The 142,977-nt window shown below is 33.2% G+C and overlaps 12 protein-coding genes and 1 pseudogene across 31 annotated transcripts; 10 read left to right on the top strand and 3 right to left on the bottom strand.

Annotated features, from left to right (window-relative positions):
* The first annotated feature begins 7,515 nt into the window (after window positions 1–7,515).
* Window positions 7,516–9,069, top strand: SGR9 (RING/U-box superfamily protein). Its single transcript, XM_085726979.1, has one exon. It carries the CDS (start codon window positions 7,691–7,693, stop codon window positions 8,534–8,536), a length of 846 nt encoding a protein of 281 aa, XP_085583105.1. The 5' UTR covers window positions 7,516–7,690; the 3' UTR covers window positions 8,537–9,069.
* An 11,166-nt stretch (window positions 9,070–20,235) lies between these two features.
* Window positions 20,236–21,986, top strand: LOC146956131 (uncharacterized). Its single transcript, XM_085726952.1, has 4 exons — window positions 20,236–20,491; window positions 20,582–20,705; window positions 20,884–21,254; window positions 21,378–21,986. The coding sequence occupies exons 1-4, from the start codon at window positions 20,397–20,399 to the stop codon at window positions 21,622–21,624; spliced, it is 837 nt and encodes a 278-aa protein (XP_085583078.1). The 5' UTR covers window positions 20,236–20,396; the 3' UTR covers window positions 21,625–21,986.
* Window positions 21,987–28,464: 6,478 nt separating this feature from the next.
* Window positions 28,465–31,589, top strand: LOC146956130 (putative protein phosphatase 2C 38). Its single transcript, XM_085726914.1, has 4 exons — window positions 28,465–29,408; window positions 29,963–30,330; window positions 30,451–30,687; window positions 31,164–31,589. Exons 1-4 carry the CDS (start codon window positions 29,105–29,107, stop codon window positions 31,380–31,382), a joined length of 1,128 nt encoding a protein of 375 aa, XP_085583040.1. The 5' UTR covers window positions 28,465–29,104; the 3' UTR covers window positions 31,383–31,589.
* A 1,348-nt stretch (window positions 31,590–32,937) lies between these two features.
* On the top strand, window positions 32,938–40,099 carry PDE149 (integral membrane TerC family protein). 2 transcript variants are annotated; one of them, XM_085726931.1, is made up of 15 exons: window positions 32,938–33,198; window positions 33,294–33,365; window positions 34,338–34,426; window positions 34,528–34,604; window positions 35,195–35,282; window positions 35,430–35,510; window positions 35,631–35,687; window positions 36,093–36,174; window positions 36,741–36,790; window positions 36,984–37,040; window positions 37,123–37,201; window positions 37,593–37,651; window positions 39,455–39,512; window positions 39,597–39,709; window positions 39,741–39,963. In XM_085726931.1, exons 1-14 carry the CDS (start codon window positions 33,063–33,065, stop codon window positions 39,686–39,688), a joined length of 1,077 nt encoding a protein of 358 aa, XP_085583057.1. In that variant the 5' UTR covers window positions 32,938–33,062; the 3' UTR covers window positions 39,689–39,709; window positions 39,741–39,963. The 2 variants fall into 2 exon arrangements, with proteins under 2 accessions (XP_085583057.1, XP_085583049.1); XM_085726923.1 differs by having other exon boundaries at window positions 39,597–40,099.
* A 1,103-nt stretch (window positions 40,100–41,202) lies between these two features.
* On the top strand, window positions 41,203–44,100 carry LOC146956128 (glutathione S-transferase L3-like). 2 transcript variants are annotated; one of them, XM_085726964.1, is made up of 10 exons: window positions 41,203–41,541; window positions 41,637–41,711; window positions 41,793–41,853; window positions 42,029–42,115; window positions 42,214–42,312; window positions 42,875–42,977; window positions 43,067–43,143; window positions 43,291–43,398; window positions 43,638–43,718; window positions 43,830–44,100. In XM_085726964.1, exons 1-10 carry the CDS (start codon window positions 41,531–41,533, stop codon window positions 43,839–43,841), a joined length of 714 nt encoding a protein of 237 aa, XP_085583090.1. In that variant the 5' UTR covers window positions 41,203–41,530; the 3' UTR covers window positions 43,842–44,100. The 2 variants fall into 2 exon arrangements, with proteins under 2 accessions (XP_085583090.1, XP_085583084.1); XM_085726958.1 differs by having other exon boundaries at window positions 41,406–41,541; window positions 41,637–41,853.
* Window positions 44,101–44,719: 619 nt separating this feature from the next.
* On the top strand, window positions 44,720–47,914 carry LOC146956127 (glutathione S-transferase L3-like). The gene is made up of 10 exons (XM_085726972.1): window positions 44,720–44,865; window positions 44,942–45,016; window positions 45,443–45,503; window positions 45,981–46,067; window positions 46,177–46,275; window positions 46,640–46,745; window positions 46,836–46,912; window positions 47,044–47,151; window positions 47,459–47,539; window positions 47,652–47,914. The coding sequence occupies exons 1-10, from the start codon at window positions 44,855–44,857 to the stop codon at window positions 47,661–47,663; spliced, it is 717 nt and encodes a 238-aa protein (XP_085583098.1). The 5' UTR covers window positions 44,720–44,854; the 3' UTR covers window positions 47,664–47,914.
* Window positions 47,915–49,322: 1,408 nt separating this feature from the next.
* On the top strand, window positions 49,323–51,974 carry LOC146956126 (glutathione S-transferase L3-like). 2 transcript variants are annotated; one of them, XM_085726944.1, is made up of 10 exons: window positions 49,325–49,477; window positions 49,596–49,670; window positions 49,761–49,821; window positions 49,944–50,030; window positions 50,150–50,248; window positions 50,795–50,897; window positions 50,987–51,063; window positions 51,224–51,331; window positions 51,577–51,657; window positions 51,770–51,974. In XM_085726944.1, the coding sequence occupies exons 1-10, from the start codon at window positions 49,404–49,406 to the stop codon at window positions 51,779–51,781; spliced, it is 777 nt and encodes a 258-aa protein (XP_085583070.1). In that variant the 5' UTR covers window positions 49,325–49,403; the 3' UTR covers window positions 51,782–51,974. The 2 variants fall into 2 exon arrangements, with proteins under 2 accessions (XP_085583063.1, XP_085583070.1); XM_085726937.1 differs by having other exon boundaries at window positions 49,323–49,477; window positions 49,596–49,821.
* Window positions 51,975–58,345: 6,371 nt separating this feature from the next.
* LOC146956125 (Ypt/Rab-GAP domain of gyp1p superfamily protein) lies at window positions 58,346–69,922 on the top strand. Of its 9 annotated transcripts, none has more exons than XR_015019056.1 (18): window positions 58,346–58,568; window positions 59,137–59,206; window positions 59,461–60,273; window positions 60,368–60,514; window positions 60,627–60,740; window positions 61,527–61,585; window positions 62,221–62,287; window positions 62,430–62,481; window positions 62,582–62,674; window positions 62,773–62,856; window positions 62,973–63,397; window positions 64,781–64,842; window positions 65,398–65,467; window positions 66,645–66,762; window positions 66,859–66,960; window positions 67,948–68,072; window positions 68,886–68,958; window positions 69,473–69,922. XR_015019056.1 is itself a non-coding variant. In XM_085726606.1 (18 exons), the coding sequence occupies exons 1-18, from the start codon at window positions 58,522–58,524 to the stop codon at window positions 69,560–69,562; spliced, it is 2,574 nt and encodes an 857-aa protein (XP_085582732.1). In that variant the 5' UTR covers window positions 58,360–58,521; the 3' UTR covers window positions 69,563–69,922. The 9 variants fall into 9 exon arrangements, 3 of the variants coding, with proteins under 3 accessions (XP_085582732.1, XP_085582743.1, XP_085582740.1); XR_015019052.1 differs by having other exon boundaries at window positions 58,360–58,568; window positions 66,645–66,725; window positions 67,932–68,072; XR_015019061.1 differs by having other exon boundaries at window positions 58,360–58,568; window positions 66,590–66,762.
* Window positions 69,923–71,125: 1,203 nt separating this feature from the next.
* On the bottom strand, window positions 71,126–76,416 carry LOC146956124 (putative serine/threonine-protein kinase PBL7; annotated as a pseudogene). Its single transcript, XR_015019225.1, has 5 exons — window positions 76,155–76,416; window positions 73,595–73,785; window positions 72,968–73,157; window positions 72,474–72,865; window positions 71,126–71,814 (listed from the first exon to the last, which is right to left on the bottom strand). The product of XR_015019225.1 is annotated as a putative serine/threonine-protein kinase PBL7 (transcript).
* A 4,586-nt stretch (window positions 76,417–81,002) lies between these two features.
* On the bottom strand, window positions 81,003–92,017 carry PRR7 (pseudo-response regulator 7). 6 transcript variants are annotated; one of them, XR_015019222.1, is made up of 11 exons: window positions 91,838–92,017; window positions 91,572–91,713; window positions 90,143–90,577; window positions 88,006–88,167; window positions 87,764–87,897; window positions 87,294–87,455; window positions 85,518–85,698; window positions 84,217–84,583; window positions 83,320–84,124; window positions 81,594–81,767; window positions 81,003–81,357 (listed from the first exon to the last, which is right to left on the bottom strand). XR_015019222.1 is itself a non-coding variant. In XM_085726865.1 (10 exons), exons 3-10 carry the CDS (start codon window positions 90,471–90,473, stop codon window positions 81,660–81,662), a joined length of 2,250 nt encoding a protein of 749 aa, XP_085582991.1. In that variant the 5' UTR covers window positions 90,474–90,577; window positions 91,572–91,713; window positions 91,838–92,017; the 3' UTR covers window positions 81,473–81,659. The 6 variants fall into 6 exon arrangements, 3 of the variants coding, with proteins under 3 accessions (XP_085582991.1, XP_085582999.1, XP_085583009.1); XR_015019223.1 differs by having other exon boundaries at window positions 90,143–90,567; XR_015019224.1 differs by having other exon boundaries at window positions 90,143–90,541.
* Window positions 92,018–107,203: 15,186 nt separating this feature from the next.
* On the bottom strand, window positions 107,204–111,611 carry LOC146956122 (putative adenylate kinase 1, chloroplastic). Of its 2 annotated transcripts, XM_085726844.1 has the most exons (4): window positions 111,224–111,611; window positions 108,812–108,952; window positions 108,111–108,383; window positions 107,204–107,763 (listed from the first exon to the last, which is right to left on the bottom strand). In XM_085726844.1, the coding sequence occupies exons 1-4, from the start codon at window positions 111,506–111,508 to the stop codon at window positions 107,620–107,622; spliced, it is 843 nt and encodes a 280-aa protein (XP_085582970.1). In that variant the 5' UTR covers window positions 111,509–111,611; the 3' UTR covers window positions 107,204–107,619. The 2 variants fall into 2 exon arrangements, with proteins under 2 accessions (XP_085582970.1, XP_085582978.1); XM_085726852.1 differs by lacking the exon at window positions 108,812–108,952.
* Window positions 111,612–126,257: 14,646 nt separating this feature from the next.
* RHL2 (Spo11/DNA topoisomerase VI, subunit A protein) lies at window positions 126,258–128,949 on the top strand. Its single transcript, XM_085726597.1, has 2 exons — window positions 126,258–126,856; window positions 128,007–128,949. Exons 1-2 carry the CDS (start codon window positions 126,350–126,352, stop codon window positions 128,751–128,753), a joined length of 1,254 nt encoding a protein of 417 aa, XP_085582723.1. The 5' UTR covers window positions 126,258–126,349; the 3' UTR covers window positions 128,754–128,949.
* Window positions 128,950–132,094: 3,145 nt separating this feature from the next.
* Window positions 132,095–136,821, top strand: LOC146956120 (Zinc finger C-x8-C-x5-C-x3-H type family protein). 2 transcript variants are annotated; one of them, XM_085726837.1, is made up of 9 exons: window positions 132,095–132,206; window positions 132,353–132,517; window positions 133,119–133,203; window positions 133,500–133,640; window positions 133,727–133,815; window positions 134,002–134,190; window positions 134,275–134,405; window positions 134,608–134,710; window positions 136,334–136,821. In XM_085726837.1, exons 2-9 carry the CDS (start codon window positions 132,353–132,355, stop codon window positions 136,511–136,513), a joined length of 1,083 nt encoding a protein of 360 aa, XP_085582963.1. In that variant the 5' UTR covers window positions 132,095–132,206; the 3' UTR covers window positions 136,514–136,821. The 2 variants fall into 2 exon arrangements, with proteins under 2 accessions (XP_085582963.1, XP_085582957.1); XM_085726831.1 differs by having other exon boundaries at window positions 132,162–132,517.
* The last annotated feature ends 6,156 nt before the right edge of the window (window positions 136,822–142,977 follow it).

Here is a 142,977-nt window from a genome sequence, read left to right as displayed (position 1 = left end):
AAATTAAGGTTTTAGTGACGGCTCACAGGAGAGAGGAGGGGAAGAACAAAAGTTCATTTTTTTTAAGAACAAAGTTGATAAAAGATTGTAATTCATAAATGAAAATAATTTTATACTCCTTCCATTCCAAGTTGTACGTCACTTTGAGAAAACCAATAATATATTCATGTTACTTTTCATATTATATCCTTAACTATTTATGACTATCTCTTCTTTCCATTCTTTGATTTATCTTTCTAATACTACTAGTATGGATACCCGTGCCAAGCACGGGCTAGAATTTCGTTATACTTAAAATACTAAGTAAAGATTTGATATCGTTCTCATTTGTCTGGTTGCTCTCTGTGCAATGGGTCAATCCATACCAGTGTTGACTTCCTCGTAAGGCCCAACGATGATATCATAGGTCGGTTCGAATAGTTGCCCACTTAGCTTGGTTAAGAGATATTAATGTGTCAAGTGTGGCTTAAAGTTCTATATTGGATGGAATGGTAAATTTTGAACAATTTATATGTGAGATGACATATATATTTGATGCCTTAAGTTTAGGATGAAGATCTGATATCAATCATACATGTGTGGTTTCTCTTAGTCTAATATGGTGACCAAACTTAGACTATGATCCCTCGAAAGTCCCAAAATTAGGATGAAGTGTTATGTCAGCTTTTGGATGTCATTTGTATAATATTTTTTTCCCTACCCTTTCTTTCATGTCAAAATCCCATTTTCTATCTTCATTTTTTAATTTATTTTCTATATTCTCATGAAAGAAAGGAACAAAAACCTCCCTCCATGATACCACCATAAACCCGTCTTTTTTATCATGTTATGCCTTAGTCTGACCTTATTTGAATATGTCACCATCATACAGATGCATAGTCACACTTCAGAGAGATGCTAATGTCTCATATGTAATTAAAGCTTCACATTGGATGAAAGAGTAGATGATGAGAAAAATATAAGTGAAATGACTTATATACCTAGAGCCTGTTTGGATTGGCTTATTTTTGAGCTTATGCCAAATAGCTTATGCAGATAAATAAGCTTTTCTGTATTATTCATAAGCTTGTCAATGTAGTTTATGAAAAAACAACTTATGAAGATACAATTTTTGTTAATGAGAACTTATGAATTAACATAAAAGCTTATTTATTTGCATAAGCTATTTTTCATAAGCTCAAAAATAAGCCAATCCAAACGGGCTCCTAATCTCTTTAAGGTTTTGAATAAAAATATAATGTAAATCTCACTTTTCTGGTTGATTTTAGCCTATTGTGATTATACAACCCAGTTTAGACTCCCCCGGAAGTCACAACATGATGATGAATGAGTTTTTTAGTTTTGGATATCTTTTATTTATTTATTTTTTAGATTTTAATTTTTGGATATCAATCGTTTTGATGCTATGTTTTTATTCAACATCTACGATTTCAAATTACTTAACTTTTGATCTCTGGTGGGATCTGACAATTGAAAATTGTAGATTTGTTATGCTAACAAAATACATGCCCTTAGCCATTTTAAGTTAATGCATGGTGTCAATCTCAAGTGTGTGATTGCTCTTAGCCTAATATGATGATTCAACTTAGCGTACATTCCCTCTTATCCCTTAGACATTTTAAGTTAATATGATGGTTCCAACAAAATAATGAACAATTTTATTAATGTTTGAATGCCATTTGTTTTTTTTTTTTGTTTTTTTATATTGAAATTTAGTTTTTGGATCTCATTCTCTTTTACGTTGTTTTTTTTTATATTCAATCTTTATTATTTTAAATTCCTTCATATTTAATCTTTGGAGGGACGTGATGGTGAAAAAATGAAAATGTGTTATGCTTAGTTGACAAAATACACGGTCATTAGACATTTTAAAATGACGTGACATTTTTATAATTAAGTCTAATTTTTTGGTGATGTAATTACCGCAAAATCTTCAAATCCTTCAACAAACTCCTATAATTACGGACAACTCAGCCTATTCCATTTACTCTCATTGTCAAAACACAGTACATATATTTTTCCTTATTGTTTCTCTCATGTTCAAATTCATTTTTTCATATTATTTTTTTCCTCTATTTTTTCATTTCTCTCTTCTTGTGAAATAAATAGACATAAATCTTCCTTTATGAAACCACTTCAACTAACCTATTTAACATGTTGTGCTAATGTTTAACCTGATTTGACTATATCACATAATTACATACACAAATAGTCACACACTTGATTAAGAGATGTTAACGTGTCAGGTGTGAGTTACCATTCTACATTGGATGGATGAGTATATTGTGAAAAACATATAGGTGAGAAGACTCATATGCATAATGCCTTAAGATTTTATGTGAAGATGCAGTGCAATCTCACTTGTATGGTTGATATTGGCCTAATATATGATGTCCAACTTATTGTAGGCTCACTCAGGAGTCCTAAAATTATCACCACATCATGATAAACTATTTTGTTAGTTTTTGGATATCATTTGTTTATTTCTTTTGTAACTTAAATTTTAGTTATTGGATGTCATCTATCTACCAACACCATGTCAAGTGAAAATGGGAGGACGTCACTTTTGACATTACGAACATATCATAATCTAACGATATGAACTACCAAACTCCGTGATTCTCTTACATGATTAATTAAAGAGATCAAATTAGTTGTTGCAATAGCAACCATGAAAAATGCAACAAATAGAGAAAATACAGGTTTAATGAAATTTTTGAAAATAAGAATGTTTAGTTGAAAATAGTGTGGAAATTGTGAGAGTATCAAATCAAGCTCTTTGATTAGATCTGCATTATTCATATGTTAAGCCATTAGAACTTAAGAGTATCATAATGTAAATTTGTGAATTTGAACAATATACATAGAGATAAAAAAAATACAGTGAATTAGAAAATGGGGAAAATGTTAATAAAAAAATAATTTCAATAAAATAGAAGATAAATTTTAAGAAGAATTTCGAAATTTTCATATAAATTCCAAAATGACATGAAAATATTGAGACTAAAAAACAATATTGATTAGAAATATAAGAAATTAAGTCAATCAATTACCCCCATAATTTAATAGTGTAATTGTATTAGATTAAATGGTAAAAGAAGTGAAGATTCATTTTGGTACCCGACAAAAATGTGTAGGGGTCAAGTTAGTCATCCACAAATAAAAAGAATGATTTAGTGTCCCTTACAAAATCAAATAAAGATTTAGTCATTGAATCAATTTCTATCATTGAACCATTCAACTATATTGTTAATTTGACTAAGTGGCATTAACCGTGTCAGTTAAGTGCTAACATTACATTAAAAGAATTTTTACCCTCAAAAAGCATTTCTATACCGAAATAGAAGACCGAAATGTAATGTTAAGAATATTTATTAGAAATATAAGAAATATTGAGACTAAAAAACAATATTTATTAGAAATATATTGAAACTAAAAAACAATATTTATTAGAAATATATTGAGACTAAAAAACAATATTTATTAGAAATATAAGAAATTAAGTCAATCAATTACCCCCATAATTTAATAGTGTAATTGTATTAGATTAAATGGTAAAAGAAGTGAAGATTCATTTTGGTACCCGACAAAAATGTGTAGGGGTCAAATTTAATTATTTATTTATCTTTGTAAAGAAGAAATCGAAAAATAATGATTTTTTTAAGGGGACTAAATTGCCCTAAAATTTTTTAGAAGGGATCCAAGTGTTTCTTATTTCTTAAACAATGCATGTGATCGTCAATAAGACTATTGGGCTGTCACATATGCCAAGTCACAGTTCAAAAATAGAAATAGAAAATCAGTTGAAAAAAGTATCGACGGATGGACTAAATTGTCTCTATTGTGTGAAGAAGTTTTATTGTCAATAAATACATAATAAATCATTATTAATATTTTTGTATAATAAAAAGAACGAAAAAAAATATCTAGCTAGATGAAATATAATTTTTTATTAAACGATTCTTTTGACTGATAATTTATTTAAAAACATACATAATCGTTGATTTTATGTTCAATGTATAATAATTTACATAATAAAACTGATCTTCCACCCTTAAAAAAATCTGATTTTATTTTGAATATATTAAACAAAAATAACAATTGGCGAACTCTCCGGTAAAAAATAGGTTTGAATCAGACGGAAGATAATTTTCTTTATGAGTGTATGTTTTTAATTTATTTTTCTACAATGACAATAACTACTCAATCAAATAATTCTGAATTTTTTTCCTTCAAAAAAAATTATTCCGAGTTTTTAGCATTTATTAATTGAATTTTTTTAATGATTAAATCAATAGTAGTTGAATGCGCATAATTATAATCAAGAAAATGATTGTGATACTTAAAACTTTCTATTTATGGATTGTAGTGGTAAATATTTCTTCATTTAATCAAACATAGAACAAAATACCCATAGAACAAATATTTCTATTTATTGATATCAACGGTATCTTTTTTATTGAATTTTAGTTTGCCATATTGTGAATGTAACTTGTGTGAAAACTAAGAAAATTCAACCGAAACTTGGATATGATTTTGATGTAAGAAAAAAAAATTATAAAAATTATTCATTCTCTATTTGGATTATCTTTTATAACAACTGGACTCTTGGACATTAGAGTATGCACATGCTTCATCATTCAACATGTTTTTTCCCTTCATATTGTCTCAAAATCTCGAAACATTAAACCCCTTATCTAAATTTATAGTCCTTGACCAAAGTAGGATATTTAGAAATTTGTAACAATGGAAAAAATACAAAAGAGAAAAAAAAAACATTTTTTTCATAATCATTCTACTTGAACTCAAAAGAGAAAATAAAAAATGAATTTGTTGTTCATATGAATTACACCTTTCTATCAAAGCTTTAGAATTTAAAGGGCTAAAAAAATATCAAAAACACTACTTCAAATGAACATTGTTTATATGATCTATCCTTGTGAATATTTGGTTACATCTCATGACAAAGATTTGAATCAGCAAGATATACACACATGAAAAAACAAAACTCGCCCCCATGGAACGACAAATGGACCTCATAAGGAAAACCTTTACTCAAATAATTCATCGCTAAAAGACTTGAGATGGAAAATCAAAATAGGAGAATCTTGTGGCATTGTAATAGAAAATTAATGATGCAACTGTAAAGCATATGTATAACATAATAAAAAGAAGACTCTGCATATAAGAGTAAGAATTATTTGATTGTATTGATTTTGAGATGACAAAATGTAGAGTTATATAGCATCATTGATGCTACAATTTGGGAGTTGATTAAGAAAGACAATAAACGTGTGGTGGTGCCAGAAAGGAAACAACATTTGTTTATAAAAGAGCAATTTTTTTTTCAAAGATGGATTGGTTAATTTGATTTGATTTCGGTATAATATTTTTAACAAATGCATTAAATTTAGTTTGACCAACCTTTATTCTGCATAAGATAAAATTGGACTGAAATTAAATGGGTTGTTATACATACAATTGTTTTTTTAAGGTTGTGAAAGTCAATAAAAAAAGCCAAGAATAAAATGACGTGATCAGCTGTCTGAATAAAGACTGAGAGAAAGAAACATTAAATGTAAGAATTAGCCATATTTCTTAGAAATCATGTAATTTTGGTGTGTATATGAAACAAAACATCAAATGCACATTTCAATATAAGCTTGCCATGTGTACTATCAAAATAAAATAGGGAAAATGTTTATAATAGAGATAACATATTAATTATGTTTACCAATGAATAGTATCAAGTGTACTTTATGTTATATGCTTTAAAGGGTAATGCTTAATATCGTGACAGTAGTTTCACGAACCACTTGCAATATATAGCAGTGCCGTTCTTTAAACTACAAAATTTAGATATTAAAAAATATTTAGAGTCGAAAAAGAAAAAAAATATTTATTCTTCTTGTTCTAATCTTTATATAATTTAGTTTACGGTGATAAGACAATATGGTTCAATTTAAATGTACATAATACATATAATTATTTCATTTTAAATAAATGGAATGAATTTAATATAGGCAACTTTCTTGATCAAATGTACAATGCATTGAACATTTTTATTAGAGTAGCAATAAATGCTTGAGAGAAACTTGAGACGCCACGTGTACTTTTACCCAAAGATGTATGCTTTTGTATTATATAAAGATTTATTAAGGACAATTTTATAAAAAAAAATTCATAATGACTCTTTCTCATACAAAATTAATTACATTTTTAATATGTGTGAAATGGTCAAAACGTCGTATAATTTAGGACGAAGGGTTTATTTAACTAGCATTAAGACAGACACGTTTACCTCTTTTTAATGCGCTTTAGTGTATATTTAGTTTATCGTAAATGATTATATTTTTTTTAAAATAATTTAATCAAAGTTAGATTTAACTTGATTGTTTTTACTATAGCAAAACTGTTCATATTAAAATGAATTTTAACTAATTTTTTTAGTTAAAATTTAAAAAATATTATACAAAAGATAAAGTTATATAATTAGAATAGTTTAAACGAAAGGTGTAATTCAGAGATAAAAAGTCAGCTCAATAATGTATCTTTTTTAGGATAATACTTTGGTGACATAATGTCACCGTGACATTAAATCTAGGCCACAGAAATGGTTGTGTTGTGTGACCCAGATGTGTTGTATGGATGACATTAAATCTGGGCCACACAAAGGCGTGTGTTGTGTGGCCCATATTTAATGTCACGGTGACAATATGTCACCAAAGTGCCACCCAATCTTTTATATATAATGGAGAAATGGACACACTATTTATGTAAAAAAAAAATAAAAAAAATCATCATGGTGAAATTAGGAGGAAATACCAACTTTCCAACTTAGCGTGTGTTTGGAGTCAAAGTTGATTTTCAAAAATTATTTTTAGCTAATAGTGAATGAATTCTAAAATTAATTAGTTGAACTAAAAAATTGAATGGAATTACAAAAAATCAAATTTAAAGTCAAAAACTAGAAATATCTTCAAATTAAAATATATTATACTAAAAGTATTCAATTATTCTAAAATCAAATTTATACATTTTTTTGGTAGTGATTTTTTTTTGGCAGTGATCAAATTTATACGTTGAATTCACTTTTAAAAGGATCAAAAAGTGAAATCAAAAGAAAGCTCAAAATTGATTATATTTAAAAATTTGATTGTGACATATTTGATTGTTTGTAAAATTGATTTTTTTTTTTTGGTAGTGAAAATTGATTTAACATATTTGATTGTTTTGAGTAAAATTAATTTTGTATTTTAATTCAAGTTAAAGGTTGAACTTTTTAATTTAAAATTAATTTAGACATTCAAACTTACTATTCAACTCACTTATATTCAAACATAAATCAAATTGTTAGAAAATAAATCATTTAAAATTCAACTCATTTTTTATCACAATTAACTGTATTTAGTCTTTACCACGGAGTCTCAATAAATCTGAAAATGATTTTTAATTTTTCTTTCTGTCTATGTTAAAGTAGTCAGTAGAATTACAATGAAAAGAACAGAGATCAATGACACATTGGATCATACAAAAAGGAAGTAGCAGTGATGATGACAGTAATGAGTAAAACACATGCGGTACACTCCATACATAAAAAGCAAAAGCTTTCTCATCATCATCACCACGATTCACACTCTCAAATTCTATAAGTAAAAAACCAAACCTCCAAACCAATTCATTTATCCATATGGAAGAAACAACATCAACCATCATGGCAGCACTTTCATCTCTCCCTCCTCCCCACCTCACAAACCTCACTAACACCATTCTCTCCTCCACCCGCCGCCACCACCGCCGTCTCACCTTCCTCCTCTCCTCCCCATCACTCTTCTCTCTAACCCTTCACCACCTTCACACTCTATCTCTTCAACAAAAAACTCTCCTCATTTCACGTCACCTCCTTTCCTTTCTACACCTCCTCACTCAATCAAACACCCCCACCTCACCTCTTCCACCTCCCGTTTCTACTTCCATGAGAGAACGTGACACCGACGCTGTGCTACTCCTTCTCTTGTTCTGTGAAACACATAAACACAATCCAGAAGCATTAACCGCACCGTTTTCACACTGGAGGCTAAACTTGAACAAAATCTTCTCCAACACATTGTTAAGGCTTTCTTATTCTTCTGCACCACCGCTTGGTGCATGTTTTGGATCGGTTTTGATTCCGTTTATCGAGACGGTGAGCCGGTGTTGGAGATTGGTGGGTGTTTTGGGTTGTGAAGAGGGGAAGGAAGTGAAGGAGGTGGCGGCTTCGGCGGCGACGGTGGTTTCTTTGCCGGCGGTGGAGGTGAGTGTTGGTGGGAGAGAGTGTGTGATATGTAAAGAAGAGATGCAAGTAGGGAGAGACGTGTGTGAATTGCCATGTCAGCATTTGTTTCATTGGATGTGTATTTTACCATGGTTGGGAAAGAGGAACACGTGTCCTTGTTGCAGGTTTCGGTTACCGTCCGATGATGTTTTTGGAGAGATCCAACGGTTGTGGGAAGTTTTGGTTAAAATTAGTGCTAAACATAACAGGATGACTGATTAATGATTAATTAAACCCTTAACATTAGTTAATTTTATCTTATTCTTACTTCAAAAACAAATCGAAGAAAGGTATATTTATGTGTGATGAGGAGAAGATGGCGTGGCAATTAGTTGGCTTAATATGGATTCTTGCATATATGTTAATTTGTTTGGTTTTAGATGTTTTGGACCTTAGACAGGGACTGTTGTGGTAGAGGGAATGATTTTGTGGCCGATTCAATTGATGGATGGATAAAGTATACAAATGTGAGGTTCTTATTATATAATATAGGTGTAATAATCTTGTATATTTATAAAAAAAAAAAAAAATGTAATAATCTTGTATGTATAGTACTATAGTAATAGATTTAGAAAAGTATATCATATAAGTCAATAGATGGAGTATGATAGAATTTTTAATAACCGTAATTCGGTTTCACAACAAGTTCCTTATATTGTTGGTAGTTGATTTGTATTTATTGCTAATTTGTTATTAGCCCCACGAGTTATGCCAATGATTTCATGTGGCCAAAAACAGACAAGTATTCTTGCTTAGCCTTTCTCCCTTGATTGATTGAAACTTCATTTATCTTCCTTTGACATTTCCGTGTGGCAAATATTCTCTCTCCAACTCCAACAAAACTCCCTAGCTATACATGCATCGTATTGGTGCATGTGTGTTGGGTGTGGAGGCTGAACCTAGGGCTGAGAAAGTCAACCGAACTCGTCCAAGAAACGAATTATCTGAGCCAACCGTGGGTATCACGGGGCGGGTTAACACGAGTGTCGGGTTAAAAATGAGGAAAATTTGGGTCCATGTGGTTTCGAACGGTCGGAATCGGTTTTACCAACATCCAAACCGTGCACCCGACTGTTAGTTTACTAAATCCACGACAAAATCCATATACAAGCCTAATCCAAACAAAATAAAGTAACCCAAGCCCAATGATTATGTGAATCCAATTATTCAATCCCTAATAACATGACTGCTTCTCTCCATCAGAGCTTCTTCTTTATTGGTCGTGCCTATCTCTTCTCTCCCTCTCTCAAAATCAAAGCTTCTTCTTTCTTTGCAACGTTTTCATGTCTCCCTCTCTCAAAAACGGAAACCCCAGTTCACATTGTCTTGGTCGATTGAACGGCCAATTGCTCGCCATTCTCCATCTCAATATCGATGTTCCATTAAACTGTATCTTGCTTGTCGTTATCCTCTTATTCTTCTTCTTCTTCTATATTTCACTAATTTTTTTTTGCTGAAACCCATAACCAATTAAACCCTCCTGTGCAAACCGACGAACCGACAAATGCCGAGAACCACCAAAAGCGGTCGAAGTTAGTTCTTCATTTGATGCCATCGGTTTCATCTAGTGTGACGTTTTCGGACCCAAATCCATCTGAACCCGCCCGATGCTCTCCCTAGCTGAACCATTGCATTTTGAGGCTAACAACATGCAATGCAACCACACTCAATAGGGTTCAAGTAACCTGGACTTGGCAAATGCAGTATTTGTTGTCAACACAAAAAAAGTACAGTATTGTTGAGAAAACTACAAGAGAATTTTCTTTTTCAACTTATTTATCTCTCGTGCGCCCTCTATATTTTCTATTTTGCTTTAATTTAAATTAAATATTTTTTGAAACAAAAAAATATGTTTCGGATAATATAATTCAAAATATACCTATATGTAAGTAACTCTAAAAAACACATCGCATTTTATCAGTTACGATTTAGTATGAATTTTTATGACTCTTGGCCATGGCCACTAGATATTTTGTTTCAGATATTTTGCAAGAATTGAGTCATCATATGTATAATATTATGTTTTGACTTGTGTTGTAAAATCAACGCAAATTTTGATTTTATTAGTGTATAATATTATCATATGTCATGTTTTGATTTAGTTTTGATGTGTGTCAATAGTGTAGTTTGATTTATGTTGCAAAATCGGTATAGATTTGCAAATAAGTGAGCTTTATGTTTAAATATATATGATACATTTCGAATTATATAACCCGAACACATGTTTTAAATGATTAGATTATATAATATGAAATGTGTCAACACGTTTCGAATTATATATAATCTGAAATGTTTAATTTATTTCAGGATTATATAATCTGAAATGTTTTGAAACAAAATTTGGATTATATAATACAAAATAGAATAAAAATACTTCAAACTATATATTAATCTGAATGGGGTAAAATTGAAAATTTGGAGGGTGCGCGAAAAATGAGTATGACCGAAAAAAATAATCTCAAACTATAAACGTACAACCATTTATCCAAAAGAAAAATATGTAGAACTTATAATTGTGCCCAAAACTTAATTAGAACCTTTGTCAAGCTCAGGAAATAACACTGAGATTATCATAGGAATTTTTCTTTTTTTTTTTGTTACAATCATAGGAATTTTTCTAATCACATCCAATATAATTCTGGTTACACCTAAATTTCATTAAAATTTTATGATAATATTTTAATTATCCTTAATATATAAATTTTCTAAAAATCCTATTTTCATTATCATTGTAAACCTTCACCCTCTCTAACCCACAAACAACTGTGTAAGTGCAATCAATCTCTACGAAAGATCAAAATTGAATAACAAAGTCTTTCATCATACTCTATTGGCTTTATTCAATGATGTTGAGTTTTAATATTTTTTAATGATGGTGAGTTTATATTTTGAAAATTGCTTTTCTGACATAAGAAACTTCCTAAAAACACAAGTAAAATACCAATTTACCCTCAGTGGTAGTTAACTACCGTTGGGTGATCCGGCAACAGTTAACTACTGCTGAAGCCAGCAGTAGTTAACTGTTGTTGCGTTCTTGGTTAAATTTTCAGCAGCTTTCTCCTTCCCTTTTTCCCCACATTTGAACATGTTATACATACTATTTTCGAAAACAATTTTTCAATCATTTTCATCCAATTTCACATTCATCAATTCTAAAACATATAAAAATTAAAAATAATTTTAACATGATAAAAATAAAACGCAAGAAATAATATAAAAGGTACGAAAATGTCATAGAAATATCACAAGGTATGAAAATGTCATAAGCATATATCACCATCACCATAGTCCAAATGTACATAAAAAAACCTAATGTTAATCAACCCTGCTGCCTACGATGCCTATGCCCCCTGCGCTGCCTGCCAATCTGATACATAAGGGCATGGAGACCAGTACTGCCAATCCAGATCATCTCCTGCATCAGCTCCTCTTTAGTCATCTAGGGGCTCATGGCCACAACATTATCAGCCATCTGCACGACATCCCTGATGATCGTCAGTGTGTCAGACAGCTCTCTGGCATGCTCCTCCTCTATAAGCTGCTCCCGGTTCGCCGGCCTCGGAGGAGATCCTTCAACTTAGTTTTCGTGCAAATTGTGATTTACTTGAACAAGTTTGCATGTGTTTCTGTAAACTAGAAACTGAAGTTTTTGTGTTCTTAAGATACAGATCGCAGCGGTAGTTAACTACCGCTGAGGCCAGCGGCAGTTAACTGCTGCCGGTTTGGCCAATGGTAGTTAACTACCGCTGAAGGCATTTTAAAATTTTTCATGTGTTATTAGGACATTATTGAAGTCAGAAAAGCAATTTTCTTATATTTTTTGTTCGTCGTCCTTTTTTCTTATCTATGTTTTGTGTGACAGTGTTTTTGGTTTACAGAGAGAAATAACAATTAAAAGGCTTTTGGGTGAAATTGGAAATTCCATTTATCGTATAATAATTTAGGTTCGTTTGAATTATAATTACTTTACCATTATATTATTTGGTGATTTTGTAGACTCCCCAAATGTACGACGGTATATTTAAGATTGTGTGTGTGGGTAGGGGGTGGTTGCGAGCAATGTGGGGACTTAAAAACAATTTTTATATACCTTACATGGTCAGTAAGGCCCAATCCAAATATGATCGAAAATATAAGAAAATTTCTCTTTTAGGCATCCAAAATTTGCTTTCAGGCACCCCAAACTGATCGTTTTACCCCAAAAAGGTAGTTAGTTGTTATTCCATGAATTGTGGTTGAATGTCGTTCTTAAGAACGGCCATTGACTATCAGTTACAAAGAAAAACAATCTATAGATTTAGGATGAGCCGAAGTATATCCCGAACAGGAGTAGACTCACATTTTTTTTACACTTGTTAACATGTTTGTGATCCTCCAAACATTTGAACATATATTGTAGCTCTTATGGACTTTTTGAATCTTTCATGTGGATTGTACCTTTCAAATTCATCAGGATATGTTTAGGCTCCACCAAATTCTTTGTCAGGTTAGCAACAATCTTCTTGTCTTTCTCATTTAATCTACCAGCAAGAAGGTGACATTCTAACTTTGGTTTCATCGTATGGTTGTGAACTCAATTAAAAATATTCATCGTGTTTTTGTTGCTTGTCAACGAACCTAATTAATTATAGGGTCATGCTAACATGTGCCCCCGGGCACTGGTTAAGCATACCAAAAAAGTAAAGTATTACCATAAAAGGAAACTTTTTTGACTTTTTATGAATTAATTGCACCATTTTCAATGCATTAATTAATATAAAATTTCCTTTTTTACCATCCTTAAAAGTGCCCCGGAGGCACTGGTTAGCGTTTCCCTTAATCATATGATCTCTAACTTTCCATTTATCGTTGGTGAAAAATTAAGACGTCAGCTGTGTTTGGTAACAACAAAAAGCTAGCTTATAGCTTGTTGAATTAGCTTATAAGCTTGTTGAATCAGAATGTGATGTGTTTGGTAACAAGCTTTTCTCGTGAACTTATAGCTTTTTTTTAGAAGCTATTTCAAGTAGCTTTTGAGCTTATAGCTTATAGCTTCTTATAATTTCTTCCAATTTTATCCTTGTTAATTTAATTTTATTATTTTTATATAGAAATAAACCACCCACGTTCCCATGTATTGCTTACTGCAACCAACCTCACAGCTTACTAGTTTTTTTTGAAGGACTCACAACTTACTAGTTGGATACGTATAGTTTTCTATATTTTGTTGTTCTCTTTTTTTTATGGCCTTGTTTTCAATTCATATAATATTTAATTTTAAATAAAATATATAATAAATAAAAAGTGAAGCAAATTTAGTTAAATAAAACTTGTCAAAAAATGAAAATTTGTCAAATAAAAAATGCCAATTGAATTCATAAAGCACATTTATTACTGTGAAGATGAAATTTTTTGAAATAAATTTAAAAATTTAAAAAGAAATACATTAAGTAATAAAAATTGTATATATGAGTTATACAAAAAAAAATAAACAGACATGTACTTTTACGTCATTTTATATTTATCAGCCACTTGAACAACTAATTTTACCAAACACTTTTTATTTTAATAAACTAACTTTTCAGCTATAAGCTACCAGCTATCAGTCATCAGCTATAAGCTATCTTTTCAGCTATCAACTAGCTTATCAACTATCAGCTAGCTTATAACTTATTTTTACCAAACACACCCGTCGTTAGGGCTGGACAAGGACCCGCGACCCGGCCCAACCCAAAAAAACCGAAAAAAAACCGAGCTGAGTGGGTTTAAGCGGGTCCGCGGGTCAAACGGGTCATATATGCGGGTTCACAAGGGTATACATGGGCAGAGGTGGGTAACAGACCTTCACCCGCGGGTACCCGAACCCGCCCGTATTGGATTAGTAAAAACGACGTCGTTTTACTTTTAGTATATTGAAGAGTGGGGAGACTCACTAACCCTAGATCTGACTCATTCATTTCATTTCTTCTACAAAAATTTCTCACTCGCCTCAAAAGTTTCACCTTCCTCTTCAAACCCTAGTGCCGCCGCCGCTTCTAACCACCACCACCTCACCATCAAATCCTCCTACCAACATGAATCACCACTTTCCAACTTGATTCCCTTTGTTTTACGCCTTTCTCTGTCAAGACACGCACCTATGTTTGTATTTTTAAAGGTAAGATCTGCTGGTTTTTATGTTTGTATCTTCTTCATTATCACAAAGTTTGAAAACCGCAAAACCAAACAAAGTTTTCTTTACGATCAACATTTGGTTTCACATCAATGAAAACATCAATAATATTTGGTTTCAATTTGACGGAAGCTTCAACAATAGATTCTTTGAATTCGACGGAAGACTCAACAATATTTGATTTTGACTCAACAAAATTATCTACCACATTTTCAATCACAACTATCAATAAATAACAAAGCATTGCAAAAAAAAATATTAAAAACTAATTCAATCATTAAATGCAACATAGCAAAAGAAAAACAAAAAAATTTGAAAACTAGGCTCGAGTGGTTTTAAATTGCTGTTCTTGGAACAATTTTTAACTGCCAATCATACGATACAACTGGTAATCAACTACCGGGGAAATGCTTTGTCTTGAATCATTATTTGTGGAAAACTCGCGAATGAAGGCACAATATAATAAAAAACTGGCCATTATGCTTTTAACTATAACTTGTTCATCTTTACTCCTCCAAATTTGATTTATATTAACAATTATGACCAAATTTGTAAGTGAGAATATTCATTTTGATTTAGTGGGAGTTTGGAGCACAACATAGGTGCATATAGACATGGAGACACGTTTAGTAGACAACCTAAGTGGTGCGGTAGTAACAAACCGTGTCAATTACCATTACCTTTTGATTTTAATATAGCAAATAAGCTTTTAGAACTTAAAATAAATAAAGCTTTTAGTACTTAAAATACATTATAAAAGTAAGTTCGTGAAATTTTCGCTATATATTTCGTTGCTGCATATAACATTGTCCTTAACTATAGTTTTGAGCGTTTTGTTAGACACGAAAAACAGTAGTAAAAATCAACAATATAAATGGATTAAAAGATATAATATATGTTTCTTTAATATCAAATGAGTGTAGGAACCTTCAAACAATCATTCATCTATGATTTGAGACACTTTGCAATTTTTTTTTTTTTTTGGATATGGTTTGAATAGGGTAGGAAAGGTGGTCAAGGGACAGGGTGGTACAAATGAGCATGCCTGATATGTGATTAAATATGGAACGACAATTAATTGCCACTAGTGAACGAATGACAATTAACTATCATTCAACAACAACGATAGTTAATTGCTATTGGGGGTATCTTAGAGCAAACATTGGGCGTCTAAAGAGCAATTTTTAAAAAATTAAGGGGCCCATGTTGAATATCAGTGAAAGCACTTACTTGTATTTGATCGACCCAAAAAAGCAAGTAAATTTATTTTTTCAGCTACATACACCCAATATTATTGATTCTATCACGTATTTAAACTAATAGTAATATATTTAATTACATTAGTTTCATTTCAAATGGATAAATAGAAGTATTAATTTTGTGCGGTCTTAAAAATTGTCGTGATTACAGTTATATTTTCGTTAGAATATAATTTGTGAGTTTTGCATTATATAAGCTTTAGGTATTTTAAAAAAAACTTAACGTCTCACCTTGTGGTTGAGTAATTAATTAACTCCTACTCTTAAATAAATAAAAAATAAAAAATCTGGAGAAGAGAAGTCTTCCTTATATGTTTACAACAATTTTTTGAAAAGATTAGCCATTTTAAAACGTCAATACTTAATACCTAAAACATTTGTAAAAAAGAGAGAGTTTTCAATTAAAGATAATGACTTAAGGAAAAACATTTAGATCCTTCCCGATATGTTTTCATAATAAACATGACATACGAGCAAAAGAAAAGTTTCAAATAGTTGTCACGGTTATTCTTATGTTATACACCCTCCGATCACTATTATAAGCAAAAAATAACATTTTAGATTTATTCATTTAATGATGTATGTGGTTTTTATTATAGACCACATACATCATTAAATGAATGAATCCAAAATGTTGATTTTTGCTTATATTAGTGACCGGAGGGTGTAGGCTTTTCGCATTGAAGATAACCATATTCGATGTGTCTAAATGTACCTCTTCTAGCCACCGGTAAAACTTGGTTAGCTACGTTGTAGGAATATACTCCATTTCGTTAGATCCAACCCCCTTTAGTAGGTTTGATAGTTATTAGATTAGATTAATTGGATGGATCGGTTGGTTTTCCCCCCTCTTTCTTTTGGTTTTATCATTTATGCATGCCATAATATATGTTTAAGAAGATGAAAATGAACATCCTATCCGATCCAGCAAGGCAGCAAATATTATTAGAACTGGGGTAGATAGGTCTACAAGACCTAGTCAAAAGGATACGTCCCTTAATTAAAGATGTAGTGGTCCTATAGTTGAATAATTAAAAGGCAAATGCTTAAAAGTTTCGAGCATTTATGCATTCGAATGGATATATATAACTATAATGTATTAGGTGGTGTGGAAGTATTGGATCTACAATGCAGAATTATTATGTTATGAGTTGCAAACACTGGCTCTTTTCTTTGAGTGCAGTGCAAGCCAAATAAGGCAACTCATAATTTGTAATTATAGTTCAGTTATATTATTCATGGAAACGTGAACTATTATTCTGCAACCCATTTTCACGGTTACATTGCATACATAATTTAGTATCATTATTAATATTAGTATTGGCTATTTGGCCCTACTTGCTTGTTTGATTTGTTGTACAAATGCCCCCTTTTCATGTTTTTGAATAATGTGGAGCAGGCTCAATTGTTTAAAATGGAATCTTAAAACTAAAGGAACATAAAAAAAATAATGATTTTTTTTTTTTAGATAAGTAAATATGTTAGTATTTTCTCCTTCACCAAGTTTAAATCCCTATTGTTTAACTCATTTAATCTTAAAACTAGTTGCAACAACATTCATGGTTGGGTTTCCATGTCCAAGAGAGATGTGCCTATCAAGTCGTGTTTTCTTCATGAAATGTTATTGAAACATTGGAAGCCTCTTGGCAGGTAAATGATAATTCCACTTGGTAAAAAAATCAACGAATTTTATGTCTCTTCTTAAGAAGATTTACGAAGTGTTTTCATTTACGAAGTGTTTGGACCGTTGCACATGGAATCTCACACTGCATTTGTTGCAATTATCTTCTTGGAACCCAATTTCAATTTCGACTAAATCAAGAACGCTACCACACAATGTTGGATACAAATTCATGAAATGCACTTTTTAAAAGTCTAAAGCAACCAAATGAACCAATCGCTACAATTGTTGTCTCCTTGGTGAATCTGTATATTGAGGGTGCTAGGAATTCAAACAATCCTTTCGACGACGCTCTGGTTAAAGACATATTCCAACATGTTGAATACACGCCTTAACATGTTGAAGAGGTAGTTGAAAAGAGGAGATTCTAACTTCAGAGATCAATTTGAATTCGAACGAAACTACTTATGGCGCTAAAAGATTAGAATTATAAATTCCTTTATGATCTATCACATTTCCATTATATTTTTTAAGCTCACCATGAGCTAAAATTTTATTTAATTAGGAGTTAATGAGGTTTTAATTGAAATTTGCATTTAAGTATATTGTAGTGTATTTAATCTCTTTTAAACTAAGTTGTATTAATGTTAATATTTAAAAGTTATTTTGGCCACTTAAGTTTTAGTGCTCGTCTTTTGAGCTTAGAAATGGAAAAAGATGGAAATGCTTGTTTAATGTGGATTAAGCCATCATATGCATGCTTGGAAAAGATGACGACTTTGCATCCTAGTGATGCTTAAAGACTAAGAATAACTTTTAATTCCATAGCGAAGCATTGTAACAAAGTATGTGAATTCAGTTCATGTTGAAGCAACAAATTCAAATCCAAATGTTAATTATGAAACATGACAAGAACATACAAATTTTTTGGAAAGTAGAGTTAAAGTTGATTTTGATCGTAACTCTATTAAGTTGAGTTATTGTCCCGGATAGTGAGTTATTTTTTGTCAAGTAGTTTAGTGACTAAAATTTCACATCTTAAGATGAATAATTGAGAAATATGGAGTTCAAACCCCGACTCATGTATATATAATGCAATATCTCTACCAACCGAGTTAAATTCACGGATACCGCGAATGATGTGTTTATTGTGGTTATTTCTAAATCTCTAATACTTAAACTTAAGAAACTCAAAACTTTCTCCAAAGGCATGGTTTTACAAATCAAATTAGGTGAACATGTTGATACACATGAAGTTTGATTGAGTATGTATTTACTATCTACCTATTCAATGACATGTCATATTTTTGTATTAATTTATTTAAAAATCAAATCAAATTTTAAATGAATTTTACCCAGAGAGTATCAATCTCCTTCTAACTTGAGAGCACCTTATAATTTACCTTCATATTAGAGGCGCTTTTTGATTTGTGTCAACAATTCTCCCATCTTTTTATTCTTTTGCTTTTGTTTTCATTATTTCCTTTCCATTATGTTATTTTTTTCTTCAACTAATGTTATTTTTGTTGCTTTAAAAAAGCTTGTAATTTAACTTTGAACATAAGTTAAAATCTTGTAAATCAAGAGTACTCAAGTTTAATCTTTGGTTGAAAATAATGATAAGTTCTCATAGTCGAACATTAGATTACTTGCGTCTATTTTTCTAAATTCGGAAAGTTAACACAAAATATTGCAAATTTAAGAATTTCATATATTCATTTTTTTTTCATTTTTAAAATAGTTTGAACAGTAGTATAATTTTATCTGTAAATTATATAAGAAATGCTAGAAATATTCTTTTTTAACACTCTCTATCGCTCAATTTTTTACATAATGAAACTCATGTGAAATTTACCACTTTATATAAGATTCATTTTTAAAGTGTAGAATCTAGATAAGTTTCATCCAATAAAAAAAATGAGTGTTAAAAGTGTTAGAAAAAAAATGTCTTTAATACTTCTCAAATTATTTTTATGCAATGGACCATAAGACAGGAGATATTAAAAATGAAATTAAGGAAGGTTGACAAGGAAAAAGACAATTCAAGAACATCACGTGACAGTTATAAAAATAGTAACTGTTAAAGAATCAAAAATGGACAAGCGGAATCATCTCCCCCCTGTATACAAATTCAAAATATAAACTTAACATGATTTTAACCAATAAATGCTGCTGAAGTTATGTGTCTTTATCACAGAAAACACTCTCCCTGAGTTACTCCAGACTCATGAATCATATATGAAAACAAACCGGCCAAGCCCATGGTCATACACCAATATACGCATTTTGTAATTGTTTAGACTATACTTACGTCACAGTCGAACTTCGGGTTAACAGTACCTCATTTCTCTGAAAATCGGATGGTTAATACAAAAAAAATAAATAACACATGTTTTGACTCAACCAAAATTTACATTTTTAAACCAATATATAAACCTTTCAGTGGTTTAAAAGACATAACATTAGTATATCAGTCACATAGTTAATATTTTATATTATTTTAGAGGAATTCATCAAATAACTACTAGAACACAGATTAATTCATCTTTTTAATTACGCAAACAGTTGATTAAGCATGTTTTGCTATATATATATTTTTGATCTGGTGAACAGTCATTATCAAAGAAAAAGGACATGTAGTTGAAAATTTAAAAAATTGCATTCTCTCTGTTGACCTTAATAAACAATACAATACAAATTTATATAATACATATAAATGAATTCCTATTTGCATTAAAAAATAGTATATGTGGTGTGAAATTGTTTTTACATTGCGCCAAAAAACACTGAAAGATATTTAAAAAATTACAGTCAATAAGTGCCAAAATACAAAGGAATCGTACTTTGGAGGTGGATATTTAATTATTTATAGCTATAAGACAATGACTTCAAACTCACCTTGTACCAAAATTCCATTCTCATCTTTGTTTTTCAAATACACAAATTTAATCACATTGTTTATTTTTGAACTTACACATCACATTTCCCTTTTTCAAAAATACTAACATCTTCAAACTCTTTTGGTTCTGATCTGATTCTGTAATACAAAAGATGGGAACTTTCTCTGCTCAAACTGAAACTGAAACTTCAGATCATAAGCAAATGCATGTCATAACTGCTAACACCAAACAGGACCACTATTGCAGGTATCTCTCCCTCTCTCTCTCTCTCTCTCTCAATATATATATTAAATTGTGAAAAATTGAATGACATTGTTGAATTATTGGTTTTAACAGCAAGAAAATGGAAGTAGATGAAGGTTTGAATTTGAACACTGTGGCATGTCTAAGAGGGAGGTTACTAGCAGAGAGACAGGCTTCAAAAGTAGCTAAGGAACAAGCAGAATTAATGGCCAATAAGGTAATAATATTTTTTACCTTTTAACTGATAGTAACAATGTTTCAATTCACTTTTCTGTGACATTGTTTAGAACATCATCATAAAGGAAAGATGAAAATGACACTGATGTTTTTCTGACATAACTTTTATTTTGTTTGTGTTTCTATTTCTGAAATAATTGAAAGTTATTTTTTGACAGTTGGTTGAGTTGGAAAAATTGGTTAAAGAAGAGATCAAATTAAGAGACAAATCTGAGAGAAAGCTTAAATTTTTAAGGAAAAAGCTTGAATCTTTTAGCAAATCCTCCAAATCAAAACAATTGGGGCATTCTGATTCATCACAGAATTGTGAAAATTCTTGTGGGTCATCATCATCAATTAGTTCAAATTCAAATTCCAAATATTATTCAGAAGCAAATGAAACACAAAATCTAGTACCAAATCAAAATGTTTCAGAGACACAGAATAGTTCATCCACATCAAAAGATTGTGATTCTCAGATTACTGATGATTCAAGTAGTAATTCAAAACCAAGCTCTGAGTTTGAGAATTTGAAGAATGATGAAAGCAGGTATTATTAGATTTGAACATGTGATTATTTTTGTTTGTTTGTATTTTTTATGAATTGTTGTTTTTTAATTATATGTTTTTGAGCATGTTGTCAATTTTGGAATTTTGGTGTCATGTTTTTCAGGATTTCTAGTTTAAGCACAAAATCATCAGTGACAGAGAATGAAAATGATCATGCAGAATCCTTTGATAATTCTTTGGCATTAGTTCCTGTGACTGTGAATGTGACAGCAACATCTCAAGCTACTGCAACTAATCACAAACAAGTCAATGAAAGTGTCTTTGAAGCTCTAGATGCATTGAGGGTTGCCAAGGAAAAGCTTCAAAGTTCCTTAGGAATAAGGCGAACGATTCGCGTTGGCCTAATGTAACTTCTCACTCCGAGACAGTAATGAGTGCATATTTGGATTAACAGTGAGTTTGACAAAATTACTGTGCCAGTGTAAAAAATTACAGTGCACAACATGATTTTGCTTAATTTACGGTCGGTCCAAATATGGACTAAGGCTAAATTATTTGATATTTCTATGTTAATGCATTATAGAAAATGAGATTATTCAGCATGTAGATAGAGAGAGGTGAGAACAGCAATAACCTTGAGTAATGGGATTGGTAGAAGAATGGTAAAGTTCTTGTGAATTGTGGTTTTTTACTTACCACAGAAAACATGTGATGTTGGGATGTGTTGTCAGATTAACGCTTCTTCTCCTATGAGGTTCAATTATTTTGTCTATATCCTTTGTGCTTTTTTTGTTTTCATACACTTTTGATGAGTTTCAATGTGGTCATCACTTGATTCATGTGACTCACATCAACATTGTTGATTTTGGGTAGGCTAGTTCTTGTTAATCTTTACACACAAAATGATGGTTTTTGAATATTGTGTCATTGTAGGGGATCACATGTTCTCTAGATGTATGAACGTGTTCTTATTAAAAATTTAATTTGACTGCAAAATGTGAACTATTAATTAACTTAGAGTAAATTAGTGATTAAAAACTAGTAGGAAATTTGTTTATCTATTCGTCAGTTTTGTTGCTGTTAACATAGTTTTAATTAAGATTTAAGAATCCAAATTGAATTCTTGATTTGGAGATACTTCAAGAAAACAAATATGATATGAGTTATAATGTTAAATAATAACATCAAGACTTTATCATAGATGGTTAAAGAACTAAAGTATGTTGATCGAGTTGATAAGAATTCAATTCATATCTTACAAAGAACTTGAATCTAGTATGAAATACTTAGATGATGATTTTCAAGATGTGTTTTGACCGGTGAAAACTATCAAAAGTTAACTTGATTTTTTTTCTCTTAAGTGTCACATTTTTCCTCTAAAAAAAAGTGTCACATTTTATTTATCCCACTATAGGAGTACAAAACTATTAAGCACAACTATATTATAAACAAAATATCACAATTAGTGTTATTGGGACATCCAACTATATGTTGGTACCTTCACCCCCATTGTCACATGACCAAGGACTATATACATAGACAATTCAAGTACGGTTATGCATCACATGTAACTATACAAACCAAGTCCTAAATTTTATAGGTTGCTATAACTTTCTATCTTTCGGATTCTATTATTTGGTTTAAATCATCAAATCAAAGTTTACCAACTACTACATGCATCTTATGGAAAATTCTTTTGGTCCCGGGTGTCCCGCTCTTGGATTTCAATAAATGCTTATGTCTTTGTCAAATGTAAAAGTATAGTAGTGATACTGATTATTTTGATGTTGTTTTGACTCTTCACAACTTCTATTTGTATTTGGTTTCACCCACATTATTTTGACAAAAAGAGGTCTCTACAATACACTATATTTAGTTAAAGGTAAATAAAATCTTAGTATAAATTTGTTCCTTTACTAGGGATCAGAGTTTGGATATCAATAGAAATCGTGACTTTAAATAGAACTTATCAACCGCTTACGGTGAAAATGGTTGATACAGATTGTATGCATATATAACTTCATGCAATAAACGATATTGAACAGCTTATATTATACAATAGTAAAATTGGCTTTAAACAATATTGACCGTTCATTTATGATTGATGGTTGAGATCAGTAACTGCGTCCCGACACTAAATCCAAATTAAAAAATCGTTGATAAATCTTTAAACATTAATTTCTTTATATAAAAATAAACATGTCAAAAAATAGCATGTTCCATTTTGTCGCTGAAAGTAATTAAACAAGAAGAAAGTGGTTGAGAGCCTTAATCACAAAGTTATAACATAAATTATGATGTTATAAGTAGCACAAGTCATTTCCAAAACATATTGAGAAAACCATTAGATTGGGAACAAGTGAAAAAAAATTCATCTATTCTGCATTGCTTCTATAAAATCTAAAGTGACACTAGCATGATATATAACTTCAGTAAGCTAACTTGTACTAGAATCAGTCATTAGAATCAATTAACTTTACCATGAACCTTGTGACAAAATAGGAAACATATCTGCTAACTTATACATATAGTTTTACTCACAGGAAACCTCTAGCAATCATTTCATAAAGTTCCAACATCAGGAAGGTAAACCATGTCTTCCATTTTTGACTGCAAGGTCAATGCTTCACCCGTTAGACCTTATTACAAAGCCCATGGATCATAACATTATATGTTATGACAATTAATTAAGGAAAATGCTATTTATCTAGAAAAATAGCATCAAGAATTTTTCAAGACACAGTTGGCAAGTTTTAATTGCATGATTTATTTGTTCACTTCCTATTTTTCAGCCACACCTCCTTGAATTGTGGCAAATAGTGCATTGTGATTGGCTGCTCTTTATTCTTGAAGAATTCTTGATGTTATTTTTCTTGAGATATAACATTGCTCTTTAATTAAATACTTGTATGTGTGTAGATTTGGTTGAATACTCTGATTTTAATTTTCTTGAATAATGTAATTGCCTTGTCAACATGATAGTTTTTTCATAAAGCATTTAATAGGGAATTGTAGGTGATTACATCAGCTGATTGGTCTCTATCATGCATCTCATCAAGAAGAACCTAAACAAATGATATCCTACTTAGTTTGTACATACCATCGATAAGAGTGTTGTAAGTTACCATATTATGAATGATCTTTTTTGAAATGCATTTCTTTATAGAGATTCAAGGCTTCATCAATCATTCTAATCTTACATAATCCTTTAATCAAGATACTATAGAGATTTTTTTTTTTTTTGAGAAACAAGATACTATAGAGATGAAAACTAGGTGACTTTGAGCCTAGCGTTGAATATATATTTGGCCTTGTTCACTTCATTTATTACTAGACAATACTCACCATTAAAAAATTATAAGTAACACACCGGGTTTTACACCTTTCATCATTATCACCGTTTTAGCTGATTTCACCTTTACTTTCTTGCATAATGCATCAACCAATATACTAAAGGTGATTTCCAAGTTTACCTAAGAATATAAAAAACAAACACCTGATCTACAAGTTTACCTTTTGTAAAGACTATCGATAACTGTTTTGTACATTACTACATAAGGCTTCATGAATTTTCATTCAATTTGTCTCAGCAACCCAAGGGTAACTCTTGTTTGTCCCATTTTACAAAACTCGTTGATCAACGAAACCCATGGCTACTAATTCATCATGAAATTGTAGAGCTTTCATAACTTCACCGATAAGAAAGAGACCTTTTCATAAGTATAATGTCTAATGTTATAAGCGCGCTTGAGAATCTTCGCCAATACATAAAATGCAGTATGACCGATGTGGCGGTAACAATTGATCAAGATGTTTAAAGAAACCAAATACGGTTTAATTCCACATCATTCTATTTTATGTCTTGATAAGAGAACCTAAAATACTATGATGGGTGGGAAAGCATGCATTTTGAATCATGTTATTGAATGAGCAAACGACGTGACTAGCATTAGGAGTGAATGGAATCGGGGGAAGAGAGCGAGGGAAATTAAAGGAAGAAGAAGAGTGTTGGATTGAGTGAAACGACTTGCAGAAAGAGTGTTGAATATAATCAGGGTTAACATATGTTTACCCTGTAATATTAGCGAATTTTACGCCTATAAAAAAAAATTCAATATTGTAAATCCTGTAATAAGAAAGATTCTTTAATTTTGAATGCATATCACTATATACACCTATGACGGTGTAAAAATGATGATATGATGATATGGTACACTGACTTGGCATTTTTAATTCTTTTTCTTTAATTTTTTGCCTCTTGCTTTTTCTGTTAATTAATAAATAATTTTAAAAAATCAAAATTATAAACACCATTCATCTTCATCTCTTTCTCTATTATTATGTTCATCAACATACCCTTCCATCTTCATCTTCCCAAACACAAATCCAGGAAAAACAATTATGAAAAATCCAACCCATTTTCGATCCTCATCATCAACCCATTCAGAATTTTTTTCTTGGAAAATCAATCCCTTTTCATTCAATCATAATACTCTCATCATCATTGATCCTTCACATAGAAAGTATATACAGTCATATTGTGTTCACTTTCCAATCTTGTAAACTGATTCTTGGTATTCTTATTTCCTTTGTAAATTTTCCAACCCTTCTTTAATTTTTCCCCACTCTCATCAATAAACACTCGGTCAGCAAATTTCACAAACAGCTTCCATGATATGGTAGTATGGTTAAAAAGTCATAACCCAAACACAACAACACCACACTACACAACACATGCTACACCCCTCACACACACACACTACCATGTCATATCATTTATTATATAGTGTGTACAAAAATTACGATAAGATAACCGGCCATCTCAAAAAAATATAATAAGATAAAATAATGTTATCATGTTTAATATCTTAAAATAATCGATCTTAAGATCTTGTCTTATCTTATCCTTATCGAACTTTATATCTTATATCATATATCTATCATAAACCACCAAACACCCTTGTTTTTACTATTAGAAGTCAAATTCAGTTAAGATACTCTTCACAGATACACAATAATTCTAGTAAACTTTACTTGCTATATCATAAACTTCAAAGCATGAAAAAGTTAAAACTCAAGATTGAAAAGAGAAAATCGTATAGTCCATCTGTCTCTTATTACATGATCATACAACAAAAATCATTGGTGTTAAATGCAACTATTGGAGTAATAAATTTGTTTGAAATATTTTCTAGTTTTACATATTTACCCATACAACTATTAATATCATGAGAGTGTGTGTGTGCGCGCGCATGTTTTTGTTTTTCAATGGTAAATTAGTATCTGTGTGCAAAAATTATCGATGCATGTGTAATTTTGTAAAAGGTCATACATCAAGGACAAAATAAATCTATTTATAGAGGGAGTACAAGACAACAATATACTCTATTCAGCCCTATATATAAGAGAAATTTATGTCAACAAAAGTTGATATATCTCATTCAAAATTTAGACCAAATACATTAACTTTTATTGACTCAATTTTATCTTAATAGAGAATGGAGGGGGTAATGTTGATTCTGCAAGTGTGTTAGTTTCTATATTGAACCACACACACTATCTAACATTCACTCTCTTATTGGTTTAAATAAATGTGGATCCACACTTTGGAAATGTAACCCACATAATATGGTGGGACGTACAATGATTTCATCCAATAAGAGAGTGAGTGTTAGAGAGAGTGTTGAAAAGAGTGTTGCTGACATTCCTTTTAGTAGTTATAGTGTCATACAAAATATGTTAACGTGTCTTTGGTTTATTTCTTTGTTGGACAACTAATAAGTGATGGTTTAAGCTAGTACAAGAAATTATTGCATTGCACAAAATATGTATGTGTATCTTTTACTTCTCTCTTGATAGTCACTATACAAACTTTGAAGCTTACATAAGAAGTTTACGTCGCAGAAAATAAGTAATTGTGTCTCATGTTCATCTGTTTAACAATATTCGCTAAATGACTGATGAAACTTGCACAAGAGATCACTTCGTCGCGCAGAATATGCAAGTGTGTTTTTGTTTCTCTATTGAGATGTCACTAAACGATTGTTGAAGCTGACACAATAAATTATTTCTTTGAATAAAATTATGTGACTTCTGGTTCTCTCTTGGACAATCTCTAAATGGGTGGTGAAGCTTAAATAAGAACCACACAAAGTATGTAAGTGTATCTTTTATTTTTCTTTATGAAAGTTGAGGGCAATATAAAAAGTTATTGCGTCTCGCAAAATATGAAAGTGTATATTTGTTTCTCAACTTGGATAATCGCTAAATGACTATTGAAGTTGATAAGAAAAATTACCGCATTAAACAAAATACGCAATGTATATGCTTGGCTACAACACAAAAAGTTTTTACATCTTGTAAAACATATAAGTGTGTATTTGCTTGGCTATTAAAAAAAGTGTGTATTTGCTTCTCAAATTGGACAATCGCTAAACGACTAAACGACTGTTGAAGCTGATAGAGAAACCCCTGCATCACGCAAAATTTGTATGTGTGTCTTTTATTCCTCTTTAAGACAATTGAAGGTAACAAAAGGTTAATTGCATTTCGCAAAATATGTAATTGTGTCTCTTTTTTCAAATTAGACAATCACTAAACGACTATTGAAGCTGACGCCAGAAATTACTGTGCGTCACGAAAACACAACTTTGCACCGCATGCCAAACTATCTGAACGTGTAACCAACCATGCTAAGTAATCAAGGCCAACATTAATATTGTTTAAGAAACTATTGAAGCTGACGCACCGCATACCAAGCTATATGAACGTGTAACCAACCATGCTAGGTAATCAAGGCCAACATTAATATTGTTTAAGAAACTATTGAAGCTGACGCACCGCATACCAAGCTATACGTGTAACCAACCATGCTAAGTAACCAAGGCCAACATTAATATTGTTTAAGAAATTATTGAAGCTGACGCCAGAAATTACTGTGCGTCACAAAAACACAACTTTGCACCGCATATCAAGCTATGTGAATGTGTGACCAACCATGCTAAGTAATCAAGGCCAACATTAATATTGTTTAAGAAGAAACTATTTAAAACATACAAAAACAAACTTATTATATACTACTTGTCTTGAGGTTTTAGGTTTAAATATGACATTAAAATCTCTATTATCATTAATATCATGATTAATGTCTGGCTGATTTTAGATCCTCTTGTGTATCCCCTGACAAGTGGTTAGTTAGTCTTCAATCATCCTATGTTATAAAAGAAAGTATATGTGAGTGATAACAATCCACGCGGAAATCTCCTTACTTTATATTACTCCTCCCAACATCAAAGTTGCCTAAAACCTCAAGATTATTGCTTAAAAAAGGTGATGTTACTCAAAAACCTCAACCATTAAATTGAAGACTTATTAGAAACACAAACTCACAAAATTAAAGCTATTAATTACAAGGGACATTAAAAAAAGGACAAGAGAAACAATGTCAGACTATGTTGTTATTGTTTAAAAATAAAAAAAAATCTCTTTTCATCTTACTGATCATAGATCTACAATATCCTTCTCTTATCTCATTGTTTACCTTTGGTCACTGAGATCACAGACCAACTCTGCCATATAGAAATTTTTATGTGCTTTTCCAGCTATATTTGTTTCTCAAATATGACACACTCACTGAATTCCAAAACACATTAGACTCATATTTAAGCTACATAGTGCCAACAAAACACACAACATCATATTCTCTGAAACTTGCATGAGAAACCATCTTTTCAAGATACTTACATCTCTCTCAGTTAGTTTACCCCATACCCTTTTGGTTTTTACCTCAAAAGTTTGTTCTTATCCAAATAGTGTTTGCTTCTCAAGGGTCTATAAATATACACATAACTTCAGAAGCTAAGGAAAATCATTAAAGAAGTTTGAGAAAAGATGGTGAGATCTTGCTGGAAGCCAGCTGCAGATGGTGATGATGGAGATGGGAGTGGAAGTGGGAGTGGTGGGAGAGTTGATGGATTGTTATGGTACAAAGATTTAGGGAACCATATTTATGGTGAATTTTCAATGGCTGTGATTCAAGCTAATAGTTCATTGGAGGATAGAAGTGAATTTGAGTCTGGACCTTTGAGTTCTAACCATTTGGGTCCTCAAGGGACTTTTATTGGTGTTTATGATGGTCATGGTGGAGCTGAAGCTTCTCAATTTGTCAGTGACAATCTTTTCTGCAATCTCAAAAGTATTTTCATTCTCTCTTCTTTACCATAACTATATAGATTTTCATATTCATTTTGAAATAGTTTTCTATGTTTTGTCCTCTTATGTATATTTTCAAAATAACTGAGGGTTAGGGAAATTTGTAGTCTCTTCGGCCAAACATCCGTCGTTGGATTAATCTAAAGGCTCGTGTTTGGCCGGAGAGGCTGCGGTGCTGCACAAGATCGAAATCGCCAAGCTGTTCGTCTCATTCCAACACCTTGAGTGATTTTTTAACCTGAATCCTCTATAGCCGGCTGTGTAGATTGTTAGATTATGAGATGATTTTTTTTCTCTTTTAATCTAACAGTCTATAGTCGGGTGCACCAAAGCGGTGATTGTGAAGGATTCAGTTCGATGATTTTTTATACGAACATGTACTCGAATTTCACCAAAACATTTATATAAATAATAATTCTAGTAACCTCAACAAAAAATAAATAATAAAAAATGATATGTATATTTGACCCTCTCATGCACTAAGCTACCCTTTATTTTGAGTTTATTATTACTTAGTCAATTTTCTTTGTGATCCAGGGCTTGCAGCTGAAAATCAAGGCTTGTCGGAAAATGTGATCAAAAGGGCATTTTCAGCAACAGAAGAGAGTTTTCTATCACTTGTGAATAAACAGTGGCTAAGACAGCCACATATTGCATCAGCAGGTACTTGTTGTTTGGTGGGGATAATTTGCAATGGACTGCTATATATTGCAAATTCTGGTGACTCAAGGGTGGTGTTAGGAAGACTAGAGAGGGCAACAAGGGAAACTTCAGCCATACAATTATCTGCAGAACATAATGTTAACCTTGAAAGAGTGAGAGATGAACTTAGATTAAGACACCCTTATGATTCACAAATTGTGGTTATGAGACACAATGTTTGGCGTGTCAAAGGCCTCATACAGGTACAAATTTGGTTAAATATATTTTTAGTCCGTAAAAATTTTATAATTCCTGTTATTAGTCTTTGTATCCACTATTCCACTTTAGTCCTTAAAATTTACAAAACTACATGCTTTTTGCAGGTTTCGCGATCGATCGGTGATGCATATCTGAAGAAAGCAGAATTCAATAGGGAGCCTCTACCATCAAAGTTCAGACTTGCTGAAACATTTTTCAAACCAATTCTTAGCTGTGAGCCATCCATTTCATCACATAAACTTCATCCAGATGACCAATTTCTCATATTTGCTTCTGATGGGTTATGGGAGCAGCTTAGCAATCAAGAGGCTGTTAACATAGTCAACAACAATCCACCTAATGTAAGGCTTCATTTTATTTTTGCCATTCAAGGTTATTGTTATCATTCACACTTTCACATTATTGCAAATCTGGACCGTCAAATCTTGATCGAACAGTCCAGGTGTTTTAGCTTGTTTTGCATCGTTAAAATACGAGCTGTCCGATCTTAATTGGACGGATTAAATTGCGTGAATGCAGGATTGTCGCAACTGCATTCTGACTAACTTTTGGTATACTATGGTCCTTTAAATTAATTTATTTGAACTTATCTACGGATACAATGAAAACAACCGATGATATATCCTTAAGTTGTTTTCAGCTGATTTCCATAGCTCTCCATGATAAGTAATGAAAACAACTTATCTTATATGAAAATAATTCGACTTATTTTATCTTTCGTTATTTTATAACGTAAACATAACCACTTACATGATAAGTGATTATGCTATACGTGCTTAATTAAGTTGTTTATCTAAATAAGCATTTTATGTAACAGGGAATTGCAAGAAGACTTGTGAAAGCAGCACTCAGAGAAGCAGCAAGGAAGAGAGAGATGAGACTAGCAGACCTTCAAAAGATTGAACAAGGAACAAGGAGACACTTCCATGATGATATAACTGTGATTGTTGTGTTTCTTAATCACAAACTGATTGATAACAGCTCTCTTTGGGGTTCTTCTCTTTCAATCAAAGGAGGTGGATCTGCCAATCACTAAGTTGATTGATCATCATCATGCAAAAATAACAAAAAAATATATCTGTATATTGAAATTAAGCAACTATTATTATAGCCAATCAAATTTTAGACAATTGTCTCCTCTCAAAAAAAAAAAAAAAATTTTAGACAATTGTCATTGTCACCCCCTACCTTGTTCTGTCCAGTTTATGATCTGGTGGATTAAAATGAACATATATTTTGTACAGATGGAATGTCCATTGAAAATCTTATATATATATATATATATATATATATATGAATTTTTCTTTGGCAAAAGTAAGGTATTTCAAAATATTTGTTTTTTTGGGCCATTATATAAGTATTGAGACGTGAATTGAATTAGCATCACCAACGAAAAAAGAATAACAAAATTGTAGAAATATAAAGCTATGTAGAAATAGAATTTATATATTTGGCTTTTTAAGTTTAGGTTATTTGAACGCACTATAAACCAATTTTTCGTGAATTTAAATCAATTGATAGAAACAATGTATTGTAATATACAGGTCAGAACCTAAACATCCCACTTATATAGGATTGGAGGTCGAACCTAAACACCTCAGTTATTCACTTTTAAGAAGTAAATTTATAGCTATTAAATAACTTTTAAAAAAACATTGATGACACTCCACAAACATACATTCGTTCGAAATAAGCATGTTTAACTCACAAATTCAACATGCACAACTAAGTCCCCTTAACAAAAACAAGCTAGTTCAACAGACTAAAGTTTGAAATTTTACATTAATATTAATTTGGATTTTTTTCTTACCAAAATAATTTGGATTAATTTATATATATACACACACACAAAAAAAAAAAAAAGAGGGCATAGCCCAAAAAAGAAACAAAACTAAAAAGCTAATCAAATATTTCTAGGTATGCAAGTCCTGAATATATCATCAAAAATTAGTTTTTGGACCTCACTATAGGAGGAGACTCCAACACCAGCAAATTCAATCGAACCATATAAATGTTTAAGTTAGCTAGCGAATTAGCACTCCTATTTCCTTCACACCAAGTATGGTTGAGTTGAACATTCCAACTCATCTTCAACAACTTTCGAATCCGATGAAGTAAAATAGGAATATTCCCATTGAATTTGAAATTATAAGAAATCATGTCGATCAAAATCTTTGAATCACTTTCCACTACAAGATGATAGTAATGCTCCCTCCAAGCCATGTCCAAAACAAATATAGCTCCCCACGTCTCATCATGTACATCACAAGCTTCAATCTTCTTAGTGTAACTCTCGATCCATTTATCGTTTGAATCACGAAAAAGACCGCCACAACCAACAGTAACCCCGATATCCTTGCAAACACCATCACTGTTGAGCTTGATCCAACCTTCTCGAGGCCACTTCCAACCTATAATGTCTTTCAACTTTGGACCAATACGAAGATGCTCCAAGTTACCGTCTTCAATATCTTGGATGAATATCCAAATTAAAGTATAATTATAAATAAAATATCTCCTAAAAGATACAATAATAGAATAATTCCATTGTGATTGCTATATCCAAATATTGGTATGAGTGTGCTGTGACCACACTCCATCTTAAGTCTAAACACTTAACTTATCTTGTAATTCTGGCGCAAAACCAAAAGAGTGGTATTATTGGCTTCATCCCCCTTCTCTCCAAAGTTTCAATTCATTTTCTCAAATTTGAATTATGAGTTTGGCTTCTGTTGTTCACAATGGCATCCAAACTCCATTGAATCATAATGCCCTTATCAGGATCAGGGTTTCAAATTCCAAAACCTCTACACTCCACTTCCTTCACCGTCCTATCTCTTCCTTTTCCTCAGGTATTCTCCATCTCTCTCTCTCTCTCTCCTCCAAATTCATCTTCTTAATTACTTCTTTACCCCTATTCACTTTTTTTCCATGTCTGTGATAACAGTGGATCGTTCTCTCCGTCTTCCACTTGCATGTATCAAACAAATTCGTCAGCTTGATCGATTTCATTCTTCAGGTCACTCTATTCGTTTTCATTTATTTTTCAATTCTTACTGTTGTTTTATTATCAATAATTCTTGCTTTGATTACACTTCTTGAGGAATCAAAATTGATTCTAATTTTGCCTTCAGAATTGACTCTAACTTGAAGGTAGAAATTGGAGCTTTTGATTCTATAATTGATTTTTAGACTTAAAATTAGAGTGCGTTTATTTAGGATTTTTGGGAAGGAAAAAAAAAATAACTTTTGTCATTTTGAAGGTGTTTTTGTCTAGGATCTTTTAAAAAACTCTTTTATCAAAAAAAACATTTTTGACTCTAAAATGAAAAGTTATTAGGATTAGTTTTCCCAAAATCTATTTTTTTTTTTCAAAAACAAGGAGGTTGTTGCACTAGCACATGAAATAGTTAAAAATCATTTTTTTAAAAGGTGATTTTTTTTTGGATAATAAACAAACAGAAATGTCTTTAGATATTTTTTACAAATCTCTAAAAAATATATTTTACAAAATTTATTCAAAATCTATTCTTGGTGCTGCATAACCAAACACAACCTGTAAATTTTTTTATTTTTTTTATTTTTGATCCAAGGTCCACCTTTTATTCCTACAAATTACAAAACTACATGCTTTTAGTCCTCTCTTGTTTGGATAAAGAGTTTAATTAAGCGCTTATAGCATTCACGCTTATTATAAAGTGTTTATACAACAAAAGATAAAATGATAAAATAAAGTCAAGCTGTTTTCTTCATATAAGCTACAAAATCTTCGCAAAAGCTAGCCTGAAGAGCTTATGGAAATAAGCTAAAAACAACTTATGGACATGTCATAAGCTGAATCTATATGCTCTCCCAAACAGTCTCATAAATGCTTATGATAAGTAATAAAAAGTGGATGCAAGACTGAACAAAATTTGATATAATTATAAGGAATCAAAACATATTTAACCCGTGATTAGTTTAGCCCTTGATTTTATGAGTGGTGGTGCAGATGTGAAGAGAATTACTGCTCAACGAGATGATGAGATATCTTCTACTGAGGAGTCACAGAGTTCTGCTGTTAGAGCTGTAGCCTTATGGGTGGGTAAATCTCTGCTAACTATGCTTTTATTGCTTTTCTTTTACATTTTCTTTGCTTCCTCTGATTTCATTTACATTAATCTAGTTATGGTTTCTTACAGGTTTGCGCCGCAGTAGCATTTGGTGTTGGTGTGGGTTTTACAGAAGGTTATGAAAAGGCATCAGAATTCTTTGCTGGGTATGTAACATTTTTAAAATTTTCTAGAATGGGTGACCTCATAGTAAGTTCTCAGATTGCAGTTTTGATGTTGTTTGATTCATGTAGTAGATCCTCTCTAGTAGGAGGAAAAAAAAAACTTGCATTTCTGTTGAATGCAAAATATTTTAATTTCATTATCCAACTTTACACTACTAGAATAGAAAAATCAATGTTCTAGATGAGTCAAAGTCATCATCTGATGCAGAACTTATTTCTTAACCACCATCCATCACCAATCACATTCCACATCCCACCAATATTTTGTGAAGTTTCTTTAAGTTTTTTAATCATTTGGAGTATTTCAGATTCCTTAATTTCTGCTTTGATAAGCTACACCTCGTTTCTTTTTATCCTGCTTCTCCTGTGAATATGGCCTTAAATTAGTATATCACAGAGATTAATCAAACACCTAGAGTTTGTAGTTATAGCATATTTGGATGTTTATTTTTGAATTCATGACTAGTGACTTAGCGGTTTGGATATTTTGAAGTACTCTGGATGTTTACATATTTTTCACTTTTGCAAACTATGTACTCAATGGGATTATGATATTTTGACCTTGTTTATAGATACATATTGGAGCAAAGTCTCTCAGTGGATAATCTCTTTGTCTTTGTTCTAATATTCAAATACTTCAAAGTGCCAGTTTTGTATCAGGTGATGCATTATAAACCTTCTTGTCAAGAGTAAACTTTGAGCAGTTTAAACTTAATGTATTAACAAGTTATTATTGGTACTGCATTTTAGAATAGCATGAATGCAAATAATTGATCGGTTTGCTTCTACTTCTTTTTGAACTTACAGAATCGTGTACTTTCCTATGGTATTGCTGGTGCAGTTGTTTTTCGCCTGATAATAATACTTCTTGGAACAGCCACCATTCAGGTGTGTTTTCAAAATGGATATATTTCTCTTATTGTTTTTCATTTTTTTTTTTGTTGTATTTGTGGTAAAAGATTATTCTTTTTATTGACCATCCTGTCTTGATTAATACTGTGATTTTAGAGGTTTGAGGCAGTCAACCTTCTATTGGCCGCAATATTGCTCTTCTCATCATTTAAGGTGACCATTCTCATTATCCAATATTTAAGTACTTCATTCTTGCTTGGTATAATGCCTTCTACATCCCTACTTGTCAAGGAAACAATGATCCTTAAAGCTTAAGATATTAGGACATGGAAGCTTTTATATACTTAATATCCTCTTTCATGCTACTTAGGGCTTGAGGCATGAATAACAAATAAAGTTTAATTAAATTATGAAGGAATGAGAGTCACGAGGATCAAACTTTTGGCTATATGATATCAAGGACCAATCATCCTAAACCTTAAACTTTTAAGTTGAAGTATTCAAATCAAATGATTTTATCTCTTCAACAGTATCCTAGGAACTTCAAATTTTTTGTTGTGGTATTCACAATTCTATGGACTGGCTTTAATCAAAGTTTGTTTCTTGTTTTATGAATAGCTATTTGCTAGTGAAGAAGAAGAGTCAGACTTATCTGACAACTTTTTGGTGAAGACATGCCAGAAATTGATCCCTGTAACAAGTAATGTTCTCTAATCATATTTATTTCTTTCTCTTTTTGTTGTTGGAGATTTTCTGTTGATCACTTGAATGGTTTTTTATTTTGAAACTGAAACTGAATTCATAATTGATCACTCAAATATTTTTCACTTGAGATTTTCCGTTGATCAATTGAAACTGAATTATTCATTTTTGACACAAAATTATTTAACTAGATTAGAACATTGAAAAAAAGAATGAATTTTTTAATGACAATATCTTCTCAACTCAGTGGTTGTACCAAGGGGGTATGCAACCAATGAAAGAAGAATTCTGGATTAGAATAACTAGATATAAGCTGGAGTATTCTAATTACATTGGGTTGGTCCATTGTTCCTTTGTGGAATGCTGGATTAGAATAAATAGGTATACACGAAAATACCTACATGTATACATGTATACAACCATGCTGAATGAAAACCAGGGGATCATATATTGTTGGCTTATCATTCTACTAGGCATGTGCCGTGGTCGTTTTATTTGAGTATATATATCACTCTGCTGAGTAATATTGTCATCCAAAATCTTACTCTGAAAAAATTGTTGCAGCATATTATGATGGAAACAAGTTCATAACAAATCAGGATGGGATATGGATGGTAAGATATGTCTCAAACTGAAAATACTTCATTATTCTATTGATTTAAGCAACTGTTATCTTTTCTCACAAATGCATTGATGTTTTTGTTTGATTTGCATTTGTTGCTTTCTTGTCAATAAGTCAAAAGATTTTTTTAATGAATTAAATTAATTTCAGCTTGATTTCTAACAGGGATCAAACATTTTGGGCAGGCCACACCTTTGCTTCTTACCGTAGCCGTTATTGAACTCAGTGACATTGCATTTGCAGTAAGATTTTCGATTCCCTGATCCTTCCATTTAATGTGAAATTTTGTGGTATAAATCTTGACACGGTTTTCTTTTCTAATAGGTGGACTCGATACCTGCAGTTTTTGGTGTAACACGGGATCCATTTATGGTGTTTTCTTCTAATCTTTTTGCCATTCTGGGTAAGCTATCTTGCTTCTGTTCCCCTTATGATGTAATGCCTGTATATTTGAATTTAATTTTAGAATTTGAATTGTGCTCCTTAAAGTTTGATACCTGGAAAGCTTGCTAGTAAAACTTCATTTATAGGTTAGTTCATCCATTGATAAACATGTGCCAATAAACAACTTTATAACAAAATTTGTTGCAAAGAAGTTGTTCTTTTGTAACTTTATCTGTCTGATTCTCCATTAAGTCATTAACATGTGGAGCTGGAGGAACAAGAAGACTTCATTCTTTGTTATTATCTGAGATCAGATGTTTTTCTTCCTAACAATAGTCGATGCTTTTTCTTACAAATTCGTTTGTATTTGAAAAAGCAATGAATAATCAACTGTTATTTGTCAAATGTAGGTTTGAGGTCACTTTACATGATAATTTCTGAGGGTATGTCAGAATTGAAGTACTTACAGGTAATTGTTGATTTAGTCTGTTGATATACCATGATTGATGCATGATTTTCTGTTGTTTATGCATCTATTCTTTAAATGTATTACATTTGGGACTTGAAGTCTTGAAATTTGTTTCTAGTAACACTTCATCCTTGGTGTTTTTGGCTTCCTGCTTGTATAGAAATTTGCGACTTCATCCAAAATAGTGGTTGAAAATTAACTCACGTTGTTTTGGCCTGGAGCCGAATTATTGCATAAGCGTAGACTTTTTTTTTTGTGAACCGACTGTGAAATAAAAACTTTAGAAAGATAAATTGCTTATCTTGAAATTGGGGTTAGGCCTAACTCAACCCTTACCAAACCGGCTTGTAAGGTGGGGACTATCCGCCGCTTAGAAGCACATTTTCGAGCTATATCTCATCCAGCGAGGGACTTTGTAACAACTTATATTCCTTTGTCTAAGTAGGATCCCATTGCATTTGACTTCAATTTGATAATTTATTCTCAAAAGAGGATACACTATCATCATTTCAGCAAAAAAAGGTAGGGAAAGTACTCTTCTTGATAGGGTACTGCCTTGATTAAGATTCAGGTAATTTCTAAAGGAAACGGTATACCAATATCTATTATCTTGCAATGCGTAACTCACTTGCTTCATCAACGTTTATTCATAGACCTAACATAGCGAAACACCTTGATAAGACAATCCAATTCTAAGCTAGAGTAATATAACTCAAAATGGGATAAAGTTCTAAATAATAAGTAACAGTACTAAATCCAAAATCAAAATCCCCTATTTTGAAATTAAAAACCTAAATGTATGTGTTTCTTATCTAAATCACTTAGTTGACATTAAAATGTACTAGAGCGTGGACCGGTGCAATGCAAGGGTGAAACACTTTTCCATGACTGGGGTAAGCCATTAAAAATCTGTTCTCTCTCCAAGGAGATCCTCTAGAGCCCTGGGGTAACTAAGTAGCTCCAAATGAATGAAACTGTTTGCTTTAATTCTGAGTTGGCCTATGTTGGCGGCCCCAACATGCAATTAGTGCCTTGTCCAATAGTAACGGGGGTGCCTCTGCGCACTACCATTTCTTCGCATCGAAGGAATCTTCGATGTATACAATAAATACTATTTTTTATTTAATCAATGTATTTTCAGAAACCAATTTTTTTGGGTCCATTTGACGAGTCGGGATCCTCTCAATTTCTCGAAAGAAATGGAGGGTTTTATCAGTATATTTTTTGCGTGTAAAATATATTTCATGAACTTGTGACATAGTTACACTTTATACTCTCGAAACTATAGCAATAAAGCCCTCCAGTTTTTCAACAAATGAAGAGGATTCCCTATTCACCTCCGACTTACATCAATTGCGAATTTCAAATTTATAGTTGATATTTGCTCAATAACGCATGGTCAAAGGTTTTGGTTCAAAAGTTATCTTGAATTATGACTATATGGATAAATCTGTGCTTGGTTTGTAACATCTGTGTCATTTATATATCCATTTTGTATTTTATTATGAATTTTATCATAAGGCCCTCCTAATAATTTCATTTTATTTAATGATAAATAACAACATGTTGCAACTTCTGTTTTCTTTTTCCTTTATATATACCATGACTTATAGTAGTAACGTCTCTTGTATTTTTTGAAATACAATTTCTTCGCATATATTTTTGCTGAGAAATTCATTTTGTACTTGTTTTGTGTAATACATACTGAAAATCCATTGATATGATATATTACAAATATTACAACGCTTCTGTTTATTTATGCTTCCATCCTTACCATTAATATACATATTTTGTTCTTGTTAGCCGTCCATTGCTGTTGTACTGGGATTTATTGGGTGTAAGATGATCTTGGACTATTTTGGTGAGTATGCAACCACTCGTTCAGTTACCAAATTTTAATATAATCCTCTGTACTTGAACTTCTCACATATTCTCGTTTGTACAGGATTCCATGTCTCAACGGAGGCATCTCTTGGTTTTGTAGCCTCTAGTCTTTCCATTGGAGTGATATTAAGTCTGGCTAACAAATCTGACTAGCTCATAGACCAACTCAGAATGAGTTGAGCTCTGCATGATTGCTTCTATTTTACCAAGAAATCCAATTCTACCCACACCCCAAATGAAAAATATCCATTTATTATTCCTTTATCATCTTGTATACTCGGTAAGAGATATTTATTTTATATGTTGGTTATATTAGCCAAATAGCCAACTGAGGAACCCTTTGTAGACTGTGCTATGGCTCTAGTTGATGTTCAAAGTTAAAGCATAACAATAGCAAATGTCAATCAAAACATTTTTTTTGGCAAAAACTAGCATTGTTTACTCGTGTCGAAGAAACACGGGTCTGGAAACAATCACAAACATGTGTGTCCCTCCATATCATGAGATGGTATTTTACAATCACACAACAAATTAGTTATGGAGTACAATGAATTCTTTACGCTAGGTTTGTTTCTTCTATCTCTTTTTCTTACAAAATTTAAACTATTAATATTTTTCTAAAAAATGGATTAGTTTACATATTTTTTGTAACAAATAAGTAAGTAATGAATACTATAAAGAACTAGCGTTAGAACGTAAAAAAAAGGAACTAGTGTTAGACAAGTACTCAGTGGCAATATGTTTGCTATTTTGTTTGTTATTTTAATTGTTCCAACACGTGTAAATTATAAAAAAAAATATTTTTTATGAAATTTGATTTTAATTAAACTTAGTTAGATTTTGATTAAAATTATATGCATAAATGTTTTGTGATGTTTAAACTCTTATCATTTTCAATCACATCAACAATATATCATTATTATAGGAAAATTTGTCGTATACTTCGGATAATGAAAAATCTAACCCAAATTCACTCTTTCCCTTATATTATATATATTGTTATAGACAATTATTCATATAATAGTGAGGTGGTTACTATTTTAATGGTATTTAACTATTTGTTTAATTAATAATAGTAATATTATAAAAAGAATAAAATAATAAATAAAATATTTTAAATGTAGAATAAATGTCAGCCCAATTTCATGTATTTTCTTTATATATGGTGTAAAATAAACATATTCCAAAAAAAAAAAAACTATAAAGAGTATGTTTAGAAAATATTATAGAACTTTCTAGAACTGCAATACACGCATATGCAAAGTTTCAGGCATGTACATTGCCTACCAATCTTAAAAAACTACCAAATAAAGTTTCAGGCATTGCCTATCAAATGCCTAACAATATTAATTAAAAAAACTACCAAATATCATGGACTATTGACTGCATTTCTTAATAATTTTGTTTTATGGACCTATAATTTCTTAAAGAGTAAATGGTCACTTTGATCCTGATTCTGCACTTCAGTGGCATAAAAGTCTCTAACTCATGATTAAATACAAAGTAGTCCTTAAATATGCACTTCTGTTATCACTTTAGTCCGTGACGTTAAATAATTCTATTAATTGATGATGTGGCAAAAGTTTTATGCTAACAAGGAGTATGAGATGTCACTTTGATCCCTGAACCGAAAATTAATATCTTTGAAAATCAATATCCCAAACTTGTCGAAACGAAATGTTGCTCTTCGTTTTGTGTAGAAATCTAATTTTCCAACTTAAAATTAGATTCATTTGGAAAGAGATGAATTGCGCTGACTTGAACATAGACACATTTGAGTCCAGGAACATAATCAATGGCTACTGTGTGAAAATTGTTGATTAAAACATAAACAGTTGTTCCCACTTTAACTTCAAAGTTTCTAGTATCTTCTTAGGTAAAAAACCGTCATTGCTGACAACACGAAACGAAATGCTGTGCTGATCAGTCACCACCTCTATAAAACTAAAGGCTCGAATCAATTCATACCATTAAAAATACTTACTACTATATCAAATGGCTACTGTGTAAGAATGAAAACTCTTCAAATTTTCAATTTTCTCCTTTTTTGTTTTAACACCAATTTTCTTTGACATTTTGATCCTTTCTTTGTAATTAACAGCGGCGTGAAACAAGTTCTTCCTCCTCCGTTAACATCAACTTCTGAACCACCACCTCTTTTTGATGGAACCACTAGGTTTGCTTTTCTTTCTCCTATTCCGCAAATTCAACTTCTTTGCTTCCAATTTCACATGCTCATTTTTTTCTTCTTCTTTAGGTTGTACGTAAGTTACACCTGCCCTTATGCACAACGTACGTGGATCACTAGAAACTACAAGGTAATTCTTTCTCTCTTCTGTCATATGTGATTAAATTGATTGTTTATACTAAAATTCTGATTTTTGTAGTATTACTTGTGTTTGTTTGTTTATTTAAAGTGTCTATTTCTTATGAATTTATTATTTAAGTCTTTGCTGCTGTTTTTTAATTGTTTTTGTTGAAATTGAACTACAGGGGCTACAAGACAAGATCGAATTGGTTCCTATTGACCTTCAAAATAGGCCTGCTTGGTATAAGGAAAAAGTATATCCTGAAAATAAGGTTTGTAAATAGTAGTAATTGAGCATATGAAATTGGATGTTAGGTTCAAACGGTGGTGACTTAACTGACCTAATTTTTCCCTACCTCAATACTAATAGGTGCCATCTTTGGAGCACAATGGAAAGGTATTGGGAGAAAGTCTTGATTTGATCAAATATATTGATGCTAACTTTGATGGAACATCTCTCTTTCCCAATGTAAGCAACATTTGCACATTACACTCTCTTTTTGTCCATCATCATGGCCTCTAATCTCTTTTAGTAGTGTTAAGAATCCCACGTTGGATTAGATGAGTTTATAAGAGGGGACAATCCTCACTTTACAAGCCGGTTCTGTACATTTTAGTTAGGCTCATCCTGAAATGTAAGATGGTATCAGAATCAGGTTCAAGATCCATCAGACCTTCAAGTATTCGGTCTTCTGTTATTGGGTCATGCTCCAGATGTTTGTTAAGATCAAATGGGCCATCAACTAGTGTGAGTGTGTGTGTTAAGAATCTCACATTTGATTAGTTAAGCCCTAAAAATGAGTTTCTAAGAGGGGGAAGTTCCCACCTTACAAGCAATGAACTATTGATGTTAAGCAAGGTTTTAAACCGTAGTCGTGTTGTGATTATCGATATTGTGAGGTCAATTAAGGCTGATTAAACCACAGTCAATTGTGATCGCGTTGCAGTTGCAACCACAAAAACCTTGGCCTTTATGTGGTGCCTAGCTCATGGTTGAAACTTGAAACCTTTTTTGTATAAATTTTTTGTAGGATCCTGCCAAGAAAGAGTTTGCTGAGCAGTTGTTATCCCATGTTGATACCTTCACCAAGGAACTGTTTGGTTCACTAAAAGGGGATGTTGTGCAACAAACCAGTAAGATGATTAAGCTTATAAATGGATGAAACTTTTTTTTTCTTCTTTCAAATGTAAAATAGACCTTTAAATTGGTTATTCTGAATCAGGTCCTACTTTTGAATTTTTGGAGAATGCTCTTGGTAAATTTGACGATGGGCCATTCTTGCTTGGTCAATTGAGCTTGGTGAGTTTAAATCAAGTCGATAGATAGTCTTGGCATTTTTCACTTTCCTTTTAAATTTAATGTCTTTTAGTTAGATTGCTATAGTGTTCTCCATGATGCATCTTTATCTTTCCCTTCGTATAATTAGTAAATGCTCTGGTTGATCAGGTTGATATTGCCTATATTCCGTTTGTTGAAAGATTCCATGTTGTCCTTGCTGAGGTGTTCAAACATGACATAACAGAAGGAAGGCCTAAACTTGCAACATGGATTGAGGTACACTCATTAGAAGAACCAATTGTGTAGAATTCCTTACCATGATTGTGAGAAGTGTACTAGTTTGTTTTCATATGAATGCATTTACAATAATCTTCAATCTAAACTAGAAGAAAACACCTCCATTAGCTTAACAAGTGTTGAAAGTTAAAATAATAATGCATTTGAAAAGAAGCAGAACTACCAACTCTTCAGACAAAAGAGAGATTCATTTGTGAATGAACATGTCATTTTTGTAGGAGCTGAACAAGATTGATGCTTATACACAGACAAGAGTGGATCCTCAAGAAATAGTTGATCTTTTCAAGAATCGTTTTCTGGTAATATATATTTGTTGTTACGATCTCTCAGTGTTGATTTTGAAGAACTGTGATTGGATTTTGAATTTCTCTTTGCTACTTTGTTGAAACTTGTGCATTTCTATTGTGCAGCCTAAGCAGTGAAAGTTGGATTGCAGCAGTCTTCCTCTGAGATATTCCAATAAAGCATCGTTTGTATTAGTAGGATCAGGATGCGTCATCAGTCAAATATTGATATGTTATATATAGATTGATGTCATGGTTATGTTGTTCCATTTTCTTGTTTGTTTGTTTGGTGTTGTAATAATGTTTATGTAGTACCTTGTGATCACTGATCTGATGGTATTATCCTACTTGAATATGTTGATAATAATAGTTAATAAAATTTGATACTTGTCTGCAATGAGTTATTGTTGTGTTAAAATCGTACATGTGCAATGTTTCTACAACACCGGTCCGAATATGGGCCGTGTAAAGCAAAACATTTTAATTAGCCGATATTGATTAACCAACCTAAGCAAAGCAAAATTTTAAGTCTTGTTTGTAATTGTATGTCTGCAAAAAGGCAAATTGTTTGATCAGTTCGAATTCAGCTAAACCTGTTCTACGCTGACAAATTGAATGGATTGAGCCTCCTGATGGATTTTGAGTGCAATGGTAGTGGCTCTTTTGATCAAAATGATTGAAGAACATGCCTTGGCATGTAGCTGCAAAATGATATTGCAGAATTCATGCTGGCTGAGACTATTTGGTTCAACTCACAACTGTTATTTCTTGAGTGAAAAGTCATTTGCTTAACTAAAAACTTAGTTTGACAATAAGGTAGTTTTTAAACTGAGTGCACTGTTACCTTGATCGAAAAAGTTAGACATGATTTATCCAAATTGAAATTGAATACGGATAGAAAGAAATCTATCTATAAATATGAAAAAGCAATGTCACTATTTCTATCTTGATAATGTGGGCCAGCTAACTCCCCACAGTCTCCAATCCTCGTCTTTAAGGCTTTTTGCCACAAGTGGAACACTTTAGTTTCAAAGTTTCTGACTATTTTCCAAAACAACGACATCTATAAATATTTCGCTTGAATCTCGACTACATTCTGATTCATATTACTCCTTAGCTTCTAACCATTAGACAAAAATCATCAAATCAAAATGGCCACTATGTATGAATCAAAAACTCTCATTTTCTTTATCTTTGTCTAATAACTAACGCTCTTCTTCTGTCTTTGTAATTAACAGCGGCGTGCAACAAGTTCTTCCTCCTCCGTTAACTTCAACTTCAGAACAACCTCCTCTTTTTGATGGAACCACCAGGTTGGTTGGCTTCTTTCTCCTACTCCTAATTTCATCTTATTTTATGTTATAGCATCAACTAGTAACCAAAGATTAAAGAAAATACAAATCATAAACAATGAAACTGAACACGATCGTTCAGCCAATTATGTTGATCTTTACAACTATAGAGCAACTATAGTTACGTATATTGTTTGAGTGAATTAGAGTTAAGTGTATTGCAAGACATATAAGGTTTCAGATTACAACAGTACTCTGAGCTGTATGACCATCAATCACCCCCGCACCGCACCCTAGATTTGTAACGCTGCGCTAGCTCATATCCCCACCCCTTTCCCCTTTTTGTGTCTAAATATGAGTAATACTTAACATATTATATATGATTTTGCTTTGAATTTGGCATGCACATGTTTTCTTATATTTTTTATTTATTAATTTATTTTTTAGGTTGTACACAAGTTATAGTTGCCCTTATGCTCAACGTGTATGGATCACGAGAAATTACAAGGTTCTTTCTTCATCTTCTGTTTTATTTATTTCAATATTCCATAGATAATCTATTTCATTGATTTATTTGATTGCACAAAATGTATATTTCTTTAGATTTTAGGCAAAATTTCATTAACTTAATTTCAGATAACCATTTCATCATTTATCTATTTTTATGTCATTTTTGTCCTTTTGGTTCGTTTACATATGGATTTTCAAGGATCAAATCTAAAATTCATATGAAAACATGAGTGAAGGACTATAGATCTGAACAATAAGAACTCATATTAAAATAAAATCATAGATTCAATTGAATCTTAAAAATTCATATGCAAATTGATCAAAAGAACGAAAATGACTTGAAAATAATATATAGGACGGAATCTTTATCTGAAATTAAGTCAAGGGACAACAAATGTAGCTTTGCCTTGATTATATTATATTTAGTCGTTGTCAGCACTGTTTTTTAATTCTGTTTGTCGAAATTGAACTACAGGGGTTACAAGACAAGATCGAATTGGTTCCTATCGACCTTTCAAACAAGCCTGCTTGGTACAAGGAAAAAGTATATCCTGAAGGCAAGGTTTGTACATTGTAATTTTGTAATTGAGGATATTAAATTGGATACTAAGTTGCAATTGTGGTGATTTAAATTGACTGAGCTAATATCTTTATCTTCCTGATACTAATAGGTTCCATCTTTGGAGCACAATGGTAGGGTATTGGGAGAAAGTCTTGATTTGATCAAATATGTAGATGCTAACTTTGAAGGAACGCCTTTGTTTCCCAATGTAAGTAATTAGAATTAGAATTGCACATTAAATTCACTTTTTGTCCATCATAATGGCCTGTCATCTCTTTTTCGTACTTAGAATGAACTAATGATGTTAACCAAGGTTTTAACACCACGATCAATTGTGATCATGCTGCGGCTGCTAAAACACCAGATATCTTGGCTGTTTACTTTGTAACATTTTCAATTTTTACTTTGTATATCATGGCTTGGATAACATTTAGTTATGTATTTTTGTTTTTACTCGTGTCAAAAAAACACCAAATGTAAATGGACCCTTAACCTTCATATTGTGTGCCTCAGCTCACAAATGAAACCTTTTTTTATATGATAAAATTGATATTTAGTATAAAACTTTGTAGGATCATCCTGCCAAGAAAGAGTTTGGTGAGCAGTTGTTATCCCATGTTGATACATTCACCCAGGACACTGTCAAGTCAGTAAAGGGGGATACCGTGAAACAAACCGGTAAGATTATTTAAGTTTATAAATGAAGGAAAGTGTGTTATCTTTTTTTAAAAAAATATAAACACTTTTAAAATGGTTATTTTGAATCAGGTCCGGCCTCTGATTTCTTGGAGAATGCTCTTGGTAAATTTGATGATGGGCCATTCTTTCTTGGTCAATTCAGTCTGGTGAGTTTAAATCAAATCAATGATCTTGGAAAGTTTTTCTTTTTCCTTTGAAATTTGCTGCCTTTCAGGTAGGTTGCTATAATGTTCTCATGATGCATCTGACATAGTTTGTAAATGCTCGTGGTGATCAGGTGGATATTGCCTACATTCCGTTTGTTGAAAGATTTCATATTGTCCTTGCTGAGGTGTTCAAGCATGACATCACAGAAGGAAGGCCTAAACTTGAAACATGGATTGAGGTATACAAGAATCAGTTGTGTTAAATTTCTTATGTCCAAGAGGTGTCGTCTCTTGGTAAGACCTTGATTTCGTAACCTCAAGGGACATGATTCAGTTCCCACCTTGGACAGTTATAAAATGACTATTAGGATGTATCATTAGTTTGCTTTCATTTGTATGTATTCACCTTAAAATTTATCCATTAGCTAAACAAGCATGGGCAGATAATGATGCATTTGAAAAGAAGCAGAACTAACTAAACTAACTACTAACTCTGCAGACATATTAGAGATTCATTTTTTGATAATGAAAATGTTTTTTTTGTAGGAGCTGAACAAGATTGATGCTTATACACAGACAAGAGTGGATCCTCAAATAATTGTTGATAAATTCAAGGAACGTCATATGGTATTAAATTCGTTTTTATGAATCTCTTTATCACTATTGATTTTGAATTGTGATTTTATTCTGACTGTTCTCTCTGCCACTTCGTTGAAACTTGTACATTTCTATTGTGCAGCCTCAACAGTGAAAGCTGAACTGCAGCAGACTTCCTCTGAGATATTCCAATAAAGCATCGTTTGGTTTAGTAGGATGCATATTCAGTCAAATATTGGTGTGTTATAGGTTGATGTCATTGTTATGTTTCACTTTCTTGTTTGTTTGGTGCTGTACTAATGTTGCTGTACCAGCTTGTGATCACCGATCAAAATACGGTATTATCCTACTTGTAACTGTATGTATAGTATGTTAATATTTAATAAAATTTTGAAACTTGTGTCATCAATGGTTTATTATTGTCTTCATGGAAGAATTGCAGCTTAAAAATGAAAATATTTGATATGTTGGTCATTGGTCCACAAAATATTAAATTAATTTGCTGATGAGCTACTGGGATCTTCATGTGTTCCCCACGCGTTACACTGCAGCAAGGGCAGACGCACCCCTACTTAAACAGAGAAGAAAAAAAAGTGTTAACCCTTTTGCATTTCTCCAATTTGGACGGCCCCGATCTTGTTCTAGTTACACATCCCCTCACCATAGACAACTATGGTTTGTGGCCCCCGCGTCATGGTTATGACTCTCATTGGCCGCAACAAACTAGACAATAAAATTTGAAGGCTTTGCGGATAAAAATGAATATGAAAGTATCACATGGATAGTATAAGGATGCACATGAATATGTTTGAATACTACGTAAAACAATACAAATGACAAAAGTTTTGAAATTAAAGGCATTAAGGGAATTATTGTGTGTTTTTGGGAGACTTTGATTTTGTTGTGAAAGTCAATGAAGCAGCAACCAATAGGGGCTCATTCATCAACAAAAGCAAAGCACATGCATCAAGCTTCTTTAACCTCTGAATTGTTATGGCTAAAAAACTATTGAAGAACTTTGAAATCAAATCGCCAGCAATGGTATTCTGTGACAGCATTTCAACTATCTACTTAGCCTCTAACCCAACTTCTCATGCATTATCAAAACATATAGACATTGATTGTCATTTCATTAGAGAACATGTGGACTCTAGATTAATCAAGTTAAATCATGTTTCATCAAGGCACCAGCTAGCTTATCCTTATCCTATTTTACTCTCCTTGAACTACCCCATTCCTCAGCTAGTTGGTTAAGTTTGATTGTTGTATGTATTAAAGGTGGCTACTTTTCAGTTTCTTCGGTTAAAATCGGTTTGACTAAAGATATAATTACGTTGAGTTAGTCAGTTTATTATTTCAAAGGAATGACCATATATAAGTCTTTTTTTCCTCATCCACCTTGTTTAAATTTTTTTATTCCAATAGACACCCCAAGGTATCTGCACAACTTAGGCCATTTGGGTCCGCTATGAGACTAATTCTCGAATCGGCAGTGAAACGTCTGTTTTGTATAAAGACTGTGTTATTACCTATCAACGAATGACTCCATAAATCAAACTGTAGTTCTTTTCATGAAGAAAAGTCATATTGTCAATTCTTCCATTACACAATGTTGGTATATATAAGATTGTTAGTATGACATTTCATTATTCATTGTATTGAAAATTCTTCAAAGTATGAATACTATTCAATAATTTCTTTCTCCTTCACCATAGAAGTGTCCTATCTTCAATTATGTCGTTCACACTTTAATTTCAAAATTTCTAGACTAGCATACATACATGCATACATGACTATTATTATTGACCCAAAACAACCACCGTCATCGCTGACAACATGACGTACGGTGCTAATCAATGACATCCATCTATAAATACAAAGCTAATTCGTTTGAATGATTTGCATTTGGATTCATATTGGAGTACTATTTTCTAACCATTACAACACAATCAAATTAATGGCTACTATGTATGAATGAAAAACTCTTTATTTACTTAATCATTTTCTGTTACATTTTTTGTTAAAACGCTGAAGAATACTTTTCTTTTTCTCTAACACTCTTCTCAATTTGCAACTGATTAATCAGAGGCATGCAACAAGTTCGTCCTCCGACATTAACTTCAACTTCAGAACAACCACCTCTTTTTGATGGAACCACTAGGTTGGTTCCTTCTCCTACTCCTACCTTCGTCATCTTGTTTTCTTTTTTTTATTCGAATTTCCATGTTCTTATTCTATGTATATTTTTTAGGTTGTATACCAGTTATAGTTGCCCCTTTGCACAACGTGTATGGATCACTAGGAACTACAAGGTTGTTACTTCCTTCTTTATTTATTTATTTATTTCACTATATTCCAAAGCTAATCCATTTCAGATTTTTTATTTGAGTCCTATATTTAGTGTCTATTTCTTATGATTTTATTATTATTACAGGGGCTACAAGACCAAATCCAACTGGTTCCTTTTGACCTTCAAAATAGACCTACTTGGTACAAAGAAAAAGTATACCCTGAAAATAAGGTTTGTGATTTTGTTATTATAACATAGTTATGAATTATAGATATTAAATTGGATGCTAGGTTGAAATGGTGACTTGACTTGAATCAACTGAGCTAATATTTCACTTCCTTATATTATAGGTGCCATCTTTGGGGCACAATGGAAAGGTATTGGGAGAAAGTCTTGATTTGATCAAATATGTTGATGCCAATTTTGAAGGAACGCCTTTGTTTCCCAATGTAAGTAACAATTGCACATTACATTCTCTTTTTGTCCATCATCATGGCCTCTCATATCTTTTTAGGGTATGTTTAGATTGACTTATATGAGTTTATCTATTTATATAAGCCCATGTGAGAGTGTTTGTTAGAGCTTATGACTTGTTTATAAGTTGTTTTCAACTTATTTTCATAAGCTCTTCATGATAGCTTATGAAAACAATGTATAGGTGATATTAAAAAAGTTTGACTTTATTTATCTTTTGTTATGAAATTGCTTATACATAAACATTTATGTTATAAGCGTTTGATTGAACTATTTATCCAAACATAACCTTGATAGTAAGAATAAACTAATGATGTTTGACTAAGTTTTAAATCACAGTCATATTGTGATCCTTGATATTACGAGGTCAATTAAGGCTAATGAGACTACAGTATATTGTGATGGTGTTGTGGCAGCAGAAACACATCAGAAACCTTAACCTCGCCTTCATTTTGTGCCCCTGCTCATGCTTGAAACTTCGTTTTTCAACAAAATTGACTTTTAGTGTCAATTTTTTCTAGGATCCTGCCAAGAAAGAGCTCGGTGAGCAGTTGCTATCCCATGTTGATACATTCACCAGAGGCTTTTTCAATTCATTAAAAGAGGATACTGTGCATCAATCCGGTATGATGTTTATGCTTATAAACGGAGAAGAGTATCTCCTCTTTTTTTCAATTATAAAATAGACCTTAAAATTAGTTGTTTTGAATCAGGTCCTGCTATTGAATTCTTGGAGAATGCTCTTGGAAAATTTGATGATGGGCCATTCTTGCTTGGTCAATTCAGTTTGGTGGGTTTAAATCAAATCAATGATCGTGGAATTTTTTTCGTTTTCCTTTGAAATTTGCTGCCTTTCAGATAGATTGATGTATGTTCTTCATGATGCATCTGATAATATCAATGACTTAAGCTTTCCCTTCATATATTTTGTAAATGTGTCTGTTGATCAGGTGGATATTGCCTACATTCCTTTTGTTGAAAGATTCGATGTTGTCCTTGCTGAGGTGTTCAAGCACAACATCACCGAAGGAAAGCCTAAACTTGCAACATGGATTGAGGTACATTACAAGAACCACTTGTGTAGAATTTCTTACTTCGTTTATGAGAATTGCACTACTTTGCTTTCATCTGTATGTATTCATCAATGTCATACATAATCTTCAATTTATAAGTAATGACAGATAACAGATTGTTCCATTTAAACTTGGCCATCATCTCATGTATTTGAAAAGAAGCAAAACTACTCATTGTTCAGACATGTAAGAAAGAGATTCATTTGTGAATGAAAATGTTTCTTTTGTAGGAGTTGAACAAGATTGATGCTTATACTCAGACAAAAGTGGATCCTCAGGAAATAGTTGATCTTTTCAAGAAACGTTTTCAGGTCTTATAAAAATTCGTTATTAATCTTTCACTACTGATTTTGAAGAATTGTAGTTGGATTCTTAATTTTCTCTCTGCTACTCGGTTGAAACTTGTACATTTTTACTTTGCAGCCTCAACGGTGATAGTTGAATTGAAGCAGGCTTCCTATAAGATATTCAAATAAAGCATCGTTTGTATTTTGGGATGCATCTTAAGTCAATTAATATTGGTGTGTTAAATTATAGTGCTGATGTAATAGTTATATCCCATTTTCCAGTTTGTTTGTTGTAATAATGTTTATGTTGTGATCCCTAACCAAATGGTATTACCCTTGAACTATATGTATATGAATGATACTGCCTAGAAGATGAGGAAATACCTCTTATCTAGTGCCTTTTGAACTAAATCAACTAAGAAGAAAATCCATCTAGTATCCAAAAAATACATTTTATGACTATTTTATATACTTTAATCAAGTGATTTTTTTTTTTTTTGTTACAACTTTAATAAGTTGTTGTGAATTCGGACTCAAATCTCACACCAATAGAAATTATGATGTGTGGAGCAAAGGAAAGTAGTAACCAATATCAAAGTAAACACAAGCAATAACAACAATAACAGCACCTAGATCTAATCTAGGAATCAAAGTGAAAAGCACAAAACCACAAGCAAAAGATAAAGGGAGAAGAGAAACAAAACACACCAAGAAATGTTCATCCAGTTCTGTCCAACTTGACCTACTTTGGGGGAGAGATTGATCTCTCCAATCCACTATCAATGAGTTCTTTCAAAGAGATACAAATGGGTTACAAGAAATTATCTTCAACAAGCTCACAATGAACAACCCTAATTTCTACCCATTTTCCCAATCTCACCAATGAACAAGACACTCAATGATTTTCACTCACCCAAGGTGTTTACAATGTTTCCCAACCTAAGAGAACTCTAATCAAAGACCCTCAACCCTAAAGTTACCTCCTTTGATTTCCCAAGTTTTCCTCTCTTGAAGTTCTCTCACCCTCTCTCCTTCAAAAAATGAGATGAAACACTTAAATAGTACACAGTGACAGAAAAAATCGCGCCGCGCCTGTGAAAACCGTGTCACGCCTTAAGCGTACGACCCAAGGTACGACAACCTATCCAGAAATCGTGTCACGCCTCTACAAATCGCGCCACGATTTTCCTTCAACAGGAACCATACGTTCTGCCAACAAAATCGTGTCACGCCACTCATAATCGTGTCATGATTATGAGTTTTCTCAGAATCTCAAATTGAAGGCATAAACTGTTGGAACAAAATGTGTTTAACAATGAACCTTAGAAAGTTTTGATGATAACAAGGTATTAAAAATTGTAAATTGGACTAGCTAATATTTGTTCAAGTGTACAGGACCACAGTTAAAAAGGTTACATCATTGATTGGTTCTGAATGAGCAAATAAAGAGCAAAAGAAAATGAAGCTTAGATGATTCTGAAGGCAAAGCGCTCCTGAAGTCAAGCTGCTCCTGAAGAAATAACGCTCCTGAAGTAAAGCTGCTCCTGAAGAATAGTGCTTCTGAAGACAAGAGGTCCAGAAGCCACATCATCAGAAGCTGAAGAAGCTGCACCATCAGAAGCTGCAGAAGTTGCTTCATCAGAAGCTGCATCATCAGAAGCTGCCTCATCAGAAGTCATTTCACCAGAAGCTGAAGATCAACTGGATTTGCAAAACATTCAAAGATTGAAGAATCTACATTGCAAAAGCTGTCTATTGGTTTCGAAAACACAGCAGAAAATCAGTGGAACATTGCAACGGTCATTTCAAAGGTGTTTGAAGGCATGTGCTTGCAATTTGGACGAAAGCGTTGACATTGTACTTTGTACGAATTGTACAACCACGTTCTCCACTACTCTGTTTTGTGTCCACGCTACAAGACAAGAAAACAGCTCCAGAATACGGTCTCGCCTGCATATATGTTCCTTTGGATAAGGAATGGATTTCAAATTGGTTCTTCATAGGACAACAACCAAATCAGGCAAAAGATCATTGGTGAAAGATCAAGCTTCAACAACGACTCTTTGGTGTGCTGGCAATTTCACAACGTCTCTTTCACACCTCTATATAAAGGAGTGAAGACCTAGAGATTTGGTAATGCAAGAACGCTGAACGAAAGACTCATAACATTTTTACAAGTGCCAAACCTCTACTGAAATTGTTCTGCATTCACTTAGAATTTCTGTGTCTCAAAGTCATATCTTAGAAATTCTTAAGTCCATTGAGTCTGTATCTGATTTGTATTGTGAGCACCTCTGATTGTATATCAAGTGTTCAACCTTAAACAATTTTCTGTGTAATTTTGTTTAGTTAGGAAGTCTCTTGCAGTTGTGCTTGAGCAGGAAGTCTCTTGATTGTGTTCTTGAGCAAAGGAAGTCTCTAGCTTGTGTGCTTGAGCAAAGGAAGTCTCTTGCTTGTGTGCTTGAGCATTTGTAATCAGATATTACTCATAGTGAAATCTCCTTGGAAGTGCAAGGGGGACTGGACTACTTCCGGATTGTGGAAGGAACCAGTATAATTGCTTTGTGTCGTTCTTCTTCTCTCTCTCTGTTTTATTCCGCTGCATTTAGATTCTGATCATCACTTCAGAAGCTGTCTCACTTAGCCTCTGATCAGTGTGTTCAGTTTTTAGGAGAAATTGAAGAATTTTTCAAAACACAATTCAACCCCCCTTCTTGTGTTTTTCTCACCTTCATAAACAACATATCAAGTGACTGAGCTTAAAATTTTATTAATATGCTGATTTGTCTCATAGAATCTGAGTTTATGTTTTGGTTGGACAAACAATCATTGATCAAGTTTACTCATCTGTGATCGAACGTTGAAATACAAGGATCCTCTTCTCATTGGAATCAAAGTGTAACGCCCTCCTTTTTATTTAATTATTTTAATTACTTTTAGAACATATTTATATATTTATATGATGTATATTAGGGATATATGATTTGTTGAGATTAGATGTCTTTTTATAATTTAGTTAATATATTTTGTTGAGTGATATTTTGTTATGTTATATGTTTGTATTTACTAGCATAATATATTTGTTAATTGTTATAGATATATATTTGTTATTTGGTGTATTATTATATATTTAGTAGAGAAATATTATTCATTAGAATATGAGGATTATTAGTGTAAGTAAAATTGGAAGTTAGAATAGAAAGAAGAATAAGTTGTTGGGCCTAAATAGATTTGGGAAGAATATTTTAGTATTATAAATAGAGAAGCTTAGGTTGGAAAGAGTTTACCTTAAACCGCTTTTTGGAAAAGACGAGAACAAGAAAGAAGAGAAGAGAAGAGAAAAGTCAAGAGAAGAGGAGAATACCTTAGGAAAGAAGAACGCTGCTGCTGATTCAGGAATTAATCTAAGGTGAGGGTGAGACTATCTTGCATTAATATTAAGTTGTTAAATCATTAGATTACATCTAACAAGTTGGGGAGAGTTTGTGAGAATTTGAGAATTAGGGTTTTGAGAGAGATTTGATGATTTAGATGATGAAAACTTGTTGAATTGATGTAGAAATTGTGTACAGACCTTAGATAATTCATATGATGATTATTGGAAGTAGTTTTGAGGTTAGCACCATGAGATTAGGTGAAACTTGAAGAAAATCTGCATTCTGCCCGAATTTTGATATTAAAACTGGTATTGATCGGTGCGGAATTGGTCTTAGGTGTAAACACGAAAGTTGTAGGTATGGATGTTAGCTTTCTAATGCCATTGGTCTCACGTCAAAACGATTTATAGAACTTGAGTTATGGTCAAATTACTGCACGTAGGTCACAGTGAATTTTTATGGACTTTCAGCACAATTTTTCTGAATTTAAAATAAAAACTGGTATTGATCGGTACAGAATTGGTCTTAGGCGTAAACATGAAAGTTTTAGATAATTTTGTTAGCTTTCTAGTGGCTTTGGTTTGACGTGAAAATGATGTTTGGTGTTTGAGTTATGATGAAAATACTACAGGGAGGTCTTAGCAAAATTGTACGGTGACAACATTCTCTGTTTCATGTTTTTGCGTTTTGTTCATATGTTTCTGTTTTGAATTGATCTTTGTTGTAAACATGAAATTTGTTGATATTTGTGATATCTTTCCAGTAGCTTTGGTTTGACATGAAAATATGTTGTGGATAATTTATTATGTTTTTACAAAGATACATAGTGAATTATTGTTGATGTTTAAATACGATGTTATATGATGTTGTCTATGATTGATGAATTATTGTATGATTGTTTATGATTGATGAATATGATGTTATATGATGTTGTTGATGATTGATGAATAATGATATTATCATGCGAAGATGTTGTTGCCGTCAATGAAGTCGAAGTTGTTTAAGTTGAAAGTTGTCATGAAGCCGAAGTTGTTAAGTTGTAAGTTGTTACGAAGTTGGAGTTGTTAAGTTGTTGAGTCCATAGCATACTCATATAAGTTGGTTGGGGGCTTGATGCCCTGGAATGCTTAGTCATTCACACGATGGGTGAGGGCTTGATGCCCTGGAGCTTTTGCTCACTATGTTGGGGGCTTGATGCCCCGAAGAGCCTATTTACGCTCATATAAGTTGGTTGGGAGCTTGATGCTCTGTATTGGTACCAAATGCATTTGCATATCAAGAGGTTTTTAAGATGATTTAAGATGTGAAGTTGTCGAGGTGTCAAGTTGTTAAGTTGTTAAGATGATTTGAGATGTTAAGAGTTGCATAGTCGAGTTAAGTCACATTGTCGAGTTAAGTTAGGTTTGATTATGAAGTTTGATTGTGATTCGATGATTATGATTTAATGATGATGAATTTGATTATGAAGTTGTTTTCGATAATGCTATGTTTTGATAATGATACTTATGTGAATTACATGATGATGCTTGTGATTATATTTGATGTTAGATGTTGATGCTTATGATTATTATTGATGTTAGATGTTATGCGATTTATGATAAGATGTTATGTGATTTATGATAAGGTGTTTGTGACTATTATTTGATGACATATGATGATGTTTTATGATTAATAATTGAGGTTATTTGATGAAGTATATGACTAATGTAGGAAGAATAATGACACTAGTTAAGGAAGTTTAAGTTGTTAGATATGATTAATGAATTATAAGATGTTTAAGTTGTTGAATGTACTTTATATGATTTATATGTTTAATATTATTGTTTGAGAAATCTCACCCCTCTGCTTGGAAATGTTGCTCTTCGTATGGGTAACTTGCAGGTAATCAAGATTAGAGGCGTCGTGAGTGGACTCCTCACATGTGTGTCTAGGTGCTCTGATACGTAACAGGATGAGACTTGACTTTACTTCTATTCCTTACATATTGTTTATGAACTTTTATGAATAAATATTGAACTAAGACTTATGAGATTTTCTGATGAGGCCTGCGTGCCAAAGACTTTTTATGTTGAATGAACTAATTCCGCTGCGAAGTTTTGAATTACTTATGTTCAATGATTTTGAAGAATAAATTGTTATTTATTCAGTTTATGAATTTTTAAGAAGTGTAGTATTCCGTTTAAAGTTGAATTACTCTGATTTTTAATTATGAAATTTTTACGTTGGAAAAACGGGGTGTTACACAAAGGGCTAACACAAAAAACTATTTCATATATTTTTATTTTACTTCTTCTCACTAATTAAAAAAAGGTAAGAAGAGACTGAATCGAGTTCGACTTTGCAATGTTCAAGTTTTGTATGGTAAAAAAGTTACTCCCTCCATTCCTTTTCTTTTGATGTTTTAGAGTTTCAATTATATTCCAAAACTTTTGATGTTTTAGTGAATTTATTATTGTTTTTTCAAGTTTACCCTTGTTGGAAAACACCATAAGCTATTAAAGTAGTTGTGACCTTTGGTTTATCACATGTGAATTTAATGATAAATAAGGACATTTTAGTCAAAAACACATAAATATTTATATACTTTAATTACTCCTTAAAACTTGTACCAAGAGCTAAAACATCAAAAGAAAAGGAATGGAGGGAGTATATGTCAAGTGCTTGGTTTTAGGTTTGAATTAAATTTTGTAAAAACTTATATGACATATTAGCCTACTTAAATGTCAATTTCATATTAATTTCTCTTCAACTTAAAAAAAAAAAAATCTTAATTCTTTAGACGATGTTTGCTTATGTGGTGCATACACTTTTAGGTGCGTTTTCTCTAAAGCTGCAAAATATAGCTTCTTCATTTTCACATTAAATATGTCTCAAATGAGAATTGTTGTTACTCTTTTCGAAACAAACAATTAATATGACGTTAAAATGCGTCAAACCAATATTAAATTAAGCTCAGTACGCAAAATTTACATTTTCAACCGATCACAATTTTTCTTTGAGTAATGATATTTTGACATCCATTTGATGACAACTTTGTTGACAACCTTGTTTTTCTCACTTCTTATTGATCAAAAACAATGGAGAGAGAGAGAAAAGGGAAGAGAGAGGATAACAACATCATGTGAGTATGAGAGAGAAAGTTGTTCAAAAATTGTCAAAAAGTGGTTGTCAAAATATCGTTTCTCTTTTTGTTTTTGGTTACAAAGGTAAAAGAGAAATTTCAGCACTGCAATATTTTAAGAAAATAAATAAATATTATGATGGTCCGTCTCTGAGAGAGAGACACGTGGCGACATACCATAAATCAACTCTTTGAAACTACAAAAAGAGGTTCGAAAAGTTGACGAGCATGCGACGTGGGATTTCATATACAGAAAAATGACGATGAAGGAATAAGAAGCATATTAATAATTCAGTCACAGCATTTCATTTTGATCCTTCTCCGAATTTCACTCTCCAATACTAATCACTCTCTTCCAATTCATATTCGCGCCAACACTACCGAACGAAAATGGCGGAATCCACTTTCAATTTCCTCCACAATTTCGAATCATACAGGTATATACACTTCACCGTAATCCCATTTCCACGCGTCTCAATACCCTAACATTTCGCTATTTCTTCAATCTACTTTTGAATGTTTCTTCACTGTTCTAATAAAATACAATTTATCCACTCATTAATCACTTTTTATTCCTTCCAATCATCATCGTTAACTCATAATCCAATATCTCAATTTTGATTTGTTAAAAATTCTATTTGGATATTACGCTTTAATGCATGAAATGTGGTTGTAGCGTTAGCGTTTGTGAGTTTAGTTTTCAGAGTGAAAAGCAATGGGCTGTAGAATTGCTACTGTTCTTGAACTATGTTGTTGTCCTTGTTAAGTAAGCGTACGTTGGAGGTTGATTCCAGGTAATGTACATGTTAAATGTGATGTACACGTATTTTGTATTTTGTTGCGGTGCTTTGTTTGAATTTCTTAATTGCTGTTTTATACAGAAATTATAGGTTATGTGATGTGTTTTATGTTTATATTTCTTGTCGGATATGAACGAAGGAGACTGTGGTAGTTGGTTTTCTTCATTAGAGCAATAATCAATCTCATGTGCATGCATGTTTACAGGGATTCTTATGGATTTACATTAAGGCCTCAATACGCACAAAGATATAGAGAGTATTCCTTAATCTACAAGGTAACTATCCATTGTGCTTCACTTTGGGTTTATCTTACTGTTGAGTGCTGATTTAGTTTGATATTTCAATCCTTTATTGCCAAATTCAAATATATTTCCCTGAATAATCAAGGAAAAACAATTCAAGTATTATATTTTAGCTTTTTGGTGCAACAAAAAATTAAACTAAATCGTCGAAAATCATGAGAACTTGTTTTTACCAATAAGTAACAGAAATACAATGTTAACCTAAATTGATGTATTTATCATATCAGGAAGAGGAAGATGAAAGATCAGATAAATGGAGAAGTTTCATTGAACAGATAGACAAATCATCTCAAACAAGTTCTTCTGAGAACGAACATAAAGAAACATTGAAAGCTGAAAGTAGCGAGGTAAAAGAAGAGGGAACTCCTCATAGGGTAAGTAACGGGGATGATTCAAGTAGCAAGGTTTCTTCCGACAGTCCAAAGGTAGAAGAGACAAATGCAGACATAATTAGTGAAGGAAATGATTCAAGTAAGAGGAATTCTGCTGAAGTCAATGAGATAGTAGAAGAGACAATTCCAAATAGAGTTAACAAAGAAGGCGACTCAAGTAGAAGTACTTCTTCTGAAGAAACCGAGATAAAAGAAGTTACTGATCCTGGGAGGGCCAGTGAAGGGGATGATTCAAGTAGCAGAAAATCTTTTTCTGATTGTTCTACAGCAAATAATTCTGCAAAGGAACTACACCATTCGGAAGAAAGAAAGACCCGTAAGGTTCAACGCTGGTCTAAAATTAGACCATCTCTTAGTGCCATTGAAGAAATATTGAGCTCTCGTGTCAAGAAAGGAAAGAATATGAAAGTTGAGAAGATAAACGGTAGTCGTGACCACCTTCCATCTATAGAAGAATCAGAACCTGTAGAAGGGGCTCCTAAGGAAGATATTCAGGGAGAGGTCTGCACTAATGAGACACTAGATGGTGGTAACAGCCCAAGGGAAGAAAATGATTTAACGAATCAAATCTTGCCAGAACTTTTTTCTCCATGGAAGGAACTGGAGTTTCTTGTTCAGGGAGGAGTCCCAAAGGATCTTAGAGGAGAGGTAGATTTATGCTTTCTATTTCACTCAAATTCCCACTTTTGTTGGGGAAAAAGTACAGTAGCCTTCCCTACGCTATACAATATTGCTGTTACAGGTATGGCAAGCCTTTGTAGGTGTGAACACACGACGGGTGGAGAGTTATTATGATGATCTGTTAGCTCAAGAAACTAACAGTTGCGAAGGCAAGGAGCAAGATGTTCTATCTGCTGCAGCAGGGAAATGGAGAAAGCAGATTGAGAAGGTCATTAGCTGCATGCGCCTTGGAATTTATTTTGATTTGTAGGTGCTGCATCTTTTGCTTTATATTGCAAATTGACTCTCTCCTTAGACTAAATAGCATTTTCCATTCTCAGGACATACCGCGAACTTTCCCAGGTCACCCTGCTTTGGACGAAAATGGCAGAAATTCCTTGAGGCGTTTACTACTAGCATATGCTCGACATAACCCCTCTGTTGGGTACTGTCAGGTAACGATAGTTTTAAATAAAATATTGGTAAATACTGATTCAGCTATTATTTCCGAATGTTTAAACTTTTGGAATTCACTCATAAAATTTCCATCCCTCCAAACAAGTATTTTCCTTGCAAGGAATAAAGAAATTGAAATATATTGTGCCATTGGGAAATTTATCTATAATGTCCAGAAACTTACGGTCATTTTCCCCTATTATGAAAAATTAGTTAGTGCTCATGTATTGTAAAACCTCTCTCGCTCCGTAAAAATATTTTTGTTCGTTTCTTTGTTTTCACCTTGCTGTTTTTATTTACAGCATTATTGAGAATCATTTGCATAGACCTAAATCCAGAGTCTAATTTTCTTATACATCTAGCCACTTGTTATCTAGTTTGCAAACTATGTCATATAACTGATCATGGATGTTTCCTTTCAAGAACTACAAAAGGTGTTTATAGATGTTAGTATACTGTAAAACTGGTAACTTCTTTTGGGATTCATGATTTGAAACTCATGATTTACTATTTCCAGTCTAAATTTTCTTTTCTAAAGGACTTATGTTCTGGAAAATGAAAAGCACAATCGGAAAAAAAAACTGATAATATAAGAAGCCAAATTATTTTTCTGAGCTATGGATAGGATTACAAAATAAAAGGTTTAGAATAGCTTTTGAGGTGTCTTTTCATTTGTTGAGGACATCTGTTAATCTCTTCACTGGTGGTATTCTTCATCATTGCTGTTGTTGGTGTCATCGTCATCATATTGTTTGTCATTAAATTTTGTTACTAAATACATGCAGGCAATGAACTTCTTTGCTGGTTTATTGTTGCTTCTTATGCCAGAAGAAAATGCCTTTTGGTAGGTTTCCGAAACTTGCCTTATATTTCCCCTTGTCAGTCCCCTATGCAACATAGATAATAGTTGTGGCAATGAATAAACTTCCATCAATTGTCTTATGGCAACTAATTATAAGGGAAACTCAATATTTTAAATATGTGTCTATTTATGACTGCATATTGGTTGGTTTAACACACAACATATTAGAACTGTATCAAAAGAAGTAACGGAATATAATTTTTAATAATTTGAATCCTTAACCCCTAGTTTTTTACCAACATGATACACAAACAGAGGTCAAGGATGGTGAAAATATAAAAATGTTATTGAGTATCCAGGTGTTCTAAAGACCTGGTAACTCTCCTAACTAGTGTTTCCCAAAATACAAGATAACCAAGAATTTCTGTTTTCCAGATTTATGTAACTACCTCCCCCTTATTGACTGCAAACTAACTAACTAATTCTAATAAGTAGTAACCAAACAGTTTCCTATGCTGCTCTGCTACAATTATTACTTCCTTTAAAGCTCTATTTTCCTACTTCCCTGCTTATTTCTTCTGTAACACAAACCTTCTTTATTGGATGTTTACTATCAATACTTGGTTTAATTTGTCTTATGTTTATAGGATCTGATTTGTTGTACTGGTATAACTCAGGACATTCGTTGGAATTATTGATGATTATTTTGAAGGCTACTATACAGAAGAAATGATAGAATCCCAGGTGTGAATCTAACTTATGTCTTTAATAAAATGGAAAGAAAACATTATTTATCCTGATTCCTGAGTCAGATTTGATAATCATAGTATTGAGGGAAGTGACTTTTTTGCCATTCACAGACTCACAGAAGCTTTTAACTTGTCAGGTGGACCAGCTCGTTTTTGAGGAATTGATGCGTGAAAGATTTCCTAAACTTGGTTCGTATTTATCATCTTTGCTCTTTAGTATTCTTCTTATTATTGTGTCAATGAATCAGCTTGGGTAGCTTTTTTTATTCTATGAATGTTTTTGGTGCAGTTAATCATCTAGATTACTTGGGAGTGCAGGTGGCATGGATATCTGCACCATGGTTTCTATCAATCTTTATGAACATGATTCCATGGGAAAGTGGTAAAATATTTTTTGGAATGATTTTTTAATATTATAGTATTGATTTCGATCTTGGCATATACTTAAATGTTACCTTTTGATGTGTTTCTGCATCTTAGTTATTCGAGTTTGGGATGTTCTGCTATTTGAAGGAAACCGTGTTATGCTATTTCGAACAGCGCTGGCTCTAATGGAATTATATGGTATTGACCTGTGTTTTTCTATTTCTGAGTCTAATCTGTGCTGACTAGTTTCTACATGTAGTAAACTAAACTAAGTTATTGTTTACATAGTTAAAATAATATATCTTTTATTCTAGGTCCTGCATTAGTTACAACAACAGATGCAGGTGATGCAATTACTCTATTGCAATCACTTGCTGGCTCAACATTCGATAGCAGCCAGCTTGTCCTTACTGCTTGTATGGGTTACCTAGCTGTGACCGAGGCAAGATTGCAGGAACTGAGGAAAAAACACCGACCGTCTGTTTTAGATATTATAGAAGAAAGGTCAAAGAAAGGACGAGTTTTTAAAGATTCCAAAGGGCTTGCATCTAAGTTGTATAGTTTCAAGCATGACCCAGGGTCACTGGTAGAAGAAAAAAAACCTAATGACAATGGCGATATGGTAGCTGATAAGAATGTGCAGTTGGACTTGGAGTCACATTCATCTAATATAGATGAATTGCTCAATAGCCTCAATATTGATGCCAAAGTGGATTCCCTACCAGATGTCCATGAACAGGTTACTTCTCCTCCTCAACTTCACCTTGCTTCTCCCTTGCAAAAACAGAGGCTATCCTTGTGAATTAGATTTAAACTTTTCTACCATTAAACTCTAATTTGATGTATAAATCCACCTTATTATGCTAAAACGCCTTCAAGACGTGTCTGTTTTGTCATGTTCTATCTTGAGTCAGGTTAACCTGATAGTGGTAAAAGGTTTGCACTGTTTACAATTTGAAATTCAACAATCTGTATTATCAAGCGTGAGGGTCTCTACCTATCTATGATACTGAGATATAGCATTTGACTCAGGTGCACTTAAAAGATTTAAAAGGGACTAGAATAGGATGGTATTAGATTGCAATGCTGGATCTTCAGTGGATTTTTATTTGTTGATTTTATACTTCTGAGTTATTGTCCTTTAATACAGAATTACATCTTATCCTTCAGAAAATCGTACTTAAAAAATGCTTGCTCCATAGGGAGATAATTATTTTCTAAGCTGCATTTCTATATGTTTCTTTGATTCACTCTAACATCTAATAAAATCAGTATTTATAGATATGTTATCTGTCTACTTAACAAATATGGGTCGATTGCTGCTTGTTACAGCTTTGTTTTGTATAAATTGAGAATTTATAGAAGATCATTGTGCACACTATTTGGTCAACTAAATACATACTTGAGTGATATAAATGTTTGCAATTTAGCTTTCTATTTTCAAATTTAAGGCTAATTTTTTTGAGTTTTTTTGCTAAAGAAAATGGAGGATCACTATGTCACGGACAAAACATGTTTAATTAAATCAAAAATTGAAATTTCCATATTCTTACTAGAGAAGTATGCAATTGTATGCAAATGTAACTTATTGTCTATGCGTTGAACTTTATTTTTGGGGTCGTGTGGGTTGACTATTGTTAAATTGTTCTATATTACATTGCATATGCATAGTTGGTAGCGTAGGTTGGCTGCGTGACTCAAATCTTCTTGATGGAATCACAGCTTCATTTGTCAAATTATATACTCTCAATGGCCAAAATTTGAAATCATGTATTATTACTTTTGTGACAATTCATAATTTAAAATTCTAATTTCTGGGTTTAATTATGGTTTACAGTCATCTGAAAGTATTTATCGTATAAATATCTGCTTTATTCTAACCCATTATTGTGCAACTCTTCATAAGTTTCAATGATTTACAACTTCATTTGTCAAATTATATTTATTCTTAACGGCCTATATTTGAAATCATGTATTAAATTATCATGACAATTCATCATTTCAAAGTCTAATTTTCTGGTTTAATTACGGTTTATATAATTATTTATCCTATAGACGGTTGCTTTATTATAACCCATTATTGTGCAACTCTTAGTTTCAATGATTAACAGCTTTTTTGCAGGTGGTTTGGTTGAAGGTTGAGCTATGCAGATTGCTGGAGGAGAAAAGATCTGCCATACTCAGGTTATTATTATTGGTGTTCATATTCTAATTCTCAATCTTTTTCAGCCTGCTACATATAAAGTTGCCAGAATGTTTCCAAAATATAACTGGATGAAGGAGTTATCAACCCAGTGCAATTAGCCTCATGCTTAGCCCTGTTACTCTCCTATCTGCTGCCATTGGAGTAATTCAAAGCCTGTATAAGAAATTCCTTTCAATATTTCCAATGATTGTGTTCAAATCAATCCCCAAAACTGAGTTTGGAAATAGTTCTCAACCAACAATATATGCATCTTTATAGAATGTCACTTACCTCCGTATCGTTGACCCATTTTCAAATATTCTTTATTTTGTTTACTCACTTTATATTCCATTAAGGTCTTCTTGCTTGTAATTTCATGTGTCGTAAATCTTTATAGTGCACTGCATTTAGCACTTTTGATTTCATATATGTATCTTTCCCCTTTTCATTACCCATGTTACTTCATAAATATGAAAATTTTATCTATTCAACACATAATTGTGAGATATATCAATACCTTATCCATTTCCATGTGTGTTTCATATCTTGAACAGAGCTGAGGAACTAGAAACAGCTCTAATGGAAAAGGTGAAGGACGATAATCGTCTGCAGTTGAGCGCAAGGGTATGTGCAAGATTTGAAAATTGTATCTTTGTGTTTTAATTATCTATTTGTTGGGATTTGTGTTTCTTAGAATATGGACTAGGCCTGACTCAATTCCAAAAGCTAGCTCAAGAGGTGAGGATTGTTCAAAGCTTACAAGGACTATTTTAGCCATGTTTCTTGTCGAAGTAGGATCTCAGCACACCCCTTTGATACCCAAGATGGAAAATCTATAGTGTGGACAAATGTGGGTGGTCCAATAACAACACCTCTTCACATCTAGAGCTAGATATGTAGATAGAGAGTGGACAAATACGGCTGGCCTGATAAAAAAAAATCTAGGATATACTCCGATAAAATAGTAGAACTTGAGCTAGGAAGAACTCAATTACAGAAGCTAACCCGTTTAGATTGTCATAGCCTTTTGAGGACTATATTTTGGCCATATCTCTGGTTTATGTGGATCTCAATAGTGTTTATTAAAATTTCTGAAAATGGAAATCATTTTTCGCCTTGCTCTTATTTTCCTATATACTTCATGGTGCAAAAAGTGGATCAATGGAAGTTAGTCTGATTAATGAAGGTTGAAGAAGACTAGAAAACCTGAGGAGAAACCATAAAAACAACAATCGATTTATCTAAAATTGGTTTCTGATAGATCCCAATGTATTGCTTGGTCCATATAGCTAACTCCATCCAAGGGTACTAAACTTGGTTGTTGTTGATATATTTCAAGCTTTTGATATATTATGTCAATTTGCATTTATTTTTTTGGTTAAGGTATGTATCTTAGAGAGACCATTATATTAAACTCATTCCTGAAGCACACATATTAGTATAAGTAATATGCGAAAAACAGGAAGGCAGAATTCTTTTGAATGTGTTTTGAGTGAGTTAGTACCTGACAGAATGTTTAATTTATACACATATGAATTACAAGAATAATAAATGTCAATGAAATTTACAAGGTGAGTAGGCTCTACTCCCTATGATACATGGTTATAAATAATCTTCATTAGATATCATGTAATCATTCAATCCGTAGAGAGGACTTTTTACTGAACCCCGTATGACAACTACTAGGAAAGCTAGTTCAGCATCCAAGTACAAAAATGTTTATGATTTCTTTCTTCTTCTCCACAGACTTCTTATATGGTAACTTGACTTTCAAGGTCTACAAAAATGTGTGATCATGCAGATTGAGCAGTTGGAGCAGGAGGTAGCTTTGTTACAACAAGCCCTTACCGATAAGCAAGAACAAGAAGCTGCCATGCTGCAGGTTCTATGTGCACCTGTTTTCTCCAGTGTCTATTTCTGTAAGCTTATTTGCAGAAGGAAATAAGTAAATAGAAATTGAGAAAAATATCTATATAATTTGGATGAAGTTTTGTTGAACTCTTCTACATGGTCAGGTCCTAATCCGGCTAGAGCAGGACCAAAAAGTTACTGAAGATGCCCGCAGAAGAGCAGAGCAAGACCTTGCAGCTCAGAAATTGGAAGTTCACATGCTCCAGGTAACCTCTCCCCTTTAATGATCATGGTGATTCTGGTCATTTGTTACTATATAGTATATATCAGAGTAAAATTCTGATATGAAAACATGATTAGAATATCGTATTAAAAAGACGAGATATGGAGGCAAGTCTTGGAAGCGCATAGTTTTTTCCTAAAAAGAAGTCAAACAGAGTATATGAAGGGAAAGTTTAGACAAACAAATTCCAACGAAGAGGTGAAAAATGGAGAAGTATAATACTGCTAGCCTCGCACATTATGTGTTTTGGGTTTATCATATAAAGTGATGTGGAGATAGAGGCCGATGTCAACCATTGTACCCTAGTAGGGAGGACCGTGGATGAAATGGAGGCATGTTGACTGTAATATGCGATAGTAAGATCCACAATGTTGTATGGAATTGAATCCTGAACGTTGAAAAGGAGTAAGGTAGTAAATTTAGTGTTACAAAGAAGAGGCACGATATATTAAGACATACAACAAATTATGAAACTCAAATTCATAGAGGCACGATATATTTATCGTTTGTTTTCTAATGCTCAATATACTGGTTTGAGTATTTTTCTACATGTGTCACGGGCAACTTTGCAAGCACTATCCTGTTGATACTTTTGCCTGATAGGGTTTATGGAAGCACGGGTAGTTAATTAATATAACTTTTACTCAAAATGTGATAATCTAATATATTTACGGGTACCTTTTCTCTTGATAATTTTCATGGAAAAGATCATATTATTTTCTTTTTGGCTGTATTTTGTTCATTATGGGCAGCGGATGAAGGTCGTCTTCTACTTTTTGGGCTACAAAATTATGAAATTCAAATTTCCCCTATATCTTTGCTTTGATCCAAATACCCATAGCATATCCATGATGTTGAAGAGATTTCTCTAATTTCTGGTATCAGACAGAAAGAAGTAGCCACACTGTGTTAACTATTAAGAATCTTACTAGGCATGATTATATCTATTTCCAGTATAATAAATATGCAGGAAAAGTATGAGAAGGCCATGGCATCAATTGCTGAGATGCAGAAGCGAGTTAAAATGGCAGAAAGTATGTTGGAGGCTACCCTTCAGTATGAATCTGGTCAATCTAAAGCATTATCTTCTCCAAGGTACAAATGTTTTAGATGTCACATTTTTGTAGATTCTACATTCAACTTTCTTCTTCTAGTCTAAATTGCTTCTTTTTACATTTCTAGTTCAAATTGTTTGTTATTACTTGTTATGATTCTCCTTTGCAAGTTCTTGAACTTGATATCTGAAGAGCATTGTTATTTTGTATGGGTATGATAAAATTAAACATTGATTCATAATTATGTAAACTTGCTTCAAAAGTTCAATGTCACAGACTCTGGCTTTTATATTAGGTGAAATTTTAGATTTTTTTGCCGTTCTCATTGATAAATATCAAAACTAATCAAACGAAGATGGTTCTCCTAGTTTAAACTTGATGTAAACAGCATCCTCTGTGAACTACCCATATTACATTAGCTGTACTTAGTAAACTATGAACAATGGAATTTTTTAACAAATAGTAGTATTAAACGGTCGATTTCATTGATGAAACTAAATAGCAAAGAAGCAGCCAAGGCTTCAGTGAAAGGTTTGAAAATCTCTTGGTAAATATATCATCATCCATGATGATGCTCCTCTAGTGCTGAACAGAAAATAACTTTTGAAAACAACAAACTATTGGAAAGAAGATTGCTATTTTGATCTCCAATTTTAGAAAGTGTGCGTGGTAATACTCATTTACTTATTTCTCTTTAATAATTCTCTTTACCATCTGATTCCTTTGACTGACATTATCTAGTTTCCATGGATTTGTGGGTAAGGGATGCTAATACAAAAAGCGTGTTGCATATGATGTGAGACGACTTTGTTAGAGACTACATTCTTTTGAATCATTTGAGGTATTTTTGTAGGGCTGGTCGTGTTGAAAATCCTCCACGCAAGGGTCTTCTAAGTTTTGGACTTGGTTGGCGTGATAGATACAGGGTAAGATCTTCTATGTATGTTTAAAGGATGTCTTATTAACTAATATTCAATTGGATGCTTACAGTTTTGTGTTGATAAATCAAATTCAGAAGAATTCTTCATTGGACGTTACACCAGTTCTATTGGCAATTATTGGCATTAAAATTCAATTCATTGCACATTTTTTGAACCCATAGCTTCATGTTTTGAGGGAAAAAAAAAGTTGTCTATTTTTTTTGGAATTTAGTTGTTGGACGTATTCCCTCAAATTTATAGCATGTCCATGAAGAGTTCCCCCAACACATTATTTTTAACATACTTCTTATAATTGATCTATTTTTAAAAAACTGAACATATTTTTACAAAATAGATCAATTTATAAAGCAAATATATTAACTTTAAAGATAGACCAATATAAAGAATTGGGTGAAGAGTATCGCTCTATGTCCATTTGGAAGGGCTTTGCCGCTTTATCAGCAGCTAGAAGTTTACTTTACTGTTTATAAAGATCGTCTCTTCACATCCTATGAAACAGGGAAAACCTAACACTGAGGAATCTAGCGAGAGTCCGCGTGACAATGCCACTCCAAGAAAAGAATCCAATAAGGAAGAACAAGATAAATAGAGCATGCAGGGAAGTGGCGCACAAACCCACAACTCAGTTCTTTCCTGCCAACTGTTAAGTTGTTGCTTATTCCTGATTATCGCTTCTCCATTTTCATTGTTAATTCCCCTCCTTTCTTCATAGTCCATTGTATTCTGCTAAACTAAAATCCGATGTAAGGAATTGTTTGATGTATTGATAGATCATTTAGGTGTAGAAAATATATTTTTTGTCTTTGACACCATTGTTCCAATAAATGTACATGCTAAATATAGTAGAAAAAATAGATGAAATTATGTACTAACTGAAAGAGACGAAATTTTGTACTAACTGAAAGAAGAAGAAAACTGATCTTGGTTAACAAGGACTATTCTTTATCCATATTCAGATGTTCTTGTTGTGTCTCCTTGTAAGAGTTTGTGCTTCCTAGGTTCGATACAATCAGTAAGCGTTGAAATGTTAGAAAACCTAAAATGCATTTGTTTTGATGGAAATAACGGCACTCTTATGCTAGCAAATAAAAACGAGAGATTAGATTCAACATTAAAAAATTTAAATGTTCAATTCTACCTGGCAGTAGCTCGTATCAGGTGATGGTGAAGGGTTCTGAGTCACTTGTCAAACTCGTGTTCTAAATCGCAAAAAATGTATGTATGATCATGTTTTTAGATATCAAATTCGATTGAACTTATTTATAAAATTGAAATTTGATAAACTTGCTACTTTGATAAACTCTCGATTTTAAAAAGCTAAACTCACGTGAACTTCTATGATTTTAGACCTATTTCGGCTAATACGATAATCAAACAAATAATTTAATAAATATCTATGATTTAAGGTCTCAAAAATGTAAATAGTTGGACTAAACAAAGTCTTTCTGGTTAAAACAAATGGACTACACCATTGTTACAACGCAAACTTCATAATATAATGATTATATCTCTGTATATTTTGGCCCTCCTAAAATCATGCAAAGCTCCACCACTGGATGTCTGGCTATGGTAGTTGATATGCTAGGCAGGGCCAATGTCGGGTGGTGGAGCAACAATGGTGAAAGGCGTGCAGTGGTGGTCGGTGGAGAGTTCTTAACGAGAGTGATAATGAAGGGTGTCTTGTGATGGTAGTGAAGGGTGCGACAAGTATGATCACACTAGAGAACCTTGGCACAACGGTAAAGTTGTTGTCATGTGACTGAAAAGTCACTTGTTCAAGTCCGGGTAAGGTTGCGTACAATACATCAAATGGTGAAACCTTTTCCTAGACCCTGCATATGCGAGAGCTTTAGTGCACCAAGCTGACCAAAAATGATAGCATTGATGTGACAATATGGTAAGATTAATATGATAACAAATATTCGATAAACTAGTTTCATCTTTATCTTTTAAGATAAAAACATTCGGAAAATTGATGTGTCATACTTAAATACTTGGAAAGACCAAACTGAAAGTTTACTTAACAAGTTATTACTGCTAGTCTACTACCCTAGCCGTGCTAGAATTAAATGAGGGCAAGCAATTTGAAGCTTATTACTACTCTTCACTATCATAACAGCGCCAATGCAATAATTCTCTCGATCAAGAATCGTGCGATAAAAAATGTGTTTCATTTCATGAGCAATTACAAGTTACATCGAAAATCAGTAAACAGCCAGATTAACTTCCAAAGAATATGAAAGCAAATCATAACACAGCATGCTATCTTGTGTGATTGAAAAAAGCTATATTTCCATAGAGCTTCATAACTACATAGCAACCAGGACAAAGAAGCATTGCCTAGATACATGGAACACTTGGTAGAAATGTATGGAAGAGTGAGGAAATACTATCTTCTGCCCAAATGAAAATAGGATCAATTATGCGTACCATAAGAAACAAAATTTCACAAGATATTTAAACTATGCTATGAACTGAGACAGTAACACCATAATAACACATATAGTATTAACATCTATATAGCCTATATATCTTGGAGTGTATTGTAAGATATGTGAAAATTGCACCAGACTATTAAGCTCCCCTCCTGGTTCGAGGAGGAGTACCAGGACCGAGGCGAGAGCTTTGAACCGTCTGTGTATTGGGCTCATATCTCTGTGAAGCAAGGTAACTCAGAGCTGTCACCACATCAGCTATAACTGGACGCATATTTGCCTGTTCCTGAACACACATTGCTGCAACGGCAAGAGCTTGGTATATCCCTCTTGAAGGATATTGACCTTGGAGCATTGGATCAGCCATTTGTGTGAATTTTCTTCGATCTTTAAACAGGGGTCTAGCCTGCAAAGGTAAAAAATTTAAATATTAAAAATAGGATTTGATGGTTTGGATTGTCACAGAGGGACATGAGGATTTCTCACGGGAGAGAATCCTTTCCCCATAATTGGAGGACTCCACTTTGGTGCCATAGCTTGTGTGCCATTGGTGCCATAGCTTACATCTCCACCACACACACACACATCACACACACATCCCCACACACATCCACACACATCAATGGCCAGGATTTCCCCAATGGCACCAATGGCACACAAGCTATGTCATGGAAGTATTTTCCATAATTGGACATGCAAAACTTTGACACTAGCTTCGTTGCAAGAACATCGCAATAAAAGGAATTTCTTTTATGAGATAAATTTATTGATAAGTGAAAAAAATGAGGAGGTTCGTAAAGCCTCCAAAAATATCTCAAAAAGATGTACATGTTTGATTGTGTACCAGTTTTGTTACGTTTATAATTAAGAGGAAACCAAAAATTATAAAATATTTTAATGAAAATGATTTCTTAGCACATTTGCCAGCTTAATTAATTATTGAAGTAAAATTTGCAAGCTATTTTAACTCATGCAAATACTTAAACACCCCTTATTTAATCCACACTGACTAGTGACTACTATTTAAATTTGCAATGAAAAGGAATAGCAGCACAAGTGTCTTACCCATGCAACAAGATTCTGCTCTGCTGCACATTTTGAATTGTCAATAGCTTTCCTTCCCGTAATTATTTCCAGAAGAACTACACCAAAACTATAAACATCTGATTTCAGAGTCAGTTGACCTGTCATTGCATACTCTGGAGCACAATATCCATAGGTTCCCATAACCCTTGTTGATACATGAGTGTTTTCGCCCACAGGACCAACTTTAGCCAAACCAAAATCAGATAGCTTAGGATGATACCCTTCACCAAGCAAAATGTTAGAGCACTTTAAATCTCGGTATATGACCGGAGGGTTAGCTTTGTCATGTAGATATTCCAACCCTTTTGCTGCCCCGGCAGCTATTTTCATTCTTGTGCTCCAATCAAGTCGTTTCTTGCCAGGAGAAATATCTGCAAATCCAATGTATATTACCAATATTAAAAGAAGGTATTATGAAAAAATTTGAGAAGAGAAAAGATAATAGCATATGCAAATTTGAAATATTAATATACCATGTAAGTGGTCTTCCAAGGATCCTAATGGCATATATTCATAAACTAGAAGCCTTTGATCACCATCAGCACAGTAACCAATCAGGTTAACAAGGTTAGGGTGGTGAAGAAGACTTAACATCAACACTTCAACAAGGAATTCTCTATTCCCTTGTAGCCCATTTCGGTCAAGTTGCTTGATTGCAACAGTCTGCATTCGACATTAGAAAACATTAAGTCTTTTGTCAACTTAAAAAGTTCAATTTTAAAGCTCAGAACTAACCAATATTGACAAGGAAGAAATGATGAATAATGTAGAAAAATGAAGTATTACTTCATTTCCTTGTAATTTTCTTCTATTCTTCAATAACAATAACAATAACAATAACAATAACAATAACAATAACAATAACAACAATAACAATAATAATAATAATAATAATAATAATAATAATAATAATAATAATAATAATAATAATAATAATAATAATAATAATAATAATAATAATAATAATAATAATAATAATAATAATAATAATAATAATAATAATAATAATAATAATAATAATAATAATAATAATAATAATAATAATAATAATAATAATAATAATAATAATAATAATAATAATAATAGAAAAACATATTCACCTGATTACTAGATTCTAAATGCCCTTTGTATACTCTGCCAAAGCCTCCCTCACCCAGAAGACAGTCTGCTCTAAAATTTCTAGTAGCGGTTGCTAACTCGCGGAAAGGGAATGTTTGTGCGGCAATGTGTTCAGAGTCTCCATTTTTGGAGGAATTTCTGGAATTCATGGATGAATTCTTCTTCAATTTCCCTGCACTCAATTCCACAGAAAATGAATTAAATGGGACGGAAGCATAAATCATAGTAGGTCTAGATTTCACATCTAAAACCAATCCATGTTACTTCGGAAATTACTATGTGGCATGCCGTAATTCAAATTCAGAAGAAATCACAAACTGATTTTTCCTCATAATGTGTTGTTTCAAAATTGTCATTGGTAGTACAATTTAAACCTTCATATGTAATACACTTCATAAATGAGGAAACCAATAAGTGGAAAAAAGTACAACTCAAATAAAAAGTATTACGGAAACTGATGGGGTAATTTAAGTAAATTTATTGTCATAACAGTCTCACATTGTCAGTTTTTAGTTTTGGAAATTATTTTGTTACTAGGATAGATTTGTTGTTTTACACTACTAGGATTGACCACTAGTTGCCATAAATTGAGTCTTATTTTAGGAAAGGAAATAATTGATTAATTTGTCATAAAATATTCCCCTAAAGTTACTATCAGAGCTCTCAGCATCTGCCACCGTAGACTGCCTAAATGGCAGCAGACAGCCTTCATTTATGCTGCATTTCCTTCTTTTATGCTGCATTTCACTCTATTTCTGCACCTTCGCCGTCCTTGGATATTACTCCAACCATGTATGGCATTGCCTTCTTTTCAACTGGCTATCTTACTGGACAGACCACCATCTGGCCTGGTCTACAAGCTACTCGTAAGACATCCCATATGCAGTGTGTGGCAGTGCATCTGGCCAACCATTGAACTTATCTCTTTGTTTTCCAAAACCCCATCTAACAATATATTGTGTCTCTCGTCTCAACCCATTCGACTGAGTTCCTCCAACCACTACACCTGACATAGAAATAGAGACCAGATGTTACTCTACCACCAACCAACCTACCCCTAACAAGTACCCAATACTTATTTACTGATTTTTCTAATAAAAGGGATAACCCTGTAACACAAAGCTATTGCCATGGCAGGACCCAGACAAGGGTTGGACCCATTGTTGGCCTAACATATAAGCAGTCTAACATCATCAGAAGTCATGTTAGTTGAAAAAGGACATACTTCGACTTAAGAATCGAAAATCAAGAGACATTTGTCCAATGTCTTAGAAGAACATACCCGAGAGTCCTAATCTCTATTATTACTCGCTGCAAGTGGGGAGTTGCAATAGTTTGATGTTGAAAACCATTCCTAGATTTCAAGCACTTTTATATGGATATTCTGCTCAAATATCATTTTCCCATTGGAGGGAATAAGGTGTGAAACTACAGAAAAGCATATTACGGATTGAAACAGTGTCCTTGAAGATTCACAGAAGCAATGATGTCCTTGGGATACAATAGTAAATGTGATCATATATTCATAGCTCATTTCTAAAGCACTCACAATATGGTAATGTCGTCACTCTACTTGTATATGTTGATGACATATTTATGTTTGGTGATTCCTTGAGGCTGAGATACAACTAAGAAGGAAAAGTCATTGGATGATATCACAGTCTAATATGAAATTCCTAGAAGCAACTTTGTGACAAAAAATCAGCAATACTCAAAATCAGGTTCGGTATGATAAAACAAAACACACTAAGATACAAAGATAATTCATTAAGAAGAAAACAGACAATGGATTGATTAACATAATACATGTTCCTTTAGGAACTTACAAGCACGCTAGGTATGATCGATGTTTATTTACCAGCTTCAGGAGGAGTGTCATAAACATGTTTTACTAAGATAGATTATAGTCATTGTAAAATGAGTCATATTCTAGGAAAGAGCTTAATAGTAATTATTTAGTCTAGCATATAAATTGTACTGTTAAATACGTCCTTGCATCAATTAATTGCTCAAAAATGACATTCCATTTTCACTCAAGTTTTATTAACTTAGGCTATCTATTATATGTTGTGACTTAGAGATTTACCTGAATCAATGCTAGTAACACACCCAATGTAAGGATAAAACACAACTAAACTAAAAGGCATAAAATCTACAAATTGAAAAAACTAACAAGCTTTTGAAATCCAACACATCAGATAAGCATAAAATATCTCTCAAGATTATCCTATAATCAAATATAAATTAGATTATAAAACTTGAAATCTTTACCTATACAAAATGCCAGCAATCTCTATCTAAGGAAGTTCACTAATCAAAACACAATTTTTTTTTTTAAATCAAAAAATCTCACAGCATTTATTACTTCTAATACAAAAAGATACCCCAAATTAGATCATGTTATCAAACTCCAAAAATCTTCATCAACAAGGACCAACAAAAATCTATAGAAATCACAATTATCACAAAGAGGGGTTTCACAATCACAAACCAAAATCACTTTTTTCCATTCAATACAACAAAATCAACAGCAGAAGCTACCTGGGTTGGCTTTGATCGCAGCATCACGCATATCCTTCACTTCCTCCAATTTCTTCTTCTTTATCTTCTTCTTAGTATTAGAACCTCCAGAACATGGAATCCAACCCATTTGGATTTTCTCTTGTTTTTGAAACAATTAACCAAATGGGTCGCTGAAGATTGAAAAAAAAACACAGATCACTCAAATTTCAGACAAAAAGGAATCGTTTTTATTTTTCTTCTCTCACTTGACGATGTTATTTTGAAATCGTGTGACTGTGTCACTTTGAATTGGTCTAAGGTTGTTTATTTATTGTTAATAGTAAAATTTGATTTGATTTATATTTAAGGAAAAAATTTAGTGATTGGTTTCTTTTTTGTCGGAAAAATGCCTCAACATCATTTGGTTTGGTGGTGTAGTTGAAAATCACTGGATCCAGGAAGAAACAAAGTCTGACTTCATAAAACGATGTCGTTTCAATGTCGAATAAATAATTGCATTTTTGGACGGACACATGTCTCTCTGTCTTGCAATGCTACTCACTCACTTCTATCAATTCTTCTTCACATTAGAGGAATCTTATACCAATACTATTATTAGTAGGTGGTAAAAATTTTGAACAAAAATGTAGTAAGTGGTAAATTTATCCATAAGTTGTCTTGTATTTAGCTCATTGATATCGGTAGGGATATTTGAAGTGTTAGAGCATGGATTTGAATCTGTAATTCTTAACTTCTCTACTCCATCCGGTCACTATTATAAGCAAAAATTAATTTTTTAGGTTCATTCATTAAATGATGTATTTAGTCTATATTATAGATCAAATACATCGTTTAATGAATGAACCTAAAAAGTTGACTTTTGCTTATAATAGTGACCGGAGGAAGTACATTTGAAGTATGAAATTATTGTTAACAAGTTACTTGATCGATGGATGAGGGGTTAGATTATTTAGTTGAGCTAAAAAATTAAAAGAATTAAGTTATAGGTACAAGGTTCAAATGTCAACAAAATATATATATATATATATATATATAGACACACACACACATTTGTCATTCAGAAAAGTTATTTTACAGACACAAATTGAATCATAACTTTGAAGAAAAATAATTAAAGACAATGTCAATTTCTTTATGGTAAAATTTTACGTGTGAAGATGGTATCCCACTCTAAAATAAGAAAGACTCGAGTTCAAAAAACAATCAAAAAGAGACTTAAGTTTATCTTCATTCAAAGACATCGCTGAAATGTTTAACTAAAATCTCTGGATCCAAGACATTTTTTGTTTTTATTTCTTCAAACATGTGTTCATTTTAATATGTGAATAAGAAGATGAAAAACTTTTGAAATGAAATTTTATGATAAAGGGAAGATAAATTATGTATTTTTGAAAATGATAACAATAATTATTTTGTCGGATTTATTATTGAGGACTTCAAAATTTGGGGTAAAATAAACTTATGAGAAATGATATTTTGACATTAATTTTTTTTATGACAAATACCATAACCTTTAATATTTATATTTTTTTAAATGTAAGTAAGTTATAAAAAAAATAAGACACAAATAGAAACATAACTTTTTTTAAATAAAAATATTTATATCTCCCTCTTATTTTAAGGTTTAAACAATATTGACTCTCCTTCAACAAAACAAAAAAAAAATATTGACTCTAATATATATACATGTTATGTCCATTCCATTTAGTCATTTACTTAAGCATTGTAATGTAACGCAATGATTGTGAAGTTTTGGCCACAACTGAAATAGTAACAACTGAAATAATTAGTCCAGTTCCATTTAGTCCATTCCATTTAATCCATTTAGTTATAGCAACAACTGAAATATAGTAATAGCTGTGAGTCTTAACACATTCCAATAATTATTACAAGGAGGGTCTCACAAGTCCAACTCAAATTTTGTCCTCTTATATTTAATAAAAGTATATTTTGGATTGGACAATGTTCTTATCATGGGGTTTTATTTTTTCACCCAAAATAAAAAGTTGACCAAAATTTCATGGTCTTTTATTATTATTTTCAGAAGTACTATGTAGGCAAACGCGATTTATAAAAGTTTAGCCTATTACATGTGTAACAGAAACACGTGTAGTAGTTACGTGAAAAGAAAACTATTGTTCTCTTTTTACCAAATTCATACAATACAATACTACCTCCGTCCCAATTTAATTGACCTACTTTGGTTTTTCACACAGATTAAGAAAAGTGTATAAATAAAGGGGAAAGTGGAATATATTGTATTGGGAATGATAAAAGTAGTATTATTTAGTGTTATATTGTATTGAGAATGATGAAAGTTGTATTGAAAATTGAAATGGATCAGTTATTTTGGGACACTTTTTTTTAGAAAATGGGTCAGTTATTCCGGGACGGAGGGAGTATAAATTACCCAAGTGTGCTTGGAAAAGTGTTAGGTTCTCTCTACTAAAAAGAATTGAAAATAAGATGAAAGGTTTGAAAAATGTAACTGCGTGAAACAGCTGTAATGTAATGAAGCAGGTTAACAAAAAAAATGAATTATTTGCAATCATACAATCGAGGTCCATATCCATATTTTGATTTCTGCTTTGGACTCGTTTTCAAAGTCAAGATATACATACACATACACACACAATATATGTATATATCATTGCTCAAAAAAAAAATGTATATATCATTAAATCTTAATTAAATAACTGGAACCGCAAGATTGTGTGAATGTAGCATTACTCCGACCACATAATCTCACTCAGTAAACAACCTACAATAAAATAAGTTCACCTATATTTTGAGATCAAAGCCAATGATTAATTAAGAAAGCCTTGCAGATGTTAATGATATACATAGAAATTTCAAAAGGAAAAAGAATATTAATAAGAAACTACATAAAATTTTGATCATAGCAATTAAAGTCTATATAATTTCATTCATCTACAGAAAAACAAAATGTTGTTTGCTCAAATCGATTATATGGTGTCTTTAAAATGACCAATTCAATCATATATTGACCATATATGTTGAATTTGCAACCATATGTTGAATATGCACAAAATATGGTATCGACAAAGCGGGTCATTCTCAAACATTTCAGCAAACACGCAGAGTACAAACTTGAAACAAACAAAAAATAACAACGAAACATACAAGCAAATAAAGTATAACGGGAAAAACATGAATGCCAACAACAAAGATATTACGTCTCAAATCAGAATGCGATGGAGTGACCAAAATACAAAGATAGCATGGTGGCTTTTGAGGGGGTTCCTTGTGGCTGATTATGCAAGCAAAATCACAATCATAAGGGACGAGATTTAGAGGTGATTGATGAGACGGACCATAAATAAACTTGTAACGGCCCGTTTGGTGCACATGATAAAGAGACAAGATATAATAAAATTATCTTATCTTGATTCAATCCACTGTTTGGTGCACCAATAGGATAGGATAAATTAAACTTTTTCTTGATCCTATCATATTCATTTATTGTATTATTTCTAAAATATTTCAACAAACGTCTATTTGTTGAGATTTTGGTCGATAAGATTAACAATAATCAATTTGTTCCATCATTTTTCTATTACTTCCTTCTTGCAATTCTCCCTCGGTTATTCGTTTACATTCTTACTTAGTCTCATGTTATCTTTTTCCTCCCATCTCGTTTTCTTTCCCATTCTTATTGCTACCAAATCACTAACTTGCCCTCAACCACCAACTCTCACTGTTACAAATCTATCTCCAGTTAATCGTTTTTCACCTTATCAACCACCTCTAAATCTGACCCCTATGGTCTCAATTGAAAAAAAGAACCTACAAATTCCCCCGGAAAGCCACCATCATGGCTACCTTGTATTTTGATCACTCTATCACGGCCCGATTTGATATTTGATATTTATGTTAGGTTTTTTGTTTTCTTGTTATGTTTCTTTGCCTCTATTTTAATGTTATTTTTAGTTTACTTCAAGACTGTACACTATGTAATTGATAAAATGTATGAGAATGACTCATTTTTTTTTGGTATTGTTTTGTTGGTATTATTATATTTTGAGTAAATTCAACATCCTTTCAACCTCACAAATGACTTGTCAACATATTGGTTGAATTGGTCTATAGTAATAGACCATCTCCTGCCAATATGTACATCAACAAGTTTTTTTTTTCAAAGATGGATGAATTTAAAGACTATGAATCTTGCATTATTCTTGACCATCGACTATATGTTAAAGAAATTTGTTGGCTTTTCAAAATTAATAATATTTTGGCTTGTTAATTTGGCAAGAATGTAATGGCAGGGTCTTTAACCAAAAGGAGAAATTGATATCACAGTTGCTCGATAAGGTCAAATATGTGTCTTTGTGGTGGCTGAAGCATAATGTTGCATGTGTATATTTTGAGTTTGCTGGATGGTGGGAACGCCTATTTGACTCTTTAGACGTTGGTTAATTGGTTAATTGTATTGCTTTGTTTTCTTTTTTTATCAACACCTTTGTCTTTAATGGTAATTGGTTAACTGTTTTTGTATCTGAACTATTTGCTTTTTCTCGGCACACACCTTGTGCTGAGGAGTAGACATTTTTGGTGATTACTGATTAATATATTTCATTTTAACTTGTTAAAAAAATTTGGTTTGTTAATTTGCCATTGAATTTTGAAATGCTCAGGTATATCTGTCGTGTTTTTGGCTTTATGAATCACTAGTATGTACCTCAAAATATGGATAGAAAATATCCCAACACAATCATTTTGATTGTACTATCTTTACTTTATCATTTGAATCAAAAAAAAAAATTGTTGAGATTTGGTTGAGTGGTATAGTCAAAAAAGAATTCACATTATCAATGCATATTCTTTTGCATATAAATGACGCAGTTTTCTATTTCGTTATAATTTAATGATTTTACTACGACGACGACAACATACAACTTTATATGTCGAGTGTAGTTTCAAAATTAACAAAAACATAATAAAGTTTTTTTTTTTCTTGTCAAAAAAAAAAATAATAAAGTTTTTTTTAAAAATAAAATAAAATATAAAACAGCTATATATATAAGTGGAGAGGGATCAAATAACTCAAAGACAACCCCAAACTCATCCCAGGTTAGGAAAATGTGATCCTAAGCCGTCTCTATAATGTTGCAGAACCTGAACTGGGTTTGGTCACCGCAACGGGTAGGTCTTGAACACCGCTTGTTTTTAGGTGACATGTTTCTTGATCGTTCTAGCCCTGCACACAAAAAGTAACCAGTTGGTTGATGAACTACACACGCACTAGATAATTGCAGCAGTCAAGCACAATGTAAATGAGAATTAATAGAAACTATGGAGTCATTAAATGCAAGTTTTGCAAGCACACAATCAACAATAACATTATTTGTCACAACAGAAATGTATTCGGGTACCAAATATTTAATTACACATTAGCAGAATACACGAAGAAACAGAACGGTTCCCAAATATTACATGAAGACTTCTGGACCCTTTCCAGTCCGGTTATCCCAAACGCCACTGTGTCAAATGCTCTGTGAATCAACTATCTGTTGCCTCACTTGCATTACCATTCGAGGACTGTCGCACAAATTGCCCTCGATATCGTGGTCGTTGTTCAGCTAATTTCTGCCTGCTCTGATATCGAACCTGAAATTCAAATCATGTTGAGTTAGCTCCAAAATACAGATCATAACAGGAGAAATTAACTCCAATTTGTAGAGCAGTAGTCTGCACCGTCCACATAATGATGGAAACATGCATATCCCTGTGTGAAGTATAATATACATAGTGATCCTATTTTATAGAAATGCCAAACTTGCTATCGGCGGACATTTATCCTCATATGGATAGGTGAACCTCAACTTTTGGTGACCCAAAAGCAAAACTAAATGAAGTCTGTTCAAAATTTGAAAAACATAAATGTCAGTTCTATAGATGATCTCAACCTCAGTCCTGGTTTTATTCATCATCTACCGCATATCAAATATCAGTTTTTATATATTGCCTTCATATGGTATCAAGAACATCCCATTCTCAGTTTAACAAAATCTAACTGGAGTTTCTGATGAACTTTGACATATTTCAAGACATGGAATGTATAACAGAAACTGTGGCAGGAATCCTTATAATAGATGCATATTTTACTCATATATATCATACTATGCCACTGCAGTTAGTGATAATCTCTAGTGACAGTTTTATACCTCAAAGATGGTTGAATAAGGTTTAGTTATTATTGAATATCAAAATGAACATTGCACATCATTTGTTTGCCTTTTGGAATGGAATCCGGGAAAGAGACAAGAAATGGAGATAAGAAGGAAATGCGGGAGAAACAAAGACACCAAAGTAGTGTATAGTCCAACATACTGTATCAATTCTTTCGTTAAGCAACCTACATCATCCTAATTCTACTTCAAAAGGGTAATTACAGTATATACCTCACTCTACTGGGCTTCACGAATACCCAAATAAAGCCCTAGTTCAACTCAACATCAAAGTTTAGACTCTGTCAATCTCCAACTCTTCTAAAAGCTCAAGCTCAAATACTCGGGAATAGTTTTTATATGTAAGAGAGTAGAACCTAAGGAGATCCAACCTCCTATGATACAATCAGGGAAAAGAGAATACCAAGAGAAGGTTCACAGCCAGGAAAACTGGCTTGATGGGCATGGAGAGGGAAAGATTGCAGTATTACCACCAGAAGGTGGGATAAATACATATGGTGGGGAATACAAAAGAGTAGGGAAAGAATCGAGAGGTTTTAGAGAAGAGAGAGATGTGCCATGATTCCCTGTGCATAGCAGGATTCTAATTCTATTTGCTATTTTTCAATATCTCTTTCTCTGCTTTTTGTCTCCTTAGAAATCTGTATTTACTGAAGTTGGTCTCTGGGTGGAGGTAAGCTCCACAATATTTTCGTATGATGTCCTGTTCCTATTAGTATATCCATACAACAGATAGTTTAAACAGTTTTTGGGTCCATGATGCTCATGCGGTGGGGGTTGGGGTTTTTTTTGGGGGAGGGGGGCTACACATTTAAGGACTAAAGGCATATTTTTGTCAGAAATAGGGACTAAAATGAAAAAAAAGATTAATAATATGGATTTAAAAAACATCATATTCTTTTGTGGGTCAAAACCATATTTAAGCTCAATGAATAATAAATCGCTTCATATGTACTCTGTCCTCAGTTTACCTGCTTATGAAAGCACCTCTCTTTTCTCTCCTTTCTTTTTTGGCGAAATTTAATTAGGGCTGCTTCCCTTTGAGAATTCTTGTTTTGATCTACTCTGTTGCCACTTCCATTTCCACTAGCATCACCACTGCCACTATTCCCAGCAAGTCCATTGTTGCTGTCTATGTTTGTCCCTCCAGCATTAATTGCAGCGCTGCTCCCATTTTGTCCATTGCTTCCATTGTTGCTTCCTGAAGCACTTCTATTGATACTGTAATTTCCCGTATTACCTTCAACTGGCACTTTGACCACATTTGATGACCCACAGTGTGGAGCAACAACAGTCATTTTCTTTGAAGATTCGGCATCATGCTCAGGTGGCAACTGGTGCTGCATGTTAGCAACATTGCTGTGGTTTTCATAATGGTGATGCAAATCCTGAGTAGCAGAACCCTTGTCAATTTTAGGTGGTGCCAGGATTGTTGTTGTCGTATCTTCATTAGTATGTGAGACAACTTGTTGAGAGGTACACATGAGGTTGTTTTTTATGGGCTGGAAAGCAGACGTTTGGTACAAAAATTTGGTTGTTGATGCCTCTGCTGGCTCTCTTATAACTGCAGATTTGGTAAAAGCATTATTAGCAGTGGAACCCATATCAATGTTGTTGCTAGCATCATTTGAGTTCTGGTTAGGAGGATTGCCACTAGAATGAGATTGAATATCGCGAGATGAATCTTTCTTTGTAACTTCTAAGCTGTTATTAGGCGGAGAGTTGCTTCCGACACATCCGGTGGGAGACTTCTTAGCATTGAAGGTGGCATTGTACCTGTAGAAAAATACTTATAAGTTCTAAGAATGATATAGTTACCCATTTTCAAAAAAACTCAGAATGCCAAACATAACACCAAATCACCATACCTTGAGAAAGCAGACTGATCAGAACGTCTTAAAATGTTCCGTTCATCCTGAATTGCAGGACCAGCTTCTTCAACTTTTCTAGGCCTCTTTAAACTGAGCTCAAGAGATGGCAACTCCTCATCATTATTAGTACCTTTGTTGTCAATATCTGAGAAGTTGGGTCTTCTATTTAGGGCTTCAATTTCTCCGCTTTGCATTTGAGAGTCAGAAGGGCTAGTAACTGCATCAGATAATGAAAGCACTTTGCATCTTAGTTTGCCAGATTGATTCTCACAATTAGGGTCCATCTGTCCTCTATTAATTTGCTCATTGAATTTAGAGGGGCCCACATCAAGTCTGTTGACATGTTTTGAACCTGCAATTTTGACTGGAACCGCATTTTTACAGTAAATTATCAAGTCAGTACATCTACTGAGTCAACTTTCAACTCTTACGTGGAAAAAAATTAACATTCAACACATAATCCACAAAACGAGGTACGTGCATGTAGTCTTGCACATGTGCATACACAAGCACATAGGTATGTAATTGCATATACAAATTGCTGGCCTCCAGCTCTTGGGGAAGGGGATACACATATTCACTGAACAAGTAATAGAACAAGATAGAACATCAATTGTAAAAATAAAAAAAGATTTATTTCCTATTTCCTCCATCACTTGGGCAGGGGTCGCACAATATTCATTGCTTTCTCTAACGAACTGGCCACATCAGCAATTAAAACTAATTCTTTACTCTGCCCAATATTTGGGCTAAGGCCCAACCCAGTATTCTATCCTATTACTCTGCCCAATATTTGGGCTAAGGCCCAACCCAGTATTCTATCCTATCAGATGCACTATTAAATAAGGAAATTAACATAGGAATAGGGAAGTGCAAAATTAAAATATTGTACACATGGTTCAATATTAAGTCTTGACTCAACGAATCAAGAAATTAATTGCACATCCCAGATGAATTCAAAATCTAAATATCCTCTAATGCATTACTTGCCGGTGAATGAAGTTCCAAAAATAAAACCCACGAGTATGGTATCATAATGAAAACAATGAAGAGGATGTTAAAGTCAACCATCATGAAGAAATTGTTTAAAAAATTTCTTCCACAAAACATAACTTGTAATTCAACAGGATTACATGTTCGCTATATGTTGAGGTCGATACAGTCAAAATCAAGAAAAGCTGGAACTAGCACAGTAATATCAATACCACAGGCATAACACAAATACAGTTTTTGGGTGACTTTGAGTAAGAAAGAGTTTATGCAGCGACAGGAGGAAAATCAAGGCAGCTTGATCTTACCTATTTGTTCCTTTTTCTCTAGACACTCCTTTAAGACTGGAGGAACCATCTTTTCCCTGCATGTTTCAGCATTGGAATGAACAACTTGAGCACAAGTGCTGTCGGGACACTCAGCTATCTGATCCCACTGAGAGCCTGATTTAGGACTGTCAACTTCTACAGCTCGTTTGGTCCAGGAGCTCTGCAAAAGGAGAAAAATAATGAAATTGACAAGCAGTTTTTGGTTAAAAGAATTAGAATGCAACCTCTATATGACATTACTAACTAGTTAGCTTAACAAGAAGACAGATGGCCTTCTGTAGTGTTTTCTGTTTGCTTTCTTTTACCAAATGTTTGATCAATTAAAGGATGACTATTACAGTATGAATCCTTTACTTTATCAAATACTAGCAAGTAATAACTAATAACTGCCTTTCTTGTTAGTCAGGCAGATGCATCTACATGGACCACCTTTGCATTAAAGTTTAAACTAATCCCAACACGGCATTCTTCTACACCTGTTATTAATTCCACAAAAGCCGTTTTGGAATGCGGCAGTTTTAAGACTACAGAACTTCCACCTTCCTAGGCTTAGGCTCTTAAGTTGTAAAATGTGTGATATCATAAAATCAAAATGAATCATTTTTACATTATGTGAAAAGGATAAACCCCGACAGTTACACAATTACAAGTTTTCAACACAATATAATGTTGGAATATTTCACTTCTCGGTCATATACATTAGAATATGACCTACTTCTCTGATACACATTATGATCGCACTTACTCAAATAAAAGAAGGGGGGTCACAGACAACCAGCATGTTACACCACTCGTATAATATCTTTATATCAGGTTCGAGTATCTTAGTTTCTCTCGTAGAATCAATTTCTAATCTTAGATAATCGTTTCAAACTAGCTTCCATACTACTTAGTTATCATTATGATTTGCTTCATGATTTCCCTATTTATTTAGGATCAAGAGTCTTGTATTCCTTTAAATAGGGAGTTAGTGTTCAGTCTACTGTATCAAGCTACTATGAAATGATTAACAATAATATTCAAACTTTTAATTAATTATCTCCTATCTAAAACCCAAAACTTCAACCACCACAATACTTTGGCTCCATCATACAAAGTGAGGGGGATAGCCCAATAATTAGAAATAGAGGGAGACAGAGAAATACTATAAGTCAAATTATGGAAGGCCTAGATGATAATAAGTAAGTGGTGACACCGCAAAGCCTAGTTCAAGGCAGGGACTGAAGATTTGGAGTGATGACTGGGTGATAATTGTACGTCGAGGAAAAGGCTAAGGAACCACCCACGAATGAGGACATGCCAAAGGTTTTTGAGACTGGAAACACAAGGCCCAAGGTTGAGCTATGCTGAAGGAGGCAACCTAAATCTCTCTAAATGATGCTAAAAGCGGCCATAAGACGTCCAAAATGACAAAAATAAGAACACGCAGAGGAGTTTGGAAACCAAAAATGAAACACATCTTCTGGAAAAATAATTATGGTTTCCAACAAGAAGTTTTAACATGTCTGCAGTAGAACCAAGTTTTTCCAGGTTAGGTTTGTCGTTTGCCAAACTCTAGATACCACTTCAGGGAAGAGGAAAACATGTGATGCTAATCTGTGTATTTAAATAAACACAAAATGAAGAAGATACAAACATACAGTTACCCAACCATCGTGATGAAATGATAATATACAGTTAACCTATTTAGATTCTTTCTAACATGGTCCATGCATGAGATTTTCCAACAAAATATTACATACATAAAAGTTTTACCTGAGTGCCACTACCATTGTCACTACCATCACCATTGTTCAGGCCTAAACTTCCATTATCTTGCTCATCATTGCTTCCCGAATTGTTATCAAACTTTTCAAGACTCCTTGATTTAATAGATTTCTGGGTTTGTGTTCCACTTTCACTGCCACTCCCACTAGACTGAAGGAAAGAAAGAAAATAATAGTCATAATTAACAAAGTAACTGGAGACCTGTGTCATTTCATACAATCCATGAAAATATCACAAAAACTTTGTTGACATTTGACAAAAATCTATCCAAATTTTTTTAAAAGGTGGCTCTCACACGTATACATGAAATCTTGATATAATATTATGACAACGTTGATTTTGCAAAGGCAACAGTCTACTAATATTAACACACATTTATTAATATATATAGCTATGTATTGGTTAGAAAAAATAAAACAGTAATATAATGTTAGGAAAGAAAATTCAAGTCAGCTTACACTATGACATCTCCTCCAAACATGCTGCCACAGGTTTTTAAGCTCATTCTTGCGTATGGGTTTTACTAGAAAGTCGACAGCACCCTTTGACAAACACTTAAAGACTAAACCCATAGAGTCATGAGATGACATCACTGCAGACCAATCCCATTAGAAGCCATAGAAAGAGTAGCTCTTTTACAGCATGTGATGAGAAAAAAAATGCTCAAACCAAACATATATAGGCACTTGGAAAAACTTACTAATTACTGGAATGTTTTTCCGTGTTGGGTGGCCCATAATCTTGTATAGAAGTGCAATGCCTGATAAACCAGGCATTGCCACCTCAGTTAAAATGAGATCAATATGATTGGTTAAATCCTCCAAAATCTTCCAAGCTTGCAATCCATTTGCTGCTTCAATAACTGATACAAACACAAACAAGATCATATTAAAATCTGTTTCAAAAACAATTGAGGAAAATTAAAGAAAAATAGGCAGGTTGATGGGAGGAACTGATGATGTCACCAAGTGATTTTCAATACTGATATAGCTAATAGTAACAAATTCTTTTCCAATCCACTAAACAAAGACCAACAAGCTAAGTACGCCAGTCTAACACTGAACATATGAAGAGCCCTAACATAAACAATATTATACTATTCATGTAAAACAATCATATTCTTGCCACAAGCAAAATACCAACTCACTAGAATTAGAATTTGAGTTACGCCAATTAAGAATTGCCCAAGTCTTATAAGAGCTACTTTGACCTAGAAGGCTAGAGCGTGCCCAATTAAACATCATGGACTAATTTGACCTCATACCCATCATCAAAACGGCTCAGTTGAAAGAAAACATAGGTATGTAGTTTAAGCCGGCCTTACCTTGCTTGCTCAAGCCAATTAACCCTACCGATTATGGGACCATGCCTTCTTATGGCCACCTAACTTCTTACAACCACCCATCACAGTTAATGGCAACTCTCCCTATTTCCTACTATTCCACCATCATCTGGATTACAAATTTCTCAAAACCTTAGGTTGTGCGTGCTTTCCACTCAAAGGAATGCATCTTCCTGGGTCATTCACCTAACCACGAAGTATACAAATGCATGGACTCTAGTGGCATCAATTTTATATCTAAAGATGTTCTATTTCATGAAACACGCTTTCCTTGCCATGAACCAATCCCTAGTCACTGGAATGCTGACCCCTCTCCGGTCAAAACCACTTCCTCGCCCTCAAACATGGCTTCACCAAAGGGCATCTCTGCACCTATGATTTCCAATGCCAAAACATCCTAATTCGGTTCCAATTGCATGGATGATCCCACTCTATTTTGATCCATTGTATGTAAATTGCAATACGATACCATTACAAAACCTGGGATCTCCATTGCAGTAAATAATGTGTGTTGGTAGTTATTCCAATCTCTTGATGATCATTGAAGGCATTGAAAAGAATATTGCAAAAGTGACTCTCAATCAAGGTTTTCTACTGCAACGCACTTCTCTGCGAAAGTCTCCTTGTTAGCAACATTCGTGCTCAGGAGCAGTGGGATGATGTTTTCACAAAACCACTGTTATCTTCAAGATTCACAGCTCTCAAAGACAAACTCAGACTGTTTGACAAGTTGTCATTGGCCGCCACTCCTCCAGCTCAAAGGGGGGATATTATGAGTATAGGGGAAATATATTCAAGTGTAGTATTTGGACCTTCGGGCCTCATGCTGTAAGCCCTTTAAGGGTGGCTCTACTTCTTCAGTAACCAATCCTGTTACTGACAGTTGTAAACAGTTAGGGTTACAACTGTTCTCCTGCATAACCTATTGTATAGATATCTCTCTATATACTCTCTTCTATGATAATAAATACTCAGGTTTTGAATATAAGCAACAAAAAAGTAATTTACGATTATTAAGAATATCTCATTTAATCTTTTTTGGTGTGATAAAAAAATAATTGTATTTTTCAAAATGCTCTTCGTGAGAACTTGTTTCATAAAGATAAGTGGTTCTTGGAAAATAAAATTTAAATTAATTGAAGAGTATGTTAGGAATGATATCATTAAATACTATAGTAGAATTCATTGAGTTTTGCTTACATATTTCAGAACACTAAACATGAAACTTTCCATTCCTTATATTCCAGTAAATCAGAGTAGTATTATCATAAACTTTTCTCACTTTTTCTCAACTCTGAATTCTAAAAATCTATATAATTATTTTAATTATTTTAAGAGAAACAATATTCCCAGCTTAGAAATGCATTTAAGACCACAAGTTTGTTCTTAATGTTATACGACACAACTGCAAATGCCTTAAGAGTATTTCAATAAAACAATGAAATGATTCAAATGAGCAAGACGGCTTTCAATAAAACAGCAGATAATAACAAACCTTCATAACTACAATTGCGAAGCAACGCAGTGACAATATGGCGGGTACAGTCATCATACTCCACAAGCAAGACCTTAAGGGATCTAATATGTAAAAACCTCTCCCAACAAATAATTGCCCCTTGAGACTGTTGCTGCGGTACTTGCTGCTGAACAGAAGAGGATTCGCCATTCCCTCCCTCACCAACCTTAACTCCATCAGTCACTCCATTACATTTCACTTCATCATCCTCTCCAGCTACTCCTTCATTTAAGTTGTTCTTCCCATCCCGCAAACGCTGACCAAGTTCTTTACAGTCACCATTGACACTCATCTGGATACCCCTTGTCATTCAAAATGCCCAAGCTCGCGATAATTATAACCCGTCCTCATCCAAAGCAAAACAGCAAATGCTACAATCTTCACAAACCCCAACCCAAATACAACTGCAAGACACTAGATATACACTTCAAAAAATAATAGCATCGACAAAAATCTATACAATTAAAATGTATATTTGACCATATTTTTTACTCACACAACCCAACTAAACATCCATGGCAGCCTCAACCAAAATTAAAAAGGCTTTGTTCCATAACAAAAAATAGATGATAGCATTATAGCAGATAGTTGATAAGCTAGCGAATTGATTTCGTAGTGTTTGGTAAAATTAGCTATTGAACTAGATGATAAATATGAAATGACATAAAAAGATATTTTTAATTAATGTTTAGTTTTTTAATTAAGATAAGATAGGTAAAATTGAGATAAAAAATGATAAGCTGCAGGCTTATCAAAAAATGCTATGGCTTTGTTCAGTAATGCAAGATTTCGAGCTTATGGCTTATAAGCACGTATGACAAAAAAAGACTTGTTTGGTACCTTTTTTTCTCACAAACTTATAATTTATCTTTACTAGCCTATTCTTATTTTGATAAGCTAATTTAATTAGCTTAAAGCCTATAACTTACCATTTTTTCTCTCAATTTTACCCATGTTATCTTGGAAAAAATTAAATATTCATTGAACATATCTTTTTTATGTAATTCAATTTTATAAGCTAGTTCAACTGTTAATTTTACCAAACACTAAAAATTTCAATAAACTAGCTTATCCACTATTTTTTACCAAACAAAGCATATAAGGTAGTAAAAAAGCTATAAGCTCGTGAGAACAAATTGTTACCAACAAGGGGCCGTTTGGATTGGCTTATTTTTTAGCTTATGAAAAATAAGCCAATCTAAACAGCCCCAAGTCTACTTTAGTCATACGAACTTATAACTTTATAAGCTATAAGCTCAAATAATTGGCCTTGCCAAACAGAGCTCTTTCTGCTCATCGAAATCAAAAATAAAACTAAACATAGATCTTATGAAAACACTACCAATCTATTCCTTAATTGAAGTAACTTTGAAACCCTAATTAAGGTGAATTACTTAAATTGACTTACTGAAAATAAAACACAGTTATGCACAGGAAGAAGATTGGTGAAAGCTGTAATCATAAACACACGATACGATAGATCTTTCCTTGAACATAAACATCCAAAACCAGAATAGTTGCATCGCTTTCTTTATGCTAAATCCTTCACACTAAACAAAAATTCAAATAGATTAGATTAATAATATCATCATAATAGAAACTATATTTCTTCACTGTGAAGTAAAGAGTTCAAACAAACAAAAAATAAAGAGAATTAGATTAGATGAAGATTACCAGCTCATAATAAGTATCACTAATCGCCATTACTAAGTCATTATTATAAAAATATTTATTGATATTATCATATTACTTACTACATCATAGTAATAATCGGTAATTGAATTATGGTACTAAACAGAATTAAGAAAATAGTTTGACAAAAATGGAAAATAGAAAGAAAAAAATGTTGAGCTTCGGAGAAGATAATGCGGAAGTTAGAGGAGAGAGATATTGAGTTGGTGAGGGATTGGTGACGTGGATGAAGTGGAGGTGTTGAATGTTCCAAATGTGCCACGTGGAGAGAGATATTTCCAGGTTGGCAATGATTTGATGATGACGTGGATAAGATCAAAAGAAGGGTGGCCACAGGTGGACATTGCAATGAAGAAGATCTTGAAGATTTAGATCGGACACGTGGTCTTATTTTATTTCCTGTTTTGGAAATGTTTGTTTGTTTGGGGTTTTGATGTGAAAACAAACGCCCATTGTTCACGGAGTTTGTCTTGTCTTGCTACCAAAAGGGTCGCAAATCGCAATAATAACCTGATAGAAGTATTTGCGTAGATCTCGTTAAAAAATAATTTAAGAGGACGTATATCATAGGATTTAATTCTCTTTAAAAAAAAATTCAAAAAAAAAAAATCTCTTTAAAAAAATGTTAAATATATTTTTAATTCCTATAAATATACAAATTTTTTGTTTTAATCCCTCTAAAATTTTCCTTCAACTTTTAGTCTTCATAAAATTTTCAATTACTATTTTTTATCCCTATTTTTAAGTTAATTTTAGTATTTTTTTAATGAAATTGTGCAGAATGTGTAGAATATTTTTAAAAATCTTTCTTAAAAAAAATAGAATTTTTTAACATAACATAAATTTAATATAAATCTTTATCCTAAAAAATATAAAAATTCATATTAAATTCATGTTTTGTTAAAAAATTCTAAATTTTTTTGGGAGAGATTCTTATAATAATATGAGTTTTTCTATAAAATTTTATTCAAAAATATGAATTATACATATGAGTTTAATTTAATGTGTGACTTTTATCATATGATTTGTCGGTGTAAAAATGTTACACCGTCGATCAATCATAACCATCAAATTATAAGAATTGATTGACTTTATGACGACTTTTAAAGTAACACATATAAACATATAAATAGTTGTGATTTATTGACTCTATAAAATATTTTACACAAACAAAGTAGAGAAATTAAACTCTGATTTACATATCAATACATTTCTTTTTGAAGGATACTATCAATACATTTCAATGTTAATTTTTTGTTATATACGAAATGACATTATTCATTTCAAAACTCAGACACACAGATAAAGGGATCAAGAAATTTTTCCAGCAACCAAACTTATGTGTAGCATTAGCCCGTTTCCTGCAATAGCAGCTACAAAACTAGAGGGGTTATGGTCGTCGGTTGTAGGTGCAATGTTCGCATTACGACAACCGTTGATGATATTTGGCTACAATTAGTCTAATTGAACATGGACTTGAAGCGAGAGTGTTAAATGTCAAAGTGATGGAGCCTGTATCATATTGAAAAGGGAGTCAAAGCCAAGAAAAGAAACTTATAAATAGGATAAATGAAAATAAACATTCAAAGAATGAAAATAAACTTTTCAACAAGACATGAACATTTTCAAGGATTGACCACTGAACATTGTCAAGGCATGTACGACAAGTAATAAAAATAACATTATGATAATACATAAAGCTATTGAAATTAACATGAAACAAAGATCAAGTTCAAGCTAATAATAATACATAAAGCTATTGAAATTGATGGAAAAGGAAAGATGAGGTGATACGAAGCAAAAGTGCCTGTTCAAACTAAGGAGGAGCTTCCAACCAAGAGGCAGCACAAGTCTATAAAGCATCAACAATCCTCCTGCTTCTCCAAACCGATCAACCAGATCATTCAAAAAGAGGGAAGAGAGAAAAGGTGTGTGATAACCACTCCAAATGAACCGTTGATTCTTTTCAATTTTCTGGTGTTTTTCTTTGTTGTATACAATTCAACCTTGTCTCGCAATCTCAGACGTTCCACATCGATGAAAGTAACAGAAAAATGTAGAGTATATATTAAATAGTGTGGGACAATAGTCCAACATGAATATTAGGGATTAATATTGACATAAGATTATAAATATTAATCCATCTATATTCATGTTTTTTATAGTATAGTTCATGTTCTTGCTACTTTACTGAATTTGGTTCAAGAATTTTTTTTTTACCTACAATCAAAAAAAAAAAATTTAAATGGTCTAATAGCTATAACTCACCTTTTAAAGGAAATAAATGGGGTATCCAAGGTTTAACTAGATACTAAAAATTAGGGATTAATATTGACATAAGATTATAAATATCAATCCCTCTATATTCATGTTTTTATAGTATAGTTCATGTTCTTGCTACTTTACAGAATTTGGTTCAAGATTTTTTTTTTTACCTACGATCAAGATTTTTTTTTTAAATGGTCTAATGGCTATAACTCACCTTTTAAACTAAATAAATGGGGTATCCAGGTTTAACTAGATACTAAAAATTATAAATCATTGCCATTTGATATTAACTAGGACACTAAAATTATTTTTCAAAGGCAACAAAATTTGATGTTACTCATCTGAGTTTTAAAAATTAAATGATGTTATAGTATGAGAAATAATATTTGTACAACTATATTTTGACAACTTTTGGAAAAGCCCTCTCTCTCATACTCACATACACGTGTTTTTATTCTCTCTCTTCTTCTTTCTCTCTCTTCTTCTTTCTCTCTCTATTTTTTTTATCCAATAAAAAGAAAGGAAAAGTGGTTGTCACAAAAATTGTTCAAAATTGGTTGTAAAAATATCACTTCTCTTATCGTATAGATTGTTGCATATATTTAGTCCCTATAAATAGGGGTTACTTGAGTTTTGGTCCCTGAATTTATTAATCCTTTCAAATTTATCATGCAAATATTAATCACTTGACTTTTGGTTGTTACACCCATTTAATGATAGACACGTCACTAATTTGTTGACTTGGCCGAGGTGATTGGTCAAGTCACTTGTTGCCTCATCAAAAGCTTATGTGAAGGAACCAAAATTCTCCCGAGGCTTTCAGGCAAGCGCGAAATAACCAAATGTTCATCTTCTCAAATAAGTTTCCCTCTTCTCTTCCTCGTGTACTTTCCTGCAAATCGATCTCATTTCTTCTCTACTTCCCTCTTAGCTGAAGGCTCTTCACGATCTCTATTAACTCCGCCAAAATCGATCTTCTATTCTCTGCTTTCTCTCCATCACTTATAGCATTCAAGTTAGGTCGTCACTGTTCAATGTTCAAAGTACCCAGTTCTCTTCTAATTTGGTTTGAAAAATTTCAACTGGGAACACCATAACTCAATACCCGTACACAACTAGATTCAATGGTTGTTCGTTTCCAACAACACGAATTATATTGTGTCTTTGTGAGTTACCAATGCCAATTGGTGTTTACATTGCCATCACAAATGAGAATCAAGGCCGGAGGTTTTGGAGATGTCGCGATTGGCAATTGAGTTTTTCTTGATTTGAAATTGTGTAGTCCCTCTGATTTTATCTTCCTGTTTTTTGGCAGACACAAAATTTGATGTTTGTTTTGTATTAAAAAAAAACTTGTGATTTGTTTATTTAGGATGACAAGCTTGGTCCAGGTACCAGACCTATGGTAGAAGTAACCTCAAACATTTCAATTCCGAATTCAAGGGAAGAGGACTCTACACCTGTGATGGACTTAGTTGCTAACCGAAACTATAATTATGGTGATTTTGGAAGAAGAAGAAAGACCAATAGAAGAGTAAATTGTTGGATGAGAAGAATATGGTGGATGGCTTAAGTGGATTATAGTAGCTAGATGGATGTTTTGTTGTTTTCTTTTTGAAAAAGTAATGCATTTGATATAATGCATATGATGTAATGCATTTGGCATCCTTGTTTATGTGCCTTATTGATATGAATGACAATTAGTTTGTATTGTTACTTAATCATTTGTCAATACTCTATTACTAATGTACCAACTTCCATTACCAATAAAGTTGTTGAAGACATAACTATTTCAAATTGAAAGATAAGAAACAATTTTGTCAATAATTCATATCACATAATTATCTAAGCCATATAAAGTCATAATAAAGTTGGACTTAGCCAAATATTCCCAAAATAAGTTGGTTCATACTACCAAACACAAATTAATCATGAGAAGGAAACACCTAAATACATTACATTAAACACTAAACCATATATAACTGTGTCGATTTTTCTTAACAAAGACAAACAACTTCCACTTTTATCAGCAACGTCAACATTAGCATGACCTTTGCCGGCAACATCATCACCATCTATGTCAATTGGATGCTCCACATCTTTCCCTTGACCTTTGTTATTTGTTGTAGCTTTCCAGACATTTATGCCACTCCTCCTTACTTTTATCAAATCAAGCTTCTTAGAGTCAGAACATGTTATTTTTGGCGGAAAAGGTTTAGGTTTCAATTACACGGGCTTGATAATGATTATGGCAACAATGTAAAGTTTTACAAAATTCTTAGAGTGTTGAACATGTTTCAATTACATAGGCTTGACCACTGTGTGTGCATTTTTGTTAGTGTGAGCTGTGATTTGGACATGGGCATATGGCTTGACCATTGTGTGTGAATTTTTACTAGTATGCACAACAGTATTAACATTAGCTTATGGCTTAACCACTGTGTGTGAATTTTTATTTGTTTGAATTGTTGTGTATTCATGTGCAAATGGATTCATAGTGGTTTTTTAGTGTGTAGATGGTTTGACAAATGTTTTCAGAAAAGCTACTAGTTCCACTTGAGCATTGTTTGAAATAGGTTGCCTGCATTGTTATGGTGGTTTGAATTTACCACCAGTCTTCCTCTTCTTACTTGCATTAGTCCCAAATTCACATATTTCAGGTGTACTTAGTGTTGACACTACAGGTCCTTGAGACTGCAACTGTGATCCTTGTTGAGCAGTTTATGTTATATTTGTATTCTTTGAGACAACAATGTTATATTTGTATTCTCTGAGACAACAACATTCCCTCTTTATTCCTTAAACTCATCTTCAACTCTCAGAGCTCTCTCATCTTCACTGTCATCAAAGGTAATATTATTGGTATCATCTTCACTGCTTATTGCACTATCAAATTCATATGTTTTTTCACCCTCTTCCTCCAGTTCATTGCCATTGTACACTACTATCCTTTTTCCTTTGTTAGTGTTAACTACCTGAGAACTCTCACCCACTTGAGCAGCAATAACATAATAAGGAACATGAACTAATCCACTTATTTCATCTACATTATGACCAACAAAAATATTAGCAACACAATTTTTTTTTCAAAGCATAGTCTTTAAGCTGAGCAACATCAACATCTACTTTCATAACTCTAAAATTTACCTCTTCATCAAAAATCCACCACATCCTATAAGGTTTTTCAACTTTCAAATTTTTTTCTACTATACCAGTATCTCGAAGTAAATCAACCAATCTTCATATTGTTAACAATATAAGGTTTCAATAGAGAATAACAAAGAGATGGACAAAGATGGCGGCTAGGGTTACATGAAATACAAAATAGATTGATATTACAAAAGGATACTAGAGAATATATAATAAAACCTAATGGACTCTAACTTAACAGGCCCAATAACATATCTCGATACTTTATTATTTAACACCTACCCTCAAACTCATGATGCATTACAAAGAAAGCATTGTGAGTTTGTTAAACAAAATACGAAGAAACATACTAACTAATATAAAGTTCTAACACTATCCCTCAAGCTGAAGCTTACTAAGCTTTAAGCTTGTTACAGATTAACCCACAAAAATCTGTTGTTAGCAAAACCAATGGAGAGCAGCAACGAAAGTGAGTTATCTTCGTAGAGAGAACAGCAACAACCATCACCATCAACCAATCAAAGAGAGAAACATCCAAACAAAAGAACCGGTAGAGAGAAGCAGTCATACAGAAAAACCACTAGAGGAGCAACCAAAGAATCATCAAAAGTGGGAGAAGTGCAATCAGAAGAATCAAGAAGGGAGGAAGAAACCAAATTGTGAGCACTCGACTCACCAAACAACCAAATGTGAGCACTAGACTCACCAAACAACCAAATTGAAGAACCAAACAACCAAATGTGAGCACTGGACTCACCGAACAAACAAATTGAAGAATCAAAAGGGGGAGAAGAAACCAATTTGTGGGCACTCGACTCACCAAACAACCAAATGTGAGCACTAGACTCACCAAACAACCAAATTGAAGAATCAAAAGGGAGGAGAAGAAACCAATTTGTGAGCACTCGACTCACCAAACAACCAAATTGAAAAACAACCAAATTGAAGAATCAAAAGGGGCAGAAGAAACCAATTTGTGAGCACTTGACTCACCAAACAACCAAATGTGAGAACTAGACTCACCAAACAACCAAATTGAAGAATCACAAGGGGGAGAAGAAACCAAATTGTGAGCACTCGACTCACCAAACAACCAAATGTGAGAACTAGACTCACCAAACAACCAAATTGAATAATCAAATGGGGGAGAAGAAACCAAATTGTGAGCACTCGACTCACCAAACAATCAAATGTGAGAACTAGACTCACCAAACAACCGAATTGAAGAATCAAAAGGGGGAGAAGAAACCAAATTGTGAGCACACGCTCACCAAAAGTGTGAGAACTCGACTCACCAAACAAGCAAATTATGAGTGCTTGACCCACCAACCAAACAAACGAACAAACCAATTGTGAGCACTATTTTGACTCACCCAACAACCAATCAGATTGAACCAACCAATACGAACCAAACCAAAAGAACAAAATTGACGAACCAAGACAAAAGAACAATAGAGGCAAGGAGAAAGTTGAAACATCTCTAAGACTCTAACTACCCACAAACAGAGAACTAGACTCAATCAAATAAACCAAATAAATGAGATTGATCCGAACACAAAACTCAAACAAAAAGAGGAGAGATGAACAACGAAAAGACAATACTCATAAGACTTCACAAATTTTTTCTTTTCGGTCCGATGATCTTGGAACAATAATAAAGAAATTTGTGAGGTACTAAATCAAATCTCAGTTGCTTTACAACTCTTTGCAAACAGTGGTTCTACGGAGAAAACAAGCAAGACAAACCAAAAGAACATAGCCAAGACTCACAGATTCCAAAACAATGGCTTATAGGTACCATTATCAAACAAAATGGAAACCCATTCAATAATATCCAAATCGGTGGCTTTGAAACAATAACCTCTATGATAGAAAACAAACAAATGCCATGTGAGCTCAACATATCACCGAATCAAACAAAAATGGTGTCGAATAACTCTACACCAATAGCACTCAAAATTCAAATTAAGACCTACCGATTGAAATCAAAAGTTGACCAACTAATCAAATTAGTGTAACCTAGGAAGAAGAAACAAACCGGAATTGTAGCGTGCAAACTGAATCGATCATCAAATACCAAACCAACATATTCCCAAATTTTTGGGATTCGACAGCGGAAGCGACTAGTGGTTCAAAGCGGATCAAACCATGTTCTTGATACCATGTTAACAATATAAGGTTTCAATAGAGAATAACAAAGAGATGGACAAAGATGGCGGCTAGGGTTACATGAAATACAAAATAGATTGATATTACAAAAGGATACTAGAGAATATATAATAAAACTTAATGGACTCTAACTTAACAGGCCCAATAACATATCTCGATACTTTATTATCTAACACATATAACCCTTCCATCAATGTTTCACACCCCTTTGTAAGAAATAAGTCAATCTCTAACCAAGCTACCTCCATGGTGAAAATTAACAGAAAAATCCATAACTTGAAACAACGAAAAATGAAACAAAACTAAATACATTCAACTACCTTTCAAAAACAACAGAGTACTGCAAAGACATTCATCAATTATGGGTTCTTCTCTAGGTGTTGTGTTCTTCGTTCTCACTGGTAATCAATTTTGTGTTCACATGTGTCATTAAATAGGTTCGGGCAATAAAAGTCAAGTGATTAATATTTGCATGGCAAATTTGAAAGGATTAGCAAATTCATGAACCAAAACTCAAGTGGCCCCTATTTAAAGGGACTAAACATATAAATAAGCTTTAAAAGAATGAGTCATTTACAACTTCCGCTTGATTTTATGAGTATAGAACGTATCGATTAAAGTCTTCATAAGTTCGAATTCCGGACACCTCGTTTATTCATCATCCTCGACTTTTTTATTCAACATACAACAGACATATAACATCACAGCCACACTGAGAATCTGGTTACCGTGTAAGATGTGCTTTGAATATGTCAAATTGTGGGGTCCAGCCACATGTGAAAAGAAAGAATTACAACTTGTTGAAGTTGCTTTTCCAGCTTGTGCCAGCCGAAAGCCAAGAAAGGAGAAAGCAATTTGCATCAACAGTAGCTTAAGCTTCCTCTATAAATAGAGAGGAATTGCAGCAAGCAAAACACAACAACAACAAGAAATCCTCAACACACAGAGTGTTGAGAGAAAGAGAGAAAAATCCTCACTCATAGAGTTGAGAGAAAAATAGAGAGTTTCTCATAAGAGTGTGAGAGAAAAATATAGTGAGCCAATTTGTGAGAGTTGTATCTACAAATTGAGATACATAGTTAGGTCCACCTGAGGGTGAAGATTTGTATTCCCATTATTATTATAGTGGAGATTTAAGAGGCCTACGGGTCCCGTGGTTTTTCCTTACTCACATTGAGAAGGTTTTCCACGCTAAAAATTTGTTGTGTGTCATTTTACGTTTCCGCTAAAGTGCCTATTTTGAGTTCACGGAGGAGGGAAATTATGCAGGCATTTCCCAACAGTGGTATCAGAGCACTCGTTGCTCTGGGACTCTGAGGTGTTGTATCTGCAAGATAATTCTTAGTATGCTCTGTGGCTGCAACATTGTTTGATCTTCCACATCAGAAAAGAAATTTCTTGTCGCTAGATATAAAGTGAGGTAGTGATATATTGCATGTCTAGGAAAGTTCTGGCAAGGAAAGACTTGGTATTTAAGTGTGTCTATTGACCCACCTCTCTTACCTGGGAATTTTCCTGGTGCACTATTCACAAACTCATTTGTTCTAGTATACGATACTAGTGACACTGGTTAAAGAAATTATTTCCTGTGTAACTCAAGATGGATGGTTCAATCAGCCATGATGGTGATATGTTCAAGCTAACGGCTGACAACTATACATATTGGAAGCTAATGATGGAAGACCACTTGTATTGCAAAGACTTCCATGAGCCAATCACCCAAAAAGATAAACCCGAGAAGAAGACCGCTACGGAATGGGAGACGGAGAATCGGAAGACAGTGGCTATGATCCGAAAATACATTGATCGAAGCTTGTTCGAGCATGTATCAACTTATACCAATGCGTATGAGTTATGGACGAAGCTTGAATCGTTGATTCAAAAGAAGACGCCCAGAAATAAAGCACACCTTGTTAGAAGACTGGTGAAGTTAGAATACTCAGACGGTCAAAACATGATCGAGCATCTAAATACCTTCAAAGGTATTGTAAATCAACTGACAAAAACAGAAATGAAGATAGATGACGAGTTGCAAACACTTCTACTTCTCAGTTCCTTACCTGAAAGTTGGGACACTCTAGTTGTCACTCTCAGCAATTATGCTCCAGATTGAAAACTTAGCATGGATTCAGTCACTGACTGCTTGTTAAATGAAGAGTCAAGACGAAGGGAAAGAGGCTTGACCAATCAGTTCGAAGCCAACGTCGTTGACAATAGAGGAAGGAGCAAGAACCGTCAAAAAGGTGGCCGTGAAAAATCACGAGGCAGATCAAAGACTCACACTAAACTAAGTTGTTATTACTGTGGCAAACCGGGCCATAAAAAGTTTGAGTGCAGATTCTTCAAGAGAGATCAACAGGCTGGAACGATCCATCCTGATATAATCGATCCAAAGAAGAAAGAAGATGGAACCACGACAGCAGTCGTAGCAACTAACGAGAATTTCTTTCTCGTTGAAGATGAAAATTATCTAAATGTAGCGTCTAATGACTGCATTTGGATAATTGACTCAGGAGCATCCTTTCATGTAACCCCTCATGAAGAATTCTTCTCATTATATCAAAAAGGAGATTTTGGTATGGTAAAGATGGGCAATGATGTCACAAGCAAGATTGTTGGCATTGGCGAGGTGATTCTGGTTACAGATAATGGCTTTATGCTCGTGTTGAAGGAGGTTAGACATGTTCCAGACATGCGTCTAAACCTTATCTCAACAGGAAAGTTAGATGATATTGGTATGCTAAACCAATTTGGAGCTGGTAGATGGAAGCTCAGTAAAGGAAGCATGATCATTGCTCGTGGTAAAAAGGAAGGCTCTCTGTATGTTATGCAGGGAAAGATAAACAAGGGAGATATCAATGTATCTCAATACATGAGCAAAGGACTGTGGCACAAACGACTTGGCCACATGAGCGAGAAAAGTTTGGAGATTCTTGCTAAGAATCATCTTCCAAACATCAAGGGTCAACCACTGGAATCTTGTGAAGATTGTCTAGCAGGCAAACAACACAAAGTATCTTTTCAAAGATCAGATGATGCAAGAAGAAGAAAGCATATCCTAGATCTTGTTCATTCAGATGTTTGCTCTACATCTGAAAGGTCCCTTGGTGGTTCACAATACTTTGTTACCTTCATTGACGACCACTCTAGAAAAGTGTGGGTGTATCCATTGAAGACGAAAGATCAAGTTCTTCAGGTTTTCAAAGAATTTCATGCCTCTGTAGAACGGGCATCTGGAAGAAAACTGAAATGTTTAAGAACAGACAACGGTGGAGAGTATATAGGCTCATTTGCAGCCTACTGTAAATCTCATGGAATAAGACATGAGAAAGTACCTCCCAAGACTCCTCAGATGAATGGAGTAGCCGAAAGGATGAACCGGACGATTGCAGAGAAAGTCAGAAGCATGCTTTCTCAAGCAAAACTTCCCAAATCATTTTGGGGTGAAGCAGTGAGAACTGCAGTTGATTTGATAAATTTGTCTCCTTCAAGACCTTTAAATGGAGAGATACCAGATGAAGTATGGTATGGAAAGAAAGCTTCCTATGGTCATTTGAGAGTCTTTGGATGCAGGGCATTTGTGCATGTTCCAAAAGATGAAAGAGCAAAGCTAGATGCTAAGACGAAGGAGTGCATATACCTTGGTTCACCAAAAGATGAACTTGGCTTTAGATTATGGGATCCTGCTACTAAGAAGATGGTTCGAAGCAGAGACGTGATATTCTATGAAGATCAGACAATCCACGACATTCAATCTAAAAAGCCAAAGACTATTGTGGTAAACAATTCAGGGGGAGAGACTCCTCAAATGAATTATGATCATGATCAGCTAACAGAACCCAATCAAATGGAGGAGCCTGATCAGAGAGACCAAAATCAACCAATGCATGAAGAACAGATGGCAGATGATGATGCTGATGAAGATGATGATGTTGAGATGGGACAAGAACCTCAATTGAGAAGATCGACCAGATCTAGACAACCATCAAAAAGATACTTCTCAGGTGAATATGTAAACATCACTGACGAAGGGGAACCTCAAAGCTTCATGGAAGCCATAGAAACAACCAATAAGGAAAAATGGTTGCGGTCCATGGAAGAAGAGATGCAATCCTTAAAGGAGAATGAGACGTATGACCTGGTAAAATTACCAGATGGAAAAAGAGCATTGAAAAATAAGTGGGTGTTCAAGCTCAAGTCTGAAGAGAACAACCCAAACCCCAGATACAAAGCACGAATTGTCGTGAAGGGGTGCCATCAAAAGAAAGGCATTGATTTTGAAGAAATATTCTCACCGGTGGTGAAGATGACATCCATTAGAGCAATCCTTGGTCTAGCTGCAAAACTAGACTTAGAGATAGAACAACTTGATGTTAAAACAGCATTCTTGCATGGAGACCTAGAGGAAGAAATCTATATGGAGCAACCTGAAGGTTTCGTTGAACCAGGCAAAGAACACCTTGTGTGTCGCTTGAAGAAAAGTCTATACGGCTTAAAGCAGGCTCCAAGACAATGGTACAAGAAGTTTGATCTCTTCATGACCCAACACAACTTCACAAAGACGTCAGTAGACCATTGCGTGTTTGTGAAGAACTATGAAAATGGAGAATCCATCATACTTTTGTTGTATGTTGATGATATGCTTATCGTTGGAAAAGATAAGGCAAAGATAAATGCTCTCAAGAAAGCATTGAGCAAGTCTTTTGCTATGAAGGATTTGGGTGCAGTGAAGAAGATTCTTGGAATGAAGATCGTTAGAGATCGTTCAAAAAGAATGTTGTGGATGTCACAAGAAGATTATCTCAAGAAAGTTCTTGAAAGGTTCAACATGCATAATGCAAAACCTGTGCATGTTCTGCTACCTGGTCATTTGAAACTCAGTAAGACACAATGTCCAAAGAATGACCAAGAGAAAGAAGAAATGAGCAAGGTGCCCTATTCTTCAGCTGTGGGTAGCCTTATGTACGCCATGGTCTGCACGAGGCCAGACATCGGTTATGCTGTAGGAGTCGTGAGTAGATTCCTATCAAACCCAGGAAAAGAACACTGGAGTGCTGTGAAATGGATACTGAGGTATCTAAAAGGAACTGCCAAAAAGTGCTTATGTTTTGGCAATGGAAATCAAATGCTCGTTGGATATGTAGATGCTGATATGGCCGGAGATGTAGATTCAAGAAAATCCACATCCGGATATTTGATTACTTTTGCAGGGGGAGCTGTCTCATGGCAATCGCGACTACAAAAGTGCGTTGCTTTAAGTACCACAGAAGCAGAGTACATCGCAATCATTGAAGGTTGTAAGGAGATCCTGTGGATGAAGAAGTTCCTGCAAGAGTTAGGCCAGAATCAAGAAAGTTATGTTCTCTATTGTGATAGCCAAAGTGCAATTCACCTCAGCAAGAATTCGACATACCATTCAAGGTCGAAACACATCGATGTGAGGTATCATTGGATACGTGATGTGTTCGAGAGTAAACTGCTGCAAATAGAGAAAATCCACACCAATGACAACGGAGCAGATATGATGACAAAAGCTCTACCAAAAGAGAAGATAGAGTTTTGTAAAGAAGCTGCAGGCTTGGCAGCAACCCCAAACTAATCGAAGGATAGTTTCCCTTTGGCTGGAGGGGGAGAATTGTGGGGTCCAGCCACATGTGAAAAGAAAGAATTACAACTTGTTGAAGTTGCTTTTCCAGCTTGTGTCAGCCGAAAGCCAAGAAAGGAGAAAGCAATTTGCATCAACAGTAGCTTAAGCTTCCTCTATAAATAGAGAGGAATTGCAGCAAGCAAAACACAACAACAACAAGAAATCCTCAACACACAGAGTGTTGAGAGAAAGAGAGAAAAATCCTCACTCATAGAGTTGAGAGAAAAATAGAGAGTTCCTCATAAGAGTGTGAGAGAAAAATATAGTGAGCCAATTTGTGAGAGTTGTATCTACAAATTGAGATACATAGTTAGGTCCACCTGAGGGTGAAGATTTGTATTCCCATTATTATTATAGTGGAGATTTAAGAGGCCTACGGGTCCCGTGGTTTTTCCTTACTCACATTGAGAAGGTTTTCCACGCTAAAAATTTGTTGTGTGTCATTTTACGTTTCCGCTAAAGTGCCTATTTTGAGTTCACGGAGGAGGGAAATTATGCAGGCATTTCCCAACACAAATTAGTTAATTTCCATTAGAACTTAATGAAAACAGATGCTAAACAATGATGGAATGGGACAAGTGGTAGAGGAATCTTCCAATTGTGTTGAGGGATAACGGGCACTAAAAAGGGAGGGAGAAAAACAGTAACTAACACAATGTTGAAAGATTATGAGTGTGGGTGGATCACTATAAGAAAGGTTGAGAGATGTGAAGGTAATATATGGAATTCTATGATGTCATTCTAACTCTCTCCTCTTTCTCTTTACTTGAAAATATGTGTACATATTATGCCTTCCATTTTCAGTGTGGAAAGTTGAGCTTATTGAGTAATACAACAATAACACAGTACACTTCATCCCTTGTTCCATTTGGTAATATCATCTCACCATGACGGCACATGAAGGAACGCCAAGCGGAGATCAAACAAGCGCTGAGTCAATAGATAAAAGCCACTTGGATATTTGAAGCATCAAACAATGCTCGATTTGAAAGGATCGAAACTATTTAGGATTCAGTTGATTGCTCGATTAGTGTTTTGGGGATTGTCATCCACAAACTTTACACAACATATTCCGAGATTTGCATACTGAGAAGCATAACAGTTCTACAATAATCAATCCAAATAGAGGGCACAGAACAACTAATAAGATAAAAATCAATTAACTGAGAGGAAACTCAAACATAGGCCGAGTGAAGCGTATGACTAGCACAAAATTTTCCTTCCTAATGTTTACTCCCTCCGTCCCAGAATATCCGACCCAATTTGGTTTTTCACATAGATTATGAAAAATGTATAAATAAAGTGGAAAGTGGAATATATTGTATTGGGAATGATTGAAAGTAGTATTAATTAGAGTTATATTGTATTGGAAATGATGAAAGTTGTATTGAAAATTAAAATGGGTCAGTTATTTTGGGACACTTTTTTTAGAAAATGGGTCGGATATTCCGGGACGGAGTCTAATTGTATTGTACTTCTTCGTTGCAGCTAATGAACACGATTCCTTCAAATGAAAAGGTAATTCTCATGGGTCACAAGAACTTTGGAGGAATGAACATAGCCCCTGACGTGGAGAAATATCAGGGGAAGGTAGCAATTTGATGAAACGTATAATGTGGGATGGATTGGATCTGTGACGCTTCTTTCAAATATTGAATGGAAGAGAACATGACAACAGGGAGAAACAAAAATCATGGGCAATGAGAGAGAAGTTAAGAATGGACAACACACTTTAAAAATCTGCATATAATCAGAAACATTAATTCGATCCAATGACTGTTATATTATTGTCTCATAACCCACGTTTGGTCTCATCGGATTGACTTGATAGCTCTTCTCATGGTCTTTCAGGTTCGATTTCCCCTAATACCAATTTGACCAAAAGTTTGTATGGCTTTAAATGGGGTCCCAACAAGTAGACGGTGGGATTGAAACCCTTGAATTAATTGGTTGACCTGATATCGGGTTTAAAAAAGAAAAAAAGAAAGAAAAAAAAACTCCCACTTGATATAGCCTATATATACATATATTCATATATTTTTGTGCGCACCACAGTGTGCATAACAAAAGAAAAGAGTTGCTGAATAGTATTATAAGCGAAACATCATAAAATGTTTTCTTGAATTTACTTCTGTAAAAGCTTTCCATAAAGCTCAAGCATTTGGCAATGCAAATTATGCAATAGATTAGTTCACTTGCATTCAAGTTACAACTATACAGTAGTGATGCACCAGATCTATTGAAGCTTATCGATAGCCCACACTATCTATGAAGCAATGTGATTACCTCACACTTCACAATAACTTTAAAAGTACTGAAATCCTACCCATTTAAGCAAATTTATAAAGGAAAGAAAACCCAACCCTATCAGTTTTTATCAGATTACAACACTTCCAATATCAGTATTGGTTGAAAATACTACTACTAATAAAGAAATCCCTTTTCTTTGGTTTTCTTTCCTGCAAAACTGTCAAGCATGCATTATATGCATGCAAAGAATGAAATATGGTACATTATTCTTATTATATCTTTAGGCTGCAGCAGAGTGCTTATCCTCATAATCATCAAGATTAAGAGCATGTAGCAACTTCGGCCAAGATTCTGGGATTCCTCCCGGCAGGTTAAACTCCAATAATTTTCCTCTGCTGCGGTAAAACTCCTCCACAGGCCGACTCTGCAATCATATAGAAAATCAATCCTAAACCAGTTAAAAAAGACATGAACATTATTCACAGCAGAGTAATTATAATGTAACTAGAAGCATCAACTTTTATTCAACTTCACTCAAGATGTTTCATGAGCCCATCATAATAAAAATAAATGTAAAACTTCAAATAAGAAGTCACAAAAGCATCTATTCCTCTGAAGTGCTATAATCAAGATGTTTCATGAGCCCATCATAATAAAAATAAATGTAAAACTTCAAATAAGAAGTCACAAAAGCATCTATTCCTCTGAAGTGCTATAAGTGACAATAATGTTGATGATGAATATGATTATGGTATAGAAATGCAGCAATACCGTTTCATTGTATATTCGAAGCCTTTCTTTGACAACTGCTTCAGTATCATCTGATCGAGTAATGAGCTTTGACATACAATTTGTAGGTGGAAGAAGCGGAGCCATGACAATTCCAGGGATCCCATTCTCGGCCTTAATGTCAATAGAAGCAACGTTAAAATTTCCCCCACACTGATTGCAAATCCTCCTGCCAAGGCATTTCTCAAGCAGTACATTTTCTGGAAGCCTCAGATTGATAACCAAGTCAATGTCAGCTACCCCTTCCAATATTTCCTGAGCATAAAAAAAAGAAAGGCAACTCTAGTACATAACAGATTTTCAAGGAGAGAAAATAAGTTTGCTTGTTTAAAAAGGCACGAAGTTTAGAAAACATCACGGGACAACCGCAAAAAATGGATACACATTGATATAAAAAGAACACCAGGTGAGACCTCAGGAATTTTAAAAAAAAAAAAAAAAAAACTGATGACAAATACGAGCTGATTAGGTAGGAAATTAAAGGAACCTAAATAAGGTGCCTTATTATCCAAATCGGCAAAATTTGTTCATTTATTTTTCATTGGTTATTGCATTTTTCGGGTATCAGAATCTACTATCAACATTTTTGTTTTCTGTATTCTTGTGAAATATATTTTGCAAACAAAATAGGGGAGTGCCTATAGTGAGTGACATACACTTTACCAAATTGAAGATATACTCACTGCTTGCTTTATTGTTCGAGGAAAACCATCAAGAATAAATCCCAGTTCACCTTTAGCCTCCCCATCATCAAGTCTCTTTGATAATAAATTTATAATAATTTCATCTGACACCAATTGACCTTGTTTTACAATTTCTGATAGCTGTAAGACACCAACCATTACACATCAGAGAGCAGAAGAGTTGGTGCAATGGACACAAAATAATCATAGTACTCCAGTAAAGGGACAACTAATAGAACAGGTCAAACTGTGATATTGAAAATGAAATAACAACAGTATTTATCAAAGCACAACGACCATTTTCACACAGCTGATCTTTAAGCTACTAAGAACGGTAAAACATTTAATAATTATTACCTAATCACTTACAAATCAAAACATTAAAAAGGAGAAGCAATCGATATTCATAAAATTTATTTGGTTTAATAATTAAAGTTTAAACTTCCAAATTTAAAGACTTACTAGCTTGAAGGACATGTAGATTTTCCCAACAACGCAAGAAATACAGTCACGTGTGTTAAAATTAAGAATCTTTAGATATTCCTTTAATTATACAACTTCCTAGATTGATTGTTATTACTCCTAGAGTATTCAACTTCCTGGGCTAGTGCTTACTAAATAAGCATTCAATGTATTTATTGTAAAGTCATTATAAATACAAGCTGTGTGATCTCATTATAGACACACAGAGAGTTTTCAAAGACTTCACATATTTTACACAAATCCAACATCAATCAAGAGAACACAGTGATATTAGTAGATTAAGTATTTATTAAGGAACGGAAAGCCGGAAAATGTCAATTTTAAATACATGCGGCGCAGATGTCTTAATAAAAGTTACCGACTAACAGATGACAAGAACACTGTATAAGTTGCTAGTCATATAACAAATAGTATAGATATGGTTAAAGGAGCTGAGATACAAATACAATCAAAGCATAAAGTCAGTGAGAACCAAATTAGTGCATCAGAAACACTCATTTCCAGCTCAAGGTTTAAGTTAGATTGAGATACATGATGCTACTCAACTATAATAACTAATCTTTTTCTTCAAACCAAACAACTACCATATAGCCATTTGATATCTAGGGAGGTATGTCCATTAGAGGACAGTTTGGTTTTAGGATGTTTACCCTAATTGGCTCAAAATTAAAAGAATTAAAACTTGGATATCTTTCCCACATGACCAAATTGAAAACCTTCCTCCTACCTGGCTAAACACATGGATTTCAAAACCTAACCATACATGAGCTATCAAGTTTTCCAATTAGGTTTTTATAAATTTGTCCTGAGTAATCCTTACAAAGTCGGCACACGTGTAAAGTGAAGGGCGTCTCCCACTTATATAAACGCACGTGACACTCAGGTATTTTCCAATTAGCTAAACAGGCTTGCCCAACCTGTCGTGCATTGGGGACACTGGCAAGCACAGTCGGTGCCTGGTGGTAAATTGTCTCGATTTAAAAAAAAAAAAAAAAAACTCATAACATGCGTTTGTTTAAAATGAAAAAAATATATATAAAAAAAAATAAAAAAGAGAGAGAGAGAGAGAGAGAGAGAGAGAGAGAGAGAGCCCCCAAAAGCAAATATCATTCATGATTCATGAATATGATACTCCGGCTTGGCCACTATCTCTGCAAAGGACAATTTAGTTTACGGAATCACTTAATTTTTTAAATTGCAACAAAAAAAAATCGCATAATTTTTAATTTAAAAAAAGAAAAAGAACCACATAATTTTATAACTACCACTACTACAATGAAGAACACTAGGATCCAAAAATCACTCACAAAACGACAAAAAACCAACAAGTAGTAGTTGCTATACAAAGTGAGATATGTTGGAAAGTATAACCAAGATACAGATACACATGAAATTATCTTAATTTCAATCCTACCAATTAAACTAACTTTATATAACTGCAAGTTCATATCAAAACCTACAATGATTTCCAAAGCAAAGCTCCAAAAAAATTTAATTTAATTTTTTGTGTTAACCCTCAAGATCCTAGGGGAAGGGACCTGGTAGTCCAGAGTTCAGGAGTTAAGTAAGAACGATTGTTCAAATCAAATTGGAGTTCTCCCGAACAATTCATCCTTACAAACAATACATCCTTGCGTGGAGCTCAATAACCACTTGAGCTCCATCACTTGGTTAATAATCATGATTTAATTTAGTAGCTCATGTACACTCAAATTTTCTTTTGCCCGTGTACGAGAACTAAGCTTAAAGTAAAACAGAATGAAAATTCAAATGATCTCGAAAAATTATAATTATTTTCCAATTTTGCGTGTGATAGATAGGAATAAGAATAAGATACAAATCATAAGTTAGCAATGAACGAGTCAAAATTCAAAGGAAAAAACGAATCACAAAGAGAATAAGAAGAAGAAGAAGAAGAAGTTTTGAAACCTGGGAAGAAAGTGGACCAGATGAAGAGAGCTCATCACGAACGAGATCACCAGTGGCGATGTGAGGAACACCAAGGAGATTTGAAAGACGGCTAGCGTAGGTGCCTTTACCGACGCCAGGACAACCGAGGAAGACCCACCGCACGTGACTGTTCTTCTGATCTTCACCACGTGGAGCAACAAGACGGAATGGCGCGTGGGAGTTGAGCTCGGAGGAGAGGTAGCGCCTTGCGACGGAAGAGATGAAGGACGCGCGCGTGGAAAGGCGGGTCGTGAAGGCCGCCATGGGAATTTTGTAGGAAGGAGACAACGGAAGACCAATAATAATGAAATGAAATGAAAATGATTGATTACTCCGATAATTAATTTTTCGGTGTCTTCGTTTCTGTGAGAAGAGAAGATGTGCTTTGAATATGTCAAGTTAGTAGTCAATTTTCCATTAATGCGTGTGTAAAATGTGAACAACATTAATGTTCTTATCAAAGCATGTGAATGAAATTAGAAAAATCAACACACAATGTTAAATGCTAACGAATGTCTTTTAAGCATTTAAATTGATACTCTCTTCGTCCCGTAATAGATGACTCATTTGAAAATGTGTAATTTTGATCTAACTTACTTTGACTATCTTTATCTACTAATATACAAAGATAAATAAGTATCATATAATATGTCATTAGATTTGTCTCGGTGAGAATTTTCAAAATATCAAATTTTCATAATTTTTTCTAATATATTATTCAAGATATTTAAGTTTAAAATTATGCATTAACATGCGTAATAAGATCAACTGTGTCAAGTATTATGGGACGGAGGGAGTAACTTTTTATCAAAATTTATGTAATTAATGTTTTGAAAATTCATATGTTTGATTTTTTAAATGAATAATTTAAAAGAGCTAAAAATAACGACTTTTTATTGGAAAAACAACAATCATTTATGAAAAATTTATATTTTGTGATATATTTTGTTTACAAAAAGAAACTTATTGCATTTCATTCATAATAATATGAGAGATATAAGTTGGAATCTTAATATGAATATGGAAAATAGCACGACGCGAAGCCACCCTAGCAAAACTGTGAGCGATTTCGTTGACTTGTCTTCGAAAATACCTAACATAAGAGGTTGCAAGATCAGAAGCTGACTAACGTATATAGTCATTGATCACTACACTATAATTAGAAACGTCACTTTTACTACCATAAAGACTACACCACAATTTTGGAATCAAACTCAAAGTCCACAGTACCCAACTGCAGGTCACGCACTCAATACATTGCTGATAATAAACCTAAAGCCTCGCCCAAATCCACATTAAGGAGTGGAGTCATCCATTCGGTTTTAGCTGACACATAACAACCTTCGTCATCTTGAATACACATACTGATGCCGACTCGATTCAGAGCATGAGAAAAAGAAGCATTTACATTATATTTGAACCTCTCGGGACTTGATTTAAGCCACTGCAGATCGCCCATAATCAAAGACAACCATCAAAGGGCTCCATAATCTGATGCACTACCAACAAAGCACGCTTTTACTACACATAAAAAACAAATGAGTAATATCTTCACCAAAGTTGTCACACACCGCACACTGATCATGACATTAAACACCTTTTGATTGCAATCAGTTTCTTGTAGGAAAACAGTTGCGGCAACCTCTCCACACGAAATTTTTTACATTTGGTGGCAATTTTAAACTCCAAGCACATTTCCAATTACCTGACACATGATGTTGTAAAATTGCCGCATCATGATTCAGAATATCCTTATAAGCACTTTTAACTGTATAAACATTGTCCTTCTTAAGCTTCCAAGTAGGCACGTCATGAGTCACCAAAGGGAGCAACGGAGTATTAAAGATGCTTATAGCTGTAATATTGTCAAAAAAAATCCTTAAATAGCTCCATGTTCCATTGCTTCTGAGGTGTGACCAACAAGTTTGAAACAATGATATGTGGCCACTCCAAGTGTTGATGTGTAGCTGGTAAAATACGCGCAACATTACTGAACCAAGGATGATCCCTAATTGGTATATGTTATCCCGTGCTTATACTCCATTGAAAACCACGACGAATCACATCTTTCACACTCAAAATACTATGTCAAACATAGCTAGGATTATGAGACTTTGGATGAAAGTATTTATCTTTGAGTAATCACATATACTAGCTCCAAAGTAATCACCTCGAGGAAAGTATTTAGCTTTCAGCCAACGAGTGATTAGAGACTCTGGAGTAGAAACAAACTTCCAAGCCTGCTTGTCAACCATGGCCATATTGAATGCCTTAAGGCCCTTGAAACCCATTCCACCAAACATCTTAGGAACGGAAAGTCGTTCCCAAGATAGTCAATGCAATCCTCGAGAGTTTGTTGAATTATGATCCCGCCATAAAAAGTTTAACATTTTTTCTTTTCATTAACGGGTGATCTCGAAAGTAGGAAAACACTCTTCACATATGAAGGAATAGACTGCAAGACTGATTCAACGAGCATCTACCTTCGAGCTTGTGAGAGACATTTACTACTCTAAAAGTTGATTTTATTTCAAATGCGATCTTTTATGAACTTAAAAGTTGCATGTTTACTTCTCCTGATCATACATGCTAACCCAAGATATTTACCTGTACCTAAGTCTTGGCGAACACCAAGAGTAAGATCAACGAGGCTCTTTAGATCATATGGAGTATTACAACTACAAAATAATTCTAATTTCTGTAAATTAATGGCTTATCTCGAAGCCTCTTCATAAGTAGCCAAAATATTTTTCATACAGACAACCTCTCTTTCACAAGCTCTAAAGAAAAGAAAACAGTTGTCTGCAATGAGGGACTATGATATGCACAAGTGCATCAGTTATTTCTCACCTCTTTGCAAAAAAAAATTGAAACATATTCCATATAAAATGTACAAGTTATATTACAAACTTACTATTTTAAACTTTTTAACATGTACAAATCTACACATAATATACAAACCCTTTGATTTTTTTTTTTTTTTTGTGGTGGCCGGGATTTGAACCCTGGACCTTGGATATATTATGTTTTGTCTATACCAACTGAGTTAAGCTCACGAGGCCATACAAACCTTTTGATTAAAATAGTTTAATTATTTGATTAAAATTAAATTTTTATTAAATTAATTGTTAGTGCTCCTGAAGAAAAAGTGCTCCTGAAGAATGATGACGTCATCAGATGCTGAAAGTCATCAGAAGCAGAAGTTCATCAGAAGCGGGTAGGTCAGAAGCGACTTCATCAGAAGCTGAAGCTCATCAGAAGCTGATCATCACCACAAGCTCAAGATTTAAGGATCAACACTTCAAAATCTGTCTATTGGATTCGAAAACACTGCAGAAGACTAGTGGAACTTTGCAACGGTCATTTTGGTGAAGATTTGAAGGCTTTGGAAGCTTATCTTCAAAAACGTTGACATTGTATTATGTACGAACTGTACAACCACCTTCTCCACTACTCTGTTTTGTGTCCACACTACAAGACAAGAAAACAGCTCCAGAATACAGCTACGTCTGCAAAGATGTTCCTTCACAATGCGAATGGATTTCAAATTGGTTCTTCATAGGACAACAACCAAATCAGGCAAAAGATCATTGGTGAAAGATCAAGCTTCAACAACGACTCTTTTGATGTGCTGGCAATTTCACAACGTCTCTTTCACACCTCTATATAAAGGAGTGAAGACTTAGAGATTGGCATACGACTCTACTACAATTTACAAGCGCCAAACCTCTGCTGAAATTGTTTTGCTTTCAAAGTCACTTAGAATTTCTGTTTCTCAAGTTCTTATCTTAGAAATTCTTAAGGCTTAGAGTCTGTATCTGATTTGTTTTGTGAGCACCTCTGATTGTATATCAAGTGTTCAATCTCAAACAATTTTCTGTGTAATTTTGTTTGTCTAGAAGTCTCTTGCAGTTGTGCTTGAGCATAGAAGTCTCTTGATTGTGTTCTTCAGCATGGGAAGACTCTTATAAAATGTGCTTGAGCAAAGGAAGTCTCTTGCTGTGTGCTTGAGCAATTGTAATCAGATATTACAGTCTAGTGAAATCTCCTTGGAAGTGCAAGGGGGACTGGACTACTTTCAGATTGTGGAAGGAACCAGTATAATTGCTTTGTGTCTTTCTTCTTCCCTCTCTGTTTTTATCCGCTGCGTTCAGATTCTGATTATCACTTCAGAAGCTGTCTCACTTAGCTTCTGACCAGTGTGTTCAGTTTAGGAGAAACGAAGAATTTTTCAAAACACAATTCAACCCCCCTTTTTGTGTTTTTCTCATCTTCAATTGGTATCTAGAGCCTTGGTTTTGTTGATAACACGTAACAGTGTAACAGTCCAAGATATGAGAAAAACATGTCTACTTCTACTTCTGGATCTGGACCTGATCATTCTGTTGTGGCTCATGATTACAATGTTGACAACAAGAAATCTAGTGTAGGAAAGATTCCTAGATTTAATGGAGACCCTGAAGAATTCTCTTGGTGGAAAACCGACTTCTATAGTTATGTCATGAGTTTAGACGAAGAACTTTGGGACATACTAGAAGAAGGTGTCGGTGATGACTTGGTTCTTGATGAAGAAGGAGCTGTTGTTGATAGAAAGAAACATACTCCTGCTCAGAAGAAGATTTACAAGAAGCATCATATCATCAGAGGGGCACTTGTCACTGCTATTCCTAAAGCAGGGTACATGAAGATGAGTGACAGGTCAACTGCTAAAGCAATGTTTGCTTCTCTTTGTGCTAACTATGAAGGCTGCAAGAAAGTCAGAGAAGCAAAGGCTTTTATGCTTGTACATCAGTATGAGTTGTTCAAGATGAAGGATGATGAAACTATTGAGGAGATGTAATCAAGGTTTCAAACTCTGGTCTCTGGACTTCAAATACTGAAGAAGAGTTATGTTGCTTCTGATCATGTGAGCAAGATACATAGAAGTTTGCCTGCTAGATGGAGACCAAAGGTGACTGCCATTGAGGAAGCTAAAGATTTAAACACTTTAAGTGTTGAAGATCTTGTTAGTTCTCTCAAAGTTCATGAGTTAAGTCTTAATGAACATGAGTCTACTAAGAAGAGTAAATCAATAGCTCTTCCATCCAAAGGCAAGTCATCAAAAGCTCTCAAAGTGGTTGAATCTGAAGAAGAAAAACCATCCGGTTCAGACTCTGAAGATGATGCTACTGAAATGGCTATGCTCTCCAACAGACTTCAGTATCTGGCCAAGAAGAATAGGAAGTTTCTGACCAGAAGGAGTAACTCCAGAAGCTCAAAGAGAAGATCAGAAGGGATGCTTCAATTGTAAGAAGCCTGGACATTTCATTGCTGATTTCCCTGATCTTCAGAAGGAGAAGTCAAAGGACAAGACAAAGAAGTCATCTTTCAAACCAAGCAAATTCAAGAAGCAGATTAAGCAGAGTTTAATGGCAACCTGGGATGATTTGGGAAGTGAATCTGGATCTGATAAAGAGGAAGCTGATGAAGATGCAAAGATAGTTGTTGGGTTGGTAGCAACAGCAACTTCAGAAGCTGGATCAGATTCAGACTCAGAAGATGAAAACGAGGTATATTCTAAAATTCCCAGAAATGAACTTGTTGAGTCACTTAAAGAACTTCTTACACATTTTGAAGTAAGAACCAAGGAGTTGAAGGATTTAAAAGAAAAATATGTTGATTTAGTGAAACATCAAAAATCAACTCTATTGGATTTGAAAGCTTCTGAAGAAGGACTTAGGGGCTTTGACTTCATTTGTAAAACTTATGAAGACAAGCGCAGGTTCTTATGTCAGAAGCTACAAGAAAAGTGTAATGAAAAACCTTTAAGCAACCATGAAATTGCTCTTGAAGGTTTTATCATGTCTGGTATTGACAGAAGCAGGCTTCAATGATTTACAGCATTTATAGAAACAATGGCAAAAGGATTGGTTTTTCAGGAGGGAAACCTAATGAAATCAGTCTCAAAGCATGTTGTGAATGCATCAAGGAAGGATTGAAAACCTTCTTTGTACCTGAAGGTGCTGAGTTGGAAATTGTTGTTCAATCAGAACCTGAAGCTTCTAGCTCGAAGGCTAAGATTACTTCAAAGCCAAAGAACTCCAAGCCAAAGGCTATGATCAACTCTGATTCCAAGACTTCAAAGATCAGGATTCTGAAGAGATCAGAACTTGTTCCTCAGAGTCTGATGAAATCAAAATCTGAGGTTCTGAAGTCTAAGTTTTAGAAGAAGACAGTTACTGCTCCTGAAGTACCAAAACCAAAGGTTGTAAAACCGAAGGTGGTGGTTAATCAGAAGCAACCCAACACACAACACAAGGTACAAGAAGTGAAAAGTAAAACTTCTAGTACTAATCTGAGAGGACCCATAAGACAATGGGTACCTAAATCTGAAAATGTCAATGTTGCAGGTATGTCTAAGAGCAAAGGAGAAACAAAGATCATGGTACCTAGACATCGGTTGCTCAACACACATGACAGGAGAGAAGTCCATGTTCCTCAGCCTAACAATGAAAGAAGGAGGAAGTGTGAAATTTGGAGGCAACCAGTCTGGAAAAATCATTGGTACATGAACTATCGGTAATTCCTCTACCTCAATTAATAATGTATGGTTGGTAGATGGTCTTGAACATAACCTTTTGAGCATTAGTCAATTTTGTGACAATGGGGTAATTCCTCTACCTCAATTAATAATGTATGGTTGGTAGATGGTCTTGAACATAACCTTTTGAGCATTAGTCAATTTTGTGACAATGGTTATGATGTGTTATTTGAGAAAGTCAACTGTGCTGTAATCAACAAGAAAGACAAATCCATTGTGTTCAAGGGAAAGAGTGTGGAAAATGTTTACAAAATCAACTTTTCTGAACAGGCTGATCAGAATGTCATTTGCCTTCTATCAATGAATGATAAGAAATGGATGTGGCACAGAAGGTTAGGACATGCTAACTGGAGATTAATCTCTAAGCTTAGTAAGTTACAACTTGTCAAAGGCCTTCCAGACATTGACTATCATTCAGATGCACTTTGTGGTGCATGCCAGAAAGGGAAGATTGTGAAATCATCTTTTAAAACAAAAGACATTGTTTCAACCTCCAGACCCTTAGAACTACTTCATATTGATTTATTTGGACCAGTTAGCACTGCATCCTTATATGGAAGTAGATATGGATTGGTTATTGTTGATGATTACAGCAGATGGACTTGGGTAAATTTCCTGAAGAGTAAAGATGTTGCTTGTGATGTATTCAGTAGTTTCTGCACTCAAATTCAATCTGAAAAAGAAACAAAGATTTTGAAAATCAGAAGTGATCATGGAGGAGAGTTTGAAAATGAGCTATTTGAAGCTTTTTGTGAAAAACATGGAATTGTCCATGAATTCTCTTCTCCTAGAACTCCACAACAAAATGGGATTGTAGAAAGAAAGAATAGAACCTTACAAGAAATGGCCAGAACCATGATCCATGAAAACAATTTAGCTAAACATTTTTGGGCAGAAGCAGTGAATACAGCATGTTATGTCCAGAACATGATCTATATCAGACCTATTTTGAAGAAAACAACATATGAACTCTTTAAAAGAAGAAGACCCAATATCTCTTACTTTTATCCTTCATTTAAAATATCATAATAACAATTTTATCCTTTTCATATTATTATTTAGATTATTAATTAAAAAATATTATATCTTATTATAATTGGAATAATACCACTATGCTACGAAAATTGGGCAGTACTTCCATGACTTTATGGCGGGAAAGACACGTAACTTTCAACAAATCGTGTTCGTTGAAATTTTTGGACGGACCAGATTGTGTCATATAGTACTTAACCTTTTAAATCGGTTATTTAAAAAAGTGATTTTAAAAAGTTTTTGTCTTTTTTGAAAATAAGATATTTTTACTTTTATCTTTATTTTCATTTTTACCCCTTGGGATTGTATTACTGGCTCTGATACCAGGTTGGTTGCAGAATCGCCAGCGGAATTTTTCTCGAACTTGATTTAGCATTTGTTCGATTTTAATTAAACCTTGAAATGGTTTTAAGAGCGTTTTAGCTCTTTCTCTTTGTGTATTGGTAAGATTTTCTAAATCTTCTATTTCCTTTAGGAAGTCTTCGATATATTCTATGTGGTATTGTACGAATTCTTTAGAATGAAAAATAATTTGTCTTAAGACAATTCTTCTATGATAAAATTCTATATCAGAGACTATGTCCTCTAATCTTTCTTTAAAGAGTTTTAATTCTGTTATAAGACCTAAATCAGGCATTATATGGTTGAGGAACTTCCTATAATTTTTTCTAAAGACTGCTCAAATTCAAATAGTTTTTGAGATGGCCATAACAGGGTTGTGGCTCTTTCTTTTTGTGTAATAGAAACATTTTCTGTTCCTTCTAATTCTTCTATTATTTCATCTATATATGAAATTTGTAAAATCATTAAATCATGGATTCCCCAAAGTATGTTCTTCATTTCTATTCTAAAGAAATTTTCTTCTATTTTGTTAACTAGGGTATCTAGTTTTACTCTGAATAATTTTAATTCATTTTTTATTGTTATTCCTGGCATTATAATTTTTTATTAATGCCTAAAAGTTCAGTTTTTATTTCTGACAAGGTTTTGTTAAGCCTTCTCTTTTCATTACTGTCAAGTGAAGTTCTTGCTGGCAAAAACTTTGGTTCACTAGTGCTTTCTTCTTGTTTTAGAAGAGGTGTTCTTTCTATGGTCATAATAGATTTTGATCTTTTTAGTGGTTTTAGAATTGGTGATTCTAGTTTTACTAATGGTGCAAATAGTTCATCTATTTGTATTTTTTCTCTTCCACTAAACTCTACACTATAATGAGAGTTACTTAGTGCATAATTCATTTTATAACTTATACTAAAAGGATGATTTCCTGGTCTCATAAGATCTTGATCTTTGAGTCTATAATGAATTACTAAAGATCTATTCAGATCTATATCATTTAGGCTTAAACCTATTTGTAAATTTATGTCAAATTTTATTTTTCCGCCTATTAAATTTCCTTCACCCTTTGTTATTAGTGAATGTTTTTTATTCATCCTAGCGTCTTCTATAATAAGTTATAGTTCTGAATTTATTCCTTTCATAAAAGTACTTTTTATGATTATCTGGATAGTTGATATATGAATATATCCTATCTTCTGTCTTTTTTCTAAAGGTAAGTGTTTTAACCTTTGGTTTATTTGTTCTTCATCAATTATAGATATTACAACAGATCCATCTGTTGATTCCATTGGTATTGGAACTTCTCCTACCATCATTCCATATTTTAAAATGTTTTCTGTCTTTTTTCTAAAGGTAAGTGTTTTAACCTTTGGTTTATTTGTTCTTCATCAATTATAGATATTACAACAGATCCATCTGTTGATTCCATTGGTATTGGAACTTCTCCTACCATCATTCCATATTTTAAAATGTTTTCTCTAGATAGTTTTCCTTTTATTAAAGAAAAGATACTCTTTTGTTTAAAGTTTTCTTCTGGTTTTAAGGTAAAATCTACCTTTTCTATATGATCTATTAATACATCTGCCATAAAACCAGATGAATTTTCTTTTATCATACTGTATTCCATTGTAAAATACTAAAAATTATAAATATAAAATTATACCTGACTTCTGGCTGGAATTTTGATAATATTGATCTTTCGATCTTCTGGATTCTGAAATAATCTTTCGATTATTGATATTGAAAACTTAAAATCTTTCGATTTTGGTAGTGACAATCTCAAATCTTGTGAAGCCCTTTCCCAACAATGTTTTTCATAAACTAAGGTACTTACTTCATTGATTTTAATTGTAATTTACAAGTGAGCATCATGACTCTTATTTATAGGAGGAAAGGACTTACAGAGTAGGTCACATGTCACTTTCCTTCCAGCTAAAAAGAAAAACAAACAAAACACGCAAAGAAAAAGAAAACGCATTATCACCTAAAGTGATAAGATTCTTATCACTAAGTGGACCCCATCTGACTCAGATGATAAGGTTCCATTATTACATCATGATATCTACATGACGCGTGTCTAGACTTATTCTTTTGCCTTATCTTCAATTGTTGGAATTGTCGGTATTTTGTTTTCTTCTGCCAACACTTTGTCTTTTGCACACCATTTACAGATATGCCCTTTGTAGGTTGAGAAGTATTGGCAGCACTCCTGTTGTACTTCATCTGGGATTCGGTGAAGACCATTTTCGAATCCTGAGAATAATTCTTCGAATTGAAGTGTTTGTTTGAGGTTCTCTGTAGAGACCTTTTTCTTTGAATCGCAGACCATGAAACAATAATCTGAGACATATAAAACTTTATAATTGATAATGGATGACCCATATTTGATTAGATAGTCATAAAAATGCTTCATTTGTTGAACAAGTGAGATTAATGTCCATCCAACACTTGTTGCATTTGGTTCTAGATAGGTTTTGTTTGAGATACCTATCTTTATGATTGTTCTTGGCCTTACAGCCATCTGATTATTTTCTTCTTCGAACCATGGATATGTTTGTTCGAATTGGAGAAATATTTCTCTTCCTTTGGCAAGGAAATCATTAAACCTTTTTGCTGTATCACCAATCTCTTTTGGAAGATCAGTGAGTTCTTGAAATCTATAACCTTCTTTTTCCTCAAGATATACAGTCTTGAGCATTCCATAGTCATAGAACTCTTTGAGTAATTCCTTGGATATTCCTGGAACTGTATTAGCTTTTACCCCATGTTTGGTATTAACTGGATAAAAGCATTCAATTGCTAGTTCTTCTTTGAAGTTGGCTAGCCATCTCCATTTTCCCATGAAATCATCAAGGGTCTTTATCTTATTTTTTTCTTTTTGGAGATTTATAATTGAGCCTACTGAAACCTTCTTTTTAGATTCCATTTTTGATGGTTGGCCAATATCTTTTGCTATGGCCATTTCCTTGTAGGAAGCCTTATAAGCTTCTTTTGCTTTTTCCATTGTTGGATAAGCTTTGTGTCTGACATTTTTGCCATTAATGTGGAGACTTGCAATTGCCCAATTGTTGTAGATGCCTTTCATTGGTCCATCAAAGATGACATATACATTCTTTTCTGGTTGTAGATCGACAACATCGCTTGGTTGGTCTGAACCATTTTTTGATTCTTCATCTTCTTTTTCAACCTTGTCAGCCCAAGACTTTTTCGTATCTTCTTCTGGCATAGAGCCTGCTGAAGATGTTGATGAAAAACTTTGTTGTTCATTCAAAGTCTTTTTTGTTGATTCTTCTATTGTTGTTGGAGTTTCAACATTTATGATCTTGGTTAGACTTTCGATCATTTTAATCATCTCCCCCTTCTCTGAAGAGAGTTGTTTTAGCTTTTGGCTATGAATTTCAATCTGTTCATCTCCCCCTTCTTGCTTTAAGCTATTGTAGAGAACTTTTAGAGCTTGCTCCATTCTCTTGTCAGAGTATCTGCAAAACAATTGTTTTCAGATTTTATTAGTTGGATATAAGGATAGAACTGTTGGATGCGCATTTGCCATCTAACAAGTCTTCCTTGTTTATGATCAACTTTTAAATTGTAGCGCCAAAATCCGCTAGCATAAGTTGAATCAGTTCTTAGTAAAAATCTTGATGGAATTAAATCCATTCTCCATTTTTCTAAAACATTTAAACAAGAAAGAGTTTCTTTCTCATTGATATGATATCTTGTTTCATCATATTTAAAAGAACCTGAAACATATTTGCATAAAACAAGATCTTTATCCTTAATTCGGATGTTATTACTTGAATAATCAAGTTTTGAATCAGTTGAAACTGATGTTTTATCTGATCGCCCATTAGGGATATCTGATTTTAACTATGGGGTTGCGCCCACAATGGTATAGGATTGTTGTGGGGTTTCATCCTCAACATATCCACTGAGATTTAATCCCAGTTTTTGCTTACCATTAGGTAGAGCTCTCATAACTCCAGCCCATGTAAACTGATTTGCATCAACATTTACAACCAAAAAATCATTTTCTGTTGGGTTGTATAGTTGTGGTAAAACTTTTAATTTTTCTTTTAAAGATTTTACAGCCTCAGTATCTTTTTGTGTCCATGACCATGACACTTTTTCAGATATCTTCTTCTGTAAAATTTTTCTATCATTTGCTAAATCCTAAAGGAATCCTTCATTAGCAATGTAGTTTAAGCATCCCAAAAATCTTTGGATTTGTTTTCTATCTGTCAATTGATCAGGAAAAAGTAAAAAATTTTCTTGAACATGTGGTGATAAATCGAGTTTTCATCCTTCTCTTATAATAAGGCCCAAGGAATTCGATTTCTTGTTTCAAAAGTATTGACTTTTTTCTGGATAAAACAATACCTTTGTCTTTTATTCTGTTTAAAACAGTTGTGACATCTTTGATATGTTGTTCTTTACTTCCTTTAGTAAAAATAAGAATGTCATCAATGTATACAAAACAAATATGATCAAGACCTTTAAGAGTATTGTCCATAAATCTTTGATATATCGATGGTGTTTGTTTTAAACCAAATGGTAAAACATTCCATTCGAAATGTCCTTCTGGACAACTGAAAGCTGTTAAAGGTTTTGTTTCTTCTGATAACCTCAACTGCCAATACCCAGATTTTGCATCTAAAGATGAAAACCAATTACATCCTCTTATTTTTTCAAAAATGTAATCCTTTCTCGGCAACTTATAAGAATCACTTATGGTTGAATCATTAAGTTTCTTGTAGTTAATCACCATTCGAGCCTTGCCTCTTTTTATTTCATTGTGTTTTCTTACATAAAAAGCTGGCGCTGAATGTGGACTAATAGAAGCTCTTATTAGACCTTTCTCTAATAATTCTGCTACTTCTTTTTTGAATTCTTCCTTATCATCAGATGAATAGGGAATTTTATATAAAACTTTAACTTCCTTTTTAGGGTCTTTAAGTTTTATAGTGATTAACTCTTGTATCTTGTTGACTATAGAATCTAGTGGGTTTTCGGAACAAACTTGATCTAAGTGGTGTTCTAAATTTTGTTCGACCGTTAGGTAAAACTTTCTTTTATCCCACATACATCCAAGTATATTAAGATTTTCTGAAATTGCTTTTAAAATTTCATTTTTTGTTATAATGTTTGTTGTAACAAATTCACTTTCTTCAGGGTTATTGATATCAAACCAATTTAATGTTATAGTATCAAATTTTTGAATAAAAGGATTATATAACTTTAAAAAGTTATTTCCTATTATCAGATCTATTCCAGAGTCATGTTCATAAATTGACCTTATATAAAAATATCTATGTTCAATTTTTATAAAAACATGTTTTAGAACAAACCAAATTTGGTGTTTTTTCTTATCAGCAAAGATAATTTCTTTTGGTTTTCGTAACCTAATCCATCCTTCCTTTATTATGGATCTCCTACCAAAACACAAAGTAGCACCAGTATCAATGTAACCCATAATTTTCTTTTTATTCAGTGTTACCTGGATAAATGTTGCATTAGGGTTTCCATTTTTTAAAATTTTTCTACTCATTCTTCAATTTCTTCTTCAGTAGTATATTCAAAAATACTACTTTCGTCAGAATCAATATCTGATTCTATTGGTTCGAAACCTACTTCCCAAATTAATTTCAAGGTTTCTTTTTTAGTATACTCACTACAATCAATGTTTAAAACATTATCTTCTTTGTGGCGATTTATTGTAGGTATATATTTAGATGGTATTTGTTTAAATTTTCTTTCATCCATTTTGTTTTGAATGATTTGTTGATTGATAAATTCTTCTTCATTCTCTTGACGTCCTCTTTTACGTCCTTGTTCTGATGATTCTGGTTGCTCATTAGTTTTCACAAGTCCTACTTGTGGTTCTTCTTCCATACTAAAAGAACTTTCTGATCCCAAATCGTAGACAAATTTGTTTTCGTCATCAGATTCTTCGGTTATTTGGTTTTTCCTATTAATGTCTAGAGAAGCCATTAATGTTTGTAATTCATTTAGCTGGTTTGCTATTTCTTCTTCTGTTTCGTCCATATTAGGGTAATGGCGCAAAAAAGTTAATTTCTTTTTCAATATTTTCTGAAATTTCTATCATGTCTCCCCCTTCTTTTTTGACAAAAGTTTGTAATTGTTCTAGGGTTAGACATTTATCTCTTGTAGGAAAGAGTTTTAATAGATCGATTAAATCATCTATTTTTATACAAAGTTTTTCGTCTAGTAATCTTAGGTTTTCTTCTAGATTAGATATTTTCTCATTAAGTTTTTCTTCAAGCCCTTTTTCTAGTAGGACTTCTACTATTTTATCTAACTGTTTCTGAAGTACCATTAAATTTTCAAAAATATCTTGTATATTTTCACTTAAACCTTTATTAGCCATGTATAAACTTTTGTACTTTAAGGCTTAGAAGATTTGCAGAATTTTCATACTCCCAGTATGTAGAATAATCATTTTCAATTATTAGAAACCAATATGTTGTTTCTCTTAACCAATTAATTTGATTTCTTATTCTAATTATATTATTATAATTAGGTTCTAATATGAATGGTTGTGGTATTATTTTTCCAAATGGATTTATAAGCCCATCCATTATTTATCTAGTTAATTTTTTTAAGTTTTTTCTTAACGAATCAGCTAATTCTACATTTTCTTTAAAAAGAAAATAATCAAAATCTTCTTTCAGGTAGTACCGAGCTGTTTCTTCGCACCATTTAATTTGTGCTTTTACTTGAGTAATATCCTGATAATTTAGATCTAAAATAAATGGTAATAAAATCATTTTTCCTTTTGGATTTATTTTATATATTCTTAACCTTCTAAGTCGTTTTTTGTAAAAGCTGGTATTAAAAGATTTTGACATGTGTCAAAATTTTATTTGTCCAAAGTCACAAAGTCACTGTCACTGAAGTTTTTTCCGAAAATAATGAAGTTTTTAGTCACCTTTTGGAATAAAAGGGGTTAGGAACTTAAGCATCAAACATGGATAATCAAAGTAGTTTGATTGCAATTAACGGTCGAGATTGTTTACTTTGTATGAACGCATGCTTCAATCTTCAAACCCTTCACTTCACCAATTCCAAAACCCCCAAAAAAGCAAAACCATCACAGAATCACTTTCCCGCCCACACTCACAACTCTCCGGCATCCATCAATGGCAGACAACAAAAAGCGCCGCCGTACAGAACCAACCGACGAAATCCTCCCCTTCAAAAACAAACTCAAACCAGACTCCATCATCCTCGAAATCCTCAAAAACCTAAAAGCCTCAACCGCATCTTCTTCCGGAACCAAAACCCTAACCCTCGACGAACTCTCACTTCCCTTCACCTGCCGCGAAGTAGCGGATCTCTCCCTCTCCTCCGTTCAATCCAACATCGAATCTCTCGTTCTCAAGATCGCTCACTCTATCCTCTCCGGTAATGGATTCGCATTCGATGTTCCGTCTCGTTCTGCTGCGAATCAGCTTTATGTTCCTGAACTTGACCGGATTGTTCTCAAGGATAAATCGTCCATCCGTCCTTTTGCGAATATTGGGACTGTGAGGAAAACTGCTATTACTGCTAGGATTATTCAGCTTATTCACCAGCTTTGTCTTAAAGGGATTCATGTTACTAAGCGTGATCTGTTTTATACTGATGTTAAGCTCTTCCAGGATCAGGTTTTGTTCTTGTCTTTTAAATTTAGTATTACTTTGGGTTTGTTTGGTTTTGGTTATGCATTGCATTATATGAAATTGAATTGAACACCAGACTATGAAACTATTTACTCTATTTAATTTGATTTGATATTATATGATGGATGATTGGTTGGGCATACTCTATGAGCTGCATATGCTGACATGATACTAACATATAGACACCAATGATAATTTAAGAAAATGGATTTGATTGAATATAACTGTGTGTGTTAGTATAGTGTCTGTGTTCGACACCAACATGTGTCGGTACTATGTGTGTTCAATACTGACACAGTTTGGACATCGGACTCACCTTTGATTTGAAATGTCGGTGCTTAATGGAATTTACTACTAGATAAAATGAAAATTAGGTACTTAGGGTCGGTTTGGTTCAATGGAGGGGAGGGGGAGATTTTAATGGAGGGGAAGTTGATATATTCTATAATAGGGGAGAGATTTTGAAATTAATTTACCTTTTAAAAACATGGTTCTCTTTTTTATCATTTTGATTTGCCATCCTATACATACAACAACTTTTAAAATCCTATACATACAACAACTTTTAAATTTTCTAAAAAAAAAACTTTTTATATCATGTTTGTTTTGTTCTTAGACAGTTTAATTAAACATTGCAATTAGTGGGTTTAGTGTCATACCAAGGAAGTTGCTGTTAAGAGACATCAATGGATGGGGTTGGCAGCACCATGTAATGGTCTATGGAGACAATTCGAACATTGAAAACCACTGAATTTAATTGTGAATCTGACATTTTTTGCTTTCTTGTAAACCACGATGAAAACACTTGTGAAATGAAAACTGAACGAAATTGAAAACGGTGGGGCAGAAAACCTAGTAAGTTATTTTTAACAAGGATAATTTAGGATTTTAACAAAATAACTGAGGGTAAACCTACTTTTGTGGTCAGATACTCCGCGCTTCTATCCGGGATCGACTACCTAGGATGAAATGCGAGATATTTGATGAAATAGGATCTCAAATTTCACATCAAACGATATAAACAATGAATAGATTGTTATGATTTTATTTTGTTGGTTTTTACTAATCCTAAATAACTTTAAATGTCTCCAATTTAATTAAATAATTGAACTCAAACTTCTTTGTTATGAATCAGATGCAATCTGACACGGTTCTGGATGATGTTTCGTGCATGTTGGGCTGCACACGTTCAAGCCTCAACGTTGTTGCGGCGGAGAAAGGGGTCGTTGTAGGAAGGTTGATTTTCAGCGACAATGGAGATATGATTGACTGCACCAAAATGGGGATGGGGGGAAAGGCGATTCCACCTAATATAGATCGGGTTGGGGATATGCAGAGTGATGCTCTGTTCATTCTCTTGGTGGAGAAGGACGCAGCTTATATGAGGTTGGCTGAAGATAGATTCTACAACAGGTTTCCATGCATAATCGTGACGGCGAAGGGGCAGCCAGATGTTTCAACGAGGCTGTTCTTGAGGAAGATGAAGATGGAGTTAAAGTTGCCAGTTCTCGCGCTTGTGGACAGTGACCCTTATGGATTGAAGATTCTATCGGTTTATGGGTGTGGGTCGAAGAACATGTCCTACGACAGTTCTCACTTGACTACCCCTGATATTAAGTGGCTAGGGGTTAGGCCTAGTGATTTGGACAAGTACAAGATACCAGAGCAGTGCAGGCTACCAATGACCGAGCAGGATATCAAGACTGGAAAGGACATGTTGGAGGAAGATTTTGTGAAGAAGAATCCTGGTTGGGTTGAGGAATTGACATTGATGGTTAAGACTAAGCAGAAGGCTGAGATACAGGCTTTGAGCACCTTTGGTTTTCAATATCTCTCTGAAGTTTATTTGCCCTTGAAATTGCAGCAGCAAGATTGGCTGTGAGTAATGTAATATTTAAGAATTTAGATGCTGGTTATTTCATTATGTGTCTCATCAGCTTAGCTATTTACTGTCTGCAGCAACAATTTACAGTGGAATGTGGATGAATTTCAGTTATCATCCATAAAAATTGTTCAGTATCTTCTGTTGTAAGTCATGTTATGGTCTATGATATTTCAGTATGAGTTTATAATTTTCATCTTATTGTTTTCTTGTTATCATTCCATCAGTAAACACATGACCAACTTCAACAATATCCAGAAACCTGAGTGTTTATGGATTGCTTGAGTTTCTCGAGTATGCTTAAAATTCTAAACTGAAAGTGCTCTAGTGCTATGTAGCAATTGAGTCTGATGAGTGCTAGTACAACTCTGAAAAAGAAATTGAAAATCTTACGGTCCTGTCATATACTGAAGGGTGTATTACCCTAAGTTTTCTGATTCTGGCCACCTTTGGTTATTGTGCTCCAGAACATGCTGTTGATTGATCGACCGAGTAGATGTTTAGAATTGTGGTGAGTTTGACATAATCACAACGACATTATGGTTTTTAAAGCTCTGAAACACAGTTGTATCAAAATCATGGTGGCATGCCGAGATTTTAACAAATTCACTATCAGGGCTTTTGTGTTCTTCCAAATATAATTACTTGAAGGAAGTGATTGGCAATTCGAAATCTGTAGCAGAGCATAATCTTATTGAATTGGCACTCATATTATTATCTTGTCTCATAGGTCTTGCTGATGATTTAAAATCAGAAGAGTAGAATAATTAGAAGGCAAATAAGCATTCTGGTTTTTGGATGGTTCTTTCACTTATTAATGGTCTAGATATAGTCAGTGACTCAGTGTGGATGAAATAGGTAGAGGTATGCATTTCCATATGAATTAGCCGTGTTTGGAAATTGGAACAGTTTATAGTTTTTGGTTTCCTTTTGAATGTAACAACTTATTGTAGTATGTACTTCAAAATGCACTGTTTTTAGAGATTTTTTTTGTCACAGTGACTCAATAGTCCTTTCATCTGGTTCTTTTTCTGAGGCTATTCTTTTTTTTGGAGGCTCTCTGATCCTCCTCTTCATTTTCTTCTTTTTAAAATATGCTCTTGAATTCTTGTCATAAAATGAAATTAATTTTTGCCGTGATTGATGTGTGATCGATGTTTTGCATATTATCCCATAAAATGGCAGATTTTTGCATATTATTTAATTGCGATATTGGAGTTCAATATTGCAACTTTGTCCGCGTTCCCTGTTGAGGCAATTTGATTAAAATTTCAAGTTTCAGCAGTAACTTTGGGACGATCATTATTGTTTAAATATAGAAGAAACTAACCACTAATGGCCTATCCGATGCAACAAGATACTGTTGCAGCAATGTGTTAAAAGAGCAGGGCCAACGTGTCCAGTTATAGATTTTTGTTGTTGATAAACATCCAGTTATAGACGTTGTCTCATCTTTGATTTACTGAGATATTACAAAACTCTTGCCTTGCTTCCGGTACTCCTCTTACACTAAAGGGTTACCTGAAGCGTGTGACCTATATTCACATCACAAGCTGCAAAATTTAGCTTTGCTCTTCTTCGAGCATCTTCAGTAAACTTTTGGTCTTGCTCACATCAGAACCTGTAGCATTCAGAAGATTTCGAAGTTTTCCATACGACATTCAAAGATATTATTCTGAAATTTTACTAATGTACTTATTCATTTTGCCTTAAAAGCTTACGGATAAATAGTCACTGGAAAAATACCGGTGCATCCCAGAACCTGCAGTATTGCAGCTTCTTCTTTACTCGTATCAGCAAGAGAGTTTTGTAGCCCAGCCATCTCTGCTCTTACTGCTCAGCCTACATGGTAACGGGCATTTTTTTAAACCTTGCAAACCAAATTACCATATTAGATTTTTTTTGTTGACAGAACCATAATAGATGTCTTAGAGAAGAGGAAATCATAAACATAATTAATTATACGTTGAGGCTGATTTAGCTTTCCTAGTATTTTTCTGTATTATGTGATTTAGTTAAAGACCACTATGCCATGCAGATGGGATGATAAATACTGTTGTAAATCAAGTCAATTAGGGTGTCTCTGAATGGTAGTTAGGGATTAATTCTTAAAGGTAATGAGATCAACTTAATATACTTTGTAGATGATCTTCCATACATATTGGTCTCGATAGAATTCTTGACAAAACATTTGAGAATCAATTATATACGAAAATTTCTCGAAATATTGAGATCACATTATTTTAGTATGTCAAGCTTATTTATATTGTCACATAATGTTAGTATGTCAAGCCTATTTATATTATATTAGTATAATGGTAATCCAGGATTCATAAATCTAAACCTTAAAGATAAGATGATTTAGTGTGTTCTAAAGGAAAATGTAGAGCGATATGAAACTGAATTCACGTCAATAAAGGATAAAACTCAATCATGGCTATAACTTGATTCAAAGGTACATGAAAAACATCAGTGGTATCATGTTCCTTCACCAATAAATCATGCATGACGACTCCTTATGACATCTATCTTTAAGCTTGAATGTTACAAATTAAAGATTACCCTTTGAGCCAATTTTCAATGTCCAACATATCCAACCACATTGAGCAATAACCAAGTTCTTTCTTTCCAGGCGTGTTCTTCTAAACTTTGTCATTTGTACTCTTCCATACCATAAAATAGTATTAGTAGCCATCAAGGATTTTATTCCTCGTTCAAAATTTTATGCCTACAAAGATTTATAGCAATTGACACTAATTGAACAACGAACTGATCGGTGCATGTTATTTTCTTCATTTTGTCTCATAATCCATATGTCTCTTTCAACAAAAATGTAGAACTCCATGTGCTCCCCAAGACAAAGCTTGGGTTATATGACCAGGCCTGACTTACGTAAAATCTCATCTAGAAAAATATTTATAGCATTGTATAAATGACTAGGAATTTCTAGCCACATAGTCTCTTCTGGAAAAATATTTGTGGTTGTCTAAATGACCGATTAAACCATGAGAAATGATTAGCAATCTCTGGCCTTACTTGTCTAACAACATCCACAATGGAAGATTGGGAGGGTCTCAAACATTTATGTTTTTTAACATAACATAATTTAATTTGAATTTTTTAAAAAACACCAAAAGCATAAAAATTCATATTTAATCACTAACACTAGTAATTAAAAAAAAACTAGTAGTAATCACTAACACTAGTAATTAAAAAAAAAAAACAATATAATTTGTATAAATATGAATTTTGAGGGTAAAAATGTATTTGTATCAAAAAAGGGGTAGAAAAGGTATTTTGATACCATTTATCTCCTTTCAAAGTGGCTTTCATTTTCCCCCAAACACAAGTGACGTGCAGTGTGATTGAAGGGGTATATCGGGAATTCCAAATTTCCGTAAGCTTCTCGAATCCAAAACACAAACCCTAATCTAACCCAAACATTGGCACCAGGTACACACACACACCCAGATAATCTCTCACATCATCATCTTCATCTTCATCTTCTTCTTTGTTGTTGTAATTTGATTATTGAATTGAATCAATTACTACGGCTACTATATATTTATTGAATTGAATTTATTTGATGCCGATACGAGATGCCTCCGAAGCAATCAAAAGCTGATGTAGCCAAGAAGCAGAAGGTTGTTGAAGACAAAACTTTTGGTCTCAAAAACAAAAACAAAAGCAAAGCTGTTCAGAAATATGTTCAGAATCTCAAATCCTCCGTTCAACCCAGAACCGATCCCAAACAAGATGCAAAGGTATTATTGTTTCTTAATTATCATCATTATTCCATATTCTTTTATCGTAGATTATTCAAATGGGTTTTCTGCTTATGCCCTGTTTGGTTAAACAGCTTGTCATGATAATCGCTTATGAATAAGCTACAAGCTGTTTTCATAAGCTATCTTGGAGAACATATGAAAATAAAATGAAAGCAGCTTATGTGCATATGTGCATGTCATAACAGTCTCTCAAGTGTTTATGTCAGTAGTTAAGCTCGAATAAGCCAATCAAAAAGGCTCTTATTAATGTAACATTAGATTGATTTTTCAACTGGGTTTTCTGCGTAGGCCCTGTTTGGATAAACAGCTTAATTTGCAGCTTACAGCTTATCATGATAATCGACTATGTATAAGTTCTTTTTTATAACAAGATAAAATATAGTTAGATTATTTTTGTATAAGCAATAAGTTGTTTTCATGAGAACTTGTGACAATAAGCTGAAAACAGCTTATGTGCATGTCATTAGCTGTTTTGGTTAAGTCTTCTAAACAGTCTCACAAGTGCTTATGTCAGTAGATTAGCTCATATAAGCCAATCCAGAAAGGCTCCTAATCTGTTATGTTTTATTGGTAACAGAAAAAGAAGGAGGAAGAGAAGGCAAAAGAGAAGGAGCTGAATGATTTGTTCAAAATTGCTGTTAGTCAGCCTAAAGTCCCACCTGGTAATCATTTTCATTGTTATTTTCTGATTCACAAGTTTAATTCTGATACACTGTCGGTGTAAAAAGATTTACACTGTCAGCAGATAAAAAACAATTATATTTGTAATTTTCGAAGTAGTTATTCGAAGTAGTTATGACTTAAGTGTAACATTTTAGTGATGTGACAGTTATGATTGATTGACAATGTAACAAATCTTTACATTACAGTGCATATGAATTAAATTATTTTTTTCTGTAGTTCAATGGGTTTATATTATTCAGTGTTGCTGGAAACTAATATATCTGAATTTTGTTAGGTGTTGATCCCAAGTCCGTATTATGTGAGTTTTTTAAAGTGGGTCAGTGTGCTAAGGGATTCAAATGCAAATTCTCTCATGATTTGAATGTTCAGAGGAAAGGGGAGAAGATTGACATATACAGTGATAAGCGTGACGATGGTATGTAGATTGTGTTTGCTTCTTGTTGTTTTGGTTCTGATGGCTTTCCTTTTTCTTACTTTTTGGTTTTGCTCTTATGTTGTTAGATACAATGGAAGAGTGGGATCAAGAGACATTGGAGAAAGTGGTGGAGTCGAAGAAAAATGAGTATAATCAGAACAAACCAACAGATATTGTATGATTTATTAGATTTGTTGGCGTTATGTTGCATTGTTTTACTTGATTTTATCCACTTTCATTTTTTTATGGCTAATTCGAGGCTTCTTTTTAATGTTTGATTTTTGTGTCTTATTCAAATCATATTTTTATTCTTGCTTATTCAAATGGAAATAACCTCCGTACGTTGTTTATGTATTTTTAGGTATGCAAACACTTTTTGGATGCGGTAGAGAGGAAGCAATATGGTTGGTTTTGGTCATGTCCAAATGGTGGTAAGAATTGTATCTATAGACATGCACTTCCACCTGGATATGTTCTAAAATCCCAAATGAAGGCTTTGTTAGAGGAAGAATCTGATAAAATGCCAATTGAGGAGGAGATTGAAAAGCAGGTGAACTGTTTTTTCCCCTTACAAGAAGCATCGTCATTTGATTATTGTATCAAGCTTTCTAACATATTATGTAACATGGTTTAGCGTTCCCAAGTGAAAACTACAACTCCTATAACTACTGAGTTGTTCTATCAATGGAAGAAGAAAAAAATGGACGAGAGAGATGCCAGTTTGGCTGCCCAACAGGCAGAGAGGGCTAAGAATGACCGTATGAGGTATGTTCATTATCTGTTATTGATCATTCACATATGAATTGCGTATTTATAGCCCCTCCTTTTTAATCGAGGAAAAGGGAAATATTGAAGGGGCTGCGTGTTTTTTGGACGTGTTTTTAAAGTGTATTACAAATGGTATGAAAGCTGATGAACTTTTTCTTATTTGTTTCCTAATCATGTTGTATTATCTTCTTAAATGCAGTGGTCGTGAGCTGTTTTTGTCCAATGCTAGCTTGTTTGTGGATGATGCTGAAGCATACGACAACTACCAAAGAGAACCAGAACCTGATGAAACTGAACAGAATGTAAGTTTCTCCTAGCACGTCTCTTTGTAATTTTAATGGCTTTTCCATGGATATAGATAAAATCTGCAATATGACTGGAATTTTGCAGTTTTATTCAAAACGAAAATTTAACAGTTGCAAATTTGGAAAATTGGAAAATTTGAAGGCCATAACTGCCATTTTTTTGTTATGATGCTGTAAATAAACTAATCCTGCTTTTCTAGTTTTATGCAATTATGTACCCTTCAAATTTGCTTTTTGGTTCATTGGATCTTAGTTTAGACATGGGGTCCCCATGCCAGCCAGTAACAATTGGGATTTATGGTGCAAATGGGCTTGTTTGTAACTTTTATGCATGAGGAATCCCATAGCAAATGTTTTTTTTACTCATAACAAATGGCTTTTAGGAGTGGATTCTCCTTCTCATGTTTTGAGCTATAAATTTTTGCATGCGACAATGTATGGTGTAATTAGTGTCTCATCTTTAGGCTTACCTATATCTTTTGAGCTTGCACTTTGTAGCCAGTTGTTTTATGAATTTGTGTCTGAATTCCTGTTTGGAATCCCAAAACCATGGCTTTGGAAAATGGTACAAGAGATTGTCCAAAACATGGTTGAGGGATTTCCTAACAGAAAACAAACATGCTGTGTGATTATTGTGTATGGATTGTTCATTACTCCATGTGTCCCTACTTATAAGACTCATTTGGTATAGTTGTTTGCCCCTAAATATAAGTCCGTTTGCAAATTTCTAGACACATACAATATTCTTTTTCCAAATACATCCTTTATCAATACTCTACCAATTTGTCTTGGAAAATTGGAATATGAAAAATTAACATCGCATGCATCTATACATAAAGATTAATTTAGTAATAGTCTTAACAAATTATACACATCAATTACACTACGAACCTTTCTTTTTATATGCAAAAAGTGCCAAAGTACCCTATTAATAGGGATGGAGGGAGTATTTTCTAGTAAGAAGTTCACTTAGTTTGTAAGGTAGGTGGTAAGTATATTGGCAAATTATTCTAATAGACATGGAATTTGTTGTGGATTGTATTAAGTTTACAATTGCACCTAGTTCTTGTTTATAAGCACATTGAAGTGATATACTATAACATATCTTTAGGTTTTGTTTGGGCGAAAGGAAGGAAGGAAAATGGAAGGGATGATAACCCTTGCATGGGGGGTTTGTTCTTCTCCATGAAACTAAGACCCTCCCATATGAAGGAGTTCAAAAATTGTATTAGGGGAGGATTTTGGAGGGCTTTGACAAATTTTCCAAATCATTTTCCTCTTTTATTTATAATATTTATTATTTTCTCAAAACAAATAATCAATCATAAGCACTTTCCTCTCCCTTTAAATTTTTTCTCCCAAACAAAGGTGAGAAATTCCTTTTCTCTTTCTTTTTTTTTTTTCCCCTCCCTCACTACCCTTCCCCCCTCTTTCTCCTAACTCCCAAACAAATCCTTCAATTGAATTTCAAAAACTAGAAAGCAATATAGGCTCTTGAATTAAAAATGTAGCTGACCCCTCTTAGTGGGATAATGATTGGTGGTTGTTGGATTAAAATGTGCTTTTTCAATATGCTTTTACCATATATTTTGTTTTCCTAACTGTTGGATCCATCTTCAGGGGACTGGGAGTGCTGCTAATAATGGTCCCAGCACCTCAGCAACAGGTGGTGCAGACGATGAACTTCCCGATGACATTGACGACGACGATGATGAATTGGACTTGGACGAGTTGAATGAACTGGAAGCAAGTTTAGCCAAGACATCAATCCAAATTAAGGAGCCAGGAGCTGAAGCTTAATCCTGAGAAGTATTCTCAACCTTGATGTGATAGTTTAATGCTTCTACTGAACAATATATCATATGCTTCTAGCCACTGGCATTCCTTGCATTCGAGGAAGTTTTTTAATGAAGCCTTTGATGATAATGAAATCACTATTTGCAACATTGCATTTGATATGAATGATGACAGTTTAGTAACGATTCAGTTTTCTGTAGTTCGGTCCCTCATTGGACCTGTGACTGTGATGGACATTTTTGTTTGAATATGGGTAGTCTTTGTACAGACTGTACCTAATTTTTGTTATTGAGTTTCCTTTACTTCGCAAAGGCTGCTTCAATTTTGTTTTTCTGTGTGATTTTTCTTGATGCCACCACTGCTAAAATGTTGTGTTATGGATGTTGCAACTTATATATGTCCGTAGGGAGCTAGGTTATTCTTGGGAGTTTCTGGTTGAAAGAAAATGAAGTGGAAAGCAATATGTGGGACTAAGTCATCTGTGCATCCATCCTCTCATACGAAAGTAAAGGGATGAAGTGGAAAATAGAGAAAAGAGAGATTTTCATCTGTGACATTTTCGGTTGATCTAAGAAAACCGAAATAGTATAAGAGAAAATTTGAAGTTTACAGAAGTATAAAAGAAAATTAGTCTGTCAGTTTTTTTGAAAATATAGATTGTTAATCAATTGAGTCTGTCAGTTTCAGTGAATTTGAATCGAAATAGATATCAGTTGAAGCTCTAATCATATTTCTAAGTTCACGTTCTATTTGAGTATGCTCTAATCATAAATTAAATAGTTAGTTCAGTTTGCAAATAATTAAAATTCTTCATGATATTCAATTTTTACATAGTCAGTTTTGCTACTGTACAAACATACTTATTTTATTTTTCTTTCACTTAACAATCAAAACAAAGGAAGTTTTTTTTTTTAAACAAAGGAAGATAATTTTTCTTTCACTTTCACTTTCTTGAGTAACATATCGTAGTTTCTGTTCGTGCACGTAGGAAGTTTTTCCTCAATGCATCTAACCTATCTTTGAGTCAAATCATTGAACCTTCTGAACTTCAAAGAGTCTATAATTATAAATTAGCAAGAAAGTCTTGAAACATATTATTTGAAAACAGTATGTTTGATCAATTTGAAAGACTTTTTTTTACAAAGTCTTTTTAAAGACGTGTTGCGTGATAGTATTTTCTTTGTGATGTTTTGTCTCTTAAAGACATGTTGTTTGATCCTGTTATGTAAACTTGCCACATCCAATATACTGGTAAACACATGTTCGTTAACGCACGAGTGCTTGATTGATATTCTTGGATACACGAGTTCATGTTTTTCAAATGTTTCATTTCAATCATAATAATTGAAATGTACTAATTCACCTTATTATATCCGTCATACAATTTAATATTTTTTTATTAAATTGTCCTTATTAAATTATCAACTGCATTCATCATTATTATTGTAAATGCAAAATGACATATGTCAACTTAGGAATAATATTAATTAATGATACGATTGGAAAAAATTAACTAATATTAGATTAAAATTTGAAATGATCATTCATTTTGAGATAATTTTCTTTTTTAAAAACAAACCATTCATTGTGGAAGGAATAAGTGCAATTAAGAATATACAAGTGAAAAGTGCTAAATTTTGGTTTAGTTTTCCCCTTCTAATTTTAGTGTAGGTACGCACTATATAATCCCTTAAATTTGTCACGTTGCTCGTAGCTTACATGCTGACACGATGGACGGTCATGTGGGACTAAAAAAGTTATACATAAGTTAAAAAAAAAACTCAATTTTCAAGTGAGGATTCAATTCTTCTGTCAAAGAAAAAGTTGAGGGTTCAATTAAGGGGTTTGGTAATTGGTAATAAAACTAAAAGTTGTATTTATGTTGTGACACCAAACTAAGTCCCATAGTTTTTGTCATGCGCGACAATAGGTCTTCGCGTTCACCCATGTTGTTGTGAAAGGAATTAAGCAGTGGACTAGGGACAAAATATAAAAGACCATGGACATTGCTGTCTTATTGTTTTGCTTTACGGTATACGTTTTTTAAAAGTAAAAAGCTCTTTATAGATGTTGTTTTGATCATTCTTGATCTTTCCATTTCAAAAGGCCACTCAAAATATACCACTACAGCCTACAAGAATGTTAGTGCTCGTCCCTAGTCAATAATCAAGTCTTATGGGTTGAGACGCCGAAGAATATTCCTAGGAGATCCAGAACTAGTGTCGATTCATATAAAATGGTGAGACCACACGGGTTTCATGCAGTAGAAGAGCGAACGTTAGAAAGAGTTTTCATAGCATTTCACTTGTTTCATTACTCATACCATTCATTTACTCATTTACATACTATTTTTAGGTGAAACCTAGATTACCCTCTCTTGTTTAGGGGGTATTTACCCTTTCAAGATATCAACCAATCAAAAAGTAATATACAAATGTAACATTAAATGTCAAATAAATGAGTCAATTTTTCTATAAAAAAAATCAATTTTAAAAAGGTAACTTTTAATTTTTATTTAATTATATTTAGGTATACAATCTTAATTAATTTACACTATAGGGCTTGTAACAATTAAAATTTCACATCAAATTCAATCCATAAATATTTATTTTTTAGGGTTAATTATGTTTTTGGTCCCTACAAAATTGCGACTTTGTAAGTTTAATCCTTAATTAATTTTAATAGCATTTTTAATCCCTTCAAAAAATTTCTACACTCAATATTAGTCCTTACTCAATCCAAATTTGTTTAATTTATGCTTAAACTCTTAAGTTTTTCAACAATTTTTTACAGGCGTGTTAAGAATGTTATTAAAAGGTCCTCCGAAAAAAATATCGCAAAAATTTGATTTCTACGTCCATATTTTTGTTACTTATATCTTAAACTTTTGTCGTTTTAAAAAATTCATATTTAATTTATTTCATGTTAAAAAATTATAGATTTTAGTAAATGAACCTTTTATAGTGTTCTAAACTTGTACAAAAAGAATCGTTAAAAAATTTAAGAGTTTAAGGATAATTAAACAAAATCTATTTTAGCAGGGACTAAAATTATAAGTAATTTTTTTTTGTAGGGATTAAAAAAGCTATTAAAATTAAGTAAGGACTAAACTTAGAAGGTCGCCATTTTATAGGGACCAAAAACATATTTAACCCTATTTTTTAGGGGATACTTTTAAAACATTATTTGTTTTTTAATTAAAAACAAAAAGGTGTAGCCAATTTTTTCTCTACAAAAAAAAAATTGTTCCTAATTTGTACTTCCACGGATAAGTTGATATAACAAATTTCCACCAATATTTGTATTTTTGTTGCAAAATTAATAAGTCTTTAGAATACTCTAAAATTTTAAATATTATTTGTTTTTTTAATCTACTAACAATATATAAAAAAATTATTAAAAAAACAATATATTTATTAAAAAAAATATCAAAATCAAAATCCAACAAAATTTCATAATTGTCCTTCTTAAAAGCCAATATATTATCATGATAATTACGGACAACTATTTTTTCAATTCCACACCACAAATTTAAATGTCTACTTTTACTACTAATCTACTACTACTAATACTATAATAAGAAAATTAGAAAATTTTACTCGAGTAAAATTTCATAATTATCCTCACAATCTTCTTAATTTTATGGGTTTAATCGTCATTTTACAAAATAAAATTCAAATTTATTGATTTTGAAATTTTTTTATATATATTTTTGTTTATCTTTCTATCCTAACTAATTCTCTATGTATCTTCATTTTTCAGATTTATCACTTCCAAGCCTAACTAATTCTCTATATCGTCATTTTGTTTTCATCTATTTTAATCTCTTAATCTTAATAATTTGCATATTTAAAAAATTAATAGAAACGATACAATAATGTTAAATTTTTTAAAGTAATCATTAGTTTTCAAAATTTAAGCATATCAACTTTCTCATATCGGTATACATGAAATTTGATTTTGGAGATATAAGCACATAAAGTCTACAATTAGTGCGGTGTAAATATTTAATGGTATTTTGGAGAAACAATACAGTGACGTTGATATTTTAAAAATAGTCACGAGTTTTCTAAATTTTATCATATTGACTATTACATATTGTTAAAAAAAAAAAATCTTCTGCATAAAGTATATAAAATCTTCAACGAGTGCGGTGCAAATATTTATCGGTATTTTAAATATAAAATAAAAAGTTATTTAATAGAAACATTACATCGATGTTGATATTTTGAAAATAGTCATGAGTTTTCAAAATTTTATCATATCGATTTTCTCATATATGTACATAAAAATTTATTTATGCATATATAAACACATAAAATCTGCAACGAGAGTGGTGCAAATATTGAACGGTGTTTTGCATATAAAATAAAAAGTTATTCAATAGAAACACTATATTAATGTTTATATTTTGACAATATTAATGAGTTTCTACGATTTTATCATATCAACTTTCTCATATATTAACATAAAAAATTATTTCTGCAGAAAAATCACATAAAATCTACAACGGGTACGGTGAAAACATTGAACGGTGTTTTGCATATAAAATAAAAAGTTATTTAATAGAAACACTACATTGATGTTGATATTTTGAAAATAATCATGAGTTTTAAAAAATTTATTTTATTGGCTTTCTTATATGTGTATATAAAAATTTGTTTTCGTGTACATAAGAAAATAAATTCCACAACATACACGATTCAAATATTTAACATTTTTTACATATAATATATGAAAAAAAAACATTTGATAGTACTAACAAAGCAATTATTTTTTATATGATTACCACAATGTTACGTGACCCGTGCGTAACCGCACGGGGGTCTATTACTAGTTAAAAAATAAAATAAAGCATGACAGTTTTTTTTCAAAGGAGAAAACGTGATAGTTGTTTTATTAAAAAATAAGCTATGAACTTGGCCATTATTTTTAACCCATGAACATGTTGTTTTATTAAAAAATAATTAAATTAAATTAATAGGGTTAAAATTGAAAGAAAATATAAAAAACGACCAGCTATAAGCTCAAAAGCTATTTGAAATAGTTTCTCAAAAAACGCTATAAGTTAGTGGAAAAAGTTTTTTACCCAACACATCTTATTATATCAAAACAAACTTATAAGCTAGTCCAACATGCTATAAGCTAGCTTATTCGTGTTACCAAACACAGCCATGATGGGTTGAATTTGATGTGAAATTTTAATTGTTACAAGCCCTATAGTGTAAATTAATTAAGATTGTATACCTAAATATAATTAAATAAAAATTAAAAGTTACCTTATTAAAATTCATTTTTTTATAGAAAAAATTGACTCATTTATTTGACAATTAATGTTACATTTGGATATTACATTTTGATTGGTTGATAACTTGAAGGGGTAAATACCCCCTAAACAAGAGAGGGTAATGTAGAAAAAACCCTATTTTTATGATAAAAATGTAAAAACATGAAAAGGAAAATTAAAATGTTAGTTTCTCTCACTTCCTTTTCACCAAAACAACTTTGCAAAGAAGTTACGTTAATTATATAAAGCAACATTAAAACAAGAGGAAGCATGCATAATCTGCACAATAAACTCATTTTCAAATTTGAAATATATAATTGAGGTGAAATATATACCACTACAAGAATGTTAGTGATCGTCCCTAGTCAATAATCAAGTCTTATGGGTTGAGACGCCGAAGAATATTCCTAGAAGATCCAGAATTAGTGTCGATATAGATCTCACCTAAAATGGTGAGGCCACACGGGTTTCACGCAGTAGAAAAGCAAACATTAGAAGGAGTTTTCATAGCATTTCACTTGTTTCATTACTCATACCATTCATTTACTCATTTACATGCTATTTTTATGATAAAAATGTAAAAACATGAAGAGGAAAATTCAAATGTTAGTTTCTCTCACTCCCTTTTCATCAAAACAATTTTGCAAAGAACTTACGTCAATTATATAAATTAACATTAAAACAAGAGGAAGCATGCAGAATCTGCACAAAAAACTCATTTTCAAACTTGAAATATATAATTGAGGTGAGACTTACATGCCAAGTAACACAGCTACACTTATTATTCATCATACAAGGAAATGCGGTACCATACAAGTTGATTATCTAAAAATCAACAGAAAAAGAAAGTACCATATAAGTTAACTATATGCATTATGCTGCAGAACCATGCATATGAAATTTCGATATAAGAGAAGGCGCAAGCAACATATAATGCTAATCATACTCTAGAATTAAGCATGAGTAGAGTCGTTTTGTTTTGAAGAATGTGATTCCTCTACCACCTTTTCCTTGCTAAACATTGATCTTCCTGCTTTGACAAACTGAGTCATTATCTTAGCTTTGATTTGGCCTCTTTTTGGAGGAAGAGGAACTCTAACAGTAGTCTTAGTAGTAACTATTGATTCAACATTTTCATTTGTTCTTGACATTGTTAGCTTCAAATGAAGGAGTTTTTTAG

The sequence above is a fragment of the Medicago sativa genome, chromosome 1 (genome assembly GCF_051527215.1).
Source record: "Medicago sativa cultivar Bolivia chromosome 1, Bolivia_mono, whole genome shotgun sequence".
In the NCBI taxonomy this organism is placed as follows: Eukaryota; Viridiplantae; Streptophyta; class Magnoliopsida; order Fabales; family Fabaceae; genus Medicago; species Medicago sativa.
This window is presented reverse-complemented; position numbering and strand designations above follow the sequence as displayed.

Excerpts from the sequence above, each read along its gene's own strand:
- SGR9 (XM_085726979.1), top strand. The coding sequence starts at position 7,691 with ATGGAAGAAACAACATCAACCATCATGGCAGCACTTTCATCTCTCCCT.
- LOC146956125 (XM_085726606.1), top strand. The coding sequence starts at position 58,522 with ATGGCGGAATCCACTTTCAATTTCCTCCACAATTTCGAATCATACAG. Across the intron at positions 60,741-61,526 it reads CCTCTGTTGGGTACTGTCAG|GCAATGAACTTCTTTGCTGG; the intron begins GTAACGATAGTT and ends AAATACATGCAG. Across the intron at positions 62,857-62,972 it reads GGCTCTAATGGAATTATATG|GTCCTGCATTAGTTACAACA; the intron begins GTATTGACCTGT and ends CTTTTATTCTAG.
- LOC146956120 (XM_085726837.1), top strand. The coding sequence starts at position 132,353 with ATGCCTCCGAAGCAATCAAAAGCTGATGTAGCCAAGAAGCAGAAGGTT. Across the intron at positions 133,641-133,726 it reads CAGTGATAAGCGTGACGATG|ATACAATGGAAGAGTGGGAT; the intron begins GTATGTAGATTG and ends TTATGTTGTTAG. Across the intron at positions 133,816-134,001 it reads AGAACAAACCAACAGATATT|GTATGCAAACACTTTTTGGA; the intron begins GTATGATTTATT and ends ATGTATTTTTAG.
- LOC146956128 (XM_085726958.1), top strand. Across the intron at positions 42,313-42,874 it reads GAACATCTCTCTTTCCCAAT|GATCCTGCCAAGAAAGAGTT; the intron begins GTAAGCAACATT and ends AATTTTTTGTAG. Across the intron at positions 43,399-43,637 it reads AACTTGCAACATGGATTGAG|GAGCTGAACAAGATTGATGC; the intron begins GTACACTCATTA and ends TCATTTTTGTAG.
- LOC146956122 (XM_085726844.1), bottom strand. The coding sequence starts at position 111,508 with ATGGCGGCCTTCACGACCCGCCTTTCCACGCGCGCGTCCTTCATCTCT. Across the intron at positions 108,953-111,223 it reads CTGGTCCACTTTCTTCCCAG|CTATCAGAAATTGTAAAACA; the intron begins GTTTCAAAACTT and ends GGTGTCTTACAG. Across the intron at positions 107,764-108,110 it reads TTCGAATATACAATGAAACG|AGTCGGCCTGTGGAGGAGTT; the intron begins GTATTGCTGCAT and ends ATATGATTGCAG.
- LOC146956131 (XM_085726952.1), top strand. The coding sequence starts at position 20,397 with ATGGGAACTTTCTCTGCTCAAACTGAAACTGAAACTTCAGATCATAAG. Across the intron at positions 20,492-20,581 it reads AAACAGGACCACTATTGCAG|CAAGAAAATGGAAGTAGATG; the intron begins GTATCTCTCCCT and ends TGGTTTTAACAG. Across the intron at positions 20,706-20,883 it reads CAGAATTAATGGCCAATAAG|TTGGTTGAGTTGGAAAAATT; the intron begins GTAATAATATTT and ends ATTTTTTGACAG.
- LOC146956126 (XM_085726937.1), top strand. The coding sequence starts at position 49,404 with ATGATTTGCATTTGGATTCATATTGGAGTACTATTTTCTAACCATTAC. Across the intron at positions 50,898-50,986 it reads GGATACTGTGCATCAATCCG|GTCCTGCTATTGAATTCTTG; the intron begins GTATGATGTTTA and ends GTTTTGAATCAG. Across the intron at positions 51,332-51,576 it reads AACTTGCAACATGGATTGAG|GAGTTGAACAAGATTGATGC; the intron begins GTACATTACAAG and ends TTTCTTTTGTAG.
- PRR7 (XM_085726865.1), bottom strand. The coding sequence starts at position 90,473 with ATGACAAGGGGTATCCAGATGAGTGTCAATGGTGACTGTAAAGAACTT. Across the intron at positions 87,898-88,005 it reads GAAAAACATTCCAGTAATTA|TGATGTCATCTCATGACTCT; the intron begins GTAAGTTTTTCC and ends ATTGGTCTGCAG. Across the intron at positions 84,584-85,517 it reads AGAGAAAAAGGAACAAATAG|TCAAAATTGCAGGTTCAAAA; the intron begins GTAAGATCAAGC and ends ATGCGGTTCCAG.
- PDE149 (XM_085726923.1), top strand. The coding sequence starts at position 33,063 with ATGAGTTTGGCTTCTGTTGTTCACAATGGCATCCAAACTCCATTGAAT. Across the intron at positions 36,175-36,740 it reads GAAATTGATCCCTGTAACAA|CATATTATGATGGAAACAAG; the intron begins GTAATGTTCTCT and ends AAATTGTTGCAG. Across the intron at positions 39,513-39,596 it reads GATGATCTTGGACTATTTTG|GATTCCATGTCTCAACGGAG; the intron begins GTGAGTATGCAA and ends TCGTTTGTACAG.
- LOC146956130 (XM_085726914.1), top strand. The coding sequence starts at position 29,105 with ATGGTGAGATCTTGCTGGAAGCCAGCTGCAGATGGTGATGATGGAGAT. Across the intron at positions 30,331-30,450 it reads GTGTCAAAGGCCTCATACAG|GTTTCGCGATCGATCGGTGA; the intron begins GTACAAATTTGG and ends TGCTTTTTGCAG. Across the intron at positions 30,688-31,163 it reads TCAACAACAATCCACCTAAT|GGAATTGCAAGAAGACTTGT; the intron begins GTAAGGCTTCAT and ends TTTATGTAACAG.
- LOC146956127 (XM_085726972.1), top strand. Across the intron at positions 45,017-45,442 it reads CTTTTTGATGGAACCACCAG|GTTGTACACAAGTTATAGTT; the intron begins GTTGGTTGGCTT and ends TTTATTTTTTAG. Across the intron at positions 46,068-46,176 it reads AAGTATATCCTGAAGGCAAG|GTTCCATCTTTGGAGCACAA; the intron begins GTTTGTACATTG and ends TGATACTAATAG.
- RHL2 (XM_085726597.1), top strand. The coding sequence starts at position 126,350 with ATGGCAGACAACAAAAAGCGCCGCCGTACAGAACCAACCGACGAAATC. Across the intron at positions 126,857-128,006 it reads TTAAGCTCTTCCAGGATCAG|ATGCAATCTGACACGGTTCT; the intron begins GTTTTGTTCTTG and ends GTTATGAATCAG.